This window comes from Scatophagus argus, chromosome 15 (genome assembly GCF_020382885.2).
Source record: "Scatophagus argus isolate fScaArg1 chromosome 15, fScaArg1.pri, whole genome shotgun sequence".
NCBI lineage: Eukaryota > Metazoa > Chordata > Actinopteri > Scatophagidae > Scatophagus > Scatophagus argus.
The window spans coordinates 7,751,624-7,873,519 of NC_058507.1; the positions used below are offsets into that span (position 1 = coordinate 7,751,624).

The 121,896-nt window shown below is 41.0% G+C and overlaps 2 protein-coding genes and 1 long non-coding RNA gene across 4 annotated transcripts; all 3 read left to right on the plus strand.

Annotated features, from left to right (window-relative positions):
* The first annotated feature begins 12,409 nt into the window (after positions 1 to 12,409).
* dph6 (diphthamine biosynthesis 6) lies at positions 12,410 to 68,252 on the plus strand. 2 transcript variants are annotated; one of them, XM_046412647.1, is made up of 15 exons: positions 12,410 to 12,578; positions 12,957 to 13,048; positions 13,762 to 13,946; positions 27,140 to 27,213; positions 28,187 to 28,305; positions 35,551 to 35,612; positions 35,962 to 36,056; positions 36,142 to 36,232; positions 38,102 to 38,252; positions 38,690 to 38,815; positions 40,218 to 40,347; positions 40,506 to 40,680; positions 55,140 to 55,388; positions 60,967 to 61,351; positions 66,239 to 68,252. In XM_046412647.1, the coding sequence occupies exons 1-15, from the start codon at positions 12,556 to 12,558 to the stop codon at positions 66,355 to 66,357; spliced, it is 2,076 nt and encodes a 691-aa protein (XP_046268603.1). In that variant the 5' UTR covers positions 12,410 to 12,555; the 3' UTR covers positions 66,358 to 68,252. The 2 variants fall into 2 exon arrangements, with proteins under 2 accessions (XP_046268603.1, XP_046268604.1); XM_046412648.1 differs by lacking the exons at positions 60,967 to 61,351; positions 66,239 to 68,252 and adding an exon at positions 57,635 to 58,180 and having other exon boundaries at positions 12,523 to 12,578.
* A 4,146-nt stretch (positions 68,253 to 72,398) lies between these two features.
* Positions 72,399 to 116,832, plus strand: aqr (aquarius intron-binding spliceosomal factor). Its single transcript, XM_046412374.1, has 36 exons — positions 72,399 to 72,515; positions 72,960 to 73,061; positions 73,543 to 73,599; positions 73,791 to 73,831; positions 73,933 to 73,968; positions 74,077 to 74,197; positions 74,929 to 75,069; positions 76,083 to 76,151; positions 76,321 to 76,421; positions 76,533 to 76,609; positions 77,561 to 77,625; positions 79,531 to 79,647; positions 79,755 to 79,868; positions 80,269 to 80,372; positions 83,462 to 83,564; positions 85,722 to 85,842; positions 86,258 to 86,399; positions 86,851 to 87,029; positions 87,983 to 88,150; positions 90,204 to 90,373; positions 91,184 to 91,425; positions 91,603 to 91,752; positions 92,507 to 92,576; positions 93,804 to 93,914; positions 94,478 to 94,587; positions 97,649 to 97,784; positions 99,393 to 99,602; positions 101,750 to 101,887; positions 101,991 to 102,062; positions 102,986 to 103,173; positions 103,286 to 103,457; positions 106,441 to 106,611; positions 111,141 to 111,226; positions 114,163 to 114,337; positions 115,628 to 115,738; positions 116,354 to 116,832. The coding sequence occupies exons 2-36, from the start codon at positions 72,978 to 72,980 to the stop codon at positions 116,618 to 116,620; spliced, it is 4,419 nt and encodes a 1,472-aa protein (XP_046268330.1). The 5' UTR covers positions 72,399 to 72,515; positions 72,960 to 72,977; the 3' UTR covers positions 116,621 to 116,832.
* A 1,017-nt stretch (positions 116,833 to 117,849) lies between these two features.
* On the plus strand, positions 117,850 to 120,260 carry LOC124071645. Its single transcript, XR_006845354.1, has 2 exons — positions 117,850 to 118,204; positions 119,636 to 120,260. It is a non-coding gene; the product is annotated as an uncharacterized LOC124071645 (long non-coding RNA).
* Positions 120,261 to 121,896: the final 1,636 nt, after the last annotated feature.

Below are 121,896 nucleotides of genomic sequence, written 5' to 3' on the forward strand. Positions count from 1 at the left end.
TCTTTACCACTGACTTAACTAAGGGATCAAAGGCCCAAAAAGTTAGAAGATAAAACAGTGCAGAGCTGAGCAACATTTTACTAAGCAGGTATATATCACATTGCTGTAAAAACTGATGGCAGGTGATTTTGCCTGACACGTCATGATGGAGTGGACAGAACAAAATTTTACTCATTTCAATAGTTCAAGAAAACAACTACTACTAATTTTTTGAAAATATGGGCACGATATTATCTGATAAAAAAATCATCTGTATAGCAATGGAAGGCACCAATGGTCGCGACTACATTTATACTTACAATTATGTACAATAATTAAAGAGATTTGCCCAATAGAGCATTGTCCACATGCTTACTCTTTTCCTTTGTTTGTTTTTCTTTCTGCCTTTGTGTCTCCTTTCATTTTCTCTCTCTCTTTCCCTTCCCTCCCTTCACCTCAGTCTGTCCCCATCATACAATCTTACATCCTTTCTCTGTGTCACAGGACTGCAGGTTCCTGGAGTCTTGGAACATGACTACAAGTGTTTCCTGTTTCAGTTCCTGTGTGGAGAGGTGTTGTTGTTGGTGGCGGTGGCGGTGACGGTGGGGGTAATAATCTAAGCCACTCTGTACTGAGCAAACTGTGCCATCATGCTACATCATGCTACATCTCTCTGTGACTCATTTTTCTTTACTTCTGTCCATGTTAATGTCAGATATACAACAGTGAACAAACGAAGAGGACATGTCAGTCACTGCACAGGACAGTGGACGCTGAGAGGATGTAATAAGGCCACCAGTTAAGTGACACCTGAATGTACGTGACATTGTACATGTGACAAAGTCCTCTACTAGATCAGACCATCAGCACTTTCGAATCAGACTTTCAATTTCAAAAATAGCATCTCTGTAAACCGTAAATCTTTCTCCAGAGACCTCCAGCCTTTTGTGTTTTCCTTTCTTTAATTGTCCTGTTGTCTCTGGGTCGTAAATCTTTCAGGGAAGAGCCATTAGCAAAAATGGCTGGTGGGGACTCACTGCCACAGGGACATTGCTGGTCTATTCACGTTGAGAGGATGTCCAGAGACTGACTCAAAGCCTAAGTGTATGCAGTCTCAGTCCATTCTTTGGGGGGTCAGATGACAGCATGTCTGGCTTGGTGGCCCTGCTTTTCATGTCAGCAGCTAACCAGCTGGTATTTGGGATTTCTGTGGTCAGAATGGTTTCCTTCCGAACTCTCTGAAGAATTGAATTTTTGCATAATATGCCCTCTGAATGTCATTGTGTTTGGTGCTGTATTCTAACTGCTGCAAATAGTTTACAATGTGATCTGTTTCCTGAGCTCATTTACTTGATGCAGTGTGTCTCAACACAGTAGGTATAACACATGACTGACTCGGTACATTGTAGACAAAAACAATGGCATCAAACAAAGTCTGACCAAATCAGTGCTATGGAGTACAACAAACCAAGTCTCTAACGACTAGCAGGTCTTTAATATATTTTTTTTTAAATGTAAGCAGTGCTGTGAGTTCTGTGTTTCATGTGTTTATGGCTTAACCCAGGGTGACGGCCAGCTCTGGGAAAACAACATGGAAAAGACTTCTCACAATCAAATATCCTGTCTTAAGTGTTTTGGGGGAGTTTGTGTAAATAGGAGCCAGTCAGCGCAGCAGTAGAATGATTTCCTGTTACAAGCACAGTGGTTTGCTGATGAACATCAAGAGGGACACAACAGGAATTGGCATCATGTAACACAGACATGGAAGCAACATCAAAGATATTGGCCATTTTTGCACCCATCATATGTGATAAATGTCTATTATGTTTTTGGGGGTGTTTTGGTGGCACTTTTCAGCATGCGTCATTTTCAGAAGACGAAATTATCATCTATTTATAAGAAATGCCTCCAAATTTTCCCATGCCTTAAAACAGATATAAGTAATTCCCAGGCATCTCAAAAGCGGACAGTAATATTATCTTTAATATGGTAATCACTGCGGAAAAACCATCTTTGTGCCTCGACGTAAAGACTACAGAACAAGCATGGGGAATTTATGACTAATCTATATAAGCATACCTTATTATTACTATAAATCATCTCAGAGCTATGGAACAGAGGTATAAATGACCTTAACCATTTCATTAAATCTAATTAAATTGAATTGACATTAAAAGTCATCATTTCAGCTCTTTTCTTTTTTTTTTTTTTTTTCTAAGAGCAGATTAGATATGAGCCACACTGGAGCTCCACAGTATTAAACACATACTGCATACAGTATTACAGAGTTAATGGGACAGATAATTGACAGTGAGCCATAGGAGGTTAATAATAGATGCTTAATTGACTCCTATCAATTTGTTAGACTGAACATCACTGTATAAAGATGGCATTCATAGAGAGAGCAGACATATTTCCAGCAACGACCATATTTCTTTTTTATGTTTAGCACTTTTGAGATGAAATGTAGTACTACATGAATTAGTACAGTGCAAAGTGTAGAATACAGGTACAGAATATAAATACTGTATGTATACTCTGGAAAGCCCGACTTGTTCTAAGCCAAAGTGTATGAGAAGTGTTTCCCACTGGAATATGAATTTGTCCATCAACACTGAGGAAGTGAGCGTTTATTTTCTTTGACGCCACTAGACAGAATATGGGCAGCCCTGGCTCCTCAGTGTGAATGGTGAATATGACAGGTCAGCTACTGTCCCAGGCCCTCTAAGCCTCTCCAGACTTACTGGAAGACCTCCACTGTTTATACATATCTGTTTCACCTTTTTCCTACTAAACAATTAGAGTGCAAGCCAAGAGGAAACCCGTCCTGTGAGAGCTTGACAGACATTCCAGTCAGCCAGCTGGAGGACGTCACTGAACATGTACATGGACAGGGTATATGTGGGTAAGCATTTTACATCCACCTTTATTCACTTCAATAACTGGTTGTGCAGACATTTTGGAAAAGAAGGCAAACAGAATATGTTTTGATGTCATCCTTCCAGATGACACTCAGAAAAAAAAAATATATATACTCGTCTTTGTTGCACAAGGAAGTTGAAACAATTAAATAGTAAATAAGTTGGTCCTCTCCCTGTTTCAACCTCTTTAACTCATGGTAATTTTATGCACCGGAGGCTTATCGACTCGTGATTTGAATGAATGTAAATAGTTTGCATTAGAACACAGCTTTGGCAGTGTGCCATGCATCACTCGAAGGACTTAAACAGTTTGAGAGCAGACTGATAGATGAACCTCGCTGGAGATATGTGGCTGGATGGAAAAGAGAAGGTGTTGGAAGGTTGAGAATATTAATCATAGCAATTATTGAAAGTGTTTTTCGCTGACATCATCGTACAGACCCATATATCAGCCAGTAGCAGCATGCTTATGACTTAGTGACACGGGCTGAGTGGAGGACATTGAGCAGTAAAAATTAGCAAGTTATACCGAGTGAAAAATGAAGCCATCAGAGAGCCATAAGCAGCCAACATTTGTTATTCCAAAGAATCCATTTCAGAAAGTAGACTCTGTGGGTGTTACATGCATTGTTTGTATCATCATTATCTTTATTGTGAAATACATTCCTTAACAGAGTTAAGCTCTGTTGTGTCCACTGTGCAATAGTTGCAGAGGAAGTAAGTGTGCTAGAAGTCATAACAACAGCTGAATGGTATATTATCTGCAGGAAACAAAAGTGCAGACATAAATTAATAATGTCAAAGATTCACATGCAAAAATGCTAAAGGTTTCTACAACAGGAAGCAGGAGACCAGGCTCTTGAATCGTTTTTCTCAAGGCCGGAAGAGACTTCCTTAAGCAGAAGTGAGCAGCACTAGAACATTCAGTTTCTCATGCCATTAGCTTAACACTTATTCATAGAAGGAGATGTACCCTAATTTAGATTCTCCCTGTGAAACACTCCATAATGTTACAATTAATCTCCAATAATTTTATGCTGCTCTTCTTCCCCTATTTTTTTGTCTTTATCTGTGTTGTTAAAGAAAAGCCACTTCTGCATCTTTCATTGTGTGTTCATCTTCAGGGGTTGAGAACTTGAGAATGAACATAACATTGACATGAATGACATTATGTGCACTCTTAAAAAAAGAGAATTGGGGTTTTAGCCCATGACCTACTTCAAAGAAGCATTAATGTGCATGTCACTCTTTTATCTGTCCTCATTCAGCGGTTGTTCCGCAATGAAAAGATCACATACTTCTTTTTACGTGACACTTATTTATACACTGTATCGCTCTTTCGTCATGCTCTGTGTAAGCCTATGCGTCGTTCCTTCCCTCCCTAAATTAAAGATGTTGTAAACACACCACAGCCTCTCCCTCTTTGGAAACTCTCGGGAACATCAGAAGGGTCCCTGGGTCTCTTACGTCTCTCCTACATCAGCTCCTCTGGGCAAGCGCCCAACTGGCTGGGAGTCTGCTGCCCTGACCCTGAACCCTGAATATGAGGGGTTAGCCAAGGGCCAGCACAGAGGCTGAGGGTGGGTGTGGTGGCGGAGGTCAGGATGGGGGAGGTGGGGGTGGAGGGTGGGTGGCTAGAGACAGCTATTAAACACAACAGAGGAAGGTCCATCAGGATGTGTCTTTTATAGCTGGCTGGTACTTGAAGGCATCAAACCCCACTCCCACAGATGAGACGCAGGCAGTCCAGCCAGCAGATGAATCCTGTAAGGGTGGAAATGATGGGGTCGGGGTTTTTACAAGGTCAGGACGAGGTTAGTGGAGGGTCAGGGACTCTGTAATCCCTCTTTTTCGGTCTGTTAACTCCTTCACACTAATGCACTCATATGGTTGTTCTGATCATGTGCGAAGGCCTAGATGACTTGAAACAAAAGTTAGGGGAAATACCTTTATTTGTTGTCTGAGAATTACTTGAGAAGATAAATATCATGCCTGTAAAGTAACTTTGAAGCCAGCTGGAGCCAGCATAACTTTAGCTTATCTTAGCATAAAGACGGCTAAGGCGGAAGCAGCTAGCCTGGATAGTTATGAGACTATTTCCTAGTTGAAGCAGTGCCAAACAACCAGCAGGGACTTGGAGGGTTACTGGTCCTAGCGAAGAAATGGAAGCCACTTTGAAATGGGTATATATTGTACATGTTAAAAAAGTGAGATACAACTACGGATCTTACATCAGATACTTTACTTGCAAGGAATAATCCCAAAGCACAACATTTGATTTTAGAATGACTTCTTTCTAGGTAATCAAGTAATTAATGATCTAAGATAATCAAAAGATGATTTTTACCTACATCCACAAACATGCATACTTGTATAGCTGAATATCTGAATCCGTGCATCACTAACATCATCATCACCACCAGCCCCCCAGATGACCCCATCCCTCTTGCACCTCATACCCCTTCGTGACCCTTTGACCCTCCAGCCCTCCTATCTCTCCCCCCTAACAATGTCTCATTCCTTGTTTCATTTTCATTACAACCCACCTGCGGGGACTTGAACTTGTTGCCCCTCCTGAACCGGGGTGACAGCTCACTAAATCACTGCTTTCAGCGGTGCTGCCCTCTTTTTTATTCACTTTAATCACCAGAGTCCAGTAACCAGGAATATTGGACCCAGTGTATGGAATTTGCCTCATAAAAGAAAAGGCAGAGGCCACTGATGTGCTTCTCATGGCAGAATCACTGCTAGAATTCATCTTGTTCTTGCTGAGACGGTGGTGGAGAATTGATGGAGGCTGAGGCTCTCTCTTATGGGTGACAATCAATTGCTCAGGATCAACAGGTTTTAGGCCGTAAACTTGAGGTCATCTCCTATCTAGCTGACAGTTTCTCATCTGGCGATGCTGGTGTTAATGCTAGTGGGAGGCCTTGGATTTTGTTTGTTATTTATGGTTAGTCACAGGTTTAGAAATGGTTCTGAATGATCGGAGGCTATCTTTCACACAGGGCCTGTCAGAGCTCTAAAATGGTAAACCCCCTCTGTATACCACAGCTGGGAAGTGAAGAAAAATGCAAGAAATATAAGCTTGTTTGTTTCAAGAAACTTTTGTATATGGAAACCATTTTCTTTTCCATTTTTACATACAGATGGATTCTTATTGAATAAGATAACTCCACAAATCCAATGCTGAATGCGTCTTTCTTCTCATCCTTCTCCCCCTGTGCTTGTCATCAACATACACAGACTCTGCATTGATCAATCCCTTTTCTCGGTGCTCATCCCCGGTCTGTCCTCCTCCTCCTCCTCCTCCTTCTCACCGTCTATTTCATCTCCAGCCCAGCATTAATCCTTATCCTCCCTAAGGAAGCCCACTTCGTGCAGCAGCGGGGTATTTAGAGCCAGTGTTGACATTGGACAGCACGTTAGACAAATATCCCCAACTCAGAAACCACAAGACAAATGGCAGACCCAAGCTTGCTGTGTTCTGGCAGGGAGTTTGCTAGTATGGCTTAGCTGAGGCCAGCTATTCAGCGCAGGTGACGTCTTATTGCAAGAAAAAAACTGACCACTGAGGAGGGTAGGTGGAAAGATAAAAGAAAACATGGGGGCAGAGTAAAAATAGGGAGATAGAAGGATAGGAAAGGAAAGAAGAGATGTTATTTATGTTGAAAATATACCAAAACTGCACTCAAAACAAGAATGTTTTCGGACAGTTATAACAGAAATAAGTGAAACATATAGCATTGATACTCTGGAACAAGTGTCATAGTGGTGATGTTTGATGCTCAAATGGAAGGGAGAAAAAACTAACATGACTAAATCATTTGTCTCCAGAGACAAGAGGGTTTTGGCAAACCAACAACTCCCACAGACACCCAGGTGGTGGCTTTGATTATGTGTGCACATTACATCATTTCAAGGTGGAAACAAACACACATACCCACACACAGACAGCACTCACACGCAGACAGGGTCCTGTGACTGTGACAAGCTATCTACACATGCTCAACACATTACCACACGCATACACACAGCAACACAGACACCACACACACCACACGCACACACTCTTCAGAGATATGGGGCCCGTTTTGACAACCGCCAAGTTGACTTGGCATTGGTCAGACTGGAGTGATCCAAGAAAAGCAAAGCGGACCCACGAGAGGGCTGGGGCTTTTGTGTTTGTGGAGTGTCACACTTCATCACGAGGGAAACCCGTAACAGGCCCAGGAAGACCTTTGAAGCTATGGGAGGGGTGTGTGGGAATCGCCTCTGTGGCTACCTCTGATGTCAACTCCAATATTCTGATTGCAGGCTATTTCCTGGATTAGGATTGTGTTTGTCGGCTCAGAGGAAAACTGTCCTGGTATTGTATATCAGAGAGCAGACGAGCTAATTACAGCATCCCAACAGACAATTTGCAGATTAAAAAGAATTTTCACCAACAATGCTCATTGTAATACTTAGCCATCTGAATTGCAATATTTATTTCATAAGTTGAAGACAAAATTGATCTTTTGAATGTCATTTGATGAGTGAAGATGTATGAAAGAAAAATAATCATCATCTTATAGAAATAATTATTCTAAAATACATGATATGCTAGTAGGACTTGTAATGATAGTTTGACCACAGGGACAGGTATGAGGTTTTCATTTAAGTGTATAGTCTTTATTACAGGGTTTGGACTGAATAGCAGTGAGGCTAAATGTCCAGTGGTTTGGAATACTGAGGGGGTGTCTGTAAACCATTAGATTAAAGATCCTGAATGTAGAACAGTATTTGGCAGCAGGACCAGGTGATAGCAGTGCGTGCAGTTTGCTTTGGCTGCTTCATAATTAGTGGAATGGTGGCGTCTTTTAATGGACCACATCCTTTTGGCTGAAACTTCACAGGGCTCAACCACTGAAACCATAATTTGATTTGAGGATACTAGAAGCAGGGTAAGACTATTTCAAATCAAGGAGAAATATTCAGGAAATTACATTTGTACTTAAGAGGCTTGGCTGGTTTGTATTTTGGAAAGTTTCTTTTCCTGTACTGTTGGAGGTCGGAGAAATTTTTTTTAAATTTATTTTGAAAATCCTGATTGGTCCAAAAATAGTCTTTGAGCCTCTCACTGAAGTATATGGTGTTTATTTATATCTCAAGATTAAAAACTAAATTAATAATCAAATGTAGAGTTTTAACTGTACAGTCAGCTGAGTGTGGACAATAACAATACAGATCCATAATTGGATGTATTTTTTTTGGGGGGGGGGTCTTACTAGCAGCACTGTTACATGGATGGCAATGCTGGCCTGCTGGTCTGTCTGGCCCCCATGACATCTCCTCCATTGCCACCAGTAAGTTGACATTTCTGGCTTTTAGTAAAATGTTTAGACAGCTATTGGATGGATGGCAGTTAAATATGTTAATACATTCACATCCCTCATGTCCCTAGATAAATTATCATAACTTTGGTTTATTCCCATGACTTTCCATCAAGTGCCATCATTAAATAAAAGATAAATTTGTCCAAAATTTTTCAGACCAACTAAAGAGTAATGACTCAAACTCACCAGGAATTTGGGCTCAATGCCAATAAGCAGTTTGGTGAACATGGCAAATACACTGAATGCTGAATATCAGCATGTTAGCATATTAGCAATGCTGATAGTGCAATCACACTGAACTCTTAGATTGATTAAAAATAAATAAATAAATAAAATTCACATATTAAAACCAAATTTATGAACTTGGTTAAATTTTGAAGTTGAAAGTTTGCAACAGGCATGATTGATTGTTTGATGTAGTATGTGCAACATTATGATCCTTTTTTGTTTTGATTCTATTTTCCACCATCATCATACATTAGACATGTGAAACATTGTGAAACCCTTAATTAAATGGCTGCCGAACCAATTCAGGTTCAATCGAAATGTGAGGCATAAATACAAGTACGACTGAATCAGCACTATTTGAAATGGCACTGAAAGGCACTTTTCTGTCCAAAGACATTTATTATTTCAACGATCAAATAACAGATATCAGAAAATAATCTCAGGGTTTTCACAAAAGAACAACAGCTTATGAGGCAAAAGATTTTTCATCCATTCTAATGCTTTATGTAGTGTAGAAGCCAAATGGAAGAGGTGGAAAAGCTGGATTTTCATTGAGGAGTTTCAAGAAAAAAAAAACCCTCAATTACTGTTTGCAGACTGGGGCTGTTGTTAACGACGGTGCCATGATCAAACACAATTTGGATCAAACCATGACTTTATTTCACATTCTCTCACATTTCCAATCAAGGACCGATTAGCCTCAGACATTAATGAGCCTACTAATCCATTTGGGCCCCTCGTGATAACAGTTAATTGTCTGTAAAAATGTGTACAGATCCCCGTTTGGGTTGTTTACTAACTGATTTGGATGTGGTTAGGCCCTAAAGAGGTATCATTATGTTGATAGTTCTTTGGAAAATGAGCCCCTGATGGAGGCAACACCAGCGTGGAATAGAGTTAAGAATACACAGGACTGCTTTCAACCGTTGCTCACTTGAATGCAAATTTATCACTATTCTGAGATAACATTTGGCTGTCATCAGCCCTCATTGAACTTCATCTATAATTAGCATGACTTTTCCGTTTTGCTCACTACACTGCAGCAATGGAGGTCACCGTAAGCCTCTGACATTTGGGTAGACGTTGATTCATACTGTAAGGTCTAGGAAAAAGAACTGGACTGCCAGTTATTCCAGGCAAACAGCTTACTTTGGCGCCATATCCTCTGTATCCTCTGCTTCATGTCTGTGGCTTAGTTGAAACTTAAATCCAAATTACAGTAAAATTCAAATCCAATTTGTGTTCTGCATAAAGTCAGAATAAGAACTGTACATTGGCTTGAGTTGTAGCAGAAAGTTTTGTTTGACATCACTTACTAGTGTTCACTTAAATGAAAGGATATTGGAATTACTGATAAATTTGGCTGCATGGGTTCCTTCATGTCTTAGGAAAAACATCTCAGAATGAAATTTTCAAATTTTGCTACCTGTTTGGATTTCAAGAGCTTGTTTACAGCCATGTACCTTTTAGCAATGGCACTTTTGTCATTAACTTTTACTGGATTTTTTCAGAATTTATAACATTATATAACACTCAAACGTGACAATATGTTAAAATCATTAAGTTTTTTTAAATTGTGCCAACCTCCTGTTTTATGTTTAACCAATGCAAATAAGTAACATTTTTGTTATTTTAAAGTGTTGAGCTTTTATTGTGAACACATTGCAATGTTTTGCAAATATTTAGAATCCAGTACTACTATTAAGAACGAAGTTGCATGATGTGCTGTGTTACTGTGGAGCACATGTGCTTGCTTTGTCGTGTTGCTGAAAGGACCAGATGCGTGCGTCTATTCTGACCACTCAACGTGCAACCTTGGCTGGCCTGTTCTGACACTCAATTTATTGTCTTGTGATTTGAGGGCTTAGATTCTCATTACGCCCAAAGTTTTTGTGTCCTTGTGCGACAAAAATTAGTTTGTGTGTCTGTGTAAATCACCTGTCATATGCACATGCTCCTTTAAGAAAAGGCCAAGGGTGTCATTTGATTCCTGCTGCCTTGCTCTCATATTTATGCGTCTCATATTCACGTCCACTGGCTGCGTCTCAGTTGGGCTATCTATCAACACTTTTTATCCCCATCGCACCAACAATATGGACATAAAATGCTCTTTTATGTCAGCAAAATGCTGCTACAAATAAAACCTGAACAACAAACCTCTTTATTTGTCTGGGTAATAAACTACATAAATTAAAACTGATAAGTGACACAATTTGCATTGGTCTTATCCTATTGGCCCAAGCTTTTACGGAAATTACCAGAGGCAATGAGGCTGTATTATAAAGCATTATTTGCAAAATTAAAAAACATAGGTGATATATTAATGACTTTAAAAAAACCGAAGGACATCTACACCCAGAGGGATGTGTCCTGCTCTCTCCAAGACAAGGCCATTTTTCAAACCAGCACATCAAAGACATATTTTGAAATCTATATCACTCATCCTGTCAAATCAAATGTCCGTCACTTTGTGAAATATTCATTTAACAAATCTATTTTTTGTTGTTGTTTGTAGCTGGTGCATGGATTGTGTGCTGATTCACCTGTCCAGGGAATGAGGATAATTTTTACCTGCTCAATATGGCATTTTAAATAACTGTGGTAGCCACAGCACAATAATAAAAGAATAATGGTCCATATTAAAATTACTGGAATGCAAAAATGAAGGTTGACATAACAGTTAAAGAAAGGAACAAATAAGGAAGGAAAATGCACTAAACTGAGACCATTAAATATTTTTTTATCCATCTTTTAATAAAATTTGGGCATCAAAACATATATATCAAACAAATCAAGTACCCCGCAACCCTGATAGAAAAGCGGTATACAGAAAGGATGGATGGAAATAAATCCAGTAAATAAAGAGAGCATTAATTCATTAGAAAAGTCTGTACTGCCTTAGCACAATGCAAATGGTGCTCATCTGCAGGTTGTAGATTTTGCCATATATTCAGGATGAATAAAACAAAACAAAAAAACCCAAACAAACAAAAACAAAAAAGGGAACCTAGTAAAAAGCAATGGGATGAAGAGACGTCTATCTCAATTTTGTACACTCAAACAAAATCAGTTGCCTTTAGCCTGCTTAGGGGTAGAAGGTGAGGGAAGCACACAAAAGCAGTGCAATTATTCTGCTCTGGCACAACAACAGACAGCAAAAGGAGCATCAAAGGCTTTCCTCTGAGCAAAATAGGGCTCCCTCAGAGGAAAAGTGCAACCTGTGTGAGAATACCAGTACATGGACTTCTGGTCCTCTCTTGAGGCACAAGAGGCAAAGGATGTGTGCCAGTGCCAGTTACAGTGAATATCCACATAGTGCAGTGTGCAATGCCACTACTCCCTATTGCAGTTTATAAGAACTCAGATTTACTTTTTCACATGTAAAAAATAACATTTAGCATACAAAATTTCCAAAAGCCATATGTAACTTTTTTTAAAAATCCATTACTTGTAAAATGTGTTACATGTAATATTATATATGAAACTGTAGCTTTCATATGCAATGTCTTACATTGCATTCACACTGAAATGATCTGAACATGAAATAAAAATACAAGTACCCAGTGGATCTATCTGTATGAATGTTTTGTTATGTTAAAACATAAGAAAATATATATTTATTTTTTGGATTTACATTTTAAAATATGAATTATCTTTTATTGTTTTTACTATATTCATTTATTGGTTCTGTTGCTTTTAACAGTTTTTGGATACATTTCAATGTGCACAGCATTAAATGACTTTACATTAAATTCTAAATGATTAGAATTTCATTTTTAACTTTGATCAATATTGTACTTAACTATGGCCATGTATGAGACGCAAAACCTACATTTAAATTTGATAGAACAAGAGAAAATGGCTTGGACTGATTTTCTATCAGGCATATTTGAGGGCAACTTGATATATACAAGGGTCCTTTAATAACCCGGAAGTCTAGCTCTCACATGTTGTGTACATGCACCGGTTGCTAAGCACAGTTATCGAGTTGTGCACTATTATAGCAAATACATTTGATGTCATTTGATTCTTGAGGAAATAATTAAAAGATGAAAGTGGTCGCGTTAATCAGGTAACCTCGCTTCTTTGCTGCCAGTGTCTCACAGTTTTATCACGGATGTTTTTGCTAGCATGGTAGTGACTAAAGATGCATTGCTTATTTCTAAAACTTCATTCCATTATGTGTAACGTGGTATATTTCGCCTGTGACTTTGCTCAATGCCACAAAATGGTGGTGAAAACCCAAGAGCTGCACACAAGTGCTAACTTACTGTAGTATGGTAAATAATGTTTATAGCAGAGCAACCTGAGTATAGTTTCTACAGCCACCAACATCATGTACATGCATCACATTGCCAGATGACTAACCGTACACCCCTGATAATGTATAGTCTTACTTCTTAATGATTCAAACTGTTCATCTGTGCCTATTTCTCATGCTGTGTTCCAGTGGGGGCAAAGACAGCTGCTACAATATGATGCAGTGTGTTGCTGCTGGGCACCGGATCGTAGCACTGGCCAACCTTCGCCCTGCTAACACAGGTGAGGAAGATGCGCTGCTATTTATATTTATATTTATATTTATATTATCTACAAAGGGTCGCTGGCAAATATAGACCAGCCAGCTACACCTCCGCGGAACAAACTTTGAATATTATGGAGTGTAAACAGAATGTAATAAATATTCATATGAAATGCAAAAAACACAATAGAATGTGATTTTCATGGTGACTGATTATTCAAGAGTTCATTTTTATTTCGTTACAGAAAGTTCTGTTTTAAAAGGCTTTTATTTTCATTTTGCCATTTTTCACAGTGACACTTTTATTTCATTGTATGTTGCTTTTCAGAATGAGGTGAATGACAATTTTCATGATTATGAGTTCATTGTGAACGTATTTGAATTAGATTATTTTATTAGTTGTTTTTATTATTATTATTTTGGATATGTGGATCTCAATGTAACCAACTAGTTCCAGCAGTCATGTTAGCGTGTTGCTTTGTAATGAATGGTTCAAACTGTGACTGTCATAGTCCTGTTAATTTGTGGCCCTGTAGTCTGATGTTATCTGTAGCCACCATTTGTCAGTTTGTCCATCATTTTGTTAACATTTGAAATAAGCTTCTGGATGTTTGTTCATCCTTAACAATTTTGAGAAAACTGCAACATCACACTTGTGTACTGTTTGCCACTGCCACTGATCCATGGCTTATCACCTCACACTGGCCTAAATTTCATTTCCTCTATGCCACAGATGAGTTGGACAGCTACATGTACCAGACAGTGGGCCATCAGGCCATAGAGCTGTATGCTGAAGCCATGGATCTGCCCCTGTATAGACGGATCATCCAGGGCTCTAGCCTGGATACCGGCAGAAACTACTGTAAAACAGAGGGTGATGAGGTGGAGGACCTGTATGAATTGCTGCATCTCGTCAAGGTAAGGATCTCTAGTCTCCAGCAGTAGTGAGAGACAAAAGTTTTTCTTATCTTATCATACTCTGAGAGGATGCTGCCTGACATTTGGACTTCACCCCAGGACATCTGGCCAAAAGGCCATAGCAACCCATCCCTTTTATTTTCAATGTATACACACACACAAGTTTACTTTCATCAAACCAGTGTACTTTGGCACTAAAGCATCTGTATGGCAGAAAAAGTGTCCAAAGCATACCTCAGGATTTTTTAACATTTACAGTTTATTTGCACACACACAAAGTCCAATACTCACATGTGCATTAGCCTCCTTTAAGAAAAGATCAGCATCTCCATGTTGCTGAATATTTATATCCTTTCTATACCTACCATTTGTTTGCTTTGCTTTTTTTCATTTTGTATTGGACGGATACAGAACTATCTTTTAGTGTGTGTTGCGAAAAAATTCAGTTTCAAAAGGAAACATGTTAAGCTTAAAATGCGATATGCTCTTTAAAGTGCCTTTTGATTGTGACTTTAATTGGGAACATCAAGTTTGAATGTTAGTGCACTAAAACCTTACATTATACCCAAATTATCAATATTTGCATACATTTACCTGCACGTTACATATAAATCTGCAGTACAAATAAAAGATTTTTTTCAAAAACTAAAAGTAAAATTATATGGCATCAGATCAATCAATCAAATAATCTAGAATAAAATGGCAATTTTACTTCAAAATTTGATGTTAAAATATTCAATAATTATGTGAACTCACTATTGCAATGTTTTATTGAGCGTATACAGAAAGCAGTCATTGTTTTGACTCCTTGCCACCACTGACATATGCTTGACTGCATTTTAGTGAACGAGCTCTCAGAGCACTACTAAACTTCTCATCTCGGCTAAGGTTCATGACATATGTCACACTGTTGAGATGTTTTACAAGTCAGTCTCTGTGGATTCAGTCACTTAGTAGCCCGCCAGCACAGTCTCAGAGAAACCCTGCTTGTCTAGCCTCATTTGGCCAGCTCTACACTAACAGTCCTTAGCACCTATTGTTAAGTGTAACCAAGCTGCTCAGGAGATTAAAAAACCATGTTGGTGCTTTTAGTCTGTCTTATTTAGTGTGTCTTGATTTCACTTTCAAAGTAGAGTAAAGTTTCCTTTAATCTTACTCTCGTAAAATTGTGCGCCTGTTGTATCAGTTAATGAAAGTTTTATGTGTGAAGTTGGAGAGAGGTGCCCTTCAACAACTGGCTTCACAGGAAAAATTCCGTCCTTTTTTTTATCTCACTTGACAGAAGATCAGATGCAAAAAATTAATCGCCAAATTAATATTTCATCAAATACCACTTTTGCCAGGACATTGAGAAAATATTCATTTGATGCCAAATTATGCATGAGACCTCGGTGGTCTGATGTGGAGTGGGGTGGCTGACTGACAGGTCTGAGACAACAGCATGTGTGTTTAACACACCGCTGGCACTGCCTACCTACCTGACTGCCTGCAGCCATGAGGAAACTACCTGGACACACACTTCAACAGCAGCAACTCTCCCTGCTGTCAGTGCAAACAGGGTGTGGGATTGATCCCGTGTAGCAGTTTTTTCCCCTCTGCACCCCCACATTTTAGCTTGCAGCATCAAAATTTAAGAGCCTCTTATGGGATGGTGGATGGGAGTTTGTTGTTGAGATGGGAGTTGGCTTGACGCGGTGTAATTGAGAGAAAGAGGGGTGGTGGAGCTTGGTTCTTCCTGTAGGTCTGTGTGGAGACATGTTCATCCAGAGCTGAGGGCTGCTCCGGGGCGTCTGCATGTCCGCACACCGCCTGGGTGGCAAGGGCCAGTCAGCCTGCCTCAGGGCGTTTCGCGCCCTCTGCCTGACTTTCTTTGTCGTCTTCTGTAGAAATCGCAGGCTTTGCACATGCAGCTACATGAGAAAGCTCTTGTTTGGGTGTTTTCCTGTGAGTACACACACAGTCACACAGTCTAATTTCTGGGCTCTCGTGGGTATTCACAGTCAAATAGTGGACCTTTCTCTGGTACGTGATGAAATATACCATCTCTGCCTGTGGTCAGGCCTCTAATTGCAAAAGGCTGCTAATTTCCCATTTCCAGGGCTTCTCTGGTCTGACCTCACCAGTCAGACAGGCCATAGATCAGGGCACTTGGATTCCCATGGGGCCCTCATGGGCTAGCAGACCTCCAGTTGTCTCCTTGTTTACCCCTCCCAACGTCATCAACAGGCCTGCACCATAAACAACAGGCTTCCTCTTCTCTCGCAATGAGTGATGCCAACCATAAGAATATAACTTACTTATGTCAAATTTCAGATTCTGTAAAGTTCATTTTTTGGCATTCTCAGACTTCATGTAAGTCATTACATCTGTTGTATTTGGAAACTCATACAATCCTGTCTGAGCATCTCAAATCTCCTCTTAAAAAGTCATGGATTATGGTCATATTCAGTTATATTCAACACATATGGCTGGTTTATTAGGAAAAAATATTTTTTCCTTCATTAAGTTTGTGGTGTTGTTGATTGGTGAAGGAAATGATAGAAGGGGGAGAAAGAGAGAAAAAAGTGCTTTTGATAATGAGCTGTTAAATCACCCTTGCTGGAAAAGAACAGTTTTAGCATGAAAAAAAATGTGTTCTGTTTAGAAAGTGTGATATTTTGAAAGATTCTTTCTAGCAGTTTGAATTAATTAGAAGTTACAAGATTATATTTGGCAAATGACACTTGAGCGTAGATGAAAGATTTTTTTTTTTCTCAGACCCGGAGTTGATGAGTTTTAAGTGGATATTTTTCCCTCTTCCTCCTTTGCAGTGCTGGCAACAGACCTGTAGCATGAGCCAACAGTGCCATCTACGGATCAGTCCCAGAAGCTGACAAGCCAAAGAGACTCTCTGCACTTTGGCCTCTTAGAGAACGTCTGGAGCCATTCAAAAAGATTCAAAGGAAGAGATCATATTCTTCAGAACCATTGTTCATGGAGGAAAAAAAGCCCAATTACTAACAGAAAAAAAAAAAGAGCGTTCCATCCCCTGGCAGAAGTAATAATGGCAGAATGACAATATGGACCTATCGTTGGCTCCTTTGCTCTCATCGCTGGCTGTGTATAGCAGTGTGTCTTTGAAGTTTGTAACCTGATAGACATGCAAGCTACTGCGTACCCCATCCCCATCCTGCTAGGTGCTGATCTTTGAACCTACTCTTTGAGGGGGAGGAATAACAGTTTTGTCAGCGGCAGGGGGGATTCTTCACTTGTGGACATCTATGGCCATAAGGATATATTTTCATAAAACAGATGACGTCCTTGTGTCCTCTGCCAGGCTTCAAAGGCAAGCTAGAATATAAGTGCTGCGTAAAAGATAACTCTGTGTAACATAAAACATTTTGATTTGTAGCTCGTAATTTAAATACACTCTCTTTGTTGATGTCAAAATATTTTTGTTTGCGTAGATTCTGAGTTGGAATCCATCGGTTGCATGTCCATACTTCATGTGGTTGGTCTGCTCTCCTCTGCTGTGATCTGCTCTGATGTGTGATACAGATCAGCAGTGTCAGTCACCCCTGGCTGTAACGCCAGTCCCCCCGAAGGCCTGCAAAACCCCTCATATTAGTCATATCACATCTCTCAAGTCCTTTATCCGTCTCTCTGTGCTCTGTGACCTGACACAGTGGCTTTTTATGCCCTGTGACCCTGCTTGTGTGTGTGTGTGTGTGTGTGTGTGTGTGCCCGTGCACACTGGTGTGTTCAAGGTCAGGTCAAATCGGATCTGCGTTACATGATAACAGGTCTATCTCTGTTCTCCTTGCACACCTCTACCTCTTGTTTTAGCCTCAGTTTCCCTTCTTTCAGCACTGTACGATAGAAAGAAGTGCTCTCACTGCACTCTCTTTGTGCAACTCTAAACTACTTTATGTTGCACATGAGCAGATGATTTTTATGTATTTTTAGACTTTTGTAAGATATTTATGTTTTAAGATGGTTTTTGACAATTAGAACATTTTATAACACATAACATTTGATGTTGGGCCTTGAATGTAGCACAGCCTATAGGGCAGTGAGGTTTGGGATGATACAAATGGACCTTCAGTCACTTGATGTAGTAATAGATAATATATAAAAAGACAGTGACTCCATTGCAGCAACTCTGCAACCTTTGAGCTGATGAATAAAGACAAAGACATTTAAGCTCATTAGAGTGATGAGGAACAATAGATGATATCTATGCACACGTTCCTTTCTGCCAGCTCTAATTAGCTGCACTGTGACATCTCTGTCATACCGAGACCCAGCTTTAAGAACGATGGAAATGTTACATTCAAATCTAATTTCCTATCCTGTAATACATTCAACTTTTCAGAAAGGCAGTTTTTTTTTTTCAAAGTTCTTATATTTTTTGAATAACTAATATCACAGGTCAGTTAACACCCAACTCTTCTCCCCCTCCTTTTTTTCAAGTCAGTATTTTTTTCATCCTGGAGATGTCTGGGAAAAGTCTTGAAGAGGTGCACTGAGACCTTTAGGCTTTTGTAGATGAAACATTCCTTTCCACAGGGGTGTGTTAAAACACCTTGTTTTTAGTGAGATAATCCTTTTCTTAAACTTGCACACCCTCTTCCCCCCATTCCCCGTTTCTCCTGACCTTTATTACACACACACACACACACACAAAAAAAACACAGGACACCCCCCCCATCTACCGCCTCTCCATTATCGACATCAGCAGACAAGATTGGGGCCCTCTGAGATCGCAGAGGCAGTCTGTCCACAAGTCCAAACATTCTTTTTTCATTTCTCCCTCTCCCTCGCTCCTCCTTTCCTTCTTGTACTGGCATCTTTGTCTCCATTGTATTGTCGTCACACTTTCATCTGGACCCTTCAGAAGCCTGGTACTGCATTGTTGCCAGTGCCCTGATGGAGGTGTATCCTGCTGCGAGGAAAGGAGGGAGAGGGATTGAGGGAGAGGAGAAAGAAAGAAACAGAAAGGAGAAGCAGGAGGAGGAGGAAGAGGAGGAGAAGGAGGAGGGCAGAGGCTGGCTGGCTGGCTGGCAGGCAGGTGGACGACTCTCCAGTTGAACCAAGAGCTCTGTGGTATTGATTAGGGAGTCGAGGTGTTGTGAGACAAGTCGTTGAGGAGGGGTGTAAACTACGAACCAAGGGGAGGGGTGGTCAAAATCAAACACTCAGCCCTTCTCTGATTACCGGCATGGTGCAGCATTAGATGAAACATCGGGGGCTCAACAGGAAAATGGATTTCTTTAAAAACCTGCTTAATACATAAATCATGACCTCTGGGGTCACAGCGAGGGTTTAGGAGATCAGATCAATAATAAAGCTAATGCAAGCTTGTTGTAGCTGGTTTGTGGTGCTGAGAGACCTCTAAATAGTGATATTGGATGTAGCTTACAAGCGGTCTAAAACCACTTGGATAATCACTTTGTACAAAGTTTTATTTTATTACATTTTTGATACAAATTTCAAGTACCCGACTTATATGTCAGCTGGAGCCAGTATAGATTCCTTCGAACAGCTGTCTCTCTCTGCCTCAGCTCTCCATGTGATAGCCATTGTTATCTTTTCCTTTGGTCTGAGACCACTTGTATTTATGTTGGTCACCCCAGTGGCAATGGGGTTGAGATTGCAGGCTTGTTTTGCACATGAGGAAGGATAGCATTAGCGCTGAGATAATGGCACTGTGCATTGTTCGCTGGCCGTGTGGAAGTGGTGGGACAGGATCTATTAGATGCAGGCCCATTTCCCTCCAACTGACGCTAACAGTCCCCACAAACATTAGATAAAGAGCCTAGCCTCAAGCCTTTGTAATTTGTTTGTATTTTTCTGCTTAATGTACTTTGCTCAATCTTGTTTAGCGATGATGGAAGCTGATAGCCTTATCTTGCCTTGCCAAGGGCATGAGCCACTACCACTGCTTGGTTGAACATTGTTCCAATGAAGAACGTGCGTATGTTTATGGTCTTTTTTTTCTCCTGATTTTATTTTGATGCTGGATGAATTGTAGATGTATCTAGAAGTTATTTGCATTTGAGATATTGGCTAATATGCTCTATTATGCACTGATATAAATACGCCATTATGGAAAGTGTATTACTGTAATTACTCTTTTGTTGGATCGTTCATATTAAAAAAATAAGGGAAGTCTGTGATCATTTTTTTCATTTTTGCCATTGTGTGTTTCGTCACTTATTCTTCAAAATGCCCCCAGATGTCCTTCCTTTCAAAACGCCTGCCACTTTTGATGATCAGAGATCTATTTTTACTGTCACATTTTTCAGCCTCTCCTCTTTTTTAAGTTAATCTGAAAATATTAAGTTAGATTTACATGGATTCTACGGGCTAATTTATTGCTCTGTTTAGATTCTACCCAGTTATTTTTACTCTGCAGCCCCATGCACAAGTGTGAAGGATAATCCTGCCATTTAAGAAAAACACTGAGGAAGTTGAATGTGTAATAAAACCTTTTAAACTCACCAGTATCAACAGCTAGTCAGGCCCAATAGTTCCTGTCTCAGAGCAGACAGCTGAGTAATAGAGCCAAGTCTTTCAACTCCCTGCCATTCATCTACTCCAAAATTAAGAGGGCTTTTATGTTTTGTTTTGTGAACCATTCCCCTCAAGAAATATTTGTGGCAGGCCCCATCACCTCTCACAGCTAAAGTCATATCCAGCCGTAGAAAAACACTGTCTGGAGTCTGGAGAGAAGGTTAAACCAGCATCATTGCTCTATTTTCTTCTAGTCTCTCACTGTCTCTCTAGGGAGGGAAGGGGATTGTGTGTGGGGGGGCTTCATGATGTCTGTTGGCGCTATGGAGGACTGAGGATAGGCGAGCCAAGATGCCAAGAGCCTGGAACCTGACCTCACCAGAAAAACATTTACATTTTGGTTGGAGAGTGTGTGCGTGTGTGTTTGTAGGCCTGTGTGTGACTGTGTGTACATCCATGGATGTCAATACATGTGCGTGCATACACCCTGTGGACTAGGTGGTTGTTACGAACCATGAAAAACAGTTTACCTCTCTGTGGCATAAGACTCCTTCTTTGATTCTGTCCCACTCGCCTTCTGGAAGCAGCTTCCTGTCTCAGACCCTCAAAACACTCAGCCAAGTGGGAGCATTGCTTTGACAGAGCTGGGATTATGACTTTGTTTTATGGTCTACAGAAAACCGTCGCTGATGCTTATTTATTGGAACACCTTATCCTTTAATGGTAAGAGGCGGGACCATGAGTGTTTTGGAGGAAGTTACATGATTTCCTGTCATCTTAAAAAAATCCCAGCTGATCATCTGAGAGTAGTGCACCGAATGACAGAATTTGTATCAACTTAGAAACGACTATTAAAATATTACATATTTGAAGAGCCAGTAATAACTAAACTTGTCTGCTTGAATTGCAAGTATTCATGGACATCGATAAACGACCTTATGTCTCCCCGCTGCTTCTCAACGTTTAGTTTTCCATGTGTGTAGATATGGAAAGCCTCCTTGTCCTTGGCCTGCTGAAACTAGGGCTTTGTGCTTGCTTTGGCCAAGGCCCTTTCCCTCCCTCCTTCCCTCCCTGTCTGACAACTGGCTGGGCCTGTGTTTACGTAACCATATATATCTGAGAGGAAACTCGTGAAACGTTAATCTCTCTACTTTTTAACCCTGATGAATTTCTACATTTTCCAGCTGTGCTGCATGGCATATTTATGCTCAGTCTCTATCACCGAAAACAGCTCTGTCATTGTAAATGAATCACTATCCAGGACTAAAGAGTGTGCGTGCGTGTGTTTGCGTGTGTGTGCAAACTTCAGGTTAGGAAATTGTACGAATGTGAATTAAGCCATGAAAAGGTGCAGTGGTACTGTACCTCCGTTCTACAGACCCAAGTCAGTGCACGTTGGTCTGTCGCTTGTCACATTGCTGTGGCCTGATAAGCGTCCCTCACTCATCACTTTGATGAGACAATGCCCCATGTCATATCCTCTGTTGACTGATCGCACCTGCATCGTGGCCACAGCGGAAGATAATACTTTCCCCTATTCTGCTTCCTCTCTCCCCGTCTTGTAACTCTGATCTGCATCATCTCAGGAACCGGTCAGTAGTATTCAGGTTTATGAGCAGCTGGCTTTGTGAGCAGTTTGTTTTTCTTATTCTGCCACTCTGTATGGTCGAGGAATGGCACGTGGTGACTCATCTCACCAGCCCATCCACGAGCACAAAGGAAGAGCCTGTCTTTCAACGGCTCCTTCAAACAGGCAGTCCCACCAATTTACCAAAGGGAATGTCTCTGAAAGCCTTTTAAAACAAAGTTTTGGCTGATGTTTGTTTTACAAAGGCCTTTGCTAAGCTTGCATGTCCATTTGTTGCTTTATTTTGATGGATCAGACATTGTGCATGTTGTTTTAGCCTCAGCATATGACATGTAATCTTTGCATTTTAAGCAAGTGGGTGTAACTTAAAACATTATAATTGGTCCAAACTATATCCTGTACCTTGTGCACACTTCTTCCGTCCATCCTATTACATCTACTTTGTCTTGATAAAAGTATTGGGACAAACTTATTATTGAAATCAGGTGTGGTATGGGGGTGTTTTCATGGACTGGACAAGACTCCTTACATCCAGTGAAGGGAAATTTTGCACAATGTCTTCGTGGCCACGGTTTGGGGAAGGTAATTTTCTATTCCAGCATGACTGTGCCCCAGAGCACAAAGCAAGGTGCATAAAGACATGGTTGGATGAGTTTGGAAGAACTTGACTGGCTCACACAGAGCTCAACTCCATCCAACACCTTTGGGATGAACTGGAACACAGATTGTGAGTCAGGCCTTTTTGTAAAACAACATGCTTGACCTCAGAAGGGCTCTACTGCAAGAATGGGGAAAAATCCTCACACTCCAAAGTCTAGTGGAAAGCCTTTCAAGAAAAGTGGAAGCTGTTATAGCTGCAAAGAGGGACACCAACTTCGTGTTAATGTCTATATTTTAAGAATGCAATGTCATTAAAGTCCCTGTTCGTATAATGGTCAGGCCTCCCAATACTTTTGTCCATATAGTTTATATCAACTCTGGGAGTCACCTTGGAGTGTCTGTCTGTACAGAATGGTAATGAGGAAGCTGATTTAAAACAAATAACCAGTGTCTCCTCCTTCTGAGCTCACACTAAGCTTCCTGTCAGTTTGTCATGTCTGAGTTGTCAGGACAGCCCCACACGCCCCAGGACTATGTCCGTATTACATTAAACACAATCACTTGACCCTAGCTGGCCCTATCGCCTGTACCACATCTACTTGAGCTGCTACAACAAGGTCCAACCCCCTCTCTGTGTTCCCACCATGTAGGGGAAGAGGGTAGAACAATCCCATTACATTACAACAGGCCTAGAGCTGATCTAATGGAGAGAACATTAAAACCATGTCGCGTCCAGTCACTTACTTGATGGATCCTGGGAGAGAGGGATGAAGAGGAGGAGAAATGGTGAGGAGGAGTATTGGAAGGAAGGGGGGGAGGGACGGGGGGATGTGGGGTTAGAGGTGGTGTCGATATGACAGTGCAGAGGCGGCAATGGAAAGCTTGCGATGGTACCCCGGTGCCCTTGAGCAAACTGTCATTCAAACCACTTTAATTAATTTCTCCACGTTGTCTTCTTCCCCGCCTCCCTGCCATCACAGACAAGCATGCTACATACACGAGGCAGTATTATAATAGAGAATATGTCTCAACAACTTTGGACTCGATTAAAAAGAGGATTTTTGTAATGGAAATTCGTGTTCTCGTGTCTGTAATAGCCAAAATCTGCCAGTGCTGGCTTCCTAGTTGTCAGAACAGGCTGAAGCAGACATGTTGGAAACCCACCATTTTGCAAAATGGAGCTTTGTATTGTTAGGGTGTATAATTAAGAGCTCATTGTGACAGCCATTGAGAAAGAGCTAATGAGGGCTCTGATGTATTCCATATGAATATGAATATTGAATTTTTAATATTTTATGGCTTTCTAATTGCCTTGGTTGCTGTTAATGGCTTTGACTGTTGAATATTACCCAGAGTGAGTGTGTGGTGTGTGTAAGTACCTTTAAGTTGAGAGATGATAAAATTCATTCATTCATTCTCAACCCGAATACTTTGCTTTATGATTGTCGTGCATGTATCTTTAGGGCAGATACATATCTTGACTGAAGGCATGTCTGTGACTGAATACATTTGAACCACTCTTTTACCCCTCTATCAAGATGAATGTATATATAATTACAAAGTATATCACACACACTACCTTGATATAGAGTTTAATGGCCGTATCGTTTCTTTGCGGAGCATGTCTGCTGGCCTTAATCTTCCCCACAGCTGACATCTTAATAACTCAGCCGTCTCCATCTATTTCCATGGGAGACATCCGGATGTTGGGGAAGGATTAGTTTAATGAATTTGACAATTAGTAACAGAAGTTAATGACTGCATGGGGCTAAGTACCCTGATGGACATGGCTGGGGGGGACTCAGGGCTTCCATTGCTGTGGGCCATAGATCCTCATTAATAGCTTTTCTGCCTGCTGGAGAGGACAGGGGAAGCCAGGCCAGGCCTTTGTTTAGTCTGCGTCTGAAGGGGCTGCTAGGGGGTTGCACTGTTGCACAACGCCACACCAGAATTAGTCCCGCTCTGGGCATGGGTTAACACAGGGCCTCAGGTCCTGGATCAGGTGAAGCTTCCTTTAATGAGCTTGGGTCATTAAACGTTGAAAAAAGAAAAGTGACATGGAATCGGGGCAGGCGGGGAGCTCTTTCTCTGGGTCTTGTGCCAACAGTCATGAAGAAAGAAAAGTGGCTTGTGGGTCAGAGTCCTGGTGACCTCTGCCTTGATTTATCGTTACGTTAGCTTCTTACCCAGACTCCAACTTTAATGCAGTCAAAACATCGTTTAGTAAGATAGCTCTCATAAAGATTTTATTATTATTTATTATTATTATACTGTGCTTCATGAACTACCTTGTCGCTTTGTCAGGTATTCCCACTATAAACCATTTTGATAAATTTTTCAGCTACCATAAAACCAAAGTTTGTATTTTTATGGCATCGTGAATACACGTGAAACAATTCACATAGCATCCATCAGTTCAGATTTATGCATACATATAGCACTTCTTCACAATAATTTATCCTACTTTTCCCACAGCAGATGAGAAAATATGTCTAGAATTTGTAAAATTGCATCCAGAGCAGCATTAGCTGCACCAGCATTCCTGGCTGTCTCCTGGCGATAGCTATAATGGTGACAAAAACATAACTGCATCCAAAAATAATCGTTTTCAAATGCTACTTGCCAAAAGGTCTACTGGCTAGAATCTCAATTGAAAACAAGGGGACGTGTGAGAAATTTGTCTTGGATTATCATTATTGGCGAGTATACTTGGGCTGCAAAATGTAATGAGAGCTATAGAAAAGAGAAGCCATTTAATTGGTCGAGGCTGAGTTGAACCTCAGTAGCTCAAATGCAGAGAGACAGAAACACATGATGAGGATGTTGTTTGCTGTTGCTCCGGTGCTCTGTTATTCTGTCAGGCCAAGTCTGGTCTCGCCAAAAGCCAAGGGATCAAACTGGCGTTGATGTAGCGCACTCCTTCAACACTCTCATCTCTTTTTCTCTTTCTTTCTGTCTCTCTTTATCCTACTCTTTACCTCCTAATGTGCCTCTTTAGGAAGTGACAGTTGTATTTAGGGAAAAGGTTATCATTGTATTAGAATAGAGTGCTGGCCCTGAGGCTTACCTAGAATTACATGACACTGCCTGCAGCCCCCTTCACTGTGTGCTGGGCTGAAATGTTATCAGTCTGACTTAATTACTGTCACTGGGCAGTGGAATTGACTGTAATGTATATTCCAGTGTTGGACACGATGGAGAAATATTAAAACTTGAGTACTGAATCCCAATTTAACACCTCTTGGTGTTTAACTTTAGGTCAAAGAGTTAAATTCTAGCAGTGTATGTGTCTGTATGTGTTTATCTTCGACTTTATACCTCACATCCTCTCCTACACTGTAAACACCATTCATGCACGCGCACACAAAAAGAGACACACACACACACACAGAGCACATCCTTTATCTGATTAGCTGGCATGCCTACATGGAGCTGTGTGTGTGTGTGTGTGAGGCGCAGTGCGTCGCAGCTTCAGGCCCCAGGCAGGGCATGGATTTCATTTAGGAAAGTATCAAAGGTTTACACGCTGTTCGCTTTAATCAGCATGTTTATCAGGCAGAGAAAAATTGCAGGAAGGGACCACAGGGAGAAGGAGGGGTGGGGTGCGGGGGTGGGGGGGGGGTTATCTTAAGGACCAGTAGCCAGGGAAATTGATAATGGCTACAAGGTAATTTACTGGAGACTTGTGCATCCCTCCACTGCTTCTACCCTTGCATCTCGTTCTAATTACAGCCCATGTAATGTTCTAATGAATCTGCAGGTGTGTGTCTGCAGGGAAGGGGGTTGCGCATGCATGTCTGTGTGTGCAAGCATGCATCGCTGATTGTTTGTGCACGTCACTGTGGATCGAGCCTGTTTTTTTGTGAGAGACGACTGAACGCATCTCAAGGCTGCGTCAGTATCTCTCGAGTGCACAGTTGTCTGACTGTCTCTGAAATATGATTATGATATGAAAAGCAATTAGATTAGCCCTCAGCAATATTAAAGATACATGCCACTCACAGGCACAATGCTCCACTGATACTGGAGTTGTCACTGCGGTTCCGTCTTCCAGCTGGGTGTGCAAGGAATGGAAGCTGCAGCCAGACCCACTCATCTCCTGCTCACACAAGACTGCTGATAAGGTCCAGGAACTGCCTCTAGTTGTGCCCCACAGTCACACTCTCACGTGTACGCAAACCTCCAAGGGATATGGGCTGGACCATAAAGGCCTTGATAGGGCCAGAGTGTAAACATCCCCACAGGATTGCGGTCCAATGAAAGGAAAGAGCTGTCAGGAATTTGCTTTCTTTGTCTGTTTTAGTCTCTCTGCGTGTATATGTTTACATGTGTTTGTGTGGGTTTTGTTCAGATAACACTTTGGAATACCAATGTGGGTTGAGCACAGAGTATTTGGCCCCACGGGGCAGTGACATCATATTACTGTTACAATACATGTTGCACATGCTGTATAATGGAAAAGGCAAGAAATCTTTGTGGTTGAGTTTCCTCCATCTTTTCGTCCCCACAGGAAAGGGAGGGTGTCGAGGCAGTGTCTGTAGGGGCCATTCTCTCCGATTACCAGAGGGTCCGCGTGGAAAATGTGTAAGTCAAGCACACACGCACATTCATGATGGGGAACACACTTTCTAACTGAAGTTCATACACACACGCACGCAGCTTTAGGCCTCTGAACTCAAATGACGCACGCTCTGTGGTCCACTGAAGGAAACGAGTTTGAACCTCACTGCGTGTTCAGCCCAAACTTGGACTGAGTTTTGTTTAAAAACGCACATACACACTCATGTACACATGTACGCACGCTAAGTTTTGTTTATGCCATTTTATTTAGACTAGCTTTGATTTTATGGGGCGGCTCAGTTTTTACGGAGAAACGATTTCAGGAAAATAAATGAAACTCATTTCATAATTGTCAAGTGACTTTTTTTTTGTTAATATAAAAAAAATGCACTTTCCCATTCCAGGTTAAACACAGCAGTCTTTATTTGCAGAAAGATGAGATGGTTTTCTCGCGACACAGATACCCATGTGTCTTTCTTGCCCTTGTTCTTGTTTTACTCTTTCTCTCGTTGTTTTTCTTTGCCTTCCGTCCTCTCTCTTTGTTCTCTCTTGTTCTAAACTTACACAGACTGGAAACATTGCAGCACAAAAGCTCACTTCTTATCAACAAATCCTGCCGTCAGTCAACAATTGTCTCCCCTCACATACATTAAGTACATACGCATGAACATCTCAGGCATTTCTTGAGCAGAAGACATTTGTGTGCAGACTTTTTGGCTCCGGTTACCTGCTGTGGACGTGTGTGCTTCACAGTTTGTGCGAAAGGCAAACCACAGCTTAAGATGGCGTTTTTTTGTTTTTCTTGTCTTTGAATGAAGCCACTGGCAGTGGTGGCAGGTGGGAGCATGTCTTGCAGGTCTATCAGGGTTCCAGCCTTCCCTCAAGTTTTGACTTTGAAGTGTTTTGAAGTTGGCAAATATTCACTATTAACCGCTTTGCATCTCCTTCTCTTTCTACAACCTACTGCTTTCTGTCTTGCCTTTCACCTGTTCTCCAGATGTTTGCGGCTAGGTTTGCAGCCCTTGGCCTACCTGTGGCGCCAAAACCAAGAGTCCCTGCTCTCTGAGATGATATCATCTGACCTCCATGCTATCCTTATCAAAGTTGCCGCTTTTGGTGAGTTTGTGTCTCAGTCTTTTGTTTCTCAGGCAGCTGGTGAGCAGTCTGATGTGCCCTTCCTTCTGCTCTCACTTTCTACCCTCTTTTGATTTTCTCTGGAAGTGCCGTGTTGGTTAAGTGGTGTTCGGCATGGTAATCGAAAGAACTGAATTTGGATAAGTAAATCATAGGAGGAGGAGAAAGGAAGGTGTAACCAGAGAGCACAAAAAGACAGACAAGCAGAGTAATGCCCTAATCATCAATCTGGCTTAGCAGCAGTGTTGAGGCTTGTGCCAGCGGCGAAGGTATTGAAGCAGAGAACAATATGAAAAGATAAGAAGCACAGAGGGAGGAGGTGTGAGTGAAGTGTGCTGTGGTATTCGAGGGAGAAGGGAGGGTTGGCAGTTGAGAAATAATCACAGGTGATTGCCCCGCACATTAATGCAACCTGTCAATAAGCGGCGCATGTCCCCCATTGTATGAGAGAAACACAGAGTTCTCTGCTTATGCATAGCTCAGAATACATGGTCCGTGAAGCAAAGATTAAAATCTCTCATTTGCTGTTTTTCAACTGCTTCAGCACCGAGGGAAGAGGTTAACGTGGTGTCACCTGCTCTCTACCTGCCTGTTTTGGAGCCTGAGGACAGGAAGATCAGATTTCTGAATAACAGAAGAGAGTAAAGAAAAAAAAGTTTTCTCTTTCTTCTCTCTGGTACATGACATTAAGATCCCTACCTGTATCTACTTGAAAGTGCAGTGGGATGCCTTTTGACGGTGCCAGTGATAAATGATAATTACGGCTACAAATGGTTCTTTTTGCTCTCAAACTACTCATGGCGATAGATCATCGTGTAGACACTGTTTACGTGCTGTTAAGTGCTTGTTGTCACCTTTGGTAGCAATCAGTCGAAAAAGGGGTCCACGGCTGACTGATGACCCGCAGAGCTGAGCGGCGCGTTCGAGATATTCTGCATATCTTTCAGCGCTGCTCAAATAACCTCTGATGGAATGCACTTGTCAAGCCATTTATCTTTGGTACTTTATTTGCTGGACCCATTTCTCATTTTTAATGGTCTCATGATAAAGGACTTTTTGATAATAAATAATTCAACTTGTCAGATGCCCGTCAGAGGAGAGATGATGTCAGAATTTTTTTTTCCTTGGGATTCAGTGGGATTGTAATTGTTGTTTATCAGTGAAACTTGATTTTTATTGCTACTACACATGTAACCAGATAAGATCTAAGTCTGCATTTAATATTAATTGATCGGTCATAGTGCCAAGGTGCTGTTCTGGAATAACACACAAAGAGAAAAACCACACCTTGAAGACCTGAGTCACCTCAGTAACCCAGCTGCCTCCACCAAGCATTCTACTCTAAACACAGCATCGTTTAAAAGCAAATTCTCCACATTTTTTGGAAGATTATAATTAGAAAGGAAAATCACCTCGGGTGCATTCTGAGTGTGTACCTTGGCCTCCCACCGTAGGTGTTTGAGTGAGTATGTGCGCATGTGTGTTTTGGCTACAGGTAAAAGAGAAAGATCTTATCAGCCCTGACTCCTCACCTGTCCCGAGGCAGTGGTAATTAGAAAGGAGAGAATTGAATAGGGGTGCAAGTGCTCGAGGCATTTTAGGCAGCACTCTTATAATTGCAGCTTTGGTGGGAGCAGGTCTGAGCAGTGAGGTGTGCTGTTTAGAGGAGATTGGGTGACAGAAAGGCGTACCTGGTGGCCTTTGGTGTTTGTGTTTCTGTGTGTGCATGTGTGTGTGTGTGAGAGAGAGATTTGGAGGGATTTACTCGTGCAGACCTCATGAGGAGAGAGAAAGAAAAAAAAAAAAAACAACTCTCACGGGGCAAAGGTTAAGTCTGACAGCCAAACCGGCTTATGATATTCAGTGGTAGTATGAAATGGGTTTTTGGTGGGCTCTGAATAGTGAGAAGTCATTCAAGATTAATATTCCTTCATTAGGCACTCAGAAAGACAGGTGAAAATTAGTAGCGAATGGATAAAGAAAAAAAAACCCCGACTTTCTTTCTTAAGGGAGAGTATATTTCTTGATGACAAATCCCTGTAGAGAAAAGACAGCTGTCCAAATGCAGGATGATCCTCTAAGTGAATTCTCTAGAAGTGTTCATTTGCGTGCTGATGGAAGCCTTAAACCACAAAAGAGAGGAAGAAGATTTTAGTCTTTGAAGAAGTCAAATTGCATGTAGTGAAGGAAGCTCAACTGTCTGAGTGTAAGCCTGTGAATATCACAAAATGCTTCTAATTAGCAAAAAAGCATTTTTCTCAAAGGGAAATGCATATTTTTGTTGGGAAACTGTCTATTTATAATGCAATATCTCTTGAGCTAACCGGCATAATTGGCAGTTCCAAAAAGCTAGCATTAAATATTCATGTAATTAGTTAATTGATTGATTAGCGCAGGTGTGTATGAGGGCACAGGTTCAGCAGTTAATTGGTCCTCAGCTCCAGAGATAATTGGCATGAGTGAAATCAAGGTCTATCTGCGGGAAAACCTTTTATCACTGCATGATCTTTTACCCTTCACACGAACATTGCCTCTGCACTACGAAGAAGAGAATTTATGTCACAAATTTACTTTCACTGATCACCTCATCCACTTAGGGACTTTGAATATGATATAATTTGATATATAATTAAAGGACAATTAATGTTCAAAGACATTAAAGAAAATTTACGGAAATTCTTCTCAGTGTGGAAGTCAGTGAATAGTCGATTTGATTAGCGTTCTTTCTGCTCTAAAGAATCAAAATATAACCTGTTTTTTAGCTACCATAAAGGAATGTTCATGCTGTGCATATAGATGTAACAAATGCTCTTAAATAAGCAATAAGGTTCAGACACTACCAGGACTGGGCGATTTCATGTCCATTTTCTTATCGTCGGGTTTGTGGTTACTCAAAATCGCCTTTAGGTGATCCAGTCGCTATGGGCCGTCTGAAGTAAGAGGGGTTAGGGGGGAGTTGCACTACAGCATGCTAGTAAAAACACCAGCATGGATGACTTGGTCTTATTGTCAAAGAAAAACTCAACATCTTATATTTTGGAATATTATAACCTTTGCGCAGATGCCAAAGGTCAGCCTAAGGATGTAAGAAATGAGTGCCAGAAAAATACATTCACATTTTGACTTGGACTCTTAATTGTGGTTCAGTGTCTGTTTTCCTTTTGTGCTGCTGCCTCTCTTGGCTATTAATCCCTGGAAAGGGAGATTTTAAAACCCGTTAGGCCTTATTCTGGTTAAATAAAAGTTAACAATACTACTAATAACAAAAATGTATTGATTGGTAGTGATTGGCAGGTCAACAGAAAATTATGATGATCTACGGATTGTTTCATTCTTTTTTCAAACAAAAATCCCAAACATTTGCTGCTTGCAGCTTCTTACATGTAAAGCTGCTTTCTTTGTAATTTAAGACAGTAAATGGAGATACTTTGGGCTTCGGGCAAAAGAGGCCATCTGAAGACGGCTCTTTGGCCTCAGTCAATAAAGAAAATGATTATTAGTTGGACCCCATCATTGTTTTTCACTCCTTGCATTTTAATACATCCAGCATATTCACAAATTTGCCCATGCATGTGATAACATTTTATCTGCTTGCCTTGTCCGCCATTAAGTTTTTCTTGACAGTTCAATCAAATTGATGTGTTTGAACAGTTAGTACAGGGGTCTGAAAAACAGTTAAAGTATGATGAGCTTCAGTTCTTTTTTTTTTTAAATTAAAACTATCTGCCCCATGTTGGACCTTCAAGTGAGTTTATTAATGCTGGTTATTGGTTGTTGATGGTTATTTACTGTATGCTTCTAAGTACCCCCAGCTTCTCCTTTCTGATTTGTTAGACTGAAAAGATTTCATCTTAATGTGATTGCTGCACAATTCATGCCTATTGTTCTGTTCACAGACTCTGAATTTCAGATAAGAGCTTGACAAATTTCACATATAACCTTAATCTTATCATCCTTTGGTACCACCTCCCTCCCCTTCTTTCTTTTTTCTGTTCTGTACACCCCCCACCACCACCGTGAAGATTAGGTGATAGTGAACAGCTATTGTTTTGGTGGGGGTCTTTCAGAACGTTGTTTAAAGGCTGATGCAGCTCACCTACTCGGGAGGAGATGCTCATTTCATCCATTTAAAGGCTAAAATGTTACACATCATGAATCCAATTTTCTCCGCCTTTTCTCTCTGAAGGCAGGGATTAAAGCCGAGCTGTCAGCTGGCACGCCAGATCTTAAGACAACCCGCAGATGTCTGCGATACTGCGCTCAGCTCAGCTCAGCTCAGACAGTATCTCGAATCTTCCGGCTTTTAATTTAGCATTAGTCTCAGTAAGCAAAAATCACAAGCAGTTTCAATTAAATTGGTAACTCACTGCTGTGGGTTTAAATGAATCAACTTCTTCGGTGTGGGAAAAGGCCAGTCATGATCGTTAAAAAGAATTAGTGCAAAAGTGTGCTCTGGAAATAATTGCCATTGACTTCTGTAAGGGAAAAAGTGAGAGCAGCATTTTCTGTGGAGTTCTGAGGGAGATTTTTTTTCCTTTATCTGAAAGCTTTGCCTTTTGGTCCAAGAAGTGACTTGAAAGAGTGATTTTTTTTTTAAAAAGCAGAATCAAAGGGTTTTCTAGATTTAACTTGTTATAGCAGGATTCTTCTACACAGTTAACTTGTGTTGTGTCTTAAAATGCACTGCATAAATTTTGAAACACTACTTTTTACAGGTTTTTTTTTTTCTTTTTTGCATATCTCAATATAACAGCTAACTTTAATGTTTAAACAGCTCTTGGTTTCCTGGTAAACTTTTTATTCTTTGCTAATTTCGACAGACTAAATGTCAACAAGCTTTTTAAAAAATGCTCTCCCTCATTACTGGACTCCCTGGTTTTAAAGTTCACTGAATTTAATTGGAGTTTTATAGGATAATAAGAGGTAAAAAGCCCTTTTAAAGGAGAACCATTCCTCTCAGTCCCTCTTAAGGAAGCTCCTCTTCCTCCGAAGTGCGGTCTTGCTGTCTCTGGCGGCAGACTAATGGCAGCTTCTAGTGGGCTTATTTGGGTTTAATGTGGCATAATGAGGTTAGGTAATTGGGTTTAGGTCAAGTTGTAAAACAGGTTCAGAGGAGACAGAGATGTGGAGATCATGTAAATGAGTGATGTTGGATTGCTGATGGCTCACACTGGTGGCTACTCAAAGACTTCTCAAAGCACGCATTGTAAAAGTGCGAGCTCGTTCCACCTATCCTCATTTCCAAATGGTTTCAGTAACCTTAAGTCAGTCAGGTACATCAATTAAGAAAACACTCATACAAGTGTTAAGTGGTCTTGGGAGGAATACCTTCACATTAGTGCTATCTTTGTATCAATTTATCACTCACTCCTGTCTTCTTAGATTTCCATCGTCCTCTTCCCTCCTTGTAAATACCAAATCATGTATCATATATTATTTAAGAGCAGGGAAGTTAATGAACATATTAAAAAAGGCGGCATCCCCTCAGCAATTTGGAGCCAATTATTAAAATTTGTTAAAAGGCATGACTAATTAAAGAGGATATTTAAATGGGATTGAATTTTAATGCTTTTTTTCTCCTTCCTTATTACCTTTGTGGCAGGGTTAAGATGAGAGGATGTTGAGATTAGATATTCTCACACTAATTAAGACCACAGATCCCCTGGGAAGAGAATAAGGGCCTGCTCATTCTCCCTCCACACTTTCTCCTCCCTCCCTCTCTCCGCTGTGGTCCCTCCCCTGCCCCCCCATCTCTCCCCCCCTCATAATTCTGGACCACCAGGGCCCTGGAGGACTGACACAGCTGGGATTAAGATGAACCCAGGATGGGATGCGACGTACCTCCACCATGTCTCCTCTCCTCCCTTCCCTCTTGTCTCCCATCCATTTCTCCCCATGGGGCCCCACGGATGACACGATAACCTTTGAGGTTGTCAGGCCATGAGAGAGAGATTCTCACATTACGATTAACTTTGTTCTTTTAATTAAACACATGAACGTGTCGATGAACAGGACCACATGACACCTCGAATAGAGGAGCTGTATTTGATTTTCTGAGAAATTATTAGGGACCATTCAGCAAATTTTTCTTATTGCGTCGGCATTACTGTCACAACGGCACATCACTCTGTATAGGTCATCAGCAACTTGTTAATAATTATGTCAGTTAAGAGGCAGCCACTAAAAAGGGAAATAGACTATGTTGGAGAATGAAGCAAGCCATCTCCAGTGACTTAAGATATAATCATTCCACTAGGAATTATGCCCGTTGTATATATATATATATATATGTATTTTGCTCTTCTCTTCTTTGTCGAAAGCACCTGGTACATGGGGATTTTTTTTTTTGTCTGAACAGCGAAGAATTTACAGTGGGAAAACGGAGCTGTGTGCAGGGTGAGATGGAGTTCAGCATGGTGCCATCAGGCATGGGCGTCTGAAAGACAAAATCTGGATTTAGTGTCACGAAGGAGCAAAACCCCTCCATGAGCTGAGCAAAGACGCTGTTTAAATGTACCGTTTTATTCCTGCTAATATGTACATAATCCAAACTGATCAAAGGGCTAATCTTTGGGTGAAGCTATGGTCTAGATTTGGATATCTTATTAAAAGGGCAGGATGTTATGACAAAGGGCTGTTTTTCTAGAAGGCTACTCGTTTGGTTGGTTTTACTTGTTTTTGTCTGGGCAGCGAGCGGTGGTGAGCTTGTATTTTAGGAACGTGGCACCACTGGGTATTCATACAAAGCTCTCCTCCAACCTTCTTTCCCCTCCTTCTTTTCTCTCCCATGCCTGTGAGTCACTTCCATGCACCATTTCAGGGGAAGGGGAGGGAAAAGGCAAATAAACAAGATCTCTTTCCAGAGTTTATATTCTCAAAGGGAACTAGATGAGGGGGCGGCAGGCGAGGGGGCGTGGGGGGTCTGTGGCCAGCAATTGAAAACTGTTGCCCTTACCCGGAGAGATCTGTGTACACTACTTGCAAAGTCAAACAAATAGATCCAGGGTGCAGGTTTACGTGTGTGTTTGTGCGACTGCCCGTAAACCTCCCTGCCTGTCATCTTCAATCACTGTTCTCTGTTCCTGATCAGACCTCTCTCTCTCTCTCTCTCTCTCGTTCCATACGTGTGTCTGTGTGAAATTGTGCTTGTGTGTGATTTTCTGACTTTGTGTAACGGCTGTATGTACGTTTGTATGTCCCCTTGTGCTTTTCCCACATGGATGCCAGGCCTGGATCCAGAGAAGCACTTAGGAAAACCTCTGGCTGACATGGAGCCCTATCTGAAACAGGTCACAAACTTGTAGATACTCTGCCACCCTCTTTACTCACTTCACTGCTGTACTTATGTATTTTTACGAATGGAAAACATCATTAACTCGTTGTCTGGTTGCATGATGTTTGTGTTCAAAGTTGTCAAATTTTAAAATGTCTAAAATCAATGCTTAATACTAAATTGAAACATGTTTTTCTTTCACTTATAATTAAAGAATGATTGTATTCGAGTTTTTGGTATTTCCTTAAATTGGCCACTCTAGTAATAGATGGCTTGTATTATTTCTGATTACTTGTATTGTGTTTCTGGACTACAAATTGAAGTTTTAAACTATTTTAAAAAGGTGTTTTGTTTTCACCAATTAGCTTTCCCAGAAGTATGGAGTTCATATTTGTGGAGAAGGAGGTGAATATGAAACATTCACACTTGATTGCCCTCTCTTCAAAAAGAAGATAGTCGTGTAAGTAAAGCAGCTCAAACTTACAAGAGTTTTGCACTTCTACTACTGCATATTAAAGTTTGTGTATGTGTGTGTGCGTGCGTAGCGATGCAGCAGAGACAGTGATCCACTCAGCAGATGCCTTCGCTCCAGTTGGCTACCTGCGCTTCACCGAGATACACACCGAGAACAAAGACGTGAGTGAGTCAAACTTCTGAAGGAATCCACGGGTGTAACTTGTTTTCCAAATGAGATCAGTGTCGTTCGATGCAGAATCAATCATTTTACAACAAAAGTTTAAGTCGCTGCAGGGTCGATTACTTTAAAGGCACTCTGAGGGCAAAACAAATACAAGAACAAAACCTTTTGGTGTCTGATAACTTTGTCGAGCAGAAGAGAAACACGGCACTGCGGGGCAGTGTTCAGATCAACCTCCAGAGGGCCTCCCTCTCGCTCTCTCACTCTCCCTCTCTCGCACGCTCTCGCTCTCGGTGTCTCCCTTCATCCCTCTCCTCTAGCCCCACATGGCCTACTTTGACGTCTGCAATATTCACTGCAGCCTGAAACTAGGCCCAGCTTAATAAACATGTCCGCTCACATTAAGGCGCTTTGCATTCAGGTAGCTGGCTAAGCGGACACAGGCGGGGGTTGCGGGGAGGCAGTAGGAATTGGCTTTTGGTATATTAGAAAGAGCCGAATGGGGCTTCGCAGTCAAGAAGGGTGACTCTTCGAAAACATTTTACTTTCCCAGCAGAACTTTACACTTCTTAAATTATTTTCAAATAATTCTGTGTGCTGTAACATCGACTTCTTTTCATGTGTGCCTTTTAATTATTTTGGTTCAAATTGTCAGGTTTAGTAAGACACCTACTAGCTGATGAGTGTCCAGCGACAGGAAGTGCTGCTTGCATGCTGTTGTGTTCGTTGCAATGAGTAAAGGGTCACACCGAGGGATGCGCAACTCGCCTGTAGCTCGATATGTCTCCAGGGTAAAGGACACAATAATGTGTATCTTTGATTCTGTATTGCATCTTGTATGTGTTTGTGTCTGAAGCCTTGTGTGTGTGTGTGCATGTGTATCTGCATGTTGAGTGGGGGGCTGGGACTGTTATGGACGGAAAACATACCCCCATCCCACAACCTTCGTGACCCTACAGCTTCACTCCCTAAAGCTATATATTTTTTCACTCCCCAATCCGATGCTCCCACCCCCATCACACAAACACAGACACATACACGCTCCCACAGCCCCTGTAGCCCCCCCTAGGTTGCTGGGGGAAGAGCAGGGAGATCCAGGGCCTGCGAGGGGAGGAGGTGGGGGGGCAACCAGGGAAGAACCTGCCCTGGTTCAGCCTTCTGAAGCTCTTCTCGTCAGGGTGACAGATCTGCGGTGACACCAGCACTAGAGGAGACTGCACCGAGCTCAGGGGGTGGGGATGGACCACCATCATTTGCCCTCCGTTAATGCTAGTCAAGCTATTTTTCATGCTGGCCAGGAGAGAGGGGCTGAAGTATAATTAATTTGATTATCATATGGCCTAATGCAGTTGACAGCAGATGAGGGGGGTGAATGAGTGTTGGGCAGGGCGAGGAGGGCGTTGAGGAAATATGAAATATGTATTAAAATGTGTGACGCCCCAGCAGGATTTGGCAGGTAATATGTATGCCTTAGAGAATGGTAATGATTTGTTATTTAAAGAAGTAACATAGAGTGTAGTGGCAAAGTATAAGTAAACAGAAGAAAAAAAAATGAAATCCAAAACATGTCTCAACCATCCAGGCATGAGTTTTGACTGACAGCCAGCATGATTGAATCTACAGTATCAGAAAACACCACTCCCCATCTGCCTGAACCGCGAATATGTTAGCATGTTGTTTCATATTCATTCACCTTGAAGTTATGTGTGTCTGGGCCCTTGTCATGAAAGACTGACACACACAGCTCGCTTAGTGGGGTATTTGAAAAAGCTGGCTAATTATGCACCATTTTGTCTGTCTTTGCAAAAGACTCAGTGCTCTATGGTGGGCGTTTGGCCTGATGAATTCCCTGTGGTGCTTTATTGCAGGATGTGGTGGCGAGAGCTTTGCCCCATGGTAGTTGTCCTTGCCAGAGCGCCATTGACAAGATGACTGAGGAGGTGGAATATGCTGATAAAGCCGAAGACAACCAACAAGAATTTACATCAAATTGTGACCTTAGTTGTCAGCGGGGCCATGGTGAGATTCATTTATGGTGAAACATGCACATGCAGACTTGCATGCTTGAGTGTGTATGTGTGTGTGTATGTGTGCGCGCGCATGTGTGTGAGATGATATCTGTGTGTTGTGTGTGCTCCCTGAAACTGTGTCATGCAGCCAGCATCATGATGCTAGTAGTTTTGAGTGACTGTTTGACAAGAGCTGTCATTTCAGCAGTGCGTTTGTGACAGTCTCTGAATTCATTTCCCCTTTGACATAAACCACCTATGCATGAATTACTTCACACAGCATATGCCCTGGTTATAGATGAAGAAAAGGAATAAAAAAAACCCATTTTGTTTGCAAGTCTTGATCAAGTATTGAACTAACTATTTGCAGTCCTCACTGTGCAGAGAACGTGCGAAGAACCAAATCTGCTAACCCACTTCTTCTTCATGTTGTATCTCTTCCTACAGATCTCCCTCCAACCTGCTCACCAAGAAGCTCAAGAGGCTATCAGTGGATCTCTGGCATCAATGGCCTTCAGAGCCAAGAATGTGGGATCCAGGACCAGACGCGAGCAGCTTTCACACAGTTGAAAAGTAAGGGAAAGCGCGACGTTAAGAAAGTATTGAGCAAGAGAGCGAACGCTTTTGAAGAACTTGATGTACTGTGAACACGCTTTTCTCTACACTTCCAAAATCGCTGAAGTGAAAACGCATCCAGAAGGACACTCACAAGTAAACTAATAAGCCATGGTTTCTTCGATCAAATAAAGATTACTTCTTTTATATGTTCAAGGGGAGATGATATAGAATTCCTTTGTCCATGGGTGATTGAAGAGGCTTCAGTTTCTGCAGGGGCTTACTGTACTCCCCACTGGAAGCCCCAAAATTCAGTGGAGAGAAACATATGGGGAAAACTTCTTTGTCCCTTGGGTGTCTTTCTTTCTCCTTGCTGTTCCTGCTAAAGACACATGAGGAGGTGTGGCTGAGCTTGAGAAGTCGTTCCTTATTCAAAAGTGCTTGTCAGCCCAGCAGGCTAAACCCTGCGTGTCAGAGACGCCATCTGTGACACGAATGCTATAGTGAGTTGGCCACCAAACAAGGACAGGCACTTCAAATTAACCAAGCCTCCTTTAAAATAAAACACACACACACACAGACTCACAGTGCAGTCATGTTGGGTGGGTTATCATTTTTGCCCTGCAGAAGTTTAAAAGTGCACGCTTTTACAGTGTATCTGAGTCTTTTTTTTTTTTCGCTTTCTCCTTTTTGATGCGAAAGATGAAAAGCATATTTAATGTTTATCGTGGTGCTCAGCTGAACAGCCTTCAGAGTGCAGAGACAATATTAAACAAGTTAATATTTAATGAACAACCTCTTTGTATGAGGGCGAAGTAGTCTGAGACGCTGGTGTTGGCAAAGGAAAAACAAACTTGAAGCTCTTTCAAATGATTGTAAAGAGAAAGGCTTTGCTTTGAGCCCTTGTGCCTGCATTTGCATCCAGAGCCTACAATATGCGAATGTACTTTGTTAGGTCACACTTTATAGAAAGGGGACGAACATCATAACCACTTTAGAGCCATTTTAATGGATTTCAGTGTCACGGTAAAACTTTGAAGATTATACACCTTTTAACTGCAATAGCGTTAGCGTTCAAATGACTGAACAGTCTGACTGTATGATAGGCATAGCACAGTGTGAGCCTGACACCTGACCCAAGCCTGTACACTATAAATGGTCGACCTACTAAATGTGGCACTTTTTTTTGGTCACAAATCCACAATTTTGCATACGAGCTTGCATTTTAATTGGAGTTTATTGCCTTGTTTTTGGACTATACTGCCAGTTTTATTATATGTGGTACATTACATTTACCAAATTTATATCAGTGAGCTCTTTCAAGTTGTACCAAGTTTATAGTAGATGAGATCATGTTGCTAATTTACAGTATGCAGCTACACTACAGTGATTCACAGTGTAATGTGTTGTCTGTTTCCAGGTGAGTTGGACAGCAGGGGCTGGAAGATGAAGGACATTGTCCTGGTCCACTTGTATGTGAGGTGCATGGAAGACTTTGTTTTACTCAACACAGTCTATAAGGAACACTTTGGCATGAATCCTCCTGCCAGGTAATGCTGCAAACACAGAGACAGACCTTTTCTGCTGAGTTTTTTGTTCTTTTGGCAAACATTTTTACATTGTTCAAACTCTACAGCATTTGGCATTTATTGTGAATTTGAGTTCTAACTGTGCCAACCATTTCATGGTCCCCCTCTTTTCCTTGTAGGGTGTGTGTCCAGGCTCCTCTGCCTGCTGGCCAGCTGCTGCAGATGGATTGCCTGCTCCACGACTGGACCGAGCCCCTAGAGGAGGGCTGCTTCCACCAGAGGGATGCCCTGCATGTCCAGAGTCTGTCCCACTGGGCCCCAGCCAACATTGGGCCTTACAGCCAGGCTCTCAGGGTAAGGCTCTAAGGTCAACAACAGGGAGAAGGTGGAGTTGCTTGTGGTAGATAAGACTGTTGACAGTTTAAACTTGAAAGTTAAGTATAGTTCTCTGCTAATAGACTAATCAATTATTCAGTCATTTCAGCATCACTGTCTTGCCAATGATATGCTTCACAGACCCTGTTATTTACCTTTTCTTCAGTTTTATTTTTCTTACTTTTTTTCCAATCATCATTCTCTGTTTGTTTCAACCTTGTTCTTCACGTAACATGTTTGGCTACTGATTGCAAATAATAAACATCTCCTGCTGAATCCCTTGATCCTTGACTGAGAAGCTGAGCTAAAAATAAGGAACTTTGTTTTCTTTTGTGTCATTGTTGGCAAAGTAATGGATTAATAGTGGAATACCAAGGATTCATTTGATGAATGATGAATCTCTCTGGTGATTCTTATGATACGTTGTTGTGCTTGACTCTTACAAAGCAGTTGAAGTGTCTCAGATTACGTGATTGCTTTGAGTCCGTCTCTGTTGTCTCTGTTTATGTACAGATGCATGCGTGCAGATGATTGTGATTGTTGCTTTGTGTGATAGTTTGTTCTTATTACTACCTTTATGTATACATGCAAATATGTATCCCTATTATAGTGGGCAGTGTGTATTCATTTTTGCAGTTGTTTGTAAAGCTACGAGTTGAACTTCTTTCATATTGTTTCAAACCCAGAAAGAATGCCGAATTCAAAGGCAGAGCAGAGGAAGTGTGGGCCGTGGTTGCACGGTTGGCTTGGTGTTTTGTTTACCCAGTGTGTATTATATGGGATTACACTTGTCAAGGTACTGTCAACAAGGATAGTGTCCATCTCCTCCACACTGTCCTTGATCCTACAGCCAAATCCGTCTATGAGTGAGAACATGTGTGGATTAGCCGTTCGTTCAGAGCTTGACGGCATATCTCACCAGTGTGTCACTGGAGCTCAGAGGATCTTGCGCAGTTTGGATTCCTGAGATGTAACCTACAGAGTCAGGTTTGCTTTTAACATGCCAGCAATGTTTGATTTCCTCAGTGGAGTCTCATTAAGACATGAAATTGAAGTCAGCTGTGAGCATGTGCTATTGCCTCTGGAAAACCGTCTCATCTCTCATTCCTCTAATGATCATTCATATCCAAAGCAATTTGAGAAAACAATGAGAGGAGTTTCCTGGCTCAGTGATGCGCACGGCGCTTCATGCGACCCCTGTGTCGTTTCTCAGTGTGTCTGCTCCTCCTCCACGCTACAATGACTTAATTTGATCAAAAATGTATTAACAACTCTTCAGTACAGCTAAAGGTTTTTACATATTGATACAATTACCCCCTTGCTGTGAGCAAGCACGCAGTGCCACCCTTTCTCTCACCACTACCATGTTGGCTCCACCTTAATGATAATTTTCAACGACTGTGACTATTGCTGTGTGACACCATGGCAACGGGACTCTGGCAAAAACAGAGACAGAAAAGCTGTTGTCTGAGACCAAATAACACTTTCACTGCGGAAAAGAATTAGTAATTAAAAAGGGATCTGGTCATACATGGGGGTTGGCAGTGGGGTTGAACGTGAAATGATTAAAGATGAATTTCTGATCTTAATTATGTCCAGTGAATATAATCAGTTCTGTGCAGCGGAGGCGTCTTTGTGATGAGTTCTTTGAAGAGGGCAATGAGTTATGACTTAATGGAGGAATTAGATTGTCGTAAATTGTTGTAAAAAGAGAGTAACCTGATGATTGATTCTGGTTTACCTTCTCGTTTGTTAATCTGACAAAATGTAATAATGCTAACCATCTCAACATGCTGTGACTAAATACACGTATAAACAGACCGATGTCCATCTCCACTGAGACCAGTGCATTCTTTTGACATGTGTCCAGTTGTTTGAGAGAGAGCACATGGCTACTGACAGAACATGGCACTCCGTCGCTGCAGGATTTAACTGCAGTCGGCCTCCACAGTGAAGGGTGGTACTGGTGGTGGTGGTAGAGAGCAGCGGCATTTGGGATTGGCATGTGATGGATGCTGGACCTTCAGACTCCATCCATCTCTTCATCTATCTGCCTAGCTTGTCATGTCTCTCAGCTTCACCTCTCGGGAACGGCACCCTGGCTGAATGTCGACTTGGCCTGGCAAGCTGACAGAGTTAGATCTGACTTGATTTAAAGAATTAGTTAACCTTTATGATGTCAAAGCTGGGGGCCTATTGGTGTATTGTATGTTAATGTATGATATGCCAGTAGTTCAGGTAAAAGCCCCAAGCTATGAAGACAAAAACAGTGATTTAATTCATGCTTTGTTTCATTTTGTTCTTCACCTGATTGACATGTGCTTAGAGGTTGCATTCACCATAATATGTATTACGTACAGAGTAATATATCATTTGTGAGTGCGGTACTCTCAAAGTTCTTGCCCCTAATTGTTTTGTTTTTCTGTGTGTTTTTATCAGAGATCTAATGCAAATTTAACTGTCATTTGTTTTCAATATGATTTGCATAATCTAATTAAGATATAAGACATTTCACTCTTTTATTGCATCAATCTGTTCATTAAAAACAAAAGATGCTCTCAGACATCCAGTTTTACGCGCAGAACATCAAAACAAATTCTCTCACTACAACAAAAGCAAAGTAATGGCATGCTTTTAAAAGAACTAAAAGTTATTGCTGCATTTTCTGTAAGTTGTTTCTTCGAAAGTGCTTTTAAACAATTATTGCATTAACATAATAGCAGGAAAAAAAAAAGAAAAGCTTGGGTCTGTTTCTTTAGCCAGCATTGTTCCATATTTTTACGCAGAAATCCATTTATACTAATAACAGACGATTACGCTTATGAGTTGCCAGATGGACAAAATTGACCTATCATTTACTGAAGTTCGAATTAACAACAGGAGTCTCAAACTACATGATTTTTTTTTCCCACATCCATTGAGATTAATGTTGCCTGTTCCATCACATTCCCTTTGGAGCCCCATTTACAGAGGCAAAACACAATAGCCAAAACAGGCCTGAATAGGAAGACTATCAGTTGAATGGTTGTTAAACATCTCCTCTTTCCTGTTAAGGTAAGTGGCTCACCCCTGGGATATTTGCTGGGAAATTATACTCACTGATCAGATTCTGCGGGGTGTGTTTTGGGAGCTGACTGCACTTGCCTCAGGTTGCTGGTGAACACTAACCCCCTTGCCTCATTCCCCTAATTGTGAGTGACAGTCAATATTGTGGAAGGCCGTCTTGCACGAGCCCACGACAGGATTTGCATTGGATTTTTTGAAAATTGTCAAAGTGGACTGCGAGGAATCAGGAGGGAAGTGGATCTGACGTTGCCAATTAGCGTCAAATGGGAGGAGTATGCTGTGGCACATGGTAGAATTTGAATAATTTTCTAACAGTCGTCTTAATGTCTAAAAACAAAGAGATGAACATCGTTTGACCCTCTTGATGAAAGGTTCAGGAGGTCAGGCTGAGTTGTAGTGCGGTTGGGCCACCCATGTAGGGACAGAAAGATGATGGAAGAGCGACTAAAAGAGGAAGAATAATTTGAAATCTCCTCTGCTTGTTGGACTCCTAATTTTGATTTTCTTTCAGCCAACAAAGTAGTATAAAGAGTATATTTTTAAGGCTTCCTTTAATTTATTTTCATTTAATTTATTTCCTTTAATTTAATTTTCCTTATTAAAGATTCCTTTAATAATAAACTATATAGATTTTTTAAGATGTTTTTTTAAGAGGGTGTCAGGAAACATGAGAGAGGAATGAATTGTGGTTACATGGTGTGCATGTGAAACTGCTGCGTCACAAGAGGACCCAACAATAACAACAAAAACAAAGTCCAACCTCTTGTTCTGCGTTAAAAGAAACAGATTATGTCACAGTGTTGTCCATGAGAAATGTGGTACATGATGGGTTTGTGAAGCAACTGGACTTTATGGTGAATAATCGGAAGGCTGACAGCTAAATATGAGCTAGTGTGGTGAGTGAGAAAGCGAAAAATTTTATTGATGAATTGCAGAAATTAAGCTAAGTGCTTTAGTTTTATGGTTTGTTGTTCTCACCCAGAATATTTCACCACTGTAAAACAGCCAACATGCACAATTCAGCAGTCCTCCACATTACATCAAACACCTCCCCCCCCCAAACGTCCTCAAACTTCCTTAACCTACATCTAGAGAATACATCTACCTCAATTACCACAGAAGAGTAATTAGCCAAAAAACAGCGTGCGTGTGTGCATCTGCGTTCGGGGAGGTATTCATGTAGCACGAACAGATTAATTAGGACGTTTAACTTCATTTCTAATATAACAAAATTAATCCCATAAAATATGAGGGATCTCGGAGGAGGTGCCTGTCAGCATCTGACGCCTCTCCCCTGTTTGCCATAATCTATTAAAACCTTGCTTTTATCTCACCTCTCCCCTGTCATACTTTATGGATTTTTTCATAAACACGGCCCATACTTCATAAATGTCTCAATTTTCTAGTCTATTAACATTACTTCAAAAGCGCTTGATAAAAGAGGAGGGCATGCGTGAAATAATGCACCAATAATACGAAGTGCTGGAGGCTAGAACAGTAGGGGCGGCTCTCTAGCGTGCACACTCAGACAATGCAAGGGATGTTATCAACTTTAATAAAAGAACAAATGATCACTTTTGCTGAAGGAGGAGGGGAGATGAGGCAGGGAGGAAGGGGTGAGGCCAGTTGTCGAGCAATTGAGTCGATGAAAAATGAGGTCTTGAAGGCTCAGCGGTTTGAGGAGTCGTGAGATTGAAGGCTACTCAGAACTACGGTGTTCTTCAGTACATGTAGTTACTTGCTCCTGGTTGCAGCAGAGGATGTTAACACAGATTTGTTTTTTCTTTTCATTTCACTGAAGGCACTAGTAGAACCGGCTGGCTGTTTCCCCGTCTGAATGCCTGAATTGTGTGCAATGAGTTGAACCTTTTGTCTGGAGAGAGTCAAGAAGGTTTTGACTGACAGTTGGGTTTCACCTCGCAGCCTTTCCCCAGCGAGCATTGATTCAGTTGCTGTCTCTGCACATCACCTGAGTGTGTCTCTGTAGGCTTTACTCATCCTACCCAAACACCGGGGTCAACTGTCTTCGCTTGAACCGGACGCACACAAAACACACTGATCAAACCCAGTAAGACCTTACTGCAATGTCATGTAGGGCTGTATGCCCTGAGGCCAGCTCTTACAGAGGCACACACAGACACACACACACATGCACCTGTGTGCTCTTTGTGATAGGCCCTGGCTGTATGACAAGGTAAACTGGTTTGGCCATTACAGTGAGTCATGAGTGACTCACTGTAACGCACTCATGACTGACAGGGCACGTATACAGCATTCAAACCGCATTCAGGGACATGCAAATAGATAAAGATGTAAAGACAAACAAAAGAGGCAATTGAGCGCACACATTATCTCAAACCATCTGTACCTAAACATTTGTTGACAAATGTTTGCTCGTGTGCAGGTCTGTGTACCCACAACATGTATGCATACTTATCAACACTGCCTTGTATGCAAAAATGATTTCTTTCCTTTCCCCCCTTCTAATACAGCTCTGCAACCCAACATGTATATCTGCCTTGACACATGGTCATAGCTTCGTCCTGGGACAACGCAGGAGCTGGGTTGATTACTTGTGCCTTTAAATATTTACACATCTATGTGAAAGGTCAAAGCAGACCATCTTTTTTTTTCTTTCTTTTTTTAAACCTGACGAGGGGGATGTTTTATAGGAAGTGGTCACCAGCAGATGAGGTAATTATGTTACGCTCCCAACTCCATCCCACACACCCCACCCCTCCACCCCTTTGTCTCCTGCTGAGACTGCGTAGAGGATGACCTGTCATGGCAGTGGTCATTTTCAAGAGAGAGCGCATTCTTTGCTAGATTATCCTGTGCTACTGCAGCACCACGTGGAAACAGGCTGGTATCAGCTTGTACCAGGCGAGGACAGGGTAAGGACTGGATCTGTCAGAGTGCATCGACTCTCAAGCGGCCACGTACGCCAGCGCTGTGCCTCTGCCCCGGCCCCTGCCACACTCCCACTCATTAATGGGCCCGGCCCTGACAACTGATCCTAATTGCCTTTGAACAGCTCTTCATGTATTATTGGTGCCTGACTGCCTTGGTTCATGTCAACAAGCCATGGGCAGCAGGGACAGGATAGCCACAGCCTTCGCCCCCCCCCCCCCCCTTACTCTTTTACGTACTGAATGATGGGGAGTTACACTTATACTCGATATGCATATACTGTAAATATACGTGCATCATTTGTGTACATGTACACATACAGGAGGTGGACATGTACCATTTAATCATCCTTCATCACCCACGCTGTTGTAGATCTCTGGTGTATCCAGTGATGGGCCAGATCTTACTAAAAGTCTTTCGCCTTTGGAGGTTTGCAGATTTCTTCTGCTTTGTGTCTAAAAATCATTATGTAATTATTTTTATCATTGTTTTTGTCTACAGTATATTAATAGAAGATACTGGGACATTTAATGGAATCTAGATGAATGTAATTAGCTGTGATGTATGAATATGATTTAATTCGATGAACGGTGGACTTTTTTTAATTTGAGAAAATCACATCCTTGTGTGTGTGTGTATGTGTGAGCGTGTGCGCTTGTTTGCTTCTCACTTTGTCACTGCTGATGAGCAGTGGAGGGGTGAATGGTTCAGAGACATCAAGAAGGCATCTGAATAGCGTCATGTAAAAATCCCACGACTGCTGATATCTGCCAAGACACTCGGGCTGTTACAATTGCAATCACAAACACTCAGTCAAAACACATCATTATTTGTAGTCCCATGTGTGAATTATTACCCCATATCCAACTATTTACTTCTCATCTTACCCGTCTATTTGAATATGGAAAAAGGAGAAGTGGGGTGGTGTGGCTTTTTTATTTGTGGAATGAAATAACTGAACGCTGAATGCATAGATAAAAAGCATAGCGGCGCGTCCTGTCCACTCCCATCACTGTCTGAGACAGGAGAGATGTATGACCATCCCATTACTATGGTAACTAGCCACTATATTCAGAGCTGCCCGGGTGTGTTTCTTCCCCCTGCAGTGACGAGAGGGCATATCTGACAGGGCCCACACACACACATGCATATACACACACACACACACATAGATAAGGAGGGTCTGGAAGATCCTCCTTGTGAAATCTACACAATATAAGGATGAGTTCCCACACATACTAATGTGGTGACATACAGAAACTAATAGGAAACAGCATCAGGGGAGAAATGTAACCCTCCTGCTTTACAATGTTTTACTTGCAGTCAAAGTCTTTAGTCCAAAACAATTGACTCTGAACTGTTTAAATTTAATTAATCTTAGGCAAATAGGGACAAGAAAAACTTCACTATGCTTTCATATTTTTGATGTATAGCTGTCAGCCAAACAGAAATGAATAAAATTGTCCAGCGTTTTATTAATAGATTGTTTTGTTTGTACAGAATAAATGTGGTAACAAAGACAAACCATGATTGATATGTCACCAACCAAGACTGAGCGGCTGTAAAAGATGGCTTGTTGCTGCAGATTCACCTATTGACTGCTGTACACCTCTTTACTGCAGTTTGTGGTTTTAGGAAACTGCTGTTATACATGATTTTTATCATTATTATACCCGTCTGTCTTTTTGTGAGGTTGAACTTGCCACCGGTTAGACGTGATTATTACCCACAGATGCAACAGTGTGCTAGCATATCCATTTTGTCAGCATGTCCATTTAGAAGTTTTTTTTTTTTTTTTTTTTTTACTAGTACTACAGATGACTCAGAAAGGAGTTAGTGTTTACATTCCATTTACTTTTGGCCATTCGCTTCATCATAAATTTCACATGGAGCAATTCTTCTGAGTAGTAACTTTTAACCCGGGTCATTCATTTTTTCAAATGCCATTGTCATCAAAGTAAAAACTGTTAATATAATATACAGTCCCTTGTTTTTTTTCCTTATGTGAACATATCACTATGTTCATTTTTAATATATATTTATTATTGATATTATGGATTTATTATGCAAGGGGATGTCAACACCAGTGAGTCTTGGTAATGTACTGAAGTGGAGATGCTCAGGGTAAGAGTTCATTCCATTTAATACAGAGTACACAATATCTCGCACATGTCAAAATTTATTGAGCTGCATTTGATTCTCTGACAAAAATGTTTATATTTGTTCTATTTTTCAGTGGGGATTCAGTACATTTTCAGTATACTGACATAGAGGGGATATTATAATATCTGTTGCATTTATTCAGTAAAATAACATTTCTGAACATTCAAGTGTAAACAAGTGTTTCTTAGATGGAAACTCGTTCTCTTGAGATTTTTTTTGTTTAATTTTTTTTACTATTCATCTTTTTATAGTCCCCTTTCTGCTATCCTGGATTTTCAGTAGTTTACAAAAAAAGATAAATATAAAGCAATGCTTAGTGCCGATATTGCAACAAAAATCACAAACAGTTATATTTTTTTTTTCCAAATTCCCTTTCATCAATACTCCTGCATTTCTCTAGTAGAATTTGTGGCTTATTTATGCAAACTTTTTTACTTTGTCAAAAAAAAAAAGAATAAATAAAGGAAAAAGAAGAAAGACTTCGATACTGTCTGGGCAGCCTGTCCATGGATTGAGTGGACTTTGCATGAGGAGCTGTGTGCCTTTTTAAATGTAGCCATACTGCCATCTGTTGAGATGACAAGGGACTACATCTTTTATTGGTCTCCTCTGTGTTTTCTGCACCGTCTTCCTCACTCTGTCTTTCATTTTTTGTTTGTCTGTTATTCGTCTTGTATTTGTGAATACTGAACTACATGTTGTGACCATTACAAGCAACACAGGAGCAACTGAGCAGGGAAGAGAGGGTTTGTGTGTGAGCTTAACTGGATTGTTTGGGTTGTGGACACTGAGGACTTTTCTCCCCGATCCAGCAGCTTCAAATCGCTGGGTCGCAAGCCGATTTGTTTTTGACATTCACGCTGTCACATGCAGAACAGACATTTCACACTGTGGTCCTATCTCTGATATTATAGACACACACAACTGACTTCACCACAACTGACAGTTACCCTTTAATGGCTGTGCCTTGGTACACTGTGTTGACATAATTATTTTGTGCCCAGGTTAGGTTAGTGCTCCCATTACCAGCCAGCCGTAGAGACGTAGCTTCAAAAAGAGGAAAAATATGAAAAGACAGAAGAGACGAGGTGGTCACAGCTGGGAAGGGAGAAATAACAGAGGTTGAGGGTTGCAGTTTCAGCATCATTCAATCAGACAACATGCCCCTCAGCTGAAACAGCGAGACCCTCCCCGATTCTCTCGAATTAGGGAGATTAGCAGGAAAGCGCATAATGCAGGATGATGGAATTTGTCATAATTTGCATTGTCCTGGAAAGATTCGGTTTGATAGAGCGATGCATGGAGGGGCTTGTCATGTCCCACGGGCAGGTCATAGAGGAAGCTTGGCAGAAATGATTTTTGCGATATGTGCATCAGTCGTAAAAGCCTCACAACCAATTTGTCAAAAAATGTGAGGTCAGGACAGTTGAAGGCAGCAGGGCATTTTGCCTAACGCAATGAAAAACCATGCCCTTCCATCACTCTTCATCCACAGCTCAGCTCTGGTGTGGCACAGTACTCCACTGCAGCAGGCAATTTTCTTGTTTGTGCTTTGAGGACTTATATTTTATTTGAAATAATTCACTCATTTTAAAATCATTATAGGTAAATTTACAGTACAAACCACACAAAAAGTGTCAAATTTTGCTGTAAATGAGTATGTATAGAGAGATACTTTTTATCATGTTGCAGAGACTCAGATTTATTTATTTATTTATTTAGTTATTTGTTTACTCATGCCCATTGGCATTCAGATGTGTCTCCTTGAGCATCCAGCAGTCCCGCTCCCTCGACCTTGGTTATAGTACTGAGCGGCAGCTCCTGACCACCATAAAGTTGACTAGAGCTGACATGACAGTGTTACTCTTCCACACAGTGCAGTGTCTATGGAGTGGCCATGTCGAGAGCAGACATCCAGGCACAACAGAAAAATACACATAAGCACAGAGAAGGTGGGGGTTGGGGAAGGCCAGTGTCCCTCGCTGAGACTGACCACACGTTGCCTCAACAATGGCTCATTATAGCTGTGTAATTTTTAGCATTCTTCTAAATTTGTCATCATAAAAACCCTGTCTTTTGAGCATATGCTTATGGTTTGTTTTCTGAATAAATGTGCAGTTTTAGACCTCAGAGAATGCACTCAGAAATGCCCTATACTCGCCTTCCTTTGTGCACTTCATATGGCTATTTATGTCGCCGTTTAAGTAACACTGATTTTGTGTGACAGTTGAGCATACAGGGGTTAGGCTCAAACTAGAGCACAAACAGGAAGCAAAAAATAGAAATAGTGGAAAAAAAGAAGAGGGAATAAAAAAGGCAAATATCTCCCTCCCCCTTCCCATGAAGCCTTAAATGAGAAGCCTAACATGGGGAGAGATTCTGTAGAGGGCAGATCGGTTGTGGTTCTCCTGAAAGGTTTGTATTTGTAGAAATGAGGTGTCAGAAGAGGCAGGATTTCCTCAGGGCGCAGCACAACATGAGCCCATCTCTTATCATTTCCCACTCCCAGACATGATCTGCTTTGAATGCACTAATGCTGAAAGAGCCCCACAGACTTGAAGCCAGTTCAAGATGAAATCACAGCACACATCCCTGACAAACTGCCATCCACCACACAAGGATTAAACAGTCGCTGAATATCAAATCCCCGCCAAAAAGCAGAAATAATATATGCACTTAAATACATTGAACAAAACTTCAACCTCAGTTTTTTTGATCCCCACATTTTGAACTATTTTGAGCTATTTGCCAAGCCTAAAATATTCAACAAAAAAAGAAAATTACAAAAGTGAAAAAAAGAGCCAGGAAGGAAATTTTGAAATTTGTCACATACATTAAGAATGTTCCATAAGGGATTAAAAGTGAATTAAAGAGTGTCCCATTTCAAGTGAATAACAGTTTATATATGAAATTAAGTTTTAGATGGAAACCTTGCTTTGAATCTGACCTAGTGCAACTTACATGTTGCGGCCCTTTAATATTTTGTCTAAATTCATCATAAATTATTGAATAAAGGCTTACAACACTCAATCTCTGATACATTTTAGTTATGAGCTGGAAAGTCTTGACCTGATGCTTTGAAGATGTATTCATTTATCCTTATTGCATGATGAGGCTGTAAACAGCACTCAAAAGATTTGGTATCAATCTCAATGAAAGCACATATCACAAATATTAATTACATTTTGCATTTAATTACCCATCCTATTGCGTGTACTGTACTTAGGATTGCCATTACCCTTTTAGCTTGGTGACATGTGTCCTTGCATAAGGGAAAAGGTACACCATATTAATCTAACCTATTTTACACATTTTGTATTATCATTTTCCTGGTTAAATTATGCATGAGGTCTCAATGGGGAGAAATGTGACCATTAGCATATCTGATAGGAGCGGTGGAGCAGTTTTCCACCTCTCTCTGTCCTTGGAACTAGGCAGAAAAACCTGACTGTTCGTCAATACCAGGTCATTTTATCCAGGCCGGGCCAGTTCATCTATACTATTCCAGAGCTCTGCTAATGACACTCGGAGACGTCTTCAACACGATGGGGGCCCAGAGGGATCCAACACCAATGTGAATATAGTCTAGCACTGTCTGGTCATCTCTGGAAGCTCTGACAAAAACTGCAATTAGAAACACCTCAGACACACCAGCCTGAAACGAGACACCGTTAAGGGTTGGAAGCAGATACAGCCAGGCGCTTCCTGAGTACATTTACATGTATGTTGCTGTCTGCAGCTCCCTGGGAGAGAGAGAGACAGAACGTCTTTTGGCATGGTGACCTTTTGACATGTCATTGGGTTTATTAGTGTGGCCAAGTGCATTGTCCAAATTGCAGGAGCAGAAAATAGCAGGAATATGTTGCAATCGATATCAAATATTTCTAATATGATGCTGCTCTAATATTTATTGTGATATGTATTCTGTCCAAATTGCCCAACCATATTTTACTTTGTTTTCTATGATTAAAAAAGACAGTTACTAAAACCTGAAATTGCTGAAAATCTCTCAAGTTCTGACAACAAATCTCAAATATAATAAAGATGCAGTAGAACACAAATAAACTGACATGTAGCATTGATTCTCTGGCCCTTTTCTCAGTGGGCCATTTAGACTGCTAAGGCTAGCATTTGAAAAATACTTTGCTTGTTATAGAAAGTTTAATGTCATATGCAATTGTTTGACCCTTATGAATATTAAAGGGTCCCATCTCTGGCCTATTAAAAATGCATGTGGCATTGTGGTTGTTGATCACGTTTAGAACGCCCATGCAAATTGGACTGTCTTCCCTGTCAAGGCCTAAGATGAATAATGTAGTTGTGTTGTACATTCAGGGACACACCATTGACAGTCAATTAACAAGTTTGATTGGTGTGTGAACTCACTCTTTTGAACTGTTAATTTTATGTAAATAGTATTCGCTCTCCCTACTCCACTGTCTCTCCCCCATCTAGGTTCACCACAGAAAGATGTGCCCCCACAACCATAAACCCCCAAATCCCCAATTCCACCTCCCACTAAGAGTAACCAGAGCGGGATCCTTAATAATTGATCATCACACACCTGCTTGGTAGAAGCTATGGGAGCCTGCCTTTAACAGTCAAGGGGCCCCATGCTAGCCCCTTTTGATATTCAAATAGACAAATGGTAACCAGCCTTTATGAATTCAAAATGGAAGCGAGCTCTTTTCATGGGGACAAGCTTGTTAAAAAATTCTGGCCACCCATCCAACCTGATGGAGCCCTCCTTTGTTTGAATGGATATGATGGCATTTGATGGCTCATAAATGGAATGCCAATGACAATTTGTTGTTGATGTGTGGGAATGTGGCTTTTATGTGAGGCAGACATAGTAATGCGGGCGCTTGGGCAGATCATGCTTGCAGGTAAATGATGCAGCGATTGATCCAAGTGGTTGAAAGCAGTCAGGGCCTTATCTCCTCGCTTTTTTCCCCCCTCACTCACTTGCATCCCGCTCCCCATCTTCTCTCCATCTCTCAGCTTCCGCACCGTCCAGGTAATTTGGAACAGCAGAGACGGAAGCTGTAGATTCATTAAAGTTGACAAGTGAACCCATGAGCTGGGTATCATGACAAACCCATCTGATTATGGAAATAGCCATGACCATCTTTGCCCTCTAGCTAAACAGCCATGCAGCTAGCATCTTGTTTTGGTAGTATCTCATAAAAGACATACATTTCAGCAGAGGAAAAATGCTCTGTTTTCAGCTTTCCTCTTTTGATCAACAAAACAAGAAGAAAACAAAAGGACTTGTTGAAGTTCGGCTGAGAGTGCGCTAAGTCTCATGTAATACCTCTGGACCACGTTAACACCGGTAATCTTGCTTTAAAACATTGTGCCCCTGACTCTGTCTTTGCTTTCAGTAAAGGACCTTGTCTTGAGCCATGTATCAATTGATTCAGGCCTTTCTGATTCTGCCTGGAGATCTCCATGTGCTCCAGGGTCCCTGCAAAGGCCAGCAATTATCAACATGTCATCAACAGCTGTTTGTATTGACCAGCAGGTAGTGTCCAGCACTAATGCCACGCAACCTCAAACAGTAGTGAACTATGGGGTCTCTAAAGACCTGACCCCCTTAATGCCACTTCTCTTCCTACTCATCTCTCTGCATTAAGCAGATAGATTTTTTTTTTCTCAGGTTTCATTATACACAAAGCTTAATTCTAAAAGAGGTATTTAGCGGAGAATTGAGCTTATTATCACACTGTGTTTATAAATAATACTGGTGCCACAGCGATGCATTAGCAGGCTTCTCACAGAATACCTGCTTGTGAAATGAGAATTGTTGGTGATAACATCCTGCAAAAAAGCAGGTGGAACTTGTTAATTAATGTAGTGTTACTCAAACATATGCTTATAATTAATGTTAATTTGATTGTAGCACCTCACTGATGAATATTGAACTTTTTATTTGTATGAAATTTTGTAGTTTGATTACTTTGTTTTTTGGTTGAATAGAAACCATTTTTCAGATATACCAATACTGACAGGAGTTTTAGAGTTTGTTGAAACTGAATGTATACTATGTATCTAGCGCCACCGTCAGATCAAAGTTTTAATTTGCTAATTTGTTTTCAGCGCTAAATAGCAAACATTAGCATTAACATGCTCACAATGACAATCCTGGGGAGCATGTTCAAAGTTCCACAGTGCCCAAGGACAGTGCCACAAAGCTGCCAGTTTGGTTCTACTCTCTTGATCCTGTATTTTTTTTTTTTACCAAAATAAAGCCCTCATTGATGTGTTTTTCCTTTTTTTTCCCCTCCTCTTCTCTCCAGGTCGATGAGTTGGTTTTCTGTGCAGGCCAAATTGCTTTGGTCCCCTGTACCATGCAGCTGGTAAATGCTGGCACCAGGACGCAGGCCCATTTGTCGTTCAGCTATGTGAAAAAGGTTCTGGAGGCGGTGATTGGCAGCCTGACTCTAACACACGTTATTCAGGCCCACTGTTACACCACAAGGCACCAAGACATCCCCATCATCAGGGCCGTCTGGGACAGCATGCTGATGGCCCCAGAGGATGAGAAGGTCAGTTACTGGGTAGTGAGATTTTTGTTTATGAAACACATAGAACTGGTTAAAACAAGAGCAATGACTGTCTGTTTTATTATAGATGCAGAGGAAATATTGATCATACTTATATGATACTAGCCTAGTCCTACATAGAATGAACACATGTTTAATGGATTAAAAGATAGTGGGATCCATGTGTCGATGAATAAGTAAAAAAAAAAAAAAAAAGAGAGAGAGAAACTTGATATGTTCTCCAAGTTTCTCAGAGAGCCCTTTCAGAATTGTATTTTATAGTTGTGAAATAAGTTCCTCGCCCCTCCCTGCCCCCTCGAGACCCAAGCCGCTGCGACTGATATTTACCAGTGAGCGCGCTCATGAAAAGTTGATGATGTGGGAAATGCTGGTGTCTTTGATAATGTGGAGCTTGGCACAGAAGCAGATGTCTTCCTCAGAGCTTCCCTAATCCTTTGCCCCCACACACCATTTTGGAGCTCCGTTCAACTCTCAGAGCAGCTTATCCCCCTCTCCACCCCTCTTCCCTGCCACCTCCCTCCATCCCTCCTGCCATTCTACCACCCCAGCTTACAGCCCCTGCTCCACACGTCTAATAGGGGCACCAGTCTCCCCTGGCAGCCCTTCTCCTCCCACAGTAATCTGTCTAACCATGGGAATAGGGCCTTAGGGAGAGAGGCAGGAGCCCACCTCCAACATGTGGCTCTGCTCCGTGGTGAACAATGTTAAAGAGAGAGACGGCGTCAACTTTGTGTCAACTCCACAGCCATATAGCTGTATATAAAATTGTAAATGGGTTATAGATGGCCAGCTATCAATATTCTCAGAGCTTTCAAAATATATTTTTTTAAATTCAAATACACATATTACTGTTTAGTTCATCTCAAGAAAGAGGGCAAAGCTTTGGGACATGACAAGACTGGCCTCATGTCAGAGGTCACTGAAGATGGACAACATCTGTTGTTTTTCTATATGTGGTATGTCAGAACAATCAAACACATTCATTTAGCTGACCTGGGATTGGCACCAGGAGACCCTGTTTTAACTTCAATTGATTTTCATTTGAAGTAGGTCTAACTGACAGCTCCATCTGTAAACAGGTGGCTTCTCCCCCTGAAGAATAGAGCTCCCTTAAGGTGGTGGGTTACTAACCTGACCTTACACTCTTTCTTTGCCTGTGAGGCAGATCATCTCCGTGTGACTTCCCAGCTTGGCCTTCACATTTTCCCCTCTCTTCCACTTCAAATGCAGGTGTGCAGCAGAAGATAGGGTGAGCAGTTCTGGTGGTGGGGGGCTACTGTTTCATTCCATACTTGGTGAAATGCTTTTTCCCTGGGGTGGCGATTATACAAAGCGCCGGTGCTCATTTGAACTGATCATAATTAAAATGGTTAACTCGGGTCAAACGCTAATAACACAACTCCCACAGACAGAGACAAAGTTGCCAGCTGCCAATTAGCAAAACGTCTTTCTTCACTTCATGAGGTGATGTCTTCAACTATACAGGCAATTCAGTTTTATATAACTGTGGTAACTAGTAAGTAAATAAACCAAATTTTCAAAACACAATCTATAAAGTATTTTATGTAAATGGATAAAAAGAGAAGGGAGAAAATAAGACATATAAGATCAAATGTTAATACTGGGATACATACCAACCAACAAAATCTAGTGATGCCAAATAAAAATGTGATATATGATATTTTGCTGTACAGTAATCTTTTATGTGTAATCTAATTGTTCTGAATGTCTAATTTTGACATCATGATTTATTAAACTGAATCAAATATAATAGTAAATTAGAAATTAAGATTAAAAATCAGTCAGTCTGTGTTTCGCCCCTGCGATTGACTGGCGACCAGTCCAGGGTGTAGCCCGCCTCTCACTCGTAGTCAGCTGGGATAGGCTCCAGCTCCCCCACTACCCTGACGGATAAGCAGTGTAGAAAATGGATGGATGGATGGATGAATTAAAAATCAAATGGGAAAGTTATACCAAAAAAGTAATTCAATCATTATGTTGAATTTTATTCCAAGACTGTTAATATGGATTGAATTATTAATACTGAATATTTGAGTGAAATTGTCATGTGCTCTTATCCCTATTATTTTTCCCAAATCTGTCTGTCCTTTTTAATACATGCTGATTGCCATGAGCACAACATGTAATATCTGATGCACATTTAAATCTGGATGTCCAATGTTGGATTGTTTTAGATATAAATGGCATGCTTTTCACTGTATTTTCAGACAACAGACCTGTGAAAACAGCAGTGCTTAGCATGTCTGTGAAGCCACAGGGCCATGTTGTTGTGCGTTGATAATTTCTCTAATCAGGTGGATGAAGAAGCTTGCAGGGTTAATTGGGAGCATACTGGAGTCGCTACAAGTGTGAAATTGTATTTACGGTGCATTAAACCACAATAAGCCTGTTTGTCTGTGTGTGTGCAAAAGCTTTGATGAACAGGGAGATTTTGATGTGATAAGTCGATAAATGTTAAACAGCTGTCCCTTTGTGTCACAATAACAGCTTCTGAAAACATGTCAAAAAGGAAAAAATAATTATTAGGCAGGTTAAAATATATATATTTTTTATTTAATAAGGCTAAGGACAATTTTATTTTCACATTTGCTATTCATAAATACCAAGATGTTTTGCAAATGTGGAAAAGATGTTCAAAGAAATTATCAGTTTTATCAGAATTTTGATGGGTGAAAAATTAAACTTGATAGTACTGAGTTTGCAGCTGGACAGTTTTTCCTTTGTGCAAAAGTAAACCCTATATACATAGTTTCTCTTCTGCTTACTTGAGATTTTTGAAGTAACTCTGGCCTCTGGCATGTTTTTATAATGGCCTCATGCCCTTAAACCCTTTCCCACCCCACTGACACAGCCCTGTGTGTTTCATTTACACAAACAGCCTGCCAAGCTTCAGAGCAGACTCTTAAGAAAAGAGATTGAATGGGAAGGATATTATAGCAGACTGACAGCGCTACAGTAAGTGTTGAGACATAGAGCCACATGCTGAAGGTGTCCTGCTGGGCAGGAAATGTAGGGGAACTGGCTAAGCAGCGCAGTCCCATCAGCTCCCTGCTGTTCCCCGCCTTTACACCACTTCCTTATTACCGTGTTTACCGTTCGGCTTTCACGCCTCTCGGCCCTCCAACCCACCACACGCTCCAGGCGTATGGACGTGAGTTGAAGTGAGGAAAGTGGGGAGAAAGAAAACAAACATAAGGAGTAGCAGGTCACACGCCATCAGTGTCGAGAGCTAAGCACAGCAGATCCGGACTTCACGCGTTTACCTGCCGTTTTTGGAAGAGAGAGCACTGGGGGAGTGGCTGCTTGCCCTGGAACTGGAGTGGGATGAGGTAATGAGATGGATTGTGTTAAGTGCCTAGTGTAGACCAAAGCAAGAGCCCTCTACACAAACACACACACACACACATGCACTCTCTTTGCCACCCTGCCCGCGCTCTCCCAACTTGCCACTCCCGCACTCAGCTCCATCATACATCAAAGTTTGTAATTTATTGGATTGATTCAATAAATGATCTCTGGTCATATATAGATGTCAACCACTGTTCCATCCCTCACATCTCTGGCAGGGACACACATGCACACACACACACACGGTGATGAAACATACAACATATGCACATACAGAAAGACACACACACAGGCTAGGGGGAAATTCAAAGAAAAAAGTAATAGATTACATAGGGATGTGGTTGGGTACCTATATCGCCGAGAATATGCCTACTGGGAGACTAGAACAGAGTGGAACCAAGCATCGTGAAAAAATTCAAATTCATCTCCAAATTTAAAAAAATGAATGGAATTTATGTAATAAATAGTATTATATGAACAAAATAGCAAAAATCAGTGATGAAGGTGACGTTTTTTTCACTGATAGTGTTGGTAGGATACTGTGATATGGTTGCTTTAATTGTTAAATATTTATTTTAGTTGTCCTAAATGTGTGCACTCATGGGCCTTTGGATATTTTATAACTAAAAGCAGTAATACTTTCTGTGTGTGTATTTGAATAAATAAAACATTTAACCTCCACCAGAACTGCTGAACAAACTTCCCTTCTAATGTTACATTTTTGTGGATACATTAATAAAGAAACAAAGCGAGACTCATGTAACCTCATCCAACAGCTCTGACAAGAAGTCTGCAACTGTGCCATGACAATAAAGTCCTGCCAGAGGCTGGAGCTGCAGTGTTGAAGTCCCCTGATCTCCTTGTGAATGGTCGGTTGGGTATAGTGCCTCAGCACCTAAGGCCTGCAGGGTGGCCTTTAAGCCTGGCTGAGCAAGACCCCCGGTTCTGTCACTTCACTCCTCAGTTCCCTCACTCTGTTCCATGTTCAATCACTATTGACAAGTGCAGGAGCAGCTCCCTCTAGGAGAATACCTATCCTGTGCCAGAAGTGCTAATATAACATTTATCAAAGCATAGAGCGCGTATGTGTGCTGTCACTTTGTCTGACATGCTAAGAGCTGCTGTTCTGACATGGCCATTGTTCTCTGCTCTTGCGATTGTTATTGTTGATCACCAGAGGCTAGGCTCTCCTGAAAATTAGCAGAGTAAAGAAATCTTAACCTAACCCTTGCACACATACTGATTCAGGACACTCTCCAAGGCAAGAGGTTAGCTGTTGATACACAATTAAGCGTTTGCTGAAGTTTAATCTGAAGGTAAGTGCTGCTTCAGTGAATCTGGCTGATTGGGTCATGACGGACTCGTCTGTTGAAGGGACAAAGAGGCCGTCATCTGCTCTTGTCAATGATTTCTCTTCTTTTTTTTGTGAGTGAATATCAAAATAAAATGTGAGTAACCTGTTATTATTCTGCACTTACGAAGTGGGGTGTAAGTGGATGAAAATTGATCCAGCAAATTGAAAAGGGGGTTAAGTGTTTTTGCCCTATCGACTCCAACTGAAATGACGGTTATATAAAACACTCATTTCTCTCCCATTAGCAGATGAAGCCACAGCCAAGTATTATTAGAGGGCCACATTGTAGCACTGCTCTAAGACATTTTGCTACTGCTAATGGCCCAGTCCAGAAGGGGGGAAAAACAAAGAGATTTTGGCTCTGTAGATAAAATTGAGGCAGTTCTCCACTAAATGCGCATGTGGTGAAACTGCCGTAACATATTGTGAGTGATCTTCTTACAAGGTGAGAAGTCATCTTGGATAGGACCTGTCATGTTAGCAAATGCACCTCAAAGTGAAAGCATTTGTGAATTCTGCTCTCTCTGGCTGCAGGGAGTATGGATTCTTTCTGAACTGTTTGTACACTATCATTACTGAGGGTCATCTCACAATCTCATGTTAATTGATAGGCTGTCAGTTTGTCAAGCAAAAAGCCTGTCTTAGTGCCATGTGGTAGAATTTTATGATGTGCTTTACAATAATGTTAAACGTTGATGGAGTAGTGTTTGTAGTCCGAAAGCACAGCATGTGTCTCAGCAGGAGGGCCATACATTTGATTGCAGTGTGTGGCACAACACAGTATATAATTTGCCATTTTATTTCAGTTCATTTGAATACCATCTGTCTGCATTGCAGGACTTGTGGGAGCCCAAGAGCAAACCTGCACCATTACTGGTCGTGGTGGTACCTGCCTTACCCAAAGGTGCGGCTGTTGAGCTCCATGTCACTGCAATTCGGGATGACTCTACCAAAAGGACTTCCTGTCACATGACTACAAAGGTGGCAGGTGGATCCATAGAGTGCCACACTGTCATGTCTGCTGACGAGTGTAGCGCTTCACTTTCACTTTCCCTGGTTGTGTCCAGGGATAACCTGGAGGTCACCAGTCTGAAGGAAGTTACAGAAGCAGTTGGTGCTACACTCAAAAAAGCCATGAAGAAGATGAATGATGAGCTGGTGCCACTGTGTGCCAGGGTGTTCTACAAGTGCACCCACTCAATGGCTCAGCAGATTGTTCAAGGTATGTCACTGGACACGTATCTCACTAATGATAATATAAATAAGCTTTGACTGATCTAACATTTACAGTCATTAAGAGGATTTATCCTAAATAAGCTGTTCTGTTGAAGGCGACACTTTGGAGACACACTACTCATGCTAGTTAAGCTCTCCATCGCCATATTAATGGAAACAAAGTGACGGCTCGTCTCTCTCTGCACTTTCTTTTCAAAGAAAGTTTGAGCTGACATTGGTTAAGTAAACTCCATAAGGTATTCTAGGAAGCAGTCTCTCCAAAGGATCTCATCTTCTTCCTGTGTTTAATTATTGTAAGTCATTTGTTGTGTCTGCAGTGTGTACAGTAACCCAAGCAGCTGGCACAGTCTTTTGTCATCATTACACTTTTATATGCCACCATCTCCTGCTCCCAGGATTTGAGGTCCTTGTCAAGGCAAATGCGGAATGGTATTTGTTTTATCCTGAGAGATGTTCTCTCGGAGGGAAAAGGGCGACGAGCACATCGATCACACGAGCTCAGTTGTCAAGTCATCGCTGAAGCAGTCAATTAACATTTTCGAATCTGTGCCAAACCAGCCATCTTACTGTCATTTTTAGCTTTGACATAACTCATCTTTTTGAGGACGTGAAATTATGGTTACCAGTGATGAATGGAAAATAAGTTGATCTGTTTCGAATATGTATTGATATGCATGACAGACGAACAGTGCTATTTGTTTTGTTACCTAATTATATAATTGTTATTCAGCATTGTTTCACAGTATATGATGCGTGTCATGTATTTCTTCTGTCATCATCCACAATAGAGGAGTAAGGTTATTTAGCAAAATGGAGGAAAATATCTCCAATTTTATATGCAAAATCCAATTGGTGCCTCCGCCAAGGAGGCCATGTTTTCAATCTCTTTAGTTTGTCTGTCTGTCAGTAAGATTATAGGAAAAGTACTGGCCTGATTTACATCAGACTTGGCGGGAGGGTGTAGCATGGACAAAGAAAGAGCCCAATACATTTTGGAGCTGATCTGGATCACTAGGCGAATCCATGAATTATTTTTCACTTTTGCAGAATGAGCAGATTCAGTTGCAGGCTGAACCCTCCTACCCAGCTCGAGTGAGCGGCAATGGTCAAGCAAGCTAGACAGTGAATGAGTAAAGGCAGTGGCATTGATGACAAACAAAGCAGCAAACCAGAGAAATAAAAGCTTGTTTTCTGATTGTTTCAAACGACTATATTCTAAAGCACAAGTATATGCAGTATATATGTGTAAAATGTCCTCCAAGTAGCAAAATAATGCAACACTCTGCCACACACTTAAGTCGTAACTGTTGATTGAGAGGTGATGCTGACATTTCAACTAAGCGCAACCAAATTTTGACAGAATTCTAATGCTTCTGGCAGTACTTGAACATAAAGGCCTTCTGCTTGCTTTCTCAGATTTGCATGTCATAGAAGAAAGGACTACTGGCCTTGGCAGAGGTGCCATTGTGGTTAATAATAAAATAGAGCATAGATATGGCAATAAATTCTGAATGCATACTCTATAATTTAGTGCAGTTGGAATCAGAGTTTACTATTGAAATTTCTCCCTAGAAAGGACTCTAAAATGTCTTTTCTATACAAACCCATGACAGTGTTACTGGGTCATTTGTTTACTGGAGAAAATAAACCTCAGTCTTCACCCTTGAAATATGTTTCTTTGATTATGGACTGCACGACTGCTTCCCTAAAACCATTTACTGACTCATCATTGAGCCGGAATCTGTTACCTTACTCTGCACGCACAACCAAGCCCTAGAAGCTTACCCATGGGCATTTTTATGGGTCACAGCCTACGCTCATTGGATGATGAATCCAAAAAGTCAAAGGAGGAAAAGTAACACCTCTGGCGCTAACAGTCACAGTCTCACAACTGCTGCTGTCAGCGGGCAGACAGACGACAACACTGGAGCAAAATGTGACTGCACCCCACCCCCATAACCCCCCACATCCCCCACCCCACTGCACCCCTTCGGTTACTTGTGTTAGGATTCACAGCTGATAGACATGACATATGCTCCAAATGAAACCTTTAAACATCTTGTCTTGACATGTTACTTACGATAGAAAGATTCTCGCAAAGATAGGTCAGCATATCTCAAGTGCAACCCCAACTTTTAGAGGACCTAAATAAGGTATTTTATTTATTTTTTTAATCAAAGTGGTTAAAGAAATCCATTATTTTACACATTATGCATCAAAATCAAATAAATCCTCAAAACATTATACACAAGGGGAACTTGGGAACCTCCAGTAGTTAAACCAGCAATAACTGATTTTGGCCCCTTGCGGACAGCAGAAACAAGTTGCGAACACCAAACTGACATGTTTTCAGATTTTAAAACATGAGGAACTTGTAAGCAAATAGTTGCCTATTTACACATACAACAGATATATAATATATAATAATAGCATTTATTGTAAGTTGTGTTTTTGAGGCCACCTGGTGAAAGACTCACTCTAACTTTTAGCTCTGTATTGGTCTCCACCAACTCATAAGCAGCTAAATGCTCCAGTATGTTCACTTGTTGCTCATGGTGTGTCCTAGTCAGCTGTGGACTTGATCTGCTAGTCTGCTATCATACTGACCACCTGCAGCAACCTCAAAGAGTCAAAAAAACTTGAACTTCAAGTGAGTCCTTACAGATAAAGTAGGCATGTGATTTGTTGTTCCAATAAAACTATTGGTCGTAGCTCTTTAAAGAGAGGTGAGGAAGATTTCCGCCTTTGTTGCTCCACTGCACACACTCAGTCCCTCATCCTCTTTGTTCGTTCTCCTTGGACTAAGTGAACGATTTTCATGAGCCAACGCTTACTAATTACCACCTCGTTTACTGGATAATTTTGCCAGTTTGAGAGTCAGTGTAGCACAACTAAAAACCACTGGCTCTGGGCCTTGGCCACTGCTTAAAAGCCCCCTGAGCCCAGCAGGCATCAACCATACCACTCACAACCCCCTTTTTCTCTCTGTTTCACGACTGCCTTCAATGACACCCCTCCTTCTGTTCACTTAGGCTTACATTATTTATATGATTAATCAGTTCAAACTAAAGATGGCTGTTGATGTCTAGCATAAAAGGATGTTTTAGGCATTAGTAATGATTTGGTTTTAAAAACACATAGATTAAACAGCAGCCCTTTTGGCTCCCTGTGTGTTCGCTGTGAAGCAGAATAATGGCTCATCCTATTGGGTAGATAGTTTAGTTCCATCCCATTGCTAATGTGATGGCTTTTTGAATCTTAGAGCCTCTGTCCACTGGGCCTCTCAATGAGGCTCCCCATGTAGCCCAGAGGGGGTACTGAGAGACCCAGGGATTGGGTGTGATGGGAAGCATTCATAGGATTTTGTGATTTTACATAAGGATTTAAAGTGACTGGAGCAAAGTGGTCTGTGTTTTTACTTGCTTTTCACTCACAAAGACAAAGACAAAATAAAACAAAACAAAAAAAACATGGTCACCTTCACCGCCCTCGTGTCTCTTATTCATCCATAAGCAGGCATGTCTGTGTACACTGATGCTGAAAGAGACTCGCAAAAAGAAAGCACAGCACAAAGATTAAAACATCCTGACATAAAACGGGCTTAGTGTGCAAGGTGTGATGAAGGGTGTGTTTCTTCTCTTAATGAAACCATCCCCTGTCTGTGATCTCCCTAGCTCACTCAGTTGTCAGCTAGCCATCTCTAGAGGATCCTGCTTCCCAGGGTGCACCACATGCTCTGATAACACATATTTAGGCTTTTAATGCCCTCCAAAAAAGGCCTGTGTTCAGTGGGGGTATTTTAAGCTGTAGTGCATATTAGCTAATTAGGGTGTGTGGGCTCTTTGTAAGGATGTTTGGCATGCTGCGTGCACTTCAAATGAAAGAGAAAGAGGCTTATTAAATAGTGCTGAACTGCACGCGTAACCTCTCTGTCCTGATTTCTCTCTCAACATGTTCACATAAATGTCACACAGTGGTACTGCAGTACTAATAAATGTTATTTAAAGACCATATGTTTGTGTTTGTCCGCGGAGACTCAACATAACTAGACAGGAATGACATTTTGACATCATTATTAGACAGAAATTGTTGTGTTCAATATAAAAAAAAGAGTGATATTTGCAAGAGTGGTGGTACAAAAAGTGACACAGCATGCTTTCCCAGATGTGTAACTCTATCATGACCGTGCCAGATCACACTGTCCACTCCCAAGTCCCATACAACATACTGTTAAATCAGAAGAAATAAGCCAGGACAGTCAACCGTGAGACAGGAACACTTGTGACCAATTAGTGCACAGAGCAGAGGAGGGAAGGGGAAACATCCCAGCGGGCTGCTGCTAAATAGACAGGCTGTCATCAAGACCAGGCTCTGAGACGCTCAATGAATTCTCACATGTCCGCTGCCCGTCTGTAGTCCGGCCACAGACACACATACACTAACAACATCTCTCAGCTCTAGCAAAACTGAGAGCTAGTCCCAACACAGCTTCCTAACATCCCAATACAACAGGAGCACAGGATACATTCCACTAGACCCCCCACCCCCACCCCCACCCCCTTGTCTATGCATTTGGTTGTACATGGCTTTGTGTGTGAGTTTGGAGGAGTTCAGTCCATGCTCACCATATGTTTGCACTGCAGGGAGCTGAATTGTGGGGGTGGCTACAATCTGCCAAGGATTTAAGAATTCCAGTAATTTGTAAACAGGCCAATGTTCCCTGGTCGAAGGGTTAAGTGCTGCCTTTGTCCTGGGATGGCCCCAGTGGGACAGCTATATGAGAACCTAATGTCCAACCCCAGCCAAAGTTCTCACGAAACTAACCCTTCACTCTTCCTTTGTCCTTCTGTCCCTCCCCACCTCTACCTACCAGGACTTGAAGAAAGTTTAAGAAGTTCTCTGGGAGAATCCAGTCCGTCTGTGGCCCTGGTTCCAGTCCTGGACTTGCCTGACGGCCAGATCCTCCACCTGTCCTGCTGGCTCAGCTTATAGAAACACAGCCAGAGTCAACAACCAGACTCCAGTCATCCACAGCACTGGAATTCAGTGGGGATTTTCTGGAGGCGTGACTCTTAATAGCTCCAGCACCTAATGACTTACAACAGGACATCAGCGAATGTGTAAAAGAAAAACTGCTTAACTGCTCAAGAATTTTGACTGTTCATCACTGCTGATTGTGGAAATACAAAGCTGTGTCTGTCTCCGAGTGCTCTGGATGACGTGTGGTTTTGAGGATGTGTTTATTCCACTTCTTATCCGAGAACTTAAGCCAATAATTCACTTTGTCCTCCACTGGTGTTACCACAGCAGCTGTTGTTCTGCCTTGAGATGAGTCCTGTGGAACTTCTGTAAGCTAAAGCTGCATACCAGAAGACAGGAGACCATAGTCTACAAAAAGAGACACCAGCAGTGTCTCATCCCATGAGGCAATAGACTGTATCCCCTGATATCCCACTGTTTCTGGTGGAATTTCTCTTAGCACGCTAACTAACACCCCTCGTAAAGGCCTAGCGCCACTGCTGACACCATCTGTTCAGTTGTAAACCTATAGATTTACTGTGTGACTGGTTTGTGGCTGTGTGTAATGTGTGCGGCTGAGGTGACTGTGTTTCTCCCTCTCATGCTCCATGGGATTCAAGGTGTGTTATTATTGTGTAATAGGCAATCAGTGCAGAGCTCCTGAAAAGATTAAGCCTCTTTATGCTTTCTATTGATTCTAAGGCAACCTGGTTAATAGGAGAGGGACGCTACAACACACAGCTGCAGGGCAGGTGTGTGTTCTGTCTGTGTGTGTGTGTTGGGAGTGTCTGTGGACACAGTGTGTGACGATGTGGGAAGAAAATAACACTATTAACCATTGCTCCTGGAACATTTCTTTTCTCAAAGATCATGAACCGTATTGATGATCTGAGTTGGAATGCATCTTCACTCCGGCTATTCTCTTCATCGCACTTCTTGTGATGGCGGGAGAGCAGAGTAGGCTATTGATCTTCACCCACTGCGATGTTGTTTTGATTGTTGTTATCAAAAATTGAACAATAGAGGCAGCCAATAGAGCCTGAAGATTTTTTATTGAGTGTTGAAAAACACAAACAAGCAATTATTTATGAGAGCAAGCAAGCCCCATAAACTTACAGTGTGTGTTAACGTTCACCTGCTTGATTTCCCTACAAGGAGAGACTGAGGATTTTTGAATGACACAACTGTCCAGAAAGTGTGTGTGTGTGTGGTTTTTTTAATAAAGTTTCAACTTTCATTGTATTTCACCTCAGTCAAATAAATAGACATAAATTTCATCCACAAATATATAATTATACCATTATCCATAAATTTTGCTTTTAAATGGATTGGCAGATTTAGCAATAGCACAGATGTAAAATGTTTGTAGTGTTTTCTTTGTTGGAATTTTTTTTTTTTAATCTCTGAATGTGTCTGATTTCATTCAAACTGAAGACTGAAAATGGAGTAATGACACATGTCTTCCAATGGAAATGTACTAGATTTAAGTATATTATTAAAATTCCCCATTTACAAGACATTTCTTTGTTGTGTTTTGAATTCATGTGTTTTTTTTCCCCTTTCCCTTTGTGGAACAACCATTAAATGACAAAGAGTTCATATGTAACAAGAGTCAGCATTTCAGTAAACACAGAGGAGATTTGCCACTAAAATTCAATGCACGACAAGCACTTGTCTATCACCACTGTAAACATAACATTCTGTCTTTCAGCTGGCATGTTTTTATACAGACACAGGCAAAGCCACAAGTACACCATCACACCCTCACCATAGCCAATGTGATGGCCTATGGCAGACAGACTTCTTTGCGACTTTACCAACGTGTTTCTACACAAAATGAATAAAGACAGGGTGACATTTAGTTCTCATGTGTTTTGTCAAATGTACATTTTCTACCAAGCTGACTTGCGACCACTCTGCAAACAAACTGTCTGTTGTGGCTAACATTGTCCTTTGTGCTCAGTGTACCAGCCTGCGGCCCTTGTCATTGTGGCCTTGCACATGGACTTTAACTGTGTGTTTCTTCCTCCGGGCTAACCAGGCTGATGTGTGTGACTCTCTCCCCATAGCAGTGGGCTACAGTAGGGGAGCCCAGCTCAGGAGCGGCTTCGCTGCACGAGACGCCTCCTGACATTGTGGTCTGTTTGCCTCACTGACTGCGGTTTTGTTTGTTTTCATGTTTGAATCCCTTTTCTGTTTAAAATGTATTGTTTCTTCTTCTCCTGACGTATTATCAAACCATGTCTTCATGAGTGAGTGAAACTTGTTGTGTCTGCTGAACTGGTGAGCCGTCATATGCTATTGAGTGGTGTGTGCTGCCCTCTTGAGGTTGATATAAACTATGCAATTTGAAAGCAGAAGATTTTTAATTACTTTTTTACTGTATTTCAGCTAATATACTCAGTGCCACAATTAAAATATTAAGCCAAAAGGCATTAGAAATGGATGTTTTCACAGTTATCTTTCTCACATATTATATCCCTGAAATAACTGCTTCAGTGCTCAGTGCGCCACGTTAAGAGATTGAAATACTGAATTATTTTCTCAACATTTGACTTTTTTGCTATTTTAATTTTTTCAGAATTGTGAATTAATGCATATCTGTGCAACTGATGTGTGTTTTTGTATTCCTGATGGTCCAGCAATTCAGATAATATTGTAAAATATCTTTGATTTAAAAATTTGTGGAAAATTGTTCCGGCTATCATTCCTCCACTTTCTGTATAATACAGTGCCTTGCGGCATTCTCCACAGAAGACACTTTGACATGTCACAGCTCTGCTGTAAATAATATAAGTAATGATGGCTTTGGTTCACCGTCACACTAATTTTATGAGACACAAAAAGTAAGCAGATCTTTGGATCAAGCAAGAAAAGCAGAAGTGTGACTAATAACATTAACAATGGTTGTGCTTCATGTACTTGTGACAATGTACTAGTGCCCTTGCAAAATGGAAGTACCAGAAACCAGTTTAAAAATTTAAATCTAGGCACAACAAAAATTGCAATTATGTTGTCATCTCTCTGTTTTCCCTGAGAAGTACTGAAGAATTTGTGAAAACATTCTTGTACTTTTCCGAACGTGCCAAAACACAGAGGCAACACTTCAGAGACGGAGACTGTAAATTAACAACACAACTACAACAACACAGCATGAAAGAGAGAACCCCTCTGCTTATAACTCAGAATTGTTTATCCATTTGAGAAATTATAAATTAAGGCTTTGAGAACAAAATGAACATATAGCTAATGATGTCAGTCAGTTAATGGGAGTGCAAACCCACCTGCCAACATCTGCGGATGTTACATTCAGACTTCACTTTTGGAGCCATCTGAGTGTATATATTGAACGTATAGTTAGTCTACTTTTTACACTACATTCACTGTATGCTACACATTTTATTCATATTGTGATACGATGATGTAAAAATCAATTGAGACATGAATGTGTTAACGGACTATGTAAATCCTTCCCTCATTAACATGGGAATGGGTTGGGGAAATCAGCCTGAACATTAAAATTGAATGTGATTTAGGGCTAATTGTATTGTATCACTACGTCTGTATGAGAGACCCAACTCTTTTAATGTTCAAGGCTGTAGTTGGTTAAGCTGCAGTGTCATTTTGTGTTGTAAGCAGGCTTGGTTCTTGCTTTGAAATGTACTTTTAATTACTGAATACAAATTATATCAGAATTTTTGTAATTAGTTTTGTAATATAATCTGCCTACTTTTTGATTATTTCAGGATCAAACATTGAGCAATTTGAAATCTGAGCTCCACAAATATTTTTTTTTCTTTCAAAACATTTGCACGCCAAATACAACGCATACATGTAATGTTCAGCTTTTACAGTTGGTCAAATGAATTTGCCAATACTAAAACAGCACTGGCACAAACTACAGTTTTAGTGCAGTGTGTACTCTATAATATATAAACATTGTATATAAGTTTTTTGTTTTTTTTTTATGAAAGGTCGCATGGAGGACACTAATGAACAAAACGTTCCATTTTAATTTAAATACAAATTAATAAAAACTCATTATTAGGCACAAAAACGTATTAATTAACTAAGTTTAACTTATTAAACTAACTTATTTTGATAGACAGTAGAACATAATTGGCATATTCGTAAAAAGATATTTTTTAAAGTAACTTAAATTTAAAAATTGCCATAAAAAAATTAATCAAGTACTTCTTGATTATATTGACTTAAAAATGACTTTATTTTGTTAATCATCAAATGAAAATAAAAATAGCTGTTTTAGCTAATAGGGCACAGAAAGCAACAGTTTACAATGAGTGTGGTTGTACTAATAAGACTTCAAACTTACATAGTAAGTGCTTTTGTCTGATATTTAAGGGGGTTGTTAGCCAGTTCCTATGTTTATTTGTCATGCCTACACAGTTTACATGTCATTTATGTTTATTTGTTAAATTCCTGTCTTTCCTGTCAATACTTTAATGTTAGTTATCCATCCAAATGTGATATGGGGGTTGACATAGTAACGGTGATGGCATATTGTATTTGTTATATGTATGGAAATAGCTGCACTACTTCTGCAGTAATATAGTATCATAATATAAATATTATCAGAGTAATGGGACCACTCGTCTCCTGTCAGTTTATTGTTGCACTGATTTCCTCCATGCACGCTTTAAGTTTGTGTCTCAAAAACTGTTATTCCACATTACGACGGCATTTTTTATTTATACGGGGCAGAAACACCACTCACTGATCTGCTGGAAAGCATTCAGACGGAAGGTACACTTGAAATCCCATTTAAGTACTGCAAATAAATGTTCACTTTCTGTGGGCACTAAAACGGAAAAGCAGAGGTTTTGTGATGACAGAGAAACTTCAGGACTGCAGCGTTAGTCATTACTTCAACAACGGCTCTCCAGCCATCGCACTCCTGTGAATCACTCTGTGGAATTGAAGCTCCAGTGTGAAATGGGTGTTAACGCTTTGCAGGAACTGAAGAAGACGAAAACCAAGTTGGATACTGTTGTAAAGCCAGAGCAGCCATTAAATACAATTAGTTGGTGTTAAAAATTTGCCACAAGTCAGATGAACACCGCAGCAACACATAAAGTGTTGAAACCATTCCAATGTATGATCTGCAACAGATAATTTCTTTGGAAGTTAATTTAATTTGTCATTGTGAAATTTATGGGAACCAAAATAAGTTGGGAAGTGTTTTCCCGAGTGCCTCTAAATTATAGTTCCAGCCTCTCGTATGTGGGAAAGCATTCAGGCAAGCTACACGTCTGAAAAGCCGTCAAAGAATTCAATATGAGTAAAACTATCCAGATCTGTTAGTCAGCAGGTGGACATCAGAAAACTGAGAATTAAGAGCCAACGGCGGTTTTAGGATACATTAAACTGTTTGCATCCCACCACAGAAAAAAATCTGTGAACACAGACATGAGACAGGATCTTTAAGACAGACTCTTCTAAGAAAAAACGTAGAAAAAAAAGTCAGATATGCTTTAGGAACATTGCATTTCCAGATACGCTCTCCAGTTAGTTGGTCAGTCAGTCTGAGATAAAGACAAACAAAAACACTTTGTTCATTTTCAATTTTGTCCAATGTGAAAACATGGCAGCTCCATCCACATCATTATGAGGACAATGCACACAATGTTGAAATACCATGTCAGCCTAAAGGAATTATTTTATAAAACAACAAATTCAGTTCAGTGGTTGAGAATCAAATGCAGCCAGATACAGATGTAGCCATGATCATGATTTTTCACTAATACGATTTTATTTACTGTGTGTTGGTAAAGTACGTAATATTTATAATAAAGTGGATCTTTGTGTTTTCAGCATTTCCTAAATTAAGTATGGTCTCTCTTAAAGCCTCTTATTAAATGTGTTTGTGCATTTAATTAATATGAACATTTCTTAATTAATTTATAAATATTTTCAAATTTTAATTAAGAGATTTTCTATTGTTCTGTAATTTTTTTCTCTTTCTCTCAAATCTTTCTTAGTAGGAACTAAAGACATGCTTTTGTACTCGGGGACGATTTTAGGTACGTACCCATTCAGGAAGTCAGTCGCATACAGCGCGTTTTGGTTGTGTACATGCTTATCCAACCGTTTGTATTCATGCTGAAATAAAGGTTAGTGAAGTTATTTCATCTTATATTGTACAGGAACGTTATCATTATTTTTTTCGGAGTCATCTCCAACTATTGAGCGCTAATTATTAGCTTCGCTCGGTATCTGATATTTTGAAAAGGCAAACTTAACGTTAACGTTAGTTAACGATAATGTTAGCGGTATTTTCCGATAATAATAATATGTTGTAGCACTTTATTGTACCGATATGACATTTATGAAGGTGCAGACATTTGAGTAGTGTTACGGTAAATTGTGTTTCAACCACTTAACCTGAAGTACTGAAGTTTGCACCGTGCTAGCTAACTTTCTCAGTTCTGTTTCGTATAACGCACGTAGCCCCATATTTTTCAGACTGGATCCCAGATCTAATAACTAACATAAAATTTTAAGTGAATGAGTAGCTATCGTTACTTTGATATCGTGCCTTATCTTTGCTTTGACAGCCATTGTAGCTGCTTGCGATGGCCACCACGGAGAAAGAAACCCCCGCTAAAAAGGCTGCAGCGCCCTCGGTGTCTCAGATTAATGCGGAATATGTCACACAGGTAATCATCGATTACGTATGGTTAGTTAAACTGCATATTAAGTCAAACACTGTGTGCTGAAACAGGTTTTCCTTTGCTGCTCTCATGCTGAGTACAGAAAGATCTCCTCAGTCACTTTTTGTCATTATCATGTCATTGAACTGAGAAGCCTTTTAGAGGAACCTGAATTGCGCTAGAACATTAGCCTAATATGTCCTGTGTTGTCCTACTATCGTAAAATCATTTGCCCCCAAACGGGTGGAGTGTACCTGTGAAGTGTTGTGGATCATATGATGTTCAGTCTAGATTGAAGAATCTTCCATTGTCTTTAGAATTTGTTGTTTGGAGAGTATAGATCCAAAACAGAACCCACAATTGTGTATATGTGTACCTTTAACCCACACACAGAACCTTGTAATGCGTCATTTGTGCCAACTTATCTGTTGCTTGAAGAACTTTTCATTCTGCCATATTGACTACTATTGATGTTTTTTCCTCCCAGTTGGCTAATAAATATTGGGCTCCTCATGCAAAGAATAAACTACCATTTGACCCTAAGGTGAGTGATATCCATTTGTGTGTCGGTTCTAACCAAAATGCGTTTAATTGTTTTGTTAGATATCATAAAATTGTAAAGAGGTGTTTAGGGCTGTTTTTCCCAATCGTGGAACTTTGCTTAAACACATTTTATTTTGTTGAGGTGTTCCCCTCAACCCCTGAGAATTTGAACACACTTTGCTGTTTGTTTAGGTGATGGAAGATGTTTACGATAAAGAGATTCTCAAGTCCAAGTAAGTAAATAAATAGCATATTTGACTTAAATGTCTGTATTTAATCCAGTGAACACATTTATACCCGATTACCTTATGTTTTTTTTCTTGTATGTTCTCAGATTTGCCATCAGGAAAATTATGCTTCTTGAGTTCAGGTGGGATATGTCACTTGTTGTTCTTCATTTTTATTAAGCCTTAATGAATAAAATGTGGCCACACAGCTAAGTGAATAGATAATCATCCATTAATTTCTCATCTTTCAGCCAGTATCTTGAGAACTACCTGTGGGTGAACTACTCTCCTGAGGTGTCTAGCAATGCCTACCTCATGTCCATTTGTTGCATTGTCAACGAGAAATTTAGAGAGAACGTCCCAGCATGGGAGGTAAGAAATGCCGTACCTCATTTAAGTTCACTGCATGGTAACCTTAGCCATATAGCCATATTTAGAAAGATTTCTTTAAAGGAACAGTTCACTCTAAATCAAAAATACACGTTTTCCCTCTTACCTGTAGTGCTGTTTATAAATTTAGATTGAATTGAGTTTGGGCTGAGTTTTGGAGATAACAGCTGTAGAGATGTCTGCCTTGTCTTGAATATAAAGAAATTAGGCAGCACTGTAGTTGTGGTGCATATACATATACATTTAAAAAAGTCAACAGCACTGCTTCTTTTCAGAAGTAGCTATCTTAAATGGCAAGCCTCTCATCTCATCCAGTAGATGCAATTTTTTCCTTTTGCGTGATACAGAAAGAAAATTGTTTCTACATGAAACAGCACCCATCAAGAGCAGTTTTGAGAATTTCCCCACTGTGGGACTAATAAAGGTTTATCTTATCTTGAACAACAGGTCAGGATTTTTGCAAAGCACTTTTTTTTACGGGGCTTTGGGCACCTCAAGCCATATTCAAGAGAAGGCAGACATCTTTACAGCTGATATTTCCAGAATTTAGCAGCTCTCATCAAACTGGTCGAGACAGATTTAGACAAAATTAGCCTAAATGTTCAATTTTTAGAGAGAACTGTCACTTTCAGCCTCTGTGTTCATCAACTCTGCCGCTTCCATTCAGACTCATGGCTTTCAGCAACACTGTTTTATCATTTGACATGCATCAGGTGTTCAAGAAGGAGCCCAGCCATTTCCCTTTCTTCTTCAAATGTGTGATGGAAGCTGTACTGGCAGGCGATGAAGCTGGCCTTAGTTTAAAGGAACAAACCGTGCTACTGGTTTTCCTGGACCACTGTTTCAACAGTCTGGTGTGTACCACTACACTGATCTCTATATGTCACTTTGGAAGTTCTGGGAGGCTGTTATGCTGTCACTTACTGGGTCAATGAGGATGTTTATTTTCATGTCAGTGCCTTGACCACTGGGAGTACAAAATGCAGGGTATTTTGATTGCTGTATTTACATACTTTAAACTTAGAGGGTTTCTCAAATAAACTTTGTTTAAACAGATTTATTTAAAGTTCTGTAATGGTTATTGCAGCATTGTTAAAGCAAAGAGCAGCCATTTCACATTTTACCACAAAATCAGAGTTTCTAGACATGGTAAGAGTGTTCATTAGTGTACATCTTCATAAAATAATAATTAGGATGCTAAGCCTAAGGTAAAAAATACAGTTAGGAATGAGAACACAGTGTTAGCTTACTTCAGAGGCATATTCTTTTGCTATTTTCAAAGGCTGATAACCACTTAAATTATCTCAAAAATGCAATAGGTCTAATCATGATGTTAGCCATTCTGTCATATTCCAAATACTATTAAGTAGGAATATACATGAGAATTTGAATAATCTGGGTTTGATCTTAAACTTATGTTCTTATGTGTTATATTTTCTTGAAGATGTATGCGGAAATGTGGGCAGTTACTTGTAATGTCCACTAGGTGGCAGTAGTAGACTGAGCAGTACAACTTGGGTCAGTTCCCATCCCTGTGCATCCAGTAAAGCCGCATTAAACCACAGGGAAGCACTGCAGCTGTTACACTTTAAAAGTCTGCTGTGATAGCCTGCTGCACTTTGATTGTATCCTATAAAGGCCTCTAAATATTTTAGTAGCAGACTTTTATTATGAGCCGATGTGTAATAAAAAACTGTCACATACAGTGCACCATTTTGAACTCTCTCTCTCTCTCTCTCTCTCTCTCTCTCTCTCTCTCTCTCTCTCTCTCTCTCTCTCTTTTTCTCTCTTTCTCTATCTGATGTATAGTAAAAAAAAAATGTCACATAATGTTTACGTTTTGAAAACTCTCCCCCCTCCCCTCTAGGAGGTAGATTTGATCAGAGAGCAGGTGCAGCAGCTCATCTCTCTGCCCATGTGGATGTGCCTCCTACCAGTAAGATGTCAACCTATTACTTAAATAAAGTTTTTTTTTTTTCTGGTGGTTACTGGCTCGCACCAAATAATGACTTTTGATAATTTAGCAGGAAGGATTTGCCTCCTTGCTATGACACTAATCCTGAGGTAAAAATTGACTGTTACTAATTTATCTGTCATGTTTGCAGTCCAGACTCCAGCAAGAGCTGAAGAAAGTTCCAAAGCTGCAGAAGTTCTGGAATCTAATCAAGAAGAAGTTTGATAAGATGGACGCTGACGCAGCCGAACAGTAATATATTTTTTGCTCGAGTGTTCAGATATATACAGACTAGGAGATTATATCTTGTACCATATGAGTTTTTAATCTTTTTCTGACTTGCTTCCTTTGTGTCCTCCTCAGGGCAAAAAGAGAGAGGACCTTCCTCTCAGCTCTTATTAAAAAGTTTCGTGGAGTTCTCACGTCAATCCCACCAACAGGTAAATGGGGGGAAAAAATAAGTTATTTCCCTTGGGATTTCACAGTGTTGTATGCAACTTCTTCTCATGGAAGTAATTCAGTAAGAAGAAAGCCCATTAGCTCTTGGTCCTGTTTCAATAATGATAAAAAAATGGTGCATCCCTGGTGTAGATTTCCATATATTGAGTAATTAATGATCCTGATGACTCTCCCTTTGACTTTGGTCCTCAAGTCTTTGAGTGTGTTCTTGCTACCTTTCCCCATATGATTAATGTACGTAGGCTTTTCTAGAGCTTGCAGAGTGTGAGAAAGCACATCTCCAGTCCTGGGCCACGTTACCTTTATGAAACACTGTATTATCTCTTTTCATCACTATTTAGTTGCAGGACCCCCTCCTTTCTTTTCAAGTCGTGTAGCAGCCGAAGGAGCATGTGCTCCAGCTGCCATATAGCCACTGGCACAGACTACTGTGTTGTAATGCAGGCCGACATGGAGACCCCCCACCTGAATGCTAAAAACAGAACATGTGTATTCTGTGTTTAGGTAGAATTCAAAGCTGACAGAGTAGATTACAATCGTAAGCTCAGCAGGATCCACATCACTCTAATGTTTGCTGCATGCACCAACTTTAATTGCACACACACACACACACACACACACACACACTGACATGCTTAATGAGGCCTGATTTCCCAGCATGCTGCTGTGCCAGCAATGCAGTATCTCATAGTGAGGCTTGCACACTCAGTATGGCACCTCAGAGTTGTTCACATGTGTTCTCTGTCCTCATATCCCTGGTGATAACTACACTACCTCCTTTCTAGTACAACATCTTGTTGTTCCCCATCTTTTTTTGGCTTTGCGTGTTCATATGGTTACATCTGCTTGTCTGTCAGATTGTATTTGTCATTGACAACATGCATTCTCTGATCTGATGTGAAATGCCAATTTCCATGCTTTCTTTTCCATAGGGCCTGTGTGCATGGACAGAGTCCATTACTGTGAGAGATTCATTGAACTCATGATTGATTTGGAGGTAAGATGCTTTCTTTGCAATTTTTGCACCCAAATAGGACTGCTAAATTTAAATTTTTACAGTGCAAGGTGGTGCACTTAGTGATCACAAAGGCTGGTCAGAAACTCAGTTCTGTTGTGTATTTATGCAGCATTTTCCCCCAGTTTCCTTGTGGAGTATTCCCAGTGTTAAACAATTATTTAATGAAAAGCACATTTGCTCTGTATTATTATATGTCACACCTTTAACTTTAATTTTTTTGCTGTGTGCTGTCACCTGTGGATTTGAGATAAATGTTTTACTGGTGAAATACAAAGTGAATGAGTACAGATCATAGTAGTTCAATCCAACAAGTCGAATTGTACTATTTGTCTTGTCAACTGGTTTTTACTTGCTGAGACTGGCTGATGTGCAGGTCTACCCAAGTGGGAACAAACCTACTGTGCATTTGGATGAGCACCGATGGTTTAACGCATGTCACCTAAGATATCTGTTCCTACACAACAGAGAGCAAAACTTCTAGTTGCTTGCTGCTGGGTCTATTTTGCATTGTGACACATGCTGCGTTTCCAGTCACCTCAGTTAAGACTTGGCATTTTCAGGGTGTTGAAATAACTCATAAAAAAGAGAAACCTTGATGGACTAACATCATATTGGTTTATTTAAAAAAATATTAATTAAGGAAAATAAAATTTGACAGTTTTACATAGGCGACCTTGCCAGTTAGGTGTTCTAAGTGAAGACACAATGTCACATGAGATTGTTGCTCCTGCTGCCTGTGCAGTTCTCCTCTTACTAGCAGGGGAACTCAATAGATTTGATCTGGCTGCCTGCTGACAGGCCAGCCTTGCTGTTTTCTGGCAGCGGCTAGTGGCCGACCAGCTGACGGTCTCTAGAGACATCTTCTGTCCTTCAGTGCTATCCTTTTACAAAGCCTCAGTTGCTTGAAATCCATACTTCCCCTCTCTGATGATGACCTGGAAATTAATGCAGGGAAAAAAGATCCCCTGCTTTCATGCCTGTTTCATGCTGGCTGTCAGGACTGTGTTTAGATCAAAGATGGCTGCTGGATATAAAGGTATCTCTTCTCCTAGCGTTTAGGTATCACTCGCTACACCTGCTGCCTTTGATGAGCAGTTTTGAGTGAATAAAGTAATAGATATTTTGTTTTCTTGGCATTATGCAATTCAGTATTCCATTTCATATGCTGTTACAGTGCAGCCTTTTTTTCTGGGTAGTTCTTTTTCAGCCTCCATAATGTGATAGATTGAACTTTTCTGTTTGCACCAGTCATTCTCTCAGACTGTTCAGCATGTTCATTATTTCTATATTCCAAGCAAAGTAGCTCTGTTAGCTCTATTATCTCTGGTATCCTTTGACAGGTTTCCTCTTTACTTACTTTGCTGTCATGTTCGTGTGCTGCAAAAAGCAGATAAAAAAAAAATGTTTATAGAAGTAGCTGAACTGTCTTTTTCACATCTCACTGTCAGCTTGCCTTAATGGATGCTGCTCTATCATCCCTTTCAAAATAACCTCAAGACAAGAAAAGACCATGGATCAATAAGAAGTATGGATAACCATGGTCCAGATTCTGGGAAATGTGGTTGTTGTTGAGTCATTCGATTCTTTTGACCCCTGAGAGGCGTCTATTCATACAGTACCCGATTCCTTTTATCTGGGATGGCGACACATCAGACCAATAGTGTGTGTGTTGCTATTTAGTCCTGTAAATCTAACAATTTTGGCTCATCATTCTTGAGTTATTTTGGTCCTGGTTCCCACTGAAATACAATTTGCCCCTACGTGTTTGTCAGTAGTTCCCATAAAGTTACATCCGGTTGTTTAGAGAACTTAAAGGTCTGTCATTTTTGTCACAACTGTAAACATATTGTCGAATGCTGTAAACATGGTGTCTTGTGTGTCTAGGCCCTGCTGCCTACCAGGCGTTGGTTCAACACTGTGCTGGATGACTCTCACTTGGTGGTCAGCTGCAACTTGTCCAGCCTCACTCAGAGAGAAAAGGAGGGGCACCTCTTCTGCCAGGTACAATACAACTACAAGGAAATGTATGCATGTGCATTTGAAGACTGTATGTAAGCACATTGAGAAAGGATGTGTCTGTTACTTGTATCATTGTCTCCTCTGTGTAGTTGTTGGACATGCTGAAGTTCTACACAGGCTTTGAGATCAGTGACCAGACAGGAAATGCCCTGACGGAGAAAGAGATGACCACTCTGCACTATGACCAAATCACCTCTCTGCAGGTAAATAATGTACAGGAAGAGATGGTTATGCTGTGGCATATCTCTCTGACCTGCGTGCTTTGGTTCTGCTTTTTTTTTTTCCACCGAAGGTGCTCAGGATGTTCTTCATTGATCCCTTGTTATTATTGTGCCTCTGGAGTACATGAGCGATGAAAGTGTGAGCATGAATTGGAAAAAATACAAAACAATATTGCCAGCTACCAAATCTGATTTTCATAGCTGTGAGATAATAAGGATTTTCTCTTTTTTTTATTATGTTTTTCTGTAATCATTTTGAGTCACTTATCCTGGTCAAGGTAATGTAGTATATGCAGCCATGAGCATATTTTTACAGTGAAGTTGTGTTTTTTGAACATCGGTCTGAGTGTTTTGCTCTGTGTTTTTTTTTTCTGTTTTGCAGAGGGCAGCTTTTGCTCACTTCCCAGACTTGCAAGACTTTGCTCTGTCCAATGTAGCAGCAGTAGACACTCGAGAGTCCTTGACCAAACACTTTGGGCATCTCAGGTAAATCAAAACATCCGCAATGAATCATGAACAACTTGTGTGCTTGCAGCATGTCAATGAACAGATGGAGAGTTGTGGTGGGAGAGTATGCATGATTGGACTGAGTACAGTGAGAGTGAACTGTGAAATTCTGTAGCAAAGTGTTGTTTAAGCTAACAGGAAACCTTCCTGGTGTGTAAATGTATGGTGTATCTATCTAGAGGTGGTTGAGCTTGAATTCTTTTTACCATTCTGCCTCATGTACAGGTAATAATCAAAAATTTTATATATACATATGTAACATCTTTCATAGATAAAATGCTGCTCAAAGTTGCTTCACAAAAAAGAAAACAAAAACAAATTAAAGTATATCAAAGTAGATGAAGCAAAAACACAAGTATATTTTCTGCATTTACTTTTATGTCCTTATGAAAACATAACTTATCAAATCACAATGAGTTGCACACAAACAGGCCCTCCAGAAATGCATTGGCAGAGGTTTATCTAATCACCACAACATATAAGTCCCAGTTAACGAACAGGCCCACACAGGCAGACTACATGTCTGGCGGCATAGCATCAGCACTACCATAGCTGCCTGGCTTCCCTGCTAAATGGCAGCTAGTGAGCCCTTGAACAGGCAGCTGGTACCAGCCAGAGAGAGCGGCACGCCTCATTAACTTAATCGATTTGCAGTGGCTTGAGAATAAACTCTTTGAACAGCTGTGTTTGTCAGATCATATTAGCTTGCCAAAGAGCCAAAAAGCGTCCTTGCTTTGATGAACTGGCCTGTATGTGTGTGTGTGTGTGTGTTTCTTTTCTTTACGTGCACACATGTGTGAATTGAATCGAAAAGACATTCATTTCTTGTTAATTTTTAATTACTTTGTGGTTTCTAAGCTTACTTGGCATTTGATTTTCGAATTAAATTTTGAATTTATTCACTCAAGCTTTTAGAAGCTATTTCAGTCATTTTGTTTTGAGTTTACAACATGCTCTCAGTGAGTGACTGATTACTGATTTCTTTGTACAGTATGTGATGTCTTTAGTTGTCATAATTGCTCAGAGGTGACGTGTTGGAACAACACGAAATTCCTCTTTGCAGTTGATGTTTGCATATCTATCACCTTTTCCGTAGTGGATTATAAATGCTTGAAATCCACACTAAGTTTCTTTGAGTCAGGCAGAGGGTTATGAGCTGAGCTGAGCTGAATCAGGTAAAGACTTAGCTGAATTTCATTTCATGTATTCCTAGCGGCTCTGCTTCTTTTCCCATGATTAACGTTTTGAATATAGCAGGGACTGCATTGTTCCCTGCTCCACAACTGTCACCAAAGCAGCTCCTGGGTAACTCCAAATATGCCGATCAGATTTAACGAGGCACTTTTCATCCAAACAACTCACGCTAATGCCAGTTTATTCCAGCTGCACTACCCACGGGCTAAGCTCCCAGTCACCCGCCGCTCCGAATTTATCCGCTAAGTCCCCCAAACACACAAACGCAGCATTATTGCATAGCCTGCCCACACGTGTGCGTACCCCTTTTTCTCTCTCTCTCTCTCTCCCTCTCTCTCTCTCTCTCTCTCACACACACACACACACACACACAGACACACAGGCAGACACGTCTTACAGTTACATAAAATGCATTGAGTGTCATTTCAGGCCAAAAATGAATTGACTACAAGATCAAAGAGTATGCATCACTTTGAAATGCTAGAAGAAATTGAACAGAGTCATCACTACTGGAAGTATCAAAATAATTGCTGTAATTAGTTCTGTGGATTAGTTCTTCAGCATGGGCCTGTCATTGGAAAGGGTGTTTAGATTTTATCAATTCCACTTTTCATTGAATCCTAGTTGAAGCCACAAAAAACAGTTTGTTGTTGTTTTCTGTTTTTCCTTTTGTTTGATTCAATAGCTTGTCAGGCTTGTGATGTCTCACGTTGTGGTTGTGTATACACAACTGTCTAGCTGGCTGAATGAAATTGCCTTTGACTGACTAGCTAATATCTTCAGTAATTGCTCTTTGCTGAAGTGATGAAATTACACGTTATTATGAATAAAGCTGCTGTTCAGTGGCTTACCCAAAATCTGAACAAAGGTCAAGATGGCCTTCACCCTTTAGAGTAACCTTATTGTAGACCAGTTTTTATTATGTCCCCATCCTTACCTTACCCTGCCAGTAACTCAGCTGTCAGTCATGACCTGGTCCAGTCATCTCCATTACTCAGAGTGACTTGTTGTGTTGCTGTTATTTTGTTGCTAAGGGAAGGAATGTCCACATGACCTATGCCAGGTCATCCACTGGGCCACCAGACTGCAACCTTGGCAGAATTGCCACCCCATTGCCCAAGCGTGGCATCACAAGTAGCAGAATGCTTGCACATACACGGACACAGTCGGTCAGCGCCACGTGTGGCTGTCAAGAGCTGTCACAGTGTGTTCAGGCCCTGTCCTTCGTTGTGTACCAGACCCTGGCTTTGTCACAGTGTGTCAGCCTGATTAAAACAGGTCTGTATGCAGAGAGCCATGCCTCAGCTTTCTGAGACGGAGATTGGCTTGATTTTCATAATCCCGTCACATCAGTGCTCCCCAGCCCCTTAACGCACACATGCTGACAGAGCAGGAGTGCGGTGTCAAAGAAGTATTGCTTTGTGCCGCAGTGCTAACAAGCGTAAAGGATTTGACTGTGTATCTTCACACAAATGGTGGTGTCACTGCTGTCATTTAAATTTTTTTTCTCAGATGGCAGGTAGTGTCCCAAAGAAAGGCTGGACCTAAACATGATTTCCTTTTATGGATATGATACCCCCAAAGTACTGATATTTTTATCAATGAAATATGCATCCAAAAGCCGCAACATTAAAACCACTGACAGGTGAAGGGAATAAAATTTCTACAATGCAATGTAAAGATATGATTTACATGATACTGATACATGTGGCTGATCGATATAAATAGACATCAAATTGTATCTCTCCTAATCATTACCAAATTACCAAATCTTTGGACAGCAGTTGGTTATTATGTGCTTATTGTCATCTAAATATATCATTTACAAATGCAAATTTTCTAGCTGACTAACCACTTATCATCTTTCTCTGTAGTCCCAATTCACTCCACAAGGTGGCGTCATATCTGTGTCTGTTGCCAGAGCTCCCTGAGGGTCAAGACACCACCTATGAGAAAGAGGTTCTCCTTGAGCTGCTGGTAAGTGCAGTCTTGGCTTTCAAGAAATTGACTGTGAACATATTTGAATTTTTAAGGCTTGGTGACAAAAATCTGCCAGTATAAAGAATAATATATACATTATAAAGAATAATCTTTTACATCTGGAACAGTAAAGTTTTGAATGGAAATGCAGACACAGACCAGTGTGAAATATGGATTGTAATCTTATGGGGATCCAGACTTTCTGGTTCAAATTTCTAAACTTCAACCATGTTTACTGCTGAATATGATCCTGTTCCTGTCTGTACGTAAATTATTTAAATATTTTCCCATATAATATTTAGTGCTTCAGACATTTTAATTCATTAGATGGAAATTGTTTAGTTGTATGAGGGGAATTAAACAATATTTCAGGCACTATGTACTGCCAACTGGCAGTGTAGAAGATGAGTAATTGGTGTTGGTGCACCTCTACAAACAATGTAGGTGCACCGTTATTTTCCAGAACAATAGCTGGACAGTCAGCGCTACTGCATAATAGTTTTTGTGTTTCTCATTTCGAAGTAAATTAATTTATGCTCTTGACCTTGGTATACATGTGCTATTCTCTCTTCACTGCCTGCCCCTCTTGAATTTGCCTTCTAATCTAGTTACTGCTTTCTGTGGGCGTTTGTGTGGCGTTGGGTGAATTGAAGACACTGCTGATGAGATAGATGTTTTTGCCCCCATTTTTTTTTTTTCCAAATATCCCTTGAAAGGCTAGAGCTAGTTTGATTGTGTGCTCTGGTCCCCTTCCCTCGCTCTCCCAATTTTCATTTTTTAAACCCCTCCAGAAAACTACTGGCCCTTGTCTTGCTACTTTCCCCAATACACACACATGTACTGTAGACCTCTTCATCAAAGGGGGTGTTTCAAGGCTGTCCGGCGGTTATTCATAATTAACCACTCAGACCCTCCCCAGGTCCTCTCTGAGAAGCGATGGAGAAGAGCTGTTTCATAATTATCTGATTAGATTGTTTCAGGAGACAATGTCAGGAGACTCATTTGTGTGTGCCTGAGGTTGCCCCAACAACCAACATCTCTGAATGCGTGGGTTTAATAGGAAGGGGCCACAGGACTAGAACTCTGCCACATGGTAGCTAAACAGTCATACTTGCTGCAGAGAACATAGTCATGAATATGCTTAGGGAGGAGGGACTGTCCTTTTAGAGAGGTAGTACTGCTGTTCCACCAGTGCCAGTGTTAGACTATTTCAGGCTTTCAACTTCCTCAGGTGGAACAGATGAGCTGGTTTATATTGTAAGACAGATATCACTCCCCTTGACACAATAGCAAATTGCCTGTGGTTCAAAGATTAATGCAAGAAATGTTTACTTTTGACAAAATTGTTCTTCATTAAGCAAAAACCTCAATGAAGGTAAGGACCATTGCATGTTTAAAGGTAAAACAATTTGTCCATTATTTAGTCAACAGAAACTTTAGAGGTTCTTATTTTCGTCCAACCCAGCAAAACTTCCCATTCAGCTCACTGAGTATTAATGAATTCAGAAAATGCGTGCATATAATGTTATACACCAGTGAAAAGAGGCCTAGACCATCAGTTAGGTTACAACCCCTGGCGATTAGTCAGTAAATCCATAATTTGTTCACCCGTTTTACAGAATCAGAACATTCTCTGATCATTTCATCCTGATTTCATCCTCTCTACTCCATGGACTAAACATCAAACTGTCCAGGTTCCAGGTTCAACAGTCCTTAGAGCTGAAAGCAGGTCACTGGCCGGACTACTAAACTTCTCTATTAGATGCAATAGGCCTCACTTGGGTTTCACTTGGACTCCTGCTCTAGACGTACACACATATAAACGAATGATAATCCAAGAATGAGTGGTTTATTGCAATTGCTGTAATTGCAAAGTCTAGCAGCAGAGCTACATGAGGGTAACAAGTGAAAGGCTTCAGTTACTCACATTTACTGTGGGTATGATGTAACACATTTGTTGAGTGAGCTCATTATGTGGAAATGTTATTTTCTTTAATTACCTGCTGTGTCTTCTAGTAAGAGAGAAGAAAAAGACCCTGGACATTGAACCAAAGGGGCAGAGGAGCATTTGTTCATTAACCCAATTTCTCTCTCTCTCTGTGTCTTTGTCACGCACACACACACACACACACCCGCATGCACACGCTCACACAGGTGTCCCGTCATGAGCGGAGAATCTCTCAGATTGAGCAACTTAACCAGATGCCACTTTATCCAACAGAGAAGATAATCTGGGATGAGAACATTGTTCCAACGGAGTACTACTCAGGCGAAGGTTTGTATTGCTCGTGTGAATTGTGATTGTGTTTGTCTGTGCGTGATTCTGTGCGCGTTAACATGCGCCAGAACACACATGCTGATTTCACTCTCATGGATACACCCACACCTGTTATCCCTTATCCGAAGGGCACTTAACTGGCACCTCTCTCTTGGGAAATCCTCTTCAGTTGGCAAGGACACCTTCAACAACTCGCAAATCACTCACCATTCAAGCAACGTCCCTTAAGCATATTACACTTTGGCTCTAACAGTAGTCTGTTGTAGAGGCTACAGTTTACAGTGTTAACACTACAGAGAGAGTTTCATGTAACCGTGGCCATTAATGTGTGTGCATGTGTGTGTGTATACAGACTCATATATTTAGATTATTATTCACTCTGGCACTGTCTGTATTTGTTTTGTCTTCTCAGGTTGTCTAGCACTGCCCAAGCTGAATCTCCAGTTTCTGACTCTCCACGACTACCTGCTGAGGAACTTTAACCTCTTTCGTTTGGAGTCCACCTACGAGATCAGACAGGACATAGAAGATGTGGTGTGGCGCATGAAGCCATGGTGAGAGGTCCTAAAGGAAGCTTGATTCAAAGTATTAAATTTCTTAAAAAATGTGTGATCATGATTATTGATCATTGAAAAAGTTGTTGCACATTCACGTAGCTGGTGTTTTTTTCTGCCTAAGTAGACCACATTTAAACCATTAACTCAGCTACAGCAAACTTTGTCTACTTCAGTGAATTAAATTTTTTTTCCTCTGCCTACCTTTCCCATGGTGGCATGGAACAATGATAATATTTTATTAAAAGGCTGTGACATTTGGTACACCATATTTGGAAACCCATTGCTTAACATAATAAGTGCTCCCATTATGTCAAGTGATGTAGCAACTTGCTTGTTGTTCCTGCAGTAAATAAATAAGCAGTGGTGCCCTAAATCCTAACTGATTTCAATCTTGACAACAGCCCACAGCGCTTGTCTGACTTATTGTTGTGTCTGTCCCTCCACACAGGCAGTCAGAGTACGGTGGTGTGGTGTTTGGAGGCTGGGCCAGGATGGCTCAGACGATCACCTCTTTTTCCATTGTGGAGGTCGCCAAGCCCAATATTGGAGAGAGCTGGCCTGCCCGTGTGCGAGCTGATGTCACTGTTAACCTCAATGTACAAGGTCATATCAAGCTGGAGTGGGAAGGTAATAGTCTCTGTGTGTCTGTCATTTGCTGTGTTTCCATATAACTGTCAAGCGAATTGGAAGCAAACTTTTGAATGCAAGAAATGCAAGAAAAACAAAATGAGAATGAGGCATGTTTCCATCAAGTGGTTTTCTAGAGAGTGAACTAGGTTCTGCACAGCGTAGTTTCTGACACAATTCAGTCAAGTTTTGACTATTATTCCTCACTATCCTAACCTTTCATTTGTTCTTGCTACACCTTTTCCTTCCCTCTTTTGTCTGTTATTGTGTCATAGTAAGCAGTTTATAACCTCTATAAAGTCTTCCCCCACTACTCTATTCCATCCTGCTGGGCCTTGACTCATGACCCTCTTGTCTCTGTTAAGAGATTCTATTTCTGTGTATCCTGTACCACTGTGCCTCTTAATTTTTATTTTCTGATCGTTTTACCTTCTACGTCTTTATGTCGCTGATATGGGCCGTGTAGATAATTTTAAAATGAGCTTGTCAGCTTTGAAATGCGTTGATTCACTGTGAACTTATTAAGCACAATGAAGCTGACCGCTGTGTCTCTCCAGAGGAAGATATAGGATGTGTTCACACACTGATGTATGCCACTGGTGTACTGCATTAATTAATATAGAAAATAAATCAGTTCTTTCATTGTGCTATAGAAGAAATGAAGTGATCACTGGATTTAAAAGAAATTATGTCTTAATTTTCTTGATACCCACTTTTATGGTTTTACTTTCTTTCTTGTAATTCAGCAGAGGTATGAAGTATTACTTCCTTCCATCCACAAGCCATGTCCCTATTGTATAATTAGAGCTTCATGTTTTAAAGATCAGGCAAATGCTGACAGGGAGGTTTCTTTTGCATCTCCAAACTACTCTCCCTAACTCTCTCTATTTCTAAAACCCTTTCTTCCCTTCTTTCTCTCTCCAAACCCTCTCTACATCCTCCTTTCTCTAAAGGGCTGCGGAAGCACGACGTTTGCTTTCTGATCACGGTGCGGCCCATCCTGCTCTACGGCACACGCTTCGACCGGCGCCAGTCCTTTGTGGAGCAGACTGGCCTGGTGTACGTGAGAGGCTGCGAGGTGCAGGGTATGCTGGATGACAAGGGACGTGTCATTGAAGAAGGTGTGCTCATATGTTCCTCCTCCCTGCATACACACACCCACGCACACCAGTGACTCATGACACCTCTCTACCCGTCTGACCTCCTATACACAATCAACCCACCGACAGGTCCTCGGGAGAGGGTCAGACCGGTGTTGTCATGGTGACAGTTTCAGTGAGACCTGACCTGTTCACATTAACATCCCATTAACCTGAGGTCGACTTCAACACCTGAGAGCTTTGGTCCCTGCCCCCATGCCACTCCCCGTTTTATTTATTGAATTTAACTGAAGAGCTGCGTTGTCCATAACTGAATAGATGTGCTTCTGTAAGAGAACACACAATGTGCTTGCCCTGCAGAATACAGTAATGTGTTGTATAGGACAATGGTTTTCAAACTGTTGTCTGGGGACCTACGGGGTTCTTGAGTGGGTTGCAGGGGCTCCCCACATGTTTTTTTTTTTTTTGGTAGTTTAAAGAACAAGGAAAGAAATAAGGTTGGTAGGTCTGATTGATTGTAATTTATAGTGATGCTTGCTTGATCATTGATTGGTGAAGACTTTTCTATTTAAACCTCGAAGTAAAAATATTATAGAATATATAGAGTATATTTTTTAAGTCAAAATCATCTCACTTTGTCGGTTTGTGGTTTACTGTCTACTGTGACAAGAAAAACTTTGGGAATCCCTGATGTAGGAAATACTCACCTTTATCTCTGAAACAAGGTATTGCCAGTAACAATGGGTTTCAAAATTAGAAAACAGATTTGAACGCAGTATGAAATTTTATCTGTAAGGTACCATATTTCCACAGGAGGAATGCTCTCAGAGTACATTCAAATATCTGGTCTTTCCTGGAAAGTCAAATATGTTTATACATCAACACAATCTCCTCTGTTTACCGTGTTGCCCACAGCAATCCCTCAGAGGGGCTGGTTCACTTAAGTTCACCCTCAGCCCTACTATTCTACATGTTTCCATGCACTGAAGCACCCTTTCCCCTGTCCTCCCTCATCTGTTTGGATTAAATATGCAGAGGGCAGGGTTTTCTAAATAGACACGCTGCTATGAAACATGCCCTGCCAGCATCGGCTTGGTTAAACTTTCAGATCTCCAACAGGGCTAAGTAGTACTTTGGCTAACTGGGTGGGTGGATGATGTCTCATAAATCACTGGACACCAGGTGGAAGTGTGGGGGGACGCAAGCTGAGAAGTGCATTGTGAAGCACTAATAACTGATTGAAATACTGACTTATAAAAAAAAAACATGCATTGCTCAAATACTGAATATTTGGAAGAAATATGATGTTAAAGAATGAATGACTTCAGTTAAAAGAAAAAATGCAATACATCTCTGTTTAAAATCATGTATTGATTTAGTCTCACCCTTTTAATAACTGACAGTTAAATAGAATGGCACATACTCCTCACACACCTTGGCCCAGCTGTCCACATTGTTATCCCATGGTGTTTAGGGTTTAGCTTTATCACCACACTGATTTTAGTAAGGGGGATTTGATGATCCTCACACACAAACAGACATACACACACGCACACACAGAGCAGAGGGCAGCAGGATTGAGTTTCACTCTCCTGCTCTGTGCCCTGCAGCTCCATACAAGAATCCATTTAGACATCTGTGAAAGCTGCACTTGCTGCAACACTCATGCACCCTATGGGAGTAAGCCTAAAGCCTGTGGCCTGTCAGTCAAGCATCTACATGTAATTCCTGCTCCTGAGGAGTTCTCGTTCTGTAGCAAGGCAAGCAGAGGGAGCTTTTTTAAAAAAGTTTTATTTTTCACTGCAAAAACACAATGACATGTTTATCAAAATTGCCGTTTTAGAAGTAGGTGATTTAGAGTCAGTGTTAATATCAGCTTTTATTTTTCTAAAACTTTATATTTTAACATTTTAACGTAACCACATCTTATTTAATTGTCACTGCCTGGGACACTTAGGTTTACACTTTGTAACAGTGATTTTAAAACATAGCATGACAGTTTAGGTTTATTATTTTTATGTTTATTAAAGGCTCTTGCTGTATAACAAGTATTCTCCCCACCACTCTGGTGTAGGTCCTGACCCAAAACCCAAGCTACGAGGAGACACCAGAACATTCCGTGTGTGGCTGGACCCGAACCAGTATCAACAGGATATGACCAGCAGTATTCAAAATGGCACCGAAGACCCCTATGAGACTTTCAACATTATCATGAGACGAAAACCCAAGGAGAACAATTTCAAGGTTTGCGTTCACACAGAGCAGCCCCAACTGTACATTATGTCTGAGTGCTTTATTTTCAGACCTTGAGCTCTGGTCCTACCAATACCACCTCAGAGTGATGTATCACTCATTTTATACTCGTCTGGGTAATGCAGCTGTAAGGTTGGGGCCAGGGCAGTGCTGAGATTACCACCCACTCAAGGTCCTCACAGTGATCCCAGTGAGAGACACTTCTCACTGGATATTCATGTGATATGTACCCCCGCCTCTTTCTCACCCCCAAGAAACCCCTTGTGGCAGCAAACCAACATTGCACTAAATGTGCGTTGATCATTTCCACAGTTATTGAAGTTATTCTGAAGATTTTAGTGAAGTTAACCATGCTTGCTCCATTTTGTACAAAAACTTTTATTAGAATGATAATCAAGCATAAAACTACTTTGCTTTTTATCACACTCTTCCTCAAACTCTTATTACAGCTTGGTGAAATCCGCTATTTCTAATTCCTCCCACCCATTTCTGTCTTTCACAACAACGACAGATGATTTTGAAGTGTTTCCTTTTTTTATGAATTTGAAAAGTGCAGGAACTAATGAGTATTCAAGAAACATTCTTCGCCATCTTTGATGTGTGACACAGATAAAAGTAAACATGTTTCCCTTCGCAATGTTTGATGTTCAGGGTATTAGACAGGTTGCAGCTCATTAAAACATAATTGACAGACATACAAATTACCTGCTGTCCCATCAGCCCACCACAAAACTATTCTTATCCAGCTGAAGCACCTCTTGTGCAATGGTTGTCTGTTGTCTGAATGTCTGTCTGTTTTAGGCAGTGCTAGAGACCATCAGAAACCTGATGAACACGGAGTGTGTTGTCCCCGACTGGCTTCATGACATCATCCTTGGCTATGGCGACCCAGGCAGTGCCCACTACTCCAAAATGCCAAACCAGATCTCCACGTTGGACTTCAATGACACCTTTCTGTCCGTGGACCATTTGCATTCGTGTTTCCCTGGTTACACCATCAAAGTCACAGAGGAAAACCCCGAACTGCAAGTTGCTCCTTTCAGGTGAAACTCTGAGATCCAGAAATCAAAGAATACGGAGACAGAGTGAAGTTGATTTACCTTCATCGAAGTTAATATAGAGCAATTAGTATTTTATTTACTTGCTATGCATACTTAATACAATAAATGTCACATATATTATATTGCTATAATAATTCATTTTTCTTTTTGCTTTACCAGAATCACATTTCCCATCACAAACAAAACAGAAAAGGGGAAGAAGAGAAAGGCTGATGAAGAAGTAGCAGACAAAGAGGAAGACATGACCCTGATTGTTGAACCCTATGTCACCCCCAACCGTGGACCATATCCCTACAACCAGCCCAAACGGTGAGAAGCCAAGGCCAGCACTCAGGCCTTCCTGTTGACAAGTTTAACAAGATTAGGGGTCAAACTGTTCATTGGTGTTTGCTTAAACCTTGACTTCTCTCTGAAGTCAGTATGCTGAGTGATCTCTTTAAAGATAGTTAACCTTAACTAGAACTCTATCCACAGTGTGTAGTGCATGAGCCTCGTTCTGTAGGTCTGAGTTCAAGTATGCATTACATTATAGCTCACTTTGAGCCTTTAACCTTTTTAACCAGTGCAGAAGCACTAGTCAAATGCTTATTATAGTTACCTTACTCTGGGCCTGACTATTTGATTTGTTTGTCCATGCCTGTCTCCATGGTTTGTTCTCTGACTTGTTTGCCATGTAATGGTGCTATTCTGGTTGTGCCAGTGCTTGAAATTTTTTATACAATTAGAGGTGAACATAAAAGGCTTTAATATTCTTGAACTAATTATAACACCACAAAATAATTGCCCTGTATGTAATTAAGATACATCTGGCAGTGTTTTAGCATTTCCACTTTGCACTTTGATATTTAAATCTTGATAGCCGCAATGTGTCCATGGGGAAGCTGAGGATGGTCTTAAAGAATTCACAACAAAACTTGCAGCAATGAGAATCTCTTTTAAAAAAAACAAAACAAAAAAACGAAAATAAAACTTTTCATCGCATGTCTTTACTCTGCCAAGGCTATTCAGTATTTCCAGTTAATTACTTGACTTACTCATTTCTGCACTGAACATTTTCTTACAGAAATACAATTCAGTTCACTCCTACTCAAATTGAAGCCATTCGAGCTGGGATGCAGCCAGGACTCACAATGGTAAGGACTTTGTGTTTCATGTTTTGTTGTGTACTCATGTGAGATTCAAGATTGAATGTAAGCTCTAGATGTAAATGATTTATTTGACATGTTAAATGGCTGACATTTCGACAGACCTGTCCTTGTCCTTGGCACATTCAGTTGTTAGCAGTACAGAAAGATTATTTTATAAATTTTAAACTTAAATACCAAGCCTGATGTTTAATTTTGTTTCCTGTTTTTAAATTTACTCATCAAGTCGCAGAAAAACTGAATGTTGCAAACATAGTGGACTTGTTTAGATGGGAAGGCTATGTTTTAAACCCTTAAGTGAAGTCATCCTGCATATCCTTGGGTTTGATGCTGTCTAGGCAAAGCCTGTGCTCTGTCCAGGGCGTGCTGCTACTACAGGTGCATACTGTTCAGGCTCGCTGTTCTAAAGCCAGTGATTTGCACCCATTAATCTTCGTGATGTACACCAAGGGAATTCTCTCATCAGTAAATATGCTACTGTTTGGTGTCCCTATCTCCATCACTCATGTAGAGGGGTGACAAATTTCCCTGAAACCCCCTCTGTAATTTTGTCATCGCCAATGAACTAGTCAGCCACACATAAAATGACATAAGGTTATCGCTACGGATACACCCAGTCCATGTGCACATCCACAGCGATTTCCTGCGCATTGTTTTGATGAAAGTGTTGCTCTGAAGTGGTGACTGGAAGCTGGTGGCAGGGTCTGAGTTATTTATTGCACAGCTAGCTGAGATAAATATGGCAAGTGGGCTATCAGCAGAGTCGTAAAACAAATCTGCATGCATGTTTTTTCCTACTTCTCTCCTCACCTCCTCTAACCCTTCTCCTTGGCATATATCACTGCAGCCATAACAAACCTGTCGGTCTGCTTAGCTTTTGAGTAGAGGAACCAAGAAGCTGATTATGTGCTGATTTATTCAGGAATATCTAATTGTGCTCACTATTTTAACAGAAATTACTCACCTGAGATACGCATAGCAAGACCAACCTGTTTCTTGATTATTTATTCAGCAGATTAAATGTGCTATTCCCCCAGTTCAGTTAATATGAGGCTTATATCATTGTAACTTGCCATGCTCCCATGCCCATAGCCTAACTGTCACAACTAATAGTGTGTCTGTAACATAACTCCTGTGCTCAGCTTTATCTTTGCATCTGTTTTGTATCTCACCTCCCCATTTCATCACATTCTTGACTTCCTTTTGTGTCTCTAGGTTGTTGGACCTCCAGGTACTGGAAAGACGGATGTTGCCGTTCAGATCATCTCAAACCTCTATCACAACTTTCCTGAGCAGAGGACCCTCATAGTCACACACTCGAATCAGGTTAACTCACCACACGCAGTGCGCATCTGCACATGAACCAGTTCAGCAAATAAGGGATGTCTGATAGCTGACACGTTTCATCAACACTGAAAAAGCAGTGGAGCCTTCAGGAGAATTTTGAGCTTTTATGCAGAGCTGCCTATTAATCAGTTGATAATTGTATTCAAATCATGGAGGAAGAATTAACATCTAAGCTCCCTTGTGTCCCAGTCTTCCTTCTTAGTATTTAATCATAAAGTAATCTGCTTTTATTTTACCCCAGTGGATGCTTGCCAAGAGGAACCTTGGTCACAAGATGCATAGCTGGATATAAAACTATGTCAACCTATTGTTGGGTTATAGTTCCCTTGTACAGGAATGGACACTATAGCATGCTATATACCTCATAAATCATCCACAAACAGCATGGTATCAAGATTTGGAACAAATTCATAGAGAGTGAAAATGAGACCACCAGTCAACAAAGGTTTTTTCTTAGATGACAAATTACACGCACATATCAAAGAAATTATTGTCCACATCTAATCATGTTTACTTTGTTGTCACGATTCATTCTACACCAGGCTCTGAACCAGCTGTTTGAGAAGATCATGGCTCTTGACATTGATGAGCGCCACCTCCTGCGTCTTGGCCATGGAGAAGAGGAGCTGGAGACTGAGAAGGACTTCAGCAGGTGAGGACAGCGGGAGACAGGTGGAGAGAGAACACACACTGATAGATGCACCTAAACTAACAGGAATGCACATGTGAAAATTGAGACGACTTGAATTTACGCATGCATGCAAAGAAGTGCGATCAACAGACGGGTACAGACTTAGAGTGTGTATGCACTGCAATTTGATCAAAGCAGACAACATAGACACGCATGCACATATGTACACAAAGGCAGCCCAGCTGCCCACGTACATAGTTAGTATGAGCCAACACATAGTGACAGTGCTACTCGATACTCCCATATGCTAGGCCATGGACCTGGTTTGTCTTCATTAGGCATCATTGGCCTCTCAGGCCTTTCCAATGAAAGGGATCTCTCCCTGCAGCCCTGCACTCAGAGGCAATTCCTGTCTGCTTAACCCCATCATTGCTCTGCACCACAAGAGCATTCGTGGTAAAATTTTTGGGGATAATTTCTAAGAATGTGTATGGCAGTATGGCAACAAGCTGTGTGAAGAGAAAATGGATGGATTTCCTGCCAGCGTGGAAAACCTGAAAATGTCATGATTTTAGAAAACCTTTTTCCTGGGCTGACTAATAGGTATACATTGTTATGCATTTCCTAAATAACTTTCCTAAATTTAAAATCAATCATGTAGACGTTTCCATGAAAACATTAAGAAGCATTATTATTCCACATACCCTACCCTAATATTTCAGTATTGTACAAAAATTTAAATGTTCAACAAAATATCTGGAACCTTTGATATAATCTGAACAGGAAAGTACAGTAGATATAATAATATGTAATATTTCCGAACTCAGGGACACATTTTTAATAGCATTAGAATTTAGTTCATTCATGACAGGAGGGAGCCCTCTTAAATCTGTGATGGGTGACATTACCTGTCTGAAATTTAATACAATCAACATAAAGTTTAAACATCAGTTATTTCAGAACTTTCTTTGTCCACACCATAATGGACACATAATACACACTGTGCTGCTATTATTCATGTAGCACTAGTGGAAGAGCACAGAACAAATGCCATCAGACAAGAACCATTAGAGTTCTGTGAAGGAAGCCCTAGTAGTTCCCGGCTTTTTCCACCTACCTCCTTGTGTAAACTGCAGTGTGTGTGTCTGTGTGTCTTTGTGTGTGTTATGCAATGCCTTGAAGGATAGTGACTCAGTCCTTACTACTGAGACATAGTGACATAGGAAAAGAAAAGAGCACACTTTATGACAGACTTCAGAAATTAGAAATTATCTCACGATACCCAAAACATTTACAGCTCAGCATGACTGCTGCTATATTTAACACCATCATTAGATGAATCAGCCGGAACCTTGTTTTTTTTCTTTGCTAACAAAGGATTTTAGCCAGCTCCTGAATATAAATAGCTCTGTGATACTGAATATTACATTTTCATGCTGTTACTATTTAAAGCTTCCTTATAGCCTACATTTTTAATTACTACCTTATCCATTGGTGGCACTGAGCAAATTGCACCCTATAGCTCTTAGCCACACTTCCAGAAGAGGGAGGGATGGGTGATGCATGTCGCTCATTTGTTATACTCTGTACTATGACTATATGACTGTATGACTGTAGTATGAATAGCAGCGTAGGGGAATGGGGGTCTGCACATGGGAAGCAGTTTGTTATATTCTTCATTAATGCAGCTACACAGACATAAAAGAAGGAGTTTTAGCTAGCATCATTTAATATGTTCCCGCCTGCCTCAGAGCAACATGCAGACTCCACACTCCTTCCACCCCACTGACACCAGAGAGAGGAGAGAGCCAGAGAATTTTAATTAACACTGTATACGAGATGACAGAGTGGAAGGTGGCAGTGCTGCTCTGAATGCCTGACAAAGGCAAAGCTGCAGCGGCATCAATTAACAATGCCTCCCTGCATTTCATGATGAATATCACAATGTTTTAAAAAGACTAGTTGTGGCGTGCAGGAATTCTTGCTAAATTGTGGACAGTCAACATCCTCTCTACAAATGCTTGTGTTCACACCTGTATATCTGTTCTTGGTTTTCTGTCTTAGCACCTGAATGCTTTACAGTTTTTCACCCTAAAAAGGAAGGTCACTGCCCATTTTTATTTAATATTATTGAGGCCAAACCGAGAACTGTGATCACCTTTGAGTCATTCGCTGACTGACGATCTTTGCAGTGGGGTCTAAAAATAGAGTTCATCTCTAGTATTAACCTGTGACCCCTTTCATTTTCTTTCTTCCTGTACGTGCTGCTTGCCTCATTCCTGCCTGATAATTGCTTTTAGGTAGTGTTGTTGAACTGGACAATAGGATGCATGATTGAAATTAAAAAACCTTGTGTACAGACAAGTACAGCTACTGACCTTTTTAAACCTCTGCACACCATTGGGTCATATTTAGAGTACATTTTACTCTGTTAAATATTGTAGTGTACTGACGACCCAGACTCTTCATCACCTCCTGGCTCTCAGCCAAGGGCACAAACACAACAGCGGTAATTGTAACCATATTTCCACGCAATCAACTCAACAGTCGCATAACAATCATCAGATCAAGATTATCTCCTGGTGTGTTAACCCGTTCATGTACTTTTAGCACCCTGACACTTCCTGCATGTTACCTGTTTGCCTGAGGGGCCTCCACGCCAGCATTTAGGTTGACAAACTTTGGGTCATGACAACAGTTTTTTCATGGTGAAGATACTTGCGCACAAGAAGAGATCGAAGTCAATATGAGCACTCAATGCATCAGAATTGTAATATTACTGTAGAGTCACAGCATAAATATTCAGTGTCTTTTTCCAGTTCATGAGAGTTAATGTTGTTGCTGTATTTGCATCTGTGTATCGTCACAGTTGTGCTGTATCTCAGTCTGTTTGAATATATGTACACTAGCAATTGCTTTCAACTTAATGATTATGTATTTAATTGTTAAAAAAAAAATCATCTTCTTAAATTATTGTATCATTCTTAATTTGTGATACCTGGCACTTGCATGAGATGAAATGAGATGTGTTTCTCCCTGTACAAAAAGGGCAAACTATGCTGGGCTGTCTGTCTGTCTCCAGGTATGGCAGGGTAAACTATGTCCTGGCCAGAAGACTGGAGCTCCTCAGAGAGGTTGGGAGGTTACAGGAGAGCTTGGATGTCCCCGGAGATGTTTCTTACACCTGTGAGACTGCTGGACACTTCTACCTCTACCAGGTAAGACTGCAAGTCTTGAAAACCGTCAGCCAATGTTGCATAGACAGTGCGTTGCATTTTGCGCTTAATTATGTGCATAATGTCACGAAGCTAAAAGTGAGTGTAATGTCAAAATACAGTTCCTACTTGCATACAGGTTTAGGAAAACAAACCTCTCATAAGTCAGAACATTCACTCTAAACATCCTTGAAAAGTGTCTTTGTTATTAATATAGATTTACAGAGAGAGAGAGGGAGAGAGAGTTAAGGCTATTCAGGAGATATTTTGCAGAATTAATTAGAATGGATTTCTGTATTGTCTGTCCTGTTCCTCAGACATATTCATGCCAGTCACATCCAGACTGTATTTCATTTCCCATTCTCCAGACAGTTTTTTTTTTTGCCTAGACTGCAAATACCCAGAAACAATCTCAACCCTTGCTGTTTATTCCTGTCACTTATCACTGTCCTCTCAGACTGCAGGAGATATGCTACTACAGACAAATATTTACATGCTGCCCCGCGCATCATTAGAAGGATTTTAAACATTTGACGTTTGTCACATAAAAAAGTGCAGGGTGTAGCTGTCTATCCTTTGCGTTATGGGCAGTTCAAGTTAATATGCAACCTTTTCTTGGTCTTTCACTTAAGTGTCACATTAAATCACAACAGTAATGCGAGGCCTATAAAAACAGTGTAAAGATGCCAGTGAAATAGTTTTTGGTGGTGTTCATAGCTCAAACTATATCCTATAGCAGATATCTATCTGGTGAGTCAAAGCCATTGCAAATACTTGTATGCTATGATTGTTATCTGAGCTCTAGTGTTAGTTCATGTGTGGTGATGTTCATGCTGCTATTTTTGCACCTTGCCAGAAGTCTTGTCATTTGTCTCCGTTTCAGACACAGTATTACACACCTTATTAATTTGACTTTGTGGGGAGATTGGATTCTCAGTGCCACGCTTCATGTTTGCCGTTGCTGCTCTTTGAGTTTATTTTGCCTCTGAGAACTTGCTGACAGTGTAGTCGCTTGACATTTGAAGATGCACTGTAAATGTCAAGAGGTTGCTAGCATGGTAAATCTGTGACCTTGAGCGGGTTGCTTTGTCATTGATCAGTGTTGACAATGCACGTGTAGACGCACTTAAAAGTTTTAGTGGGGGTCTTAAAAGTCATACTTAACACATAATTAAGCAGAGTCCTCTAGCAGACACATTAATGTTATCCTTAAAGTTGTTTTTCACAGGGTTACAGTATTTTTAGAACTAGGCTACCCTGCTGTTTGGTTGAAGCTGGTTTATTAGTTGCTCAGCAGGAGCACCTTTAAACAAGGGAGACTATCTGTTCTCATTTGTTAATTTGTGTGTAATGTGTTTTTTGCTACGGTCAAATAATTAGAGAGAAAAATACAGCATGCACCATTTAGGCTGTACAGGGCCATGAAGAACACCTACTGTGTGCTCATACAGCATTTTAGTAGACCTCAGACTCAAACTCACACAAGTCCCAAGAGTTGTGTGGGATTCTCTAGCATGCACTAAATGTCATGAGGTACACTATATGTTCAGAGGTACAGCTTATTAACATTCAGAGGGTAGCGACTGACTGTTTCTCTCCTTCCCACTACAGGTGATATCTCGCTGGGAAGAGTACATGAGTAAAGTCAGGCCTAAACACGGCAAAAAAGTGGAGGCAGAAGCTGTGGCTGCACACTTTCCCTTCCACAAGTACTTTTCCAACGCCCCCCAACCTGTGTTCAAGGGTCGGTCATATGACGAGGACATGGACATTGCAGAGGGCTGCTACCGCCACATCAAGAAAATATTTACTCAGCTGGAGGTAAGAATGACACACACCCACACACATTGAGTGTACTAGTTCCCTCACTGCTGAGCAACACCCAGTGGGACATAAGGAGGTTACTTCACTGCAGTAAGGGAAGGCAGTTTTATTTATACATCACTTGTCGTTACATTTCAGTTCAGTGTACATCAATATCCGTCCAGCAAGAAATAACATGTACAGAAGCACGCATCACATACATCATCCCCTTATCTCTGCAGACACATAGCTCTTTCCCTTCTTTTAAACACACCAAAGCTTTGTCAGCTGGCCACCACAACACACAGGTAGCTGTAACAGTGGTTGGTCAGACACTGTTTGCTTTAGTTCAGAGAATGAATCATTATATAAGATACTTAACAGTACATGTACTGTTCATTTGTAAATATGATTGGTGACCCTTTTGAAAAGGGTGGTTGATAAGTGGTCCAACAAAGTAATAAAGACTCTTACTACATTTTTTTTTACTTTCTCTGTCACCATTTTTCACACCTTTGGCACTCACAAACACACACCTGAATGTGTTATCATTCCTCCTCGGCCCATTGAGCGTTTCTATAGGGATAACAATAATATTTCTGATTTATGGGAACACCAAGAAGGTCTCAGAAAAGCAATAAAGAAGTTATTGGCTGGAGGTAATATCCCAACATGTGTTGTGACCTTGATTTATCTGGCTGGCCCCTGTATCGCTGCATCACACAGCACCTCTCCCTCCTCCTTCAGCCTCACCCATGCTGCAGTGAAATCTGTACACTCATTAAGAGGTATTGCTGTCTGTGGTGCAGGGTAGACAAAGCAACATTCTGCTGAATTTGCTTATCTGTCTGCCTTTTCAAATGTAAAGGCATTTTAGAATAAGATGTCATGGGAATATCCTGAGAATTTATTGCTAGACGGATACACAGTGTGCCTCCTGGATCGCTCCTGTATAGACGTCTCCTGTTACCTCCTCTGCAGTCCCACCGCATCCTTCACCACTGTTTTACTTCGTTTTGCTTCTTCCCTCTGTTCTCAGTGCCTGTGAATCCTTACCATCTTGATTTCACCCTTCAACCACTCTGGAGCCATGGGGGTTAAAAATAGACCTCATCAATATTGCATGTTTTGATCGGCTTAATATTAATGCTAAAATAGTAACTCATCAAATATTTATACCCCAGTGCTGTCCGAGTCTACTTCTCCCGTCCTCCCTCCCTCTCTCCCTTCCCTACCCTTACATAGCTAGTGTGGCAACCTGAAAATAGAACGCCTGTTTACCCATATTTCCCCTTTGCGTACCCCCACCACAGTGTGCTTTTCATAGTGCTATGGTATTGGCATCCAAGTTCACTCAAGTGAACTGATTATATTTTGTGTAAAAATAAAAAAAAAAGAAAGAAAAAGTGGCCACTAAATTTTCCAATCCAGTATAAGCTATGTAAGAAAATCTGTGCTGAAGTGCTCTTCAAGCTGCAGTTACTGAACAGCAAACTACACCCAGTATACTCTCCGCAGAGCAGTCCTGTGGCTGGATGGCTTGTGTATCACTGCATCACTGCATTGGAAAAGAGGAGACTGCAGTTCCTGATGAGAGTAGAAAGGGATTATGTTAATAACACATTTAATTAAAAAGCAGGGAGGATGCCAATCACTCAGTCATCTTGTGTCTCCTGTCTTATATTTTGGAAGTATGAGGTATTTCCCGGTAGTAAAAGGCAGACACTGTTGGACCTATTAGGCGGTTAAGCCACCAAGTTTTTCAAACATTAAATTACTTTCCTGAAATGTGGCTAGACACAAAGATGTATTGGTTTCATATTTAATTATTGAACTGTGCCCTTTTTTCTTATAGAGGTCTTATTACTTCACCCTGGATAATCATCTTATCCATCATAGTTGACAGTAATCCTCCATCAGTTTGTTAGTCTGACATTTCCTTTCACAACCCTGCTGTATAAAACATGAAAGCAAAACTTCATCCATAAATAGATAAAAACATATACAAGTTCTTTCCAGAGGTCATTATCCATGTAGTTTTCATGGCCTGTGGGAGGTTGCTGTCTTTCTTGGTTTGTTTTATTTTTTTTTTTTTGCCTGTGTTCCTAGTCCATTTATGAACCGCTTCTCCTGACCCTCACCCTCTCTGTTGTCTGCCTCGGAAGGAGTTTAGGGCATTTGAGCTGCTGAGGAGTGGACTGGACCGCTCCAAGTATCTGCTTGTGAAGGAGGCCAAAATTATTGCCATGACCTGCACACATGCTGCACTCAAACGTCATGACCTGGTGGAACTGGGATTTAAGGTAGACTCTTCTTAGTTGATATAAAGATAACAGTCCAAGTTAAGCTTATATTCACTGCTGGAATTTAAAGTGCTTGTTTTAAATTGTTGATTATCTTTATTAGTATGACAACATCCTGATGGAAGAAGCTGCTCAGATTCTGGAGATCGAGACTTTCATCCCCCTCCTGTTACAGGTAACTTCCTCCCGATAAAGTCTTAAACTGAAATGATGTGCAAGCTTCATGACTAAGACTGAAAACGTTACCGGTTAATTTTGATTATGCCTTGCCTGAAAATTCACTGCTAGTCCTAGCACTGTCATAAGTTCTGACACCAGGCCGAGATTAATCCTTAACTAAGGTTTTGGATTTTCTCTCTGTTAAGGTCTGACTGATGGGCTCCAAAGGCAGTAATGGTGCTTGTCTTTGGTAGTTGTGCCTAATTGTCCGAGATAGTGCTAATGTCTGTTTACAGATGAGATCATTAAGCACATCACCCCATCTACAAACCCCACCAGACCCCCTCTCTTTATCTCTCTGTTCTAATGAGCCACAATCAGAGCCTTCTGCCAGGTATACGTCAAAGCAGCAATGTTTATTCCCCCTCGTCCTCCCCTTCCCTTTCATTATCCTGCCATTCAACCCTTATCAGTAATTTCAGTGATTAAATCAGCTCTTGATTTGCAATGGTTGGCATACAAGATTTGTCTGAGGTCAAGCTCCGGATAAACCGCATCTAATCAACAAATTCTGGCTATGTGACTGGAAACTCATGCTTAAATTAAATTTTCTATTATGGAGCAGAATTTTATATACAATATCAAGTATAACAAGTAATTTGACGCAATGTACTTGAACATGGTTGGACAACATGGAACAGCTGTACTACACTGGGACTACACATGCGGACACAGGTTGAAAACAACTATTTTACAGCTCTAAGGAAAACCTAATGAACAGTTGGGCCTATGCTCTGAAAAATGGAAAAGATAATATTCACTGACTAAAAGTTAATATTTTAATGAGTACTTTGGTTTTCACGTCCATATTTCATTGAAGTGTTCTCTGTAATGGGTGTTCTTACCACTTAAATTTTTCTGTGTCCCCCTCTACGAAAGAACCCAGAGGATGGCTACAGCAGACTGAAGCGTTGGATCATGATTGGAGACCACCATCAGTTGCCCCCTGTCATCAAGAACATGGCCTTCCAAAAGTACTCCAACATGGAGCAGTCTCTCTTCACCCGATTTGTGCGACTGGGAGTGCCCACCATAGATCTGGATGCACAGGGCCGTGCACGTGCAAGGTGGGTCACCCTGGCAGAACAAAAAGTTAGAGGCGGGATACAGTCCTATGGATTTGTACTGCCTCCTCACTGAAAGGAGATAACAGCGTGTGTCTATCCTCCTGTCCCACAGCCTGTGTAACCTGTACAACTGGCGCTACAAACACTTGGGGAACCTGCCTCACGTCCAGCAACTGCCTGAGTTCCAGGTGCCCAACCCCGGTCTGACGTTTGACTACCAACTCATTAATGTGGAGGACTTCAATGGGGTTGGCGAATCAGAGCCTAACCCTTACTTCTACCAGGTGAGAAGTAGTATACACTACTATACACACACACACACAGCACAACTGTGAACACTGTGTGTATAACCGGTATTCAGTATATCTGTAGCAGACGTACATGCACAGTGTTTGAACAATGTGTGCCAGCTTCAAGCACAATTTATACACTCCTTTACACAGAAACACATTCACGCACATTTAGTTCCACCAGAGCACAGAACCACATTCCTCCCTGGCTTCCATTTTCTCTGAATTGACTGTTGTAGAGCACTTCGTTCATTTTTAAATTTTAATGGTTTGGCTACCAGTCCATATGATATATTCATAACTCTGCTTTGTTTGTAGCTAACACAGCACAGACCAGTGGGTTTGTCCTTTACACCAGGAGCCTGATTGTGTTTCATCATGACATTGCGGGGGCACTCAAGACTCTGTGTGTGTGGGCGGGGGGCAGGGTTGATAGGGTTGTGTTTAAAAAAAAAAAAAAAAGTGTTTACTTTGGCTCCACACCAGCACAGGAGCCCAAATGTTACAGCCAAATATAACTGCAAACTGAAAGTAATATTTGGTAATTTAACATGAAATTAGTTACTTTAACCAGATTTTATAGTGGTTCTGTTCTTTTATTAATAAAAAAAAGAAGACAACACTAGATATAGTAAATACATTAATTGATACACTAATTTGTTTATCAGAGCTTAATCATGAATGCTAAGGCAGCGTTCAAACACTGTGGATGCTCATGTCCCTGAAGCTTCCTGTTGTTCTTAAATCCAGATCATGTGTGTTTCTCAAGGCACCAGGTCACATGAACCTCAACTCTATTTGCCTGTTGCCATTTTCAGGCTTTCTCAAGGGAATTGCCAGTATCACTCACTGTGCCTGAAACACACTCACACACATACATGCACTTTCCTAGGAACCAGAAGGGATAAATTGGACACTAGAGAAGCAATTGTATCCAGTGCATGCTGAATGCCTGTCACAGCTGAACAAACATTGCACCGACTCTGCACTTGCACTGCACTTAGACAGGAACGGTACACCCGTCAGCACATGTGCGTACACTCTGCAGTCCAAAGGTCTCATTCTTGCTTCTTCGCCTCATTTGTTAAAGTACTTCTCATATTGAGTCTCAGCCCAGTGATAGTACTTCTTGAGTTGTCAAATGGCTCATAAAGGCTAAGATGCTTATCTAAATCCACATATTCTGTTGTTAGGAAATGGCTTTTGTCAGCCACTAGGCTTGTTAGTCCAGGTTTTTTCTGCTTCACAAGCTCCATTTTAAATTACATAAGAGCAAAAGTCATGGTGGGCTTCACTCGCAGGTAGTCTAGATTTATACCTCTTATTACCTATTATGTGTTTCTATGTACACCACAATGTGCAAGCCTCTTTTGACTTCTTGCCTTGTTTCATCCCTGCATCCTCTCTAGTCCTCATGTAGCCTTGGGCCATTGGCACCAAACTCCAATGGCTTCTCTGGGGTGTTAGGGCATTAGATCACATTTATGTTAAATATGCACATGAGGTAAGCTGGAAAAGGCAACCACATGTCTACTTAGATATCACTCTATGTGTGTGTGTGTGTGTGTGTGTGAGAGAGAGAGAGAGAGAGAGAGAGACTCTCACGTTTGTGGTTCTTGTAATTATATTTTTATTTTTTTACTGAAGCCAAACCATAAAGCTATCTGTTTGATCTGTTCAGCTGCAATTAGGGATAAATGTTGAATGAAGTTAGGTTTTTACTTCCTTAACATGGTGTAGTCTCGTTCCTTATTTAACATGATGTTAGGAGGAGACGCAGTCATGATGTGTAGATAATGCTGAAATATTATATCATTATCATTTTGTCCATAAGGTCGAATATTTTCCTTTTAAAAACGCCAGCTCATACCTGATATTCACTGCCAAACTTGATTATAACATTTCTATCAGTAAAAACCTGGTGTGGTCATTAAATGTGTGAATTTGTGCCATTTAGAGACAGGTAACAAGGGGAAAAGAACAAAGACTGTCACTGTTTTTGATGTGGTGACTCCAGTGCGGCTGGATCAGGAACTGTTGATGAGGCTGCATAAATTATTATCAAAGATGTGAGGCCTCAGTCCAGGCTTAATTGACACTGGATGAATAATGCATAATGTTGGCTTTTTTTCTTTCAGTTGTTTCTTTTTTTTCCCACAATTGAAGGGCATAGTGTAGCCTTGGAGCCAAAATACATGAGCTGAGGTATTTGCTGATTGTAAAGAGAGTGAATGATGCAGGCAACGCTGGCCTTTACACACTTGTGTAAAGCCCTTGTGATGTCCTGGGGGCCCTGCACATTTAGAATTTGGCATGAGAGATCAATAATTATCTTTTAACATATAGCATGGATGGTGTTGTTCTCTCTGTGTGTAGTTAAAATGTAAATGTGGAGAAATTGGTACAATATCGTAATCACATTCTGCTTTCAGACCGAGTAATGAAACTTTTGAAGATGCAGTCTTTTGTCATACGCTTGAAAACACAATCAGCAATTTCCCAGTCAATGAACATCAAAACCACAGCAGAAATATCCACTCACCCTCCTCCCTTCTGTGTAGGAGAACTTAGATGGGGACATTTTGGCCCAGTCTGACTAGTGGTGGTGTTGAGCTCCGTCTGATACAATTAATTCCAGCCCAAGTCAGATGGCTACTCATGTGTAAATGAGTGGGCTTTTATCGGGCTGAAAAGTTAAACACTTGACAGGCGAGAAAGGGCTGAAACAAGATGTTAAAGTACAAGAGAATGAGAACAGCAAGGTGTCAAACACAGAAGACAGCTCTGGGTGTGTTAGAAAGAAAGATAGAGGCATCCATGTATTTGGGTAGTTAAGCTTGATAGATGCAAAAAAAATTGAGATCAGTTTCCCAAACCTCAGTTTTTTCCTTTACTTACTGCTTTTGAATAAGATAGCATATTTAAAATATAACATACTTAATCTTACCCCCATGCTTTTCTCCCTCTACTTGTGAAGAACCTGGCGGAGGCGGAGTATGCAGTGGCTTTGTTCATGTACATGCGTCTGTTGGGCTACCCCGCTGACCGCATCAGCATCCTCACCACCTACAACGGACAAAAACACCTGATCCGAGATGTCATCAACCAGCGATGTGCTGGCAACCCCTTCTTTGGTCAGCCCAACAAGGTAAGGACACACATGCACCAGCTGATTACAGTCAACCGTGCACATGGTTATTGTTTTTATTAATTACTATTATTAAGTAAGATCGTGAAAAAAATATATTTGCAGCATTGATGCAAGTTTTCTTGCTGAAATGTGTTATCTAGTAATATAACAGGCTAATGGGCTAAAAATGGTATGTTAATATAATAAAACTGCTGTCACATCAACACACAGATTTTTTTAAGCAGTAACACTGTACATTATTACATATCATTGACTTGGTAGTTTGAGATGCAAGTATTAGGTTCTGCTGTTTTTTTATCTCTGCATTATACTATATAATACTTCTATTTTATTGTTCTTTTGTAAGGAAATTCAGGGCACAGTGAAAAAATACTTAAAACATATTTTGGTTCCATACCTCTAAATCTCTAAACACATTTTTTTCTTTGTCACAATTCAAATAGAGTGGAACAAAATCCCATCTCAGTGTGTAAATTATTAAGCTAGTTAAAGTGTATTCAGGAAGTGCTGACATTTACACGTTTCATGTAGCATTCTAGCACTGAAACACGCTGGATTCCACATGCATGAACTGTACACTCTCCTAACATCACTTGAGGGTGACACATTGCTTGTCTTGCTGTCAGGAAGGAATCCACAGTCCCTGCAGACATGTTTTCACCTCCTATATGTGTGTAGGGCTCAGACTTGTTTCAGTAGGAACATATATAACACACACAACATGCACATGAACACTGTTTCTTCACACCTGTCGGCTGCACCAACCTCCTTTCCTCTGTTGCACTTAGAGGAAAAATCACAGCTCTGAATTCTCACAAGGCTTTAGCTGTTCCTTCCTCCCATCACCACAGACTGTCTCCTCTCTCACTCGGTACATTTTAACTACAGGTTTTCCCGACTGTCCTTATCCATGCAGTGTCATACGCATTTCCATACATTATCTTCTTTAATTTAGTGGATTCTCACAGGGTCTAAAATTAATGAGCAGCATATTTAAGGAGAGGTTTTTTTTGTTTGTTTTTTTATTGCTGTAGACAGAGCAAAGTAGTTTTTTCACCCTTGCCTTCATTGTCCTGCTCATCATGAGACCATCAAGACAGCTGCAGGTCACAAGACCCAAACAGAGCAAGACACTTTGTGCCCTCTGTCCCCAACAGTTAACATACCAGCCAACTGCACATGCCTGTAAATCAAACTTGCTAAGGTGTGTCTAAGAGTGTGTGTTTGTTTGAAGAAAGGATTTGAATGTGCATACTTTAACAGAGGGTGTAAACTCAGCACTATGTTGATCCCTGAAGGATACTGTCTTTACTGTCTGATATTGTCTTCCTCCACCCCACAGTATTTCCCCTCCCAACTCCTCATCTCTTTCCTTCCTTTACATTGTGTTAAGTCAGCAGCCCGTTGGCACAGGTTCCCATCCGTTTTCTGTTTGTACTGCTAAATGCTTTTACCCGTCAGCCTCAGGTTATGCTTTATTCTCTCTCTCTATTCTTTTTTTCCTACCCACATTCTCACACCTTTCTTTGGTTTCTGTTCTTTAGGCTTTTCACACAGTTTAGAGTGTCACAGACTATTTAGGCATGCAAAGAACTTTGCAAGATTGGAGTGAAAATGACACAAGTTGAAGTGTCACTGTGCCATAGTGGCAGAGGGTCGGCATGCCTTCAGCAGTTTTGAATGCAAACATGATGCATTTTTTCTGCTGATCAATCCAATTATGTGATAGTATGGCAGGGCAGAGTGAGAGTAAAGTGTGCATTTGTTGGTCTGTTTTCAATCAAGAATAAAAACACATTTAATGTCCTGGTGAGTATGTTTACATGCTTATCATAATGATGAAACATGGACTGAACATACTGTATCACCAAGTGCAACAGTGTGGCAACAAGCAGGCCGAAAGTGAATCTCTCGTGTGCCTTTGTGTGCATGGTTCATTCTATCTGTTTGATAATTCCCCTGTTGTTGAGTCTGTATTTTGTGCTGTTGCTTTGTCGTCAAGTACATGTTGTGTTCTGACAGCTCGCCAGAAATTGTGCTCGGTCATGTTAAATGTCCTACAGTGTGAAGACATAAAGCATCATTCGTTGTGCACGTGGCCTTAAGTCAGTATGCATGCCTGAGAATAAAGCGAATGCGGTGACAGGCTGTTAGATTTGCTGAGACGAAAGATTGCCAGAGAGGGAGAGAGATGAGAAAGAAAGAGGGGCTCTTGTGGGAAAATGCTGAGCAGCTGAAAGGTCATGGCACTGAACACTGGGTCCACAGTGTGTCTGACAATATGTCACAATGGCTAAAACTGAGCAACAGCCAGCCCGTTTTACTCTGATTACTCTAATTGGACACAAAGACAGAGAAAGGCCAGTTACCACCAGTCACAGTCAAAATAAACACATTACACTTAATGTTTTTACTTAACTCTGTGAATTTTAGTCCCTTCAGTTGATGGTGTATTTATTTCTCCAGGTCACTAACCAGAAATCTGTTTCATCAGCACAAGGTGGATTGAGAATTATTACATCTGTTCTCACCCAGATCTCACCAACCAGTTATATATATAATATATATAGCATATATAAAGCCAAAGATCTTCTTAACATGTCCCCGCATGCCTTTTTTAAAGACAGATATAAAATCCTGAGACATTACACTGTTTACACTGTCATCCCAGAATCACTTGTGAAAAGGTAAATAATCAGACAGTTTGACTTGTGCACATTCCAGGGCTTAATTGCCGTGAATAACACGTAGCAGGATGGACGGAGTGAGTAACAGTGAAAGAGAGAGGAGAGAGATCCAGGCTCGACCATCAGCTGAGAGACAGCGTGTCATCTTGACAATGAGGTGGAGGAGAAGGGGGACAAGATGGAAGAAAATCATTCTCAGTCAAATGGCTTCTATTAATGACAAACCGTGTGCGTGTGTGTACACAAATATGTGGATTGCAGCATATTCTGTGTCTGCTTCCTCGCATCCACAGACATGCATGTGCCACAATGACATGACCTCTGTAATTCACTCCCTGGAAGATTTCTCATAAATAACTAAACACCATGCAAAATGCTCCGCCTTGGGGAGATTCTCTATCTGGGTTTCGTTGTCACTGTCTGTGGGCTAAGAATAACTCCCTCTCTTCAGCACCCCCTTCTCCACTAAACAAGTTGCAGTGTTTGAGTTTCAACCGCTACCCTTTTCCAGTCCACAGTTATAGCCTACCTAAACAAAGGGTGTGCTGGAGTTTGTGTATCCCACATTTGTGTGGACATATGTGTGCATGCATACTCAAGATGTATACATCTGAGGTGAACTTAGAGTCCGTGACTCTTCTCGCTATTGCAAAGCCGACATATTGTTGCCTCCGGTGCTGCACCTGTTCTACATAGCAACAGGGATACATAAATAAATATTGGTCTACTACATTATTTGCCTCATCTCTCCCTCTTTTGTACATTCACACACTCACACTCCTGGGTGTTACTAAGAAAGGGTAAAAAGTAGTTTCACTTCACTGAAAGTTATATGACCTAATAGGAGGTAACCACATGGCTTTTTATTTAACGTGGCTGGTTTATAGGTTGGTTGTCATAGTCCTGGATTGTCTGGCTTTTGCGATGGTAGCTGATGTCCTATTGATCCACTGTTGAGAATGGCTCTACAGAAGAAATTCCACCTACTTACTGCTTACTTGATGCAGGTTTAGGCTACTTCTTTAGAGTAAAGTTTGTTGCCCATGTAAGATGCTGTTTGAAATCCAGACCGTATGTGCCAGAGAAAGAAAAACTGGGTTGTTTTTGTTTGATTGTGAGTGTGAGGCTGAACATGTGATTCATATCTCTCTGAGACCACATCCCATCACTATGCTCTACAATGCTGTCAAGGGTCGTGCACAGCTTTTGATAATGTCGGCTGTAGGAGCAGCAATAATCATACCAACTTCCTCACTTGTTTGTATCAAGTTCCAAGTGCAAGTGCAGTTTGTTGTCTTTGTTATGTAAGGTGTACCAGCACTGACAAAGTCAAAGCACTGTTCTGTTCTTCATGTAGGGAGAATGAGTACACATCTCAGCAAGACAGGATTACCAGGGTATAAAAGCAAATTGGCTGACACGAGACTCCTTTTGCCTCGAAAATAATCTTCATCTCCTTGAAATAATCTCTAATCCATTCCAGCAGCATGGCCCCCAGTACCTTGGCCCTGAGTCTCAAGGGCCCAGGTAAGAGGTTAGAGGCAGCAAATGCCCTATAAGCCGTATTAGCCCTGGTGGCTGCCCATGTGGCCTGCAGCAATAACAGCAATAAAAAAAGAAAACACAGGCGCCAAAGTTCATCTTCCTCAAAAATAAATAAAAACGAAAGAAAAAGAATTAAAGACCGAAAGCAGTTGTGCTCACGTTTCTAAACATTTCAGCTAAATCTCTCCTCCTACCTAAAATGCACTCTCTCATTTACTTTGTAAACTACATCAGCTGCCACAGCTTAGTTAGCATATCCTTGATGTTCATGTGTATTTTTGTGTGTCTGTGCAGGTGACGACAGTGGACAGGTTCCAGGGTCAGCAGAATGACTACATCATCCTCTCACTGGTCCGCACCAAAGCCGTGGGACACCTGAGGTAATTACTTCAGTGCGAGCCAAACAGAAAAGCTTGCCTCGTCCAAAATGGACACCTTCAGCAACTATTCTTCTGTAAAAATACCTATGTTATAGGATTCACACCTTTGATGCACACCCTCCAAGAAAACAACACAGCAAAAAATGTAGGCACTTAAGTCTCCTGAGACAGCTGCTCTCAGGAGGCTTTCTCCTTTCGTGATGTGTAACTACTAAATGAAGTTTGCTAACGGGAAAAAAAAGGACAATAACACCATGGTTGCCTTTAAGTATGTATGAGCTCACTTTGAGTCTGGCAGGATAAAGGCTGCTTCAGGACAGGAGTCTGTGGAGATGACGATACTTTTAAGAGAAGCCATTGTGCTCTGATGATTGGGTTGAGACGCTTAAACAAAGAGCTCTGTTCTGATCAAAGGCGCCCCATAAAACAGTCATTAAGAGGCATGATGGTTAACCAGGCTACAGCGGTAGGTTTCATGTTCTTTTCAGTTCGTGTACCATTGCTGTCTGCTCTTCTATACTCCCCGGCCTCTCTTCTCAGTCCTCGACTCCTCCTTATCTCTCTGCTCCCTCTTCTCCTCACTCCCATCTCCTTCCTCATTTCACTGAATTGAATTGTAGTGAAATGGCCTTTCACTTTTTGGCTGCTGTGAGATCCTGATGAGCTCTTCACACTTAATACGCTGCATGTTTTAATACCAGACAGTTGAGGCCGAACTCTTTCACAGTACTTGCTTGCCATGCTGGCCTCTGGCTGTGATGTACAGTTGCTGCTGTTGGAATTGCCACTGCTCACAGCTTTATCAAAGCTATACTGCCGATGCATTCATCCGCCCACACATTGGACAGTCTGCAAATTGGAACCCCAGTACAAATAATAATTCACTCCCTTTGTAGCTAAATGCGTGCCCCCATAAATATCTAAAAACTCTATTTTATTTTTTCTCACAGATAAAGCAATGATTTGATTTAGCTGGGAAAGGGAAATGTAGCATTCCTCAGAAAGGGGTGGGTTATCTTGCTAGCAGTGCCTGCTCTCCTCTTGGTATCATTCATTTGATCTTGTCTTTCTCTGTATATTGATATATGGTGCATTCCACACCAGCCCACTCAGAGGTTGTCCCCATAACAGTGTGGTTCATCTCCAGTTATCCAGCGAAGGGGTATACAGTATTGCTGTATTGAGATTTAGAGTAAAAAATTGAGTAATTGCGTTTTATTTTCCTGGATAATCACTTTTATCAAGGCCATTGATACAAGCACTGAGGTACAGCATTGAGTCCTACCTCACAATCCCCCTGCTCCTCCTGCACTCTCCACTCTTCCTGCCTCTCTCCTTGTGGCAATCTGCTGCCGTGACAACCACAGGGGATGCAGCTGACCATATGACGAGTTGACCCTCCCTTTGACAAGAGAAGCATTCCTGCTGATACACGCAGGCCTAGTCACATGCAGCGGCACACTCTTTGACAGGGATGCAGAGATCCAGACACACTCTGACATGTGTACACACACACACACACACACACACACACACACACACACGAACAGTATTCATCCACTTTGCCCTGCCATGTCACAGCACAGCCCAGGTGGGCTTCTCTCAGTAGTGCCATGTCCACAGGCTATCATGCTTCACCATTGGTTCATCTCTTCTAGAGCTGTGTGCTCATTGGTTATAAGCTGTTGTAGTTTGTCTCTGTGGAAATGTTGTTGTTTCAATTTTTGTACCATGCTTGAAATTTGCAGTAATTTTATATAAACCTATAGCAGAAACCCTGCACAATGATTTTCATAAGCCTTTTTTTTCCCGTTCCACATATTCATGGAACTCATCATGCATATTGCAAGGATTAATCCTCTTAATCTCATGAAGTACTCATGAGAGCAGGTGGACATATTCCACAATTTTTTGGCTGCATTTCAGCATGTGTATGTGTTGGTGTGAGTTGTAGGGCATGCGTGGAAACATGAGCGTGTGACAAATTATACATATACATAAGACTGCTTTCAGTTTTCGTCAGAGCTTGTTGAGTACGCCGAGCACTTTCTCCCCTCATATCCTCCTCCTTCTTCCATGCTCTGTAGATTTCTATAAGCCAGAATGCTTTTGTCTCTGAGATTTATTGGCCAACTAAATGGTCATATTTTGCACAGCTCCATTAAGTTTCCCATCCAAACACCTAAACCACACAAGCCAGATTTATTACATACTAAAGTAGGCTGAAAGGAGCCCCCTCACTCTTTTTTTATTGGCTGACTCTTTGTTACACCTCTCTTCCACAATGTGTAATGTATACGATGTTAACTATAATAGAATACAACATGTGGATGTGTACTACGAGGACCCCCCTTTTTTTTTTTATATCATCTTACTTTTGGGCTTACCTACTGTGTGTTCAAATGCAGTGTTCAGCTGTTTAACATGGGGACATAGAGAGGAGTTCCTCTGAAACTTTGGCTACTACAGCAAACCCAGCAGGTTTCATCAATTCTCTGGGAAATGGCTCCTCTGCTTCTAATCTACTGATTCAACTGGGTGGCAAGAAAAAGCAACTGTGTGCCCTCTTTTGCACTCTCCCACCTCCCCCTCCCTTTGTCTGCCTTGTTAATCACTGCCCTTTGACTTTCATGTCTTTATTTCTCGCTTAGCTTCTGCATTTGTCCCCCTCCCCTATTGCTGCTTCATCAAATCCTTCACTAAACCTCTTTCCTCCTACACTACTCTGCATTTCCTTCCCTTTACAATCTTTACTTGATCCTTCTGCTTTGATGTCTTTACTTCAGTTTTTGTTTTTGCCCCTACACGTTTTCCTCTCTTTTGGAATTTCACACTTTACTCCCCCACCCTTGCCACATCCCTTTGATTTTTTTTTTCCTGTTCTCATGTCAAACCCAATTTTCAACCTTTTTTTTTTTTTTTCTGTCACTCCACAGGGATGTGAGGCGTCTGGTGGTGGCCATGTCAAGAGCCAGACTGGGTTTGTACATCTTTGCTCGGGTTGCGCTGTTCCAAAACTGCTTTGAGCTGACTCCTGCCTTCAACCAGCTCACCGCCAGACCTCTGCAGCTGCACATCAGACCACATGAATACTACAGCCAGGAACAGCCTGTACGTACACACACACACACACCTACACCTGTTTCTTGAAACTCAGTAATCTTCTACTCCATTAAATTTGGCTGATAATGAAGCACTCAAGCTCCAGATTTACTGATAAGAACCAAGCTCACTTTTTCACATTCCACATCAGTGCCCATCGACTGTACAACACCCTCCAATATCCTTCCACGTCACTGCTGCCATGGCCCCCCAACTCTGTCTAATCCTGCCACTATATTCTGAATGGAATCTTCATTCCCCTTGGTCCTCACTGGTCCCACATCTCACTGCAGCTTTACCCATTGGCCCCATAGTCTTTTAACAGCATTCTGCTAGGGCTATCTGCAAGCACTGGAAACACAGGCCTTGCTATAATTAACCCCTGAAGGACAGAAGGCAGAACCACTCTCCAAAATCCCATCAGGCCAACATGAGACGACTGTTGTCTGGTCACTGCATCTCGCTGACTGGCGTGTGTGGCAACAGGGGTGTCTAAAATACCCCATAGCCTCTGACACTTCCTCTGACTCTGGAGTGTTCATCCCCACCGGGGACAGCTCTTTTGGGCACACACATGCGGCCCCTGCTTAGCCCGTCTATCCGGAGTCAGTAAACCCTTGTTGCTTACATGCAGATGCAGATTAAAAGTCACATTTTTGTCCGGCAACACTTGACCAAAGCTTTCACAGGCTGTTTAGCATTTAGGGAAACAAAGCATAACACTGCTGCTTAATGCTCCGTATATACAGATAGAGATATTCACAGCACTGTTAGGTAGCATTGTCTAATCACAATCAGTCACTGGGAAACACATAAATGCCCTCATGACTTTAGTTTTGCTGCAATAAAACCACACAGTTAAGTTGTACAGTAGAGCAGCAGTCAGTGCACTCACTTTGACATGATCCCCAAAGGGCCTCTATGAGCATCACTCCTGTATTTAGGAGGTAACTGCCTGGCAGACTGAATATGCTGCTCGCCTCACTTCTCAGTTTATCCTGTAAGACTCTGTCTGCATACTAATATCATCAAATTACAAACTCTGCATCCTCAAGTCCTTTTGATGGTATGTGAGCAGTGATCACTGGAGGCAGTGAAAAATCCGCTTTCAAATAACAAGCAGGTAGCAGGCAGGTGAATTGTAATTTCCCTACACATTTAGATCAAATCAATAGTTCCCCATGGCTGCTAACAAGACAGGTAACATTTTTCATTGTTATTCCTTTTGCATCACATCTTGGATTCAAAACAATCTTCCTCTCACTCTTTTTTTTTTCTTTCTTTATTTCCTTCCATCAGAGAGATGCTTCTGGACAGCCCGACCAAATCGTCAAGAACATGCCAGAGATGGCCAACCTGGTCTACAACATGTACATGCACATGATCCAGACCTCCCAGAAATACAGACAGGTACTGATGTGTAAAATCAGCACACTTCCTCACCTTTGATACATACAATAATGAAGAGTGTCAAAGAAGGACTATACTAGTGTAGAAGAAAAAACAGTGCTCTGTCATTCCTGTCTCATGGTAATGTCAACCTCTCCTTTAAAATACATCTGAGACTATTTAAAACTTGTACTTTTGTACATTTTCAGTGTTCTACATTATACTATTACACAATCAGGCCTCTTTCTTTAAGTCTTGTGACATTAAGCATCAAACCAGTGGTAAACCTGTTAAACCCAGAGACTCTATGTGGTTGCTATTTTGATATTTTTAAACTTTAATACAGCACATTAAAGAGAATTGTTGTAGTTGTGCATGTGGAGAATTACCAGCTGCAAGTCAAACATATTAAGAGTGAAGCTCATTTTTACACTACGTTCTGTGTCACAGATTCTACCTTGTGCTAATTTAAAGAGAAGGGATTATGACAAGACTTTGCTTTGATCATATATACACTATATTGCCCTCAGACTGTATCCCAGCAGAATGCACCTGGATTTGATTAAAATAGAAATCGTGTAAATTTTCTTCCTCCACATTTTGAATCATTCCTCTTTTCCTTTCTTTTCTCACCAGCAACAGCAGAATTTGGCTCTGCCTCCACAACAAACTAAGACAGATGCTGTGGCTGAGAAAGCGCCAGACAGCTCTGGGGATCCGCAGGAAGAAACCCCCATGGAGCAGGAAACCCCAGAAGGTGAAGCAAACTCCGAGCCAAACTCAAAAGACCCCAGTGAGATGAAAGAAAATCAAGATACAGCTGATCACACTAAAATGCCTGAGCATCCCGGCAGAGACAGTGACAGCGACGGGGAGGACAGTGGAGCGGAGCAAGAGCAGTAGAGCGTCCACATATGGGACTCCTGTCTAATTAAGGTCCTCAGTTAGCAAATGGACCAAATGGACTGACCCTTAGGAAAAGATTAGCAGGGAGTGAGTGATTATGATTTTGTTTTCTTCTGAAAAGACATCCTGGTGATAATGTCTCATTCATTTTTCTACGACATTTGACTTTGTAACCATCAGTACTTTCTTTATTAAAAAATGGAAATCCATCATTGTCTGTGATATTTTACTCTACGTACCCACCAAAGCTTATAATACTCTTTAAGTGACTCTCGTCTAAATCCCTCTCTCACACACACTCACACACACTCACAAAGTGTATGGTCAACATGTTTAAGCCTTGTGTCTCTCTGTCATGATACTTCTATCCATTCATCTGCTTCCCTTCTCTGCTTTAAGCACAACTAAAATCTGATTGGCTCAACCCATACCAGCTACACAAGCTGGGGGCTAAGCTGCATTTGTAGGTCAGTCACTTCACCCAAGGGCCAATGTGAATGCTGGGGGATTTCAACTTGCCCTCTGGGTGTACTCACTCACTAAACCAGCAAGCCTTGAAATCCTCTGCCATTCATAACTTTGTGTGGTAGTACAGAACAGCACTCTGCGCAATAGTTTACGTCGGCAGAGTCAGGGTTGAGGTATGAAGACCAAAATTGAGCGCACAATTTCAGGTTTGAAATTTGTGTCGATATCATAACAGCCACTCAAAGGACAAAGGCCAACCTAGATCTTAGTAATTCTAACATATATCCACTTAAAATGAAAAGGTTAACACAGTCCACAGCCCTGCAGTCAGAAACACAGACTGGAAATTCATTCATTATCATGCACCAGGGGTTGGCTGTTGTTACATCATACCTCAGGCAGGCTGAGAGAACAGGTCAGCTGCACAGCTGCTCTTGCCTGGGCCAGTCTAAAAGACCTGATGGAGAACCATGTGTTAATAGATGTGGAGAGACATATTTTCAACATTCACTCAAGTGTGGAGCCAATGTAATTCCTATTTTTCCATCTTCCGAGAGCAGGGCACTCCAGGTTGAATTAAATATTTTGGAGTAGTAGGCTTTGCCTTTATGTTGGCTGAGGAGAGGATTAGAATGGGAGGTTAGATAAGAGAGATAATCTCTGTCGGCTGAGGCTGCACCTACGAATGACACAGATTTGGCTCAGAGCCCACAAGACTGGCATACTGTAGCACATGACACTAAACTATCCCGTGATCTGTACTGTAGCAATGAACATTCTCACAACACTGTCATACCTAATATACTAATTAGTCCTCTACAAACCCATGACGGCAAGCATACTTTTTTTGCTTAAGTCACATGAATGTCTGCATTGTGTAATATCCTTCCTACCCTTAAGTTACTGACTTTCTGTTTCCTCCCAGCTGACCTCTTGAGAATTCAGTTGCCTGTGGTACCTTGTTGTAGTAAATTAGAGCTAACTGGGGGGAAGTGGCTTGGACAAAACATCTCTCAAGCAAGTCTCAAGCAGGATCTGGAAGACTGGAAGAAATAGCTGGGAGCGAGAAGGAGATCAGGAGCTCACTTCCTCCACAACGTTTCTCTGCTGAAGGTGAACATGTCTTTTATACTCACACGACAGGTATTCATTAGGTTAATAGCTACTTTGCAAAGCTCTCACTTCTAACCTTTGCTATGGGCTGATGTGTCTCAGGGACTAACAGCATGCATTAAAATTTTGATTTGGTCATGAACACAGTACGTATGTTGTATACAGACTTTGTACGTTTTGATATAAAATGTGTTTTGAGCTGCAGCAAATTTTTGAAGATTTTTAAATCTGGGGAGTTGTTTTTATAAAGACTTTTTTTGTTATTCAGTCATTTAAAGGGACTTACAATAAATAACAGTGCAAAAGCAAGAATTACGAGGAGCAAGAGGAAGAATTTAAAGGAAGTGTGTTATTTGATGTTTGAAGCTACGACATGTCAAAGTCCAGTTGTCTCGGCTGTACAAACTTATCATGCACTTACAACAATATCGGTGGCTCATGCCCCCACCCCCACATTCCTCTTTATAATGTGAAGGCATTTCCCAAAAGCACGGGATCCACCATGGGACACGCTCGTGCTGAATGTGTAATTTATTGCCCAACCCTACGTGACAGTAGTGTCACAACAGGAAATTACACATTACATAGTGTCAAGACAGCGGTGCCTGAAGGAGGAAGGATCTGACCATTGTGTCTTAAAGCCAAAACAGACTTAGGGAATCTGTCTGACAGCACACAACACTTTCACGCTCATAAAACCATCAGTTCTACAATCTCAATTTCAAGGCGGGGCCTCAGGGCAGATTTTTCTGGTGGATTTTAAAACACAAAAAGGAGCTCATCTCGCTTAATACTGCATGTCTTTGAAAAACGAAATTTCACTGTAGCCAAAGTCTCCACATATGTTTTGCCACTATAAGGAGAGAGGGTTCACACATTGCACAGCTTTCCAATTAGCAGTTTTATATCACAGATAAAACAACAGGCATTTTTAAAGCTCAAAATAGCAGCACACCATACTCCTGGCTGCTGTTTGTTATCAGCACTGACAGATAAAGTAATGCTCATTACCAAAGTTATGCATGATCTCTGCTGATCTGCTATTAGTAGGTGACTAATGTGCCAGCACTGGTCTTCAACACCATGTAAGAGGGCGGCCTGTAGACCTCAATGGGGAGACGGGCCTGGTCGTTACTGCTTGAGGTTGCCAGCTTATCATGCTTTGTCAAGGCCACTGCCTAATCCTGACAAGTACATCCAGATCATCAACAGGGCACATTTCAATCTGATAATCTCCCATTATCACTGAAGAGGCTGCTCACAGGAAGACACTATGATGCTATGGCGGTGACTGATACACTCAGTTATGATCCTAGAGTGCTCTTCTGCCAGACTAATGCAGATGTATGTGCTTAACTCAGCATTTGGCTGTGCAAAGCATGCCCATGTCCTCTTTGATTGGCCACTCTAATCTTCCATTCTTTTTCTTAGTCTAGGATGGCCAATTGTGGGTCATGTTTCTGGTGCATCATCTGGCTGGTGGTTCTGCTGTGCATTGGCTGGCCCCTCAGCATCACCTTAGGGGGTCTCTATGGCCTCATCAGCCCCCTCACCACCTGCCTCGGCTTGGACCGACTCTCCGATCTACTCTTGGAGGGTGCCAACCTGGGCCGAACATGTGCCAATAACATGAGACACTGCAAGCCTTTGTGTTGAGATCCATCTTGAGTGACTAAGCTCAAACAACTGCAGGCTACAGATGATGGCCCTCACGAGAACTGTTAAATGTCTGCTTTATGTGGGGATATCCTGAGATGATTGGCACTCATACAGTGAGAAACTTTTAAGCAAGTGATGTAACAAAAAGGTCCGAAAGGTCTGGAAAATGGGTTCTACTCGTTCTGTTAACATGTAATTAACCATGGATTTCAAATTTGTATGGGTTTGTCAGGAAGGAAATAGGCTTTGTGTTCATGGTCTGTGTTTGCTGTTTAATTCATGATGACACTGCAAGGAGAAGATAAGAATGAAAATGGCAATTTAACAATGGAAATGCTTAGACTTGTAAATGACTGTATGGAAACTTTTAATGCGATTAAAACTGCTTTGAACTTGCCCTCTCTGTTTGTCGACTGACTTATTGTATACAGTATTTGGCGGAAAATTCATGTTGTGACATTTTAAGGTGAGTGTAAATAGGATGATAGAGAAAGGCGGGAATATGAATACATGGATTTCTAGCTTCCTTTAATAATTTTGTTTACCTGCTGTTGTCCCATTTAGGGTCATAGGGAGTTGGGAAGTCAGAGATTATTTAGAGAGACAAATAAGTACACAACCTCTCACATTTACTTGTTTACACATCCAACAGACAATGAGCAACATTATGTGGACTTTTTGACCACTTGACAAGACTAAATCCATTCTTCACACTCACTAGCCGCTAGCTGCTAACTAGTCTGTTTGTTGGCGCTGGGTAGTTATACAGTGTGTTTATCAGATGCTTTATTTTACTGCTGTCAGAAACAAGGTTGATGGAAGTAGTGTGAATGAATCACACACTGATGTTGCAAGGTCAGTGGCTCAAAGACTTTAAAAACTGCTTGTTTTTTTAATAATTGTTTTTAATAATGAGGTTGTTTGAGACTACAACTGGGTGTGGCCTTAACAAGTAAACTTGTTCAGAAAGTTTTGAGGTTATGGATTCAAAGCTCAGGCCTCTTTTTCAACTCCTAGACTGGAACCTTTGAAAGCAGACATCTTATACAAAGAATGAAAAGTTTTGACAAAAAACAAAAGAAGCTCTGAAGAAGTTTGATCCAGTGGCTCAAAGTGCCGGATGGTTGCACTGAAGTCTTGACATTGTGAGTTTCATGCCTGAGTAAGTTATTGAATTTTGAAAGCCAACACCCAGATAGGAGCTTTGAAGCAAAGAGCAAAGCACCCATATTGTAAATGTATGAAGATAAGAACAAGTTCATTGCACAGTGGTTGATCAGAATGATGTAAAAGACAAATAAGTAAAAGTACTAATACCACATTGCAAAGATACTTTGTTTAAAGTCCTGCATTGAGAATTTTACTTAAGAAAAAGTACGTGGGTGTGCATTTATTATTTTTACAATATTATTTGAAAGCAATATTTTACAGTAGTTTTACTGTATACTGCAACTAATGACTATTTTCATTATATATCCATATGCTGATTATTTTCTTAAGTCCTTAAGTGATGCTTTTCTTTAATGATTAAAATAATTTAAAAGAAAAGGAGCAAATCCTCACATTTGTGAAGATGAAAAAAACATGAAATGTTTTTGCCTGAAAAATTACTTAACCAATCATTAATCCATTGAGTTATCCAAAAAGATTTAATGACACAAAACTGAAAACACGATCATGTTTTTCTTTCTTGACTGACATTTTAGAGATACAAGGTTTTCTGCTGAAAGCAGTGATTTTAAAGTTTTCTTTCCTAAAAATGAGCCACTTTATTGCCTGTTGTGTCTTACAACTTACATCTGCACAACTGTGTCAATACATACAGTATCACTAGTCATTAATTGCACAATTTAAAGGATAATGATTTTAGTGTCACTAAAATCCAGCCTATATTTAAGGGGAAAACTGATTTCCAGTATCTGTCTTAAAAGGAAGTGTTTGGCATGTTGGGAATTACTCTCATTTGCTTTCTTGCAGACATTTAGATGAAAAGATTGATACCACTTTTATGTTTGTATGCTAAATAGGAAGCT

What these genes read in the sequence shown, in the direction of transcription:
- dph6 (XM_046412647.1), top strand. Translation starts at nt 12,556, where the DNA reads ATGAAAGTGGTCGCGTTAATCAG. An exon ending in AATTGCTGCATCTCGTCAAG is followed by an intron (nt 13,947 to 27,139) that starts GTAAGGATCTCT and finishes TCGTCCCCACAG; the next exon opens with GAAAGGGAGGGTGTCGAGGC. An exon ending in GGCATGAATCCTCCTGCCAG is followed by an intron (nt 40,348 to 40,505) that starts GTAATGCTGCAA and finishes TTTTCCTTGTAG; the next exon opens with GGTGTGTGTCCAGGCTCCTC.
- aqr (XM_046412374.1), top strand. Translation starts at nt 72,978, where the DNA reads ATGGCCACCACGGAGAAAGAAACCCCCGCTAAAAAGGCTGCAGCGCCC. An exon ending in GACACTTCTACCTCTACCAG is followed by an intron (nt 97,785 to 99,392) that starts GTAAGACTGCAA and finishes TTCCCACTACAG; the next exon opens with GTGATATCTCGCTGGGAAGA. An exon ending in AAATATTTACTCAGCTGGAG is followed by an intron (nt 99,603 to 101,749) that starts GTAAGAATGACA and finishes CTGCCTCGGAAG; the next exon opens with GAGTTTAGGGCATTTGAGCT.